The 121896-nt window shown below is 39.2% G+C and overlaps 10 protein-coding genes and 1 long non-coding RNA gene across 19 annotated transcripts in view; 5 read left to right on the forward strand and 6 right to left on the reverse strand.

The window, feature by feature from the left end:
- The window catches only part of LOC119478259 (PH and SEC7 domain-containing protein 3), a 13214-nt gene extending 2115 nt beyond the window's left edge, over positions 1–11099 (reverse strand). Inside the window, exons 1-15 of one of the 3 annotated variants that reach the window (XM_037752874.1) lie at positions 10922–11099; positions 10716–10774; positions 8200–8885; positions 7787–7868; positions 7257–7584; positions 6166–7134; positions 4634–4714; positions 4403–4515; positions 4245–4303; positions 4036–4125; positions 3907–3950; positions 3631–3803; positions 938–1008; positions 696–838; positions 455–599 (exon numbers count right to left, since the gene is read on the reverse strand). In XM_037752874.1, coding sequence (XP_037608802.1) covers positions 455–599; positions 696–838; positions 938–1008; positions 3631–3803; positions 3907–3950; positions 4036–4125; positions 4245–4303; positions 4403–4515; positions 4634–4714; positions 6166–7134; positions 7257–7584; positions 7787–7868; positions 8200–8700 — 2799 coding nt within the window. In that variant the 5' untranslated portion in view covers positions 8701–8885; positions 10716–10774; positions 10922–11099. Of the gene's footprint in view, positions 1–454; positions 600–695; positions 839–937; positions 1009–3630; positions 3804–3906; positions 3951–4035; positions 4126–4244; positions 4304–4402; positions 4516–4633; positions 4715–6165; positions 7135–7256; positions 7585–7786; positions 7869–8199; positions 8886–9293; positions 9463–10715; positions 10887–10921 lie in introns of those variants that run through there. The other 2 variants (XM_037752872.1, XM_037752873.1) reach the window with 2 other exon arrangements.
- Positions 11100–13922: 2823 nt separating this feature from the next.
- Positions 13923–19491, forward strand: LOC119478260 (endothelial zinc finger protein induced by tumor necrosis factor alpha-like). Its single transcript, XM_037752875.1, has 2 exons — positions 13923–14316; positions 16238–19491. Exons 1-2 carry the CDS (start codon positions 14118–14120, stop codon positions 17866–17868), a joined length of 1830 nt encoding a protein of 609 aa, XP_037608803.1. The 5' UTR covers positions 13923–14117; the 3' UTR covers positions 17869–19491.
- Positions 19492–20279: 788 nt separating this feature from the next.
- LOC119478261 (proteinase-activated receptor 3) lies at positions 20280–21237 on the reverse strand. The gene has a single exon (XM_037752876.1). The coding sequence runs from the start codon at positions 21227–21229 to the stop codon at positions 20351–20353; it is 879 nt and encodes a 292-aa protein (XP_037608804.1). The 5' UTR covers positions 21230–21237; the 3' UTR covers positions 20280–20350.
- A 5759-nt stretch (positions 21238–26996) lies between these two features.
- Positions 26997–40218, reverse strand: sapcd2 (suppressor APC domain containing 2). 2 transcript variants are annotated; one of them, XM_037753276.1, is made up of 6 exons: positions 39270–40218; positions 35018–35151; positions 30254–30400; positions 29132–29233; positions 28609–28716; positions 26997–28504 (listed from the first exon to the last, which is right to left on the reverse strand). In XM_037753276.1, the coding sequence occupies exons 1-6, from the start codon at positions 40036–40038 to the stop codon at positions 28376–28378; spliced, it is 1389 nt and encodes a 462-aa protein (XP_037609204.1). In that variant the 5' UTR covers positions 40039–40218; the 3' UTR covers positions 26997–28375. The 2 variants fall into 2 exon arrangements, with proteins under 2 accessions (XP_037609204.1, XP_037609203.1); XM_037753275.1 differs by having other exon boundaries at positions 28609–28719; positions 39270–40216.
- Positions 40219–46175: 5957 nt separating this feature from the next.
- Positions 46176–50084, reverse strand: tmem141 (transmembrane protein 141). The gene is made up of 5 exons (XM_037751827.1): positions 49904–50084; positions 49659–49725; positions 48143–48226; positions 47138–47251; positions 46176–46880 (listed from the first exon to the last, which is right to left on the reverse strand). Exons 1-5 carry the CDS (start codon positions 49955–49957, stop codon positions 46819–46821), a joined length of 381 nt encoding a protein of 126 aa, XP_037607755.1. The 5' UTR covers positions 49958–50084; the 3' UTR covers positions 46176–46818.
- A 4953-nt stretch (positions 50085–55037) lies between these two features.
- Positions 55038–64140, reverse strand: zmynd19 (zinc finger, MYND-type containing 19). 3 transcript variants are annotated; one of them, XM_037753160.1, is made up of 6 exons: positions 63820–64140; positions 60331–60390; positions 60131–60237; positions 58510–58650; positions 57910–58090; positions 55038–57444 (listed from the first exon to the last, which is right to left on the reverse strand). In XM_037753160.1, exons 1-6 carry the CDS (start codon positions 63868–63870, stop codon positions 57301–57303), a joined length of 684 nt encoding a protein of 227 aa, XP_037609088.1. In that variant the 5' UTR covers positions 63871–64140; the 3' UTR covers positions 55038–57300. The 3 variants fall into 3 exon arrangements, with proteins under 3 accessions (XP_037609088.1, XP_037609091.1, XP_037609090.1); XM_037753163.1 differs by lacking the exon at positions 63820–64140 and adding an exon at positions 63511–63696; XM_037753162.1 differs by lacking the exon at positions 63820–64140 and adding an exon at positions 63445–63696.
- Positions 64141–69936: 5796 nt separating this feature from the next.
- Positions 69937–80283, forward strand: bspry (B-box and SPRY domain containing). Its single transcript, XM_037751961.1, has 6 exons — positions 69937–70887; positions 72666–72764; positions 77336–77566; positions 77730–77755; positions 77856–77980; positions 79293–80283. The coding sequence occupies exons 1-6, from the start codon at positions 70510–70512 to the stop codon at positions 79826–79828; spliced, it is 1395 nt and encodes a 464-aa protein (XP_037607889.1). The 5' UTR covers positions 69937–70509; the 3' UTR covers positions 79829–80283.
- Positions 80284–81998: 1715 nt separating this feature from the next.
- LOC119477815 lies at positions 81999–86003 on the forward strand. The gene is made up of 3 exons (XM_037751955.1): positions 81999–82253; positions 84257–85668; positions 85772–86003. Exons 1-2 carry the CDS (start codon positions 82178–82180, stop codon positions 84856–84858), a joined length of 678 nt encoding a protein of 225 aa, XP_037607883.1. The 5' UTR covers positions 81999–82177; the 3' UTR covers positions 84859–85668; positions 85772–86003.
- A 94-nt stretch (positions 86004–86097) lies between these two features.
- On the forward strand, positions 86098–86805 carry LOC119477816. Its single transcript, XR_005204320.1, has 3 exons — positions 86098–86154; positions 86328–86432; positions 86533–86805. It is a non-coding gene; the product is annotated as an uncharacterized LOC119477816 (long non-coding RNA).
- Positions 86806–93812: 7007 nt separating this feature from the next.
- On the reverse strand, positions 93813–103902 carry coq4 (coenzyme Q4 homolog (S. cerevisiae)). 2 transcript variants are annotated; one of them, XM_037752265.1, is made up of 7 exons: positions 103733–103902; positions 101255–101410; positions 97485–97581; positions 97272–97374; positions 97040–97169; positions 95710–95803; positions 93813–94538 (listed from the first exon to the last, which is right to left on the reverse strand). In XM_037752265.1, the coding sequence occupies exons 1-7, from the start codon at positions 103797–103799 to the stop codon at positions 94355–94357; spliced, it is 831 nt and encodes a 276-aa protein (XP_037608193.1). In that variant the 5' UTR covers positions 103800–103902; the 3' UTR covers positions 93813–94354. The 2 variants fall into 2 exon arrangements, with proteins under 2 accessions (XP_037608193.1, XP_037608194.1); XM_037752266.1 differs by having other exon boundaries at positions 101255–101407; positions 103733–103895.
- On the forward strand, positions 94421–121450 carry traf2b (Tnf receptor-associated factor 2b). Of its 3 annotated transcripts, none has more exons than XM_037752264.1 (11): positions 94421–94548; positions 110379–110581; positions 112021–112099; positions 112318–112416; positions 114712–114873; positions 114967–115041; positions 116349–116423; positions 117661–117873; positions 117968–118271; positions 118511–118659; positions 118871–121450. In XM_037752264.1, exons 2-11 carry the CDS (start codon positions 110406–110408, stop codon positions 119087–119089), a joined length of 1551 nt encoding a protein of 516 aa, XP_037608192.1. In that variant the 5' UTR covers positions 94421–94548; positions 110379–110405; the 3' UTR covers positions 119090–121450. The 3 variants fall into 3 exon arrangements, with proteins under 3 accessions (XP_037608192.1, XP_037608190.1, XP_037608191.1); XM_037752262.1 differs by lacking the exon at positions 94421–94548 and adding an exon at positions 103907–104057; XM_037752263.1 differs by lacking the exon at positions 94421–94548 and adding an exon at positions 104335–104444.
- The last annotated feature ends 446 nt before the right edge of the window (positions 121451–121896 follow it).

The following is a 121896-nucleotide window of genomic DNA, read 5'->3' on the forward strand; positions in this document are numbered from 1 at the left end:
ATAGGACAAAAGAGATTGTTCAAAAATACATATATCTGATATTGGAGAGAAAAGGAAATGGAAACAATTGCGATTTTAGGAAATGATTGGCTGTATATGTATATTATGTAATTGCTTGTAATGTAACGTGTGAATTGAGACTTTTGGAGTTGAAGTTGGATCGTGTAACAAGTATTTTGAGAATCACTAGGGCAAAGCAGGAGCTAGATTCATAACACAAGTCATAACAGAGGTTCAGTAAGAGTTTTGTACCATGAACAACAAGCATTTTTGGAGCAGTTCATATAAAGTGGTGGCGTGGCATACATAGATAAAAGTCACAGTAGAACTGGGATTGCTAGAATCTTCTATCTAGGTGACATTTTCATCTATAATACTGAGCCAAAACATTTAAAAATACTTAAAAATATTAAAATTACTTGTAATCATAAGAAAGAGACGTATGAGTGCATACCAGAGTGTGAGCAGACTGCGAGCAGGGGAGGATCGGTCGGCAGAATCTCCTCTGAGAGCCGACGGCGGCGGGGAACGGAGGCGAGGAGTGAAGAGCCGAAACCAGGTTGATGCGGCTGATCCATGAATACATCTCCACTTTGGATCTGAGAGGAAGACAAACAGTCACACATTGACTGTTCGTCTCTTTGAAACAAACACACACACACACATACACATATAAACACAGTGCTGTGACTTACGAGGCCTGAAAGAGGAAAACCCTCCAGTCGGCCGTCTGCAAACGGAAGACGTGTGGCTTCTTGGTGTAGTCGGCCGCCTGCTCGGCCAGAGAGTGATGCACGCTCACCACGTCCTCGTCAGTCGGCTGGTCCCTCCTATCATCCTGACACACACACACACACACAAAGACACTAAATTGATTATACTGCATGGAAACATTTGAGTGCTATTGAGAATCTGATTGGATAAGTGAGTTCCTGACCTTCTGTAAGTAAAGGACCATTCCCCTCAGCACGCCGTAGAAAGTCTTCCAGCTTCTCCTCCCCCACGGAGCTGCCACACAGAAACATTCAGCAGGTGCATGAAGATTTGTAAGTATTGATATAAAAGCCCTCCATGATGAAGGCTACATGTTACAAATGAGAACTTAACATCACCTGAATGCCAAGAAAGTAATCTTTTCTAACCACCCTATACACAAACGTCGCCCATCCACTGCTTTGATGGCAAGTGGACAAGAGAGGGGAGATATGAGCAGTCTAAGATTAGGGGCCAGGGTCGAGTCAATGAAACTACCCACGGCACCTGAATCCAAAACGCAGGGAGGTTGTGTTTGTTACATCTCAACTGACAGAAAGGCGTGGTTATTGACTTGTGGGAGGGGATTATTTAGACTCGGCGGAACCTCCCCATGTTCTGACGAGTCTACTCGTCTCCCTACAACTCTCTTTTCTGCATTACTCGGCACGTACCGATACATCAGACCGGCACATATGGGTACTTTGCAAAAAGTCAAGGCCCCGCCCCCTTTTTGGGGAAAGGAAACCGAAGATCCCAGAGACTTCAATGCAGTTTGACGTGTGTTTGGGTTGTAATTTTGACAAATTCGTATGCATTCATATAAATAAGTCTGGATTCGGCTATTAGTGCATTTTACAACTAATTCACAACCTAATGATTTAAATAAGGGCTATTCAAGTGTTCATACTGGTGAGTTGATTTTCCTAAAAATAAATTATCCACTGATTTACAGGCATCTCTTTCCCCATGTAGGTCTATGGGAAAAAATCTTTTTGGGCCCGATAGCATCACGTGACAGACATGGAAGTTGTAGGTGTCAACATTTTCGGTTCATGGACTGCAATAAGGCTGTGGGGCGGAACTGGTGGTGCTTGGTGGACTATATGGTTTGGTGTTTGGAGTTAAGGGTTTCTGTCAACGGGCAAGTATTTCTCTTAACATGTTGTCATGAGAAGCCGGTTGTTCAGCGATGAGCACGGAGCATCTGCTCATGGGAGCCTAACAGGACAGTGCTAGTTGTGTGTTAAGCTCTGAAGCTTGGTGGTCGATGGTGGACAGGTCCGCTGTGTCCGACTCATTCTGTCAGGGTAACGGGGAGTGGGGCGCAATTCTGGACCAGGGGAATTTTAAAGTTAGCCCCAGAAGGGTAACCACAAAAACTGCAAGTGACTTAAGGGGAGAAGGGAAACACCAAATAAAAATGACCTACCCTTACTAAGATATTTCGATTAGTGGACTCAGATAGTAAACTAAAACACCACTGCCGAGCAGCTGACTAAAGTTGACTAAAGAAAAAAACAATAGCAGCAATGCCAGGTCAATGTGAGAAGCCAGGCCACACAGACCCGCCCCTCTCTCGCAGACTAAGCTCAAAGAGCAAACCAAAAACGGTGAGAAATTCAAGCAGATAGTTTCACATGGTAACTTCCACTTCTTCTCTACATAGCTATATCAACAGAATGACGCTCTAATGAGACAGTGAGTCAGCATCTGAACACTGAAACCAGGGGTAGATATAGGCTTCACACACCTGATCGTCATCAGGGAAAATTAGGTTCCCACAGCTGCCCCTCCTCAGAGATAATTAACAAAACCAGCCCGGTGAGTGGCAAGTGCCCTTCACATAAATGGTGATTAATAAAAAAAAAAAAAATTAAATTTAAATAAAACAAATATAAAAGCGACCAGTAAGTAAAATAATATAAAATATAAATTAAAACAAAAACAAAATGAAAAAGAAATTAAGAATTTAAATTAAAAAGGCAAAAATGTCTATGAAATATCTTTAATATATGTAATAATTTTGCCCGGTAAAGCTAGCGTTTCCCTTTAAAATGAACATTTGGGTAAAATCATGACTGTTTTTTTGGATGATACATTCTTGATGTTTTCTGTAACCAGCTGCCCTTATTTTCACGACCCAGTTGCAACACAGACACTTTATATTTCAGACACCGTAGCAAAGCCAAACATCAGAAATCCTCAGTTCACCGTAGTGTTATGTTCTTCAACACCCCACACCAACAAACCCCATCTGACATGTTAGTATTGATTTTTTTAAAGGGATAGTTTGGGTGTTTTGAAGTGGAGTTGTATGAGGTACTTACCCATTGTAGGTGTATTACATACAGTAGATGACGGTCGGCATGCCCCCCAGCTTGGAAAAACAGACAGGAGCATTGGAACAAAGCAATACAATGCTGTGGATGTGAATGGCAGAAAAAGTTATTTTAGCCACCTAAAAGAAAGGCTCATGTTTATGTTTTTGACAGTTCAGTTCCCCTTCGGAAAGGAGAAGGAAAGGGCTGTCTGATGGCAAGATAAATATAGCGTACACTTAAACGGATATTGATTTCTTTTAGGTGAGCCTTTCTTTTAGGTGGCTAAAATATGTTTTTCTGCCGTCCCCGTCCACAGCACTGTGTTGCTTTACTCCGGTGTCGGTACTCCCGTCTGTTTCTCGATGCTGGGGAGCGTGCCGATCATCTACTGTAAGTAATACACCTACTATGGATAAGTACCTCATACAACCCCACTTCAAAACACCCAAACTGTCCCTTTAATGTCAAATTAACTAAATCATGGATTGTGCCTTTAAATCCTGACAATCCTCAAAGGAAAAATAAACCAGACGGACATTTGTGTCTCACTCACTGCGTTTGCCGTCAATGTCGGCGTGCAGCTTTCTCTGGACAAATCCCTGTTTGACCACAGAGGCCGTTTTGTCATGAGGAACGTCCTGGAAGGGGTTGGCTTTTGAACGCTGCGGCGCATCTTCTGCTGCATCTTCGTCCACCAACACGGAGCTCTTCAACTCCTCATCGTCACTTTAACATGCAAAGACAGATTGTTACTGTACGTGTTAGTTTATATAGCTGAAGAACAGATGATGTTTTAAGACATATCTTTTATTTATATCAGTGCCCTTACACAGCCCACTGCAGCGGCTCACTCTTTATGGAGTTGTAAAGACTCTGCAATGTAGATGGAGAGGAAAAGGGTTAAATCCTTTTCACCAACAATGAATTGACTTTGCATTTTGAAAATAAAATCAGTTACTTTCAAGAGATCCTTGCTGAAGTTTCCTTCTTCATTCATCCCATCGAGGTTGGACACAAATTTGGACGAGGACATGGATTTTCCTACATTCTGTCAAAACACACAGTACACGTGTGATTGACTTAAATGCTTCACAGAGATCATTTAGATAACAGAGCGTCATGTCAGAACAGAACTGAAGAAGCAAACAGTGATGTAATGTTTCCTACCTGTCCGTGCAAGTCAGTGTTGAGAAGCATTAAAGCACACGTGAGAGCCAAAACAGACTCTGAGGATGAAAAAAAAAAAGAGGGAGAATGACACATTGATCTGTCACATGTGAGTTCTTGCTGCTGTATCTTTGAGCAGAAAACACCTGGAGGCTCACCTGAGGAGGTGAAGGAGTCGGGGTTGCACTCGTGGAAGCGGCAGGCGAAATGCTGCAGCACACGCTCCCTCTCCTGGGTCTCTCCTATCAGTATCACCACTTTCAGAAAAGATCTGAGAGAGAGAGAGAGAAACCGCAAGGCAATAAAAACATTTAAAAGACGTTATAGGAGCGTGTTTTGTGAGAGATGTCAGTACATGAAAATCCAAGCTCCACCTCCATAATTCTCACCTCAGGGCATGATCCAGAGTTTGTTCGGTGAAGTCAAAGTGTTTGAGGTATTCTTCCCCGACTGCACGACTGAAGTCATTACTAAACAGAGACAAAACACATTCTGTGTCAGTGTTATGACCACTTTGTTTCTTAGAAATGATATAATCCATTTTATATTAATCTGGAGACATTTTTCTGGGTCAGAATAAAAAACAACTAAAGTATCTTTAACTCATTATCTTGACAACATTTTTGGGGATGATTATTGGCGACATTTAATCTAAACTGGAAGAAGCAAAGAAGGATGATGTGGTGTGGTGAGAAAAAAAGAAAAAAAAAGATGGCTCCTTGAATATGATAGCCGATCATATAGAGGAACACAATGTTCATTTAACTCAAATCAAACTGTCAAAAAGGTCCAGAAAACGATACAAACGATTCGGCTGTTATCAGGCCATTAAATGTGTGTTATCACTAGCTATAAACATCATAGATGTGGGTCACTACGTTGTAACAGTGAATGCAAAACTTAAAAGCAACAAGTTCTAACGAGGTCTGTCAATCAATTATTATATTTAATCATGATTAATCGCATGATTGTCCATAGTTAATTGTAATTAATCACACATTTTGTATCTGATCAAAATGTACCTTAAAGGATGATTTGTCAATTATTTAATACTCTTACCAACATGGGAGTGGGCAAATATGCTGCTTTATGCAAATGTATGTATATATTTATTATTGGAAATCAATTAACACAAAACAATGACAAATATTGTCCAGAAACCTAGAAAGGTAGTATGACATGTTTGGTACCAATGGATTCCTTAGGTTTTTCTAGTTTCACCAGTATCCTCACTCTTACTTTAAAACTGAGCCAGCTACAACCTCTGCAATATCGATAGCGTTAATGCGTTAAAGAAATGAATGGCACTAAAACGAATTTGCATTAACACGTCATTATCGCCTTAACTTTGACAGACCTGGTTTAGGGAAAAGCATCGTATTTTGGCTTATAAATACCTACATTTCAAAAGTGACAGTGAAACTTAAGGCTTGCGAACACAAAGACAACTACACGTTGTTTGTTTCACACGGGATGCAAGCCCATCTCCTGGGTCAAAGCCCTGTGTTACTATGATCGCTAGAAGTCGCTGTTATCTTCTTTTAGTCCTTTCTGTAATCCACCATGTGAATTGATGATAAAACCTACTATTGGTTGTAGCATGACCCTACTGACCCACATCTATGCAGCTTATAACCACTTTAATGACCTGATAATAGTCTAATCTGTGACCTGTCACAGGACAAGACTATATTTTAGCTAAATCTCAATATTATATATAACCAGATAACATGTGCAACGAGAGACTGCTTTTCAACATTAGTGTTAAGTTACTCTTTAAAGTAAATATTCTCCCACTTTAAAAAGCTCTGCCAAAGCCACATAAGACATTACACATCTACTTTAACAGACTGAGCAGCAGAAAAGCCAGTTGTGGGTTTAGCTTCAGTTATAAAGAAAGAAAGAAACAATATGTGCTTACTCTTTGTCTAAGTGCTTCACCACGTCCACACGTTGGATCCCATCCAACTTAAACAGCCGCTCAGCGAGGCGGCGGGCCATCTCTCTGTTCACCTCGTCTCCATTCATATGAGGTACTGCTGTCTCGGGGGATTTGGGTGGCTCTCCATTTGCGACAACTGTTTGCACGGATCCGTCCCCGGCACCTCCCACTTCTTCACCCTGATGTGACGTCTCAGCCTGTTTGTCCACCTGATTGAGCTCGGCCTCTGCTGTCTGCTGTGTGACCTCGGTCTCAGGAGACAGATGCTCTGTTACTCCTGACTCATTTGTCTCAGAGAGCGTTGGCTGAGACAAGTCGGCCGTTTGCAGCGTCTGCTCATTCTGCTCCGGTGGCTCCGTCTGTTCTTGCTGCTCCGCCACTCCGGGGTCTTCAGCTTCAACACAAACTGTCCGAGTAGACTCCTCTGGCAGGTCTGCATGTTCAGGTTGGGTTGACTCTTCTGTCAGTTCCATCTCTGGTGACTGTTCCAGATGTTGTCCTAACTGGTCTTGGGATACCTCTGCTTGGATCTGCTCGGACTCCTCGGGTATCTCGAGCTGCTCGGACTCGGCGTGTTCAGGCTGCGGTGACTCTGCGTCCTGTGACGTTGTTTGGTCACAATCTCCTTGCTCTAAACAACTCGTCTCCTTCAGTTTTTGAATCAGCTCTAGTATGTCTGGTGAGTTTTCTATCCTCTCTGCATCATCTGCCGCCTGTACCGACGGTTCAACGCTGTCGTCCGCAGCCTCTGACTGTTCGGGGTCCACGATCTGATCTACGTCTTTGCACATTTCTGGCGCTGCAGTCTCACCTGTGGGATCTTCATGTAACCGTTCTAGTAACTCTGTGTCCTCTTCAGTCCCCAAAAGCTGCTGCAGATCAATTAGCTTATCTGGGTTTACGGCTGGTCCAGTGTCGTCAGCTTGTAGTGGCTCTGCAGGAAGCTCCCTACAAAGTGTGGATGAAATATGCATTGTAGTTAATGTTATAATAATACTGTGACATGATTAACATAACTATTAATACATACTTCCTGTTCCCATTTCTTAAGTTAAGTCCATGATACTCACACATCACTCGGACAACTGACAGCTTTTGCCTCTTCACTTTCTTCAGCACCGGACACGTTTATCTGCTCCTCCTCTTCTCCCTCGCCTTCCTCCTCGTTCCCAGCACCGTTCGCTGAGGTTTGCGCTTCCTCGGAGTCTTCCTGTCCAGTCAGCAGAACGCCGGGCTCCTCCTGTTCCTCTTCTAGTTTTAAATTGACAAAACTGTACGCTTCATCTCCTGAGACTTCAATCTCTTCAAAAATATTGATTAAGTCAGTTACAGTTTGACCTGTATCTGACGTTGCTGAGTGACCCTCCTCTTCTTCTGAGTCTGTACTCAGTGGGATTTCTGGAAGATCATTGAAGAAGAAAAGGGAACATCACAGTTTTGCAGTTAAACCAGAACTATTTTCTAATTAAAAATGAGCAGGCCACAAGCATTTATAATTACACAAACTCCAGAAACCACAAACTCTCAAACTGAGCAACAAATGGAAAAAACATTTGCTATTTAACAACGAATTAAAGTTGTCTCTCCGTGTGATACGTACCGTTATTACTGTCTAACAGCTCATGTGTGGGATCTTCCCTTTCCTGTGTCGGCGGCTCTTGCACATCTGCAGCATCACATGGCTGGAAATTGCAACACAGGCCATCGATCATGAGAATGAGTTGGGTGAGAAAGCGTATGATAGCCGGCAGTCTCATGAGTAAGAAGCTGCGCTCTGAGCCTCATCTGACCAACATTACGTCCACTCTATTCCTCCCACCTCTGCTCAAACTACTACAGTAACCCAAACACGTGTCTGTAATGAGATAAAGACTGAGGTGGTGAGGCCAGAGTCAAGTCAGTGCTCAGTGAAGGAAGAGTTAATGACACAGGAAATCTTAAGGTCTATATGCACACAGAAAATAGACAAAATTCGAAATAATTGTACAACATCTCCTCACATACAGTACGTACCTCTGAGCCGCTTCCTATCCATTGTAGATTTGAGTTGAGAAGCTGTGAATCAAACTCATCTTCTTCCCCTCTGCCCTCCGGTTTGAAAAGCTCTGCATTAATGTCTTGGTGAAGTGACGGGGAAGTGGTGTCTAGGCTCGTCACGCCGCCGGATTTCAGCTCATTGGCCGAGCTGATGTCAGTCATCATTGAAGGTTTCTCTGCAGAGGGGTCGGGCATGTCCCACTGCACTGTGGCGAAGGACAGCGGAGCACTGGTACATGTCATCGGCCATATTTCCTGCTCCCATGGCTCTAACTCCTCAGGAGTCTTTCGTCCTGCCTTCGGGGAGAGTTGATCCGTCCCGTGTTCGGGGTTTATCTGCACCTCTGTGTCGCCCCACACAATGGTCTCCGGCTCTCCATTGGTGTACTGGTGGTCTATAGAGGCCCATGACTCTTGTTGAGGCTGCTGAAGGACTGGAACATCTGGCAGAGAGCAGCATACGTTTTCCTCCTCCATTAGCGTGTATCTCAGTCACTTCCGTTGTTAAGGCGTTTGTGGGTTTTTGGTGAAAGATGCTGTCGCTGTAAATGTCTCGCTACAAAATGTCTTCTTCTGCCGTGTCAAGGATGATCATTTTGTTAGATCCCAAAAATGTCTAATCCTTAAGCATGTTACAACTTCCAATGGTGCCATTCACACATCTGTAACAAGAGAAAAAAAGACATTAATGTTCAAAGATATTTTATCCCCATCTGAAGCAGCATGAGAAATTCTTCCCTCGAATTTTGGGAGGCGTAATATCGTGTAACAACAAATACAAAATTGTTCTGATACACTGAAAAAAAACAACTTGTTGGGTGACCTCAAGGAGGAACATCTGATTAGCTGAGAGACAAAAAGGCCATTCATAAGACTCTACGATAGTTGGTTGTAGACAATAGTGATGATTCATGGGTTGTCGTTTGGTTCTATATTTCTTTTCCTATTAATCTGTGAGAATTAGTGCATTTAAAACTACTGAGGACTTTTTAAATTACACAACACTCTGAGCAAAAACAAAACTGAAATATTTACAGCCCTGATACCACAAACATACTCCAAACACTCACCACTTGTATGACAACATAATCCAAGCAGGAGAAGGTTTTTGTCTGGATTTTTAGCCGCTCATTTGTCACTTGTTTTTAACTTCTCGTGTGACACTGCAGGTGTGCAGTGCAATAGACTTTCAGTGAAATGTCACAAAAGCACGGTTGTACTTCCTGACCACAGACACAGAAAAATCAGCCGAGCAAGTGAGCGAGAGAGATAGAGGTGTGCATTAAGAAAGAGGCAGAGGGTGGGGTTGAGGGGCGAGCATTTTTCTGGGTGAGCAGTTTAACTGCCTGCGTCCTGTGTTTATGATTTTATCGCCACGCCGCACGGTGAGTCTGGGCAAAGGATAAAACCTTGAGATGGTCCAAATTTGGACTACGTGTTGTCAACACAAGCCAAGGCCAGCTGCAGAACATCACCAACAACACATCCTCTGTGTTTGTACTGGTGATGAACACAGTTATCTTATTCTCTTCTGCCTACTTTAATCTCTGATTCATCATCTATCTCTGCCTCTCTGTCATACATTTTAATTTCTATACTTCTCTGTCTATCTTCATTATTCTACTCACGTCATGCAACCAACATCCGGAACAGACCTTGACCACATTTCCTGTGTGGGTGCTCACTTCTCAGTTCCTGTCAGGGTGCAACAAGTGCTGCAGTATGTGTACAAGGGAGTTAACGGAGATTAACAAAGAGGATCATCTGTTAAGTAAATAAAACTGTGTTCCCAAGTGAGAATCTGACAGCAAAATAATTTGGACCATGATGATATTACACAGTACTGATTACAATTGCTTGCTGCTCCTTCATAATATTTTGTGTTTCACATGATAACACAGTTAATCCTCTGTGTGTGATGTTATCTTTGGCAGCCCTGTTGATGATAAAAACTGTTGAAGAAATGCTCCGATGACTGCGGAGATGTCTGCAGATAAACCCTTTTTCACGTTCATCAAATAGAAAACAAAAATAAATGTGGATACTTCCAGCCAATCGTTACTCAAACAAAACTGCAGTATGCCCTAAGTGGAGAATACCAGGAGAAGTTGCGTACAATGCGTGCATGGGAAGTTTATACAGCACAGCCCCCGGCTTGAGAGGATGGTTAACATGATATTAAAGGAGAAGTAAAAATATAAATAGCATTCAAGAGAGGATGAAATAATAAGAGGAACAAAGCTGCACTGGGTAAAGGGAAAGTTGTGAAATGATGTATAAATGCGTGTATCGATTAGTCAAATGTTAGTCAAATTTCTTTGGTCGAGGACAGCCCCTATGTATAATAAAATTTGTCTAAAGAGGATAAACACTTCCTGTGTCATTCATTACCATCAGTGAACATGGCACAGACATGAATTCAAACATTTTCAAACCTCGAAGAGCTAACAAACCTCATCAGTTATGATCTTTTCAAATGAAGCATGACTTACCCCCTCCAGGCTCTTTATAACAACATCATAAGATCAGCCAGCTTGTGAGGTTTTAAGTCCTGTGGGAGGGAAAGACACGCCGCTGTGTTATACTGGGTTTATGCCGCTGTCACAGTGCTGCACCTTCACTGACATATCCACTCAGCATACAAATAGACCTCAGTTGATTATGTCTGAACCTGCTGCGCACAACAAACAAGCCTCACATCCGCTCTCTTTAAGCCCGAGCAGCCTTTTAGTCTGTGGTGTCGCATAACGATGCACGCAAGTCCTAGTCTGGACCAGGTCTTCCTTCTACGTCTTCATGCTTCCTGTCCATTTTGGATAGGTCAAGATCAGACTTCTATCTCACTCTGTCTTTTTTTCCTCTCCCAGCAGGTATGGCTGTGGAAAAAAAAGGGAGAATTTGAGTGGCAACAAAGAGGAAGAGCGAAAAAAAGGCCCATTGTGATTGGCAGATGAGTAAAGAGCTCAGAGACACCTGAGAGGCCTCGGTCCACGCCCACTACCCTGAGGGCATGCAAGCACACACATACAGGCCAGGTGAGGGGTGTGGCTCAGCTTCATTCCTACAAATGACACCTAGGAATGAGGTTGTAAAACCAGAAGGTATCAAGAGGCATTTGCTATGCCTCTTAATTGATGTAATGTTACAGGCTTGGTGGCTGTGGGCAGAAAAGCCTGTTGAACACAGACATGAGTTGTTGTTTTTAGGCTTACCAATAATTACAATACTCAAATAGACTGCATATTTCTTTTTTTAGACTTTTTCTTATTATAGTTATTTTATTGCCTTTAGCTGAGTAACACATTTGCCTTTATTTAATTGATGTAACCACATGATAGTAATGAAATAATAATGTAATGCAATTTAATGTAATAATACAAATATTTTTATCATTAACTGACTGTTTGCATTAGCATTACTGAGTGTTTGCATAATTAGCTATCATTGCTCACATGATTAACGTTAGCAATTGCAAAAGCATTATAAGCTTTATTAGTAGTATCATTTATGATGAGTATCATCAGCATTCTTAGCTAACTAATTAGCATTTTCATTAAAATTATTAGAACTCTTGTTTGTTGCAGTTAAAGGTCCCATATAGTGCTCATTTTCAGGTTCATACTTGTAATTTGTGTTTCTAATAGAACATGTTTACACGCTGTAATGTTAAAAAAAAAACTTTATTTTCCTCTTACCGTCTGCCTGAATATACCTGTATTCACCCTCTGTCTGAAACGCTCCGTTTTAATGCATTTCAACGGAATTGCGTTGCTAGGCAACAGTTTGGGTCCATGTTTACTTCCTGTTAGCTGATGTCATTCACATACACTGCAACAGGAAATAAACTGGGACACATTTAGAATGTTTACGTTTAAAACCGTGTAATGGTCTAAACATTGTATATTTGTGACATCACAAATGGACAGAAATCCTAACGGCTTGTTTCAAAAGCACAATTTCTGAATACGGCCTGTGTGTATTTCTCCATATATTGAGCGTTTTGATAGTTTAACAGTTTTTATATAACACTTAAACCTGCTTTATAATATAAAAGACATGAAAATCTCACTTTTTACAATATGGGACCTTTAAGTTAGTTAGCTTTAAGCTAACGTTATAGCATACTAACGAGCACATTAGCTAAGAGAAGCCTAGTTAACCCAAGTTAGTAATATTATATTATATATAATTGACTTTACATGGTTAGCATGGTCTATCAGCTATACTCTTGATGTAGCTAACAAGCATCCTTGCAGTAGTGGTGAGTTAGCTGCTAGCTAGTGGTAGCTGATCTAGTAGTGGCACTAGTAGTATTAGTAGTAGTGATCTAGTAGTGCTGCCATAGTTTTGCAGTTCTTGTTATTTAAACACAATGTATCACCGTGGTCATTTGTGTAACACAGTATCACAGTAACGTTAGCTAGTTAGGGCCACTCCCCTCCACACCAGCAGGGGCGCTGCAGACCTGTAAGCGAAACAACAACCAGCTTCTCCTCTCAGCCTCACTTTAGTGGCTTTGTAATAAACCGGAAACTGTCAAGCATGTTCTTATAGAGTGCAACAAATATGACAAACGAAAGAAGGGAATTGCTATCAGGAGTAGATGATGGAAATATTACAATGTGGAATCTGCTAGGAAAGACATCTAAGAAAGTACACAATCTCCTAATTAAGCAGGAGGAATAATGGAGAGAATTTAAAGGGACTGCTTGTAAGAATCAGAAATGCTTGTTAACAGCGACACCTGTGGCCGTTAAGTCAACGAAAGTCAGCGTCGGGCTCGCGCTTGTGCTCGCTCTACATAGACTTGAACGAGCATCGCTCAAAACAGTGAGGCGACACACGTCAGCTAAAACCACGATATCACTCTATATTTCAGCTGCTTGGCAGTAATGTTAGCTGACCAGACGAAGGTCTCTCCATGAATCAATGTTGATCCTAGTGTTGGCTTTTCCTGCCTCAGCTTCCCAACCGCAGAGGGAATAGGGGAGACACAGGCACCCGGTCGGAGACGATAACGTTTCTCGCTGCGGAGCCCCGTCACTTCACAAGACACAGGAAACCTCTGTTGGTCTGGAGGAGCTGCAGCATTTATTTATACACAAACGTCCACTGTACATTCACTAGATATTCTCAGAGCTACGAAGTCTTCTGCAGTGTGTAGTGTGCGCGCATGCACGTGAGGTGGAGCGAGCTGAGTGCAGGCAGGCAGGCAGAGGAGCAGCGGAGCAGAGACTCCGGCCCTGGAGACCAAAGCTACGGTCTCCCCCGCGTCCTCCGACCGCGGCCAACACTGTTTTTCAAGACAGGCTTCACTAGATAGAACTTTGCGGTTTTGGTGCTTCCGTGTAGTTTGTGTTGGAGTCTGAGTCTGAACAGCATAGCCACATGCGAGTGCGCATATGCGAGCGTGCATGGGACACCGACCCGGGTGATTTATCAGTGTAAGAAGTTACAAACAGTCCCTTTAATTATTAGTATTATTATTATTGTTATTATTATTATTATTAATAATCATTTTTATTTAATTGTTTTTCCTTTTTTTATTTATTTAATTTATTTTATTTATTTTATTTATTTTATTTATTTTATTTATTTTATTTATTTTATTTATTTTATTTATTTTATTTTTTCCTGCCAATCTCCTGCTCCACACTCCAGTCCAGTAGGTTGCGGTAATGCACCTATAAGCTGGTTTGCCAATCCCCAATAAACACCAAAGAAGAAGAAAGAAGCGTCATCTTCGTGCGCCTGCCTCTGCTTTGTTTGTTCCGCACACCTCAGCAGCAGCAGAGTCGCACACACCCACTTCTTTATTCCAGATACTTCTTTAAACCGTGAACAAACCATCTGGCTGAGTTGTCCTCAGCTGCAGCCCGCTGGGTCTGTCTACCATGGCCACGTCTAGTGATCTGAAGGTCTTCCTGGAGTCCTCCCTGAACGAGATCTTTAGAGCCACAGTGAGCGACATCATCGACTCAGTGGACCGGACCCTGTCCGAGTACCAGGGCACCATACACAGGATCGAGTCCGAGAACGAGGGCCTGAAGCGGCTGCTGCTGGCTCAGAAGAGCCCCGAGGCTGCTGCACAAGGTACAGGCTGTCTACTGTTGTCTGTGTTTATCTCGACAGCAGGCAGTGTAGCTTCATGCCTTTTGTTCGAGCATCCTCTGCATTGTCAGCACATTGTACCTGTGCGTTTAACGTTACCTAGGCAACAAATTAAAGGCTGCAGTACGACAGGATGAGAGGAGACAAGCAAACAATGCAGGTGTTACACCGAAATGTGTCCGCAGAGAGCCAGCAACACATGAGGTCACCATTTCTGACGGCTGTCCTCAGAAAAATGTGACCCCCACTGTACCTATCTTTTAAGATAAGATAAGATAAAATGAACCTTAATTCAGGTGTCAAAGCAGCAACATCAGCAAACAGAGTGAAACACAGGAGAGGTAAAGGTATACAAAAATTATGAAAACAATAATAGAGATATAAAAGATACAGAGTTAATGGGTGAACATAGTGTGTGCTGTCCGCCAATAAATAAATGTAATATGTACATATGTAATATGTACCTTACTTTAAGAGTTTTGTGAATATATCTTTAAATTAAACATATTTAAATACATTTATGTTTTAAAACAATTGAGTTTTGTGTGTTTTCTGTCACATTTGCCTCTGAAGAAGAAGAAGAAGAAGAATGGTACTTTATTGATCCCCAGAGGGGAAATTACATTTTTTCACACACAGGCCTGAAATACACACATGCACAAACAGGACCTATAGACATGCATTAATGGAGAGATGTCAGAGCGAGCCCCTGACAGGCGCCCCGAGCAGTTGAAGGTTTGGTGCCTTGCTCAAGGATCACAGTGTAATAAAGTACTAAATTACACTGTAATACAATACTGTCACACTCCCTGCCCATACTAATGATGGCAGCACAACACAGGCAATTCTACAATACACAGTAAACTACTATCTGTGTACATGAAGATGTAAATAGGAATCACATTTTATTTTATTTACTGCATTATCTAGAACCGTGTGCACCAAATTGCGTTTGAACCTTAATAACTGCTACTGCAATTAATGTGTTTACCTACCCCTACCAGTGTGACTACAGTAAAAACATAAACACCACTGCCTTAGTATTATTACAACAGATATTATCTTGATAATGTTCCAGACTTTTTTTTTTACACATTGCAATAAATAATCTGTTTAGTTCAGCCTTAATAATACACATTTGTTTACAATGATAACTCAACAGGTTAAAGCAGCACTAATCTATGTCTCAATATTAAAATTGCATCAAGTGACTGTAATGTCAAAGGGGTCACTCGCTGTGACAAAGCGCTATGGAGCATTTTAGTGTCTTTCAGGTCATTGTTTTTGTTTTCTGGACGGCAACATCACTCCTTTTTTCCTGTTTTAATAGACAGTTATTTCAGCAAAAAAAAAGAAAAAATGCTCTGATAAACCCTCTGTCCAACACCAAACAACAGACAGGCAACTTTTTCATTGTTTTTTATTTTTATATATATTATTTTGTAGGGCTTTTATTGCCTTTTATTAGAGCAGCTGGAGAGTGACAGAAAAGGGGGAAGAGAGGAGGGATGATATGCAACAGGGCCACAGGTTGGAATCGAACCCCAGCCGCTGCCAAGGACTACATGGGGAGCAGAGCACACTCTATCTGTTGACCTGGAGGTCGCCCCGACAGACAGGCAAAGTTAGCAGCCAGCTTGTGAACATAGTGGAGCATTTAGCAGATAATTCTTTCAGGAGGTAGAGACAAAAACAGAGCAATTTTGTCATTTGTCATGTAATCAAAAACTCTAAAAATGAATTAATACAGCTTTAAATTATAAGTCACTTGAGGTCGTTCAGGCTGTTTTGTTGCTTCCACGGGGTCATTCAGTTCTTTCCCTAGTTTATCGTTCTACTGACAGCTAATCAAACACTTTAGCTATAATGTATGACTCTATATGACTTTTTTTTTTTTTTACAGATATTCATGAACAAGATGCCACTGAAAAGTTTTCAGAGTGGAACAATCGGCCCATTAACTCCACCCAGGGCCTGTTCACGATGTCCATACGCAGCAGTGACAAGAAGAGCTTCAGGAGGAAGCAAAAGGACAAGATGAGGGAGAGCGCATCCTCTTCCTCCTTTTTACTGCAACCTGATCACATGGTAGAAACACCATGTGTGAACACAGCAGAGGTAGGTGCGTCCACCCAAAACATGATATCTGTAAAAACAGAGCCCGGCCTGGATGAAAGTGGTGCTATTGACCTCTCCCAGCCTTCGTCCCTCCTCAATCTGACAATGAGGCCGATAAAAAATGAAAGCGCGGAAGTTAGTTTCGACGATGCATATGCCACTCTGCCGCCATCTACAGGCCTCGAACAAGACCCCAGAGGCAGCGACGGTGAAGTTAAGGTCACCATTGTTTCTGACACTTACATGCAGGATGGACAGTTCATTAAGACGGAGGAAGAGGAGCAGAATGGGGTGTTGCAGTATGACAATGACGGTTTCACTAAGCCTGAGTTGAGCTATTACCCTGAGTCAGTAATAGATCCTGAGGCGGCTGCAAGCAGACAGGTTGTGGAGCCAGAAGTAGTGGCGAATGAAGAAAACGCTGCTGTTGCCGCAGATGCGTTTGTGGAGGTTCCGAACAACTTTCTGCGCTGCCCCACCTGTCCCAAAACATTCAGTCGAGCAGCTTCGCTCAACATCCACATCAAGACGCACAGCGCCGAAAAGGCCCACAGCTGCAGCTACTGCGGCAAACGCTTCGGCCGGTCCGACCTCCTCAAGTCCCACAAGCGCACCCACACAGGAGAGAGACCCTACAGCTGCAACCTCTGCAGTAAAACGTACGCCCATCCCAGTCAGCTCCGGATACACAAACGCGTCCACACCGGAGAGAAGCCGTATTCCTGCTCGCACTGCGGGAAGCGCTTCAACGAGCACAACCAGCTCAAAGTCCACTTGCGGACTCACACCGGGGAGAGGCCTTACAGCTGCCAGGAGTGCGGCAAAACTTTCAGCAACGCGGGCAACCTGCGCATACACGAGAGGATCCACACCGGCGAGAAGCCGTACTGCTGCGCTCAGTGCGGGAAACGGTTCAACGGCTTGGGCGACCTCAAAACACACTACAGGATTCACACTGGCGAGAGGCCCTACAGCTGCGAGCTGTGTAAGAAGACCTTCAGCCAGGCGGGCCATCTCACCATACACATGCGGATGCACACGGGAGAAAGGCCGTACAGCTGCAACGAGTGCGGCAAGAAGTTCACGGTGGCCAGCAGCCTCAAACTGCACCAGAGGACTCACACCGGAGAGAAGGAGTACATCTGCTCGTTCTGCAGCAAGAGCTTCAGCAGGTCGGGTCACCTGAAGAGACACGAGCTGGTCCACACCAAAGAGAAGATCTATCTCTGCAGCCAGTGTGGGAAGACCTACACGGACCAGTCGTCCCTTAAGAAGCACCTGAAGATGCACGCGGCCAAGGAGCAGAAGGATCAGAGCGAGGGAAGGACCAGCGACGCCGAAACAAGCCGACCTTCAGCCTCGGAGACGCTTTCAGACACTGTTAAAAATCAGAACCAAATTCTTGGAGATGAGTAATGTAAAAGCTGAGAATGTGTGCTGTATGTGATTAAAATAATCTTAAATCAAGGCCAACTTACTAGCTTTTTCAGAAACGCATCTCACGGCCTACATCAGCAGAGTATTACCAGCCCGTTCTCATCCCAGGGCGTCAAATACCAACGCTTTGTCAACGGCCATCGGCGTGCGTTACCGACGCACAGGGCACCCTTTAGCGCCGGTATGAGACGTTCATCAAAGTTGTGTAATAAGTTTCACTTTCATGTTATAATCGTCTGTTCCTTCGTGTCCCATGTTCACAATGTTCCGTTTAATTTTCGCTTTACAAACGTAGTAGTTTTAAGCTCAACCATTTAGTTTTTTCCCAAACCTAACTAAGTGGTTTTCTAACGTGACGCCAAGAGGCGTGACAAAGCGGCAGCATGTGACGAGTGAGATGAGAACGTGTTGGTAATACAGCTAAAAACTGTATTTTGTCTAATAAGCGTTAAATCTGTTACTCACACTGGAATTCCTGGATCGTATTTCACCGTCTCTCTGGTACCTTAAACAACATGACCAACACAGCCCACCCTGTGCTGTGTTAGTACAGGGTTGCTGTGGTTGAAAGCTCCGGGAAAAAAAAAGCTATAAAGTGGAGTGAGTTAATATTTTTGTCTAACTGCTGTTCCCCGAGGTCAAGAACAAACTCTCACCCTCCAAACTGTATGTGATGTTTGTGGTACAGTGCAATACACTGTTGTCTAATCTTTGCTGTGATTTAGTAGATCCAAATGTTTAGCAATACCTTCTGATTATTTAATTTTGATCGATAAACTCTTAATATTCCTCTCGTAGTCTTCTCTCTCACAACATAGTGTAAAGAGACAGCTAATGGGACTCTGAAAGATCAGTTGTTCTTTGAAACATGCTGTATGTTACCAAACTGTTGGTAATTTGAAATGCTTTAAAGGAAAAGTTATTGAATGCAATGTCTTGTCAGATTGGCAGGATGGTTTCAACCACCCTGCTCCAGGGTCCAGGTTTCTGCTCTGTGGTCGTGACCTTTGACCTCCTTGAAAATATAATTTTCCCACAGGGGGTCAGTAAATAATATAACAATATGATTGTTTTAGAATATTAAGATGCTTCTACACACACGTGTACACTTTGTAGTAGCCAGAGAGTTAGAACTGCACCAGTGACTAAAGGTGAAGATCATAATATATAATAATATATTGCTGTATATAGCTTTAACTATACAGTCAGCAGTCTGATCCATTGAACTGACACGAATGTATTTGTGTAATCATGTTACTGACCATAATGTTCCTGCAAAATGTTCAGTATTGATTGACCAGCTTTCAATAGTAAATGAATAATTGTTTTGTAAGCCACGCTGACGTCAAACAGCTTCTAGAGGATTTGTTCTAGGTTGTCCACTGTTCTACCAGGAAACACGTCTCGTACCATGATTCATGTCTTACTGACACACACACGTGAGTAAAATGTCATGTTTATGATGATAGGGCTACTGTTTGTTGTGGCAACTGGTTGATATACCTGCACAGCAATGTATATTAAAGTGCTGCTAGGGCTTTATTGTGACTTACAATAATTTGTGTGATTTGTGTCTAAATTAAAGAGAAAAGTTAACCAAAAGATTTTTTGTACGTCTGATTTATACTTTATAGGTATATTTTATTTGAAATGAAACACAGTGTGCGAGAAAAAAAGCTTTATATGTTCCCTAAAGTACAAATACATTCAAATACATTCTGTGAGGTCTTTATATATTTAGTGCAACCAGAAAAGCAAATACAACATAGTATATAGATGAGTGCCCGTGCATAATGCAGTGGTTCCCAGCGTTTGTTCGTAGAAGTATTTATAGCGTGTTTAACCACCTCACACACGTGCACAAAGGTGGTTTCTTGCTACATAGGACACTTTTCGGCTGTCAATTGTTTCAGCATTATTACTGCTCGTAGATACGGTTTGTTATTTTACTAGTAAGGTAGTGGGGCTTTGACAGATGACAATGCTATATGTGATTGTTAGTTCACTCTACAGCATTCTGAAACAGATGCAAGACTAGCTGACAGAGTGTGGAGTGACGATTCAATAGACAATGGAGATGAACAGAATTTCATATATGGTGCACAAAACATTGAAAAAATAATCTTTAACAATTTCCTGGTTTAATTATCCACAGAAGACACTGTCACTTGTTTTCATGGGGGACTATTTAGGGGGATTAATTTAATGGTTGACAACTAATCAATTAATTGTTGCAGCTCTATTTTTTAGAAATCTGCAAACCTAAACAAATGCTATTTTAATTTTTCCTCAGAACAGGCAACACTTTCATCGTTGGGGCCCTCCTTGGGAACCACTACACAATACATCTTTTTAATAATTAGCATTTCCAACATCGGAACAAACAAGAACATAATATATTCTCCTATATTTCACAACAACAGAACATTCATATATTTATATAAACAACCAACATGTATCTCTATGGGGTTTGTGTTGTGCTCCTCTGGCAGCAGTTGAGCTTTTCCTTGGACAGGTAGAGCATCGGTTGAATGCTGCTGCTGAAGTCCATCAAGCCGAATGCGACGTAGTGAATGTAGCAGCGAAACACGTCCGGAGAGAAGTAGTGCTGGAAGGGGAACAGAGCGACAGGCGGGAAGTAGTTGAACACTATGATGGCAAGGATGATGAGGACCATCTTGAAGGCTCTCTTCTTCACAGGATGCATCTCGTCTCTGCCGGGCCCAGACTGCCTCAGCGCCCAGAGGATCGCGATGTTGCAGAACACCATGAAGGCGAACGCCGCGAGGATCATCGCCGTGAAGACCTTCTCGAAATTGACAATGTTGCCCACGCACTTAGCGGCGGCGTAGGCCAGGGTGATCAGCCAGACTATGATGGCCAAGACCGCCCTGTGGTGACGGTCCTTGAGCTCGGTGAAGGTGATGGGGTGGACCACGGCCATGTAGCGGTCCAGGCAGATGCAGGAGAGGAAGAGAGGCGAGGAGTCTTTGATGCCGTAGAAAAAGCGCAGCACGTACCAGGTGCTGCTGGTGGTGAGGAAGACTATGTTGGCCAGCTCAAGGGGAGGGATGAGACAGAAGATTGCGTCTAAAATGGCCAGATGAAAGATGAAGATATCTGAGGTGGAGGAGTCCCCCTTGTTCTTGCGGATGAGCCACAGCACCATGAGGTTGGCCGGAATGCCCAGGAACATGTTGATGAACTGCAAGCCCAGGTACCAAATGATAACAGCAGGCATGTCTTTGCAACGCTCGTACACCGTCCTCTCACTGTCGGTGTAGTTGAGGGGTCTGTGGGAGACGAAGAGCAGCGAGGAGTTGATGTAGAAAACCTCCATGACGGCTGGATCAGAGGACACCTGCCAGAGAAACAAAGACCTGTTAGATAAACACATGTCAGATTCAGCTGTTAGAAACAATAGACATAGTATTAAAACACTGAGTTAGCTATGAGATAAAGGTCAATAAAGATAATCCAATGGTCCATTATCAAGCATGCAAATATGGTTGTGTATGGTATCTCTACTAGGGTTGTGTATGGTATCTCTACTAGAGTTATGTATGGTATCTTTACTGGGGTTGTGTATGGGCAAGAATCTGGCGATACGGTACGTATCATGATAAATGGGTGACGATTAAATATATCGCTATATTTTGCGATACTGTAAGAAAGGCAATATATTTCAATTATTTTAATCTAATTTTAGGAAAACTGTTGCATAAATAACACACCACCATATGCATAAAATTGGAGTAATCTTTCTGTGTAAACTATTAATTAAAAATTAATATTTGTAATATTTATTTACACTTCTAATCTGTACATTACTTCAATATGTGTGATGTGTTTTTGAAATGCTCTAAAGGAAGTGACACAGTTGCTAAACTTGGCTGTTCAACCTGAGTGAAATGAATTTGATGATTTTACGCATCTCTCAATGTACTTACACAGAATAGAATTAACAGCTAGTGACAAGGACAACAAAGCTGGACAGATAATGGTGAGGAATAGGCAGGACTGTTATTTACAAAAGTTGTGAAAAAGTAGGTGTATATATAAATATTACATAAACACTAATGACTGAAAATAAAATAAGAATAAAATAATAAAATAAAATACAACATCTATATACAAGTCAAGTGATCTGATAAAATACTGTACAAAAGCACCAGTCATTTAATATTATTACATACACTGATTCACTGCAGTTATACAGTTGAAATTTGATTACCAGAGCTTAACTTCTGTGTGAACTGTGGGACTTATCAGTTTTATCAGGAATCACACTTTGTTTTTTACGAATGTACTTCCCCTAAATACCCTCTGTAAAATAAACCTCATCACTCATCGAGCAAAACATATTAATGACACTGTAGACCACAGTAAAACAATAAAAAATGAATGAAGTCTGAGGCATGCTCACTTAGAAAAAGTAATAAAGAAAAATGCATATTTTAGCAGCTAATGCACAGGGTCAAAAAGAAAAAACATATAATACTGTGGTATCAAACTATATTTCAGTCTGCATCAAAAGCTTTATTTTCCGTTGGAGCAAAAGTTGTAACATAAAGAAAAAAACAGCTTTCACTCATGTTGTACTTTTTTCCCCGTAATAATTTATTGGAAGTAACATCAGGTGTACAGAAACATACAAATAAAGCACAAATGTGAATGTGATCCCTCCATATTATGGTATTTTTCCCACCCAATCCTCACCCATTGCCGATGCAAAAACGATAAAAACAAAATTAACTTTGGAAAAAGGGGGGAAAAAAGACAAGAAAAGAAAAGAAGATAAAAATAAATAAATAAAAATAATAATAAATAAAGTACACTCAGGTAGTACTTGGACTTGAAAAAACAAACTACCACACACCAAGTGGACTCATGCAATTATAAAATTTAATTTCTTTTCTATGTAGTTTTGATTGTTAAGTGAAGCCTCTTACCTTTAGTCGTCTAATGAACTGATCTACCCTCAGCTATCTTTGTCTCTCTGTCACACTCTGACTCTACAGACTCCTCAAACCATTTCCTTTTCACACACTCGTTCACAGCCGCACAGTGACATGGCAGCATGTCGAATGTGGCTTTATGAATTGTTTGCATTTCTTCCAACATGTTTCCACCATGTCAACAGGCGGCTCATTCCATTATCTCTGTATCTAAGGGTGACATGTAAATGTGCAACCTGACTATAATGAGGGCCCTGTCTCCTGCAGAACATACTATCTAAGTATGCAAAATATTGCCACTGTAAAAGACTCAAGACGTTTATGTAAAAATGGCATTATTTGAATTTAGAGGTCAGGAGTTAAAATGACTCACCCGTTCAACAGGATACTGCAGCACCTTCCTAGAGTGACTGGTGTCCCCACTCTCCTCCACCTAATCCTTGTGTGACTCCGTCTGTCCCAGTGCCCCCACCTCAAAATGAATAACGGAAAACATCTTTTGGAAAATGACCCAACACTGCAGGGATCCAATCACAGCACTGAGACCAGGGAGTGGAAGCCGAGGACCTCCCTCTGGATACCAAAATATCTTGTTTGGCCCCCGTGTACATCCATCACACATTTAAAATTAAGAAATAAAATATAACAAGGATGAAGATGAATTACATGAAAGTGTGAAAGTGAATTTGTGGGGGAGAAAGCAGTGAAATATAAAAACAGGTTCGTGTGGAAGACGTGTTGTGGCAAGCCATCATCCATTCACTCCGATTGGCAATGATGCAACGAACCAATGGTGCCTGACGGAAAATCGGCAGTAAACAACTGATGCAACAGTCCAGAAAATCACTTCTGATTCAATTCAGTGTAACGATGTGTAATATGTTACGTGAGGCAGACATTGTTTCGAGGTGTGATGTCCGTCGGCGGGGTTGGGCTGCACCCAACCTGCAGAACAAGGACGCGTGTCTCTACTGAGAACTACAGATCACCTCACACTTCACGCTCACAGTACTGTATGTATTTAATCTGAGTCTTAGCTTGTTCAATGCATCTACAGAAAGTTCTGTTTTTGAGGTTTATTGAATGACCTCACAGGTGACCTTTGACCTTTGACTCCTATTTTATTAGACAGTAAAAAGCAGTGAAGAAGTACTCAGAACTTTTACTTAAGAGTAGCAATACCACAGTGCAGGAATACTCTGTTACACGTAAACGTCATGCATTCAACATTTTACCTAAGTAAAAAGTATTTGCATCAAAATATACTTAAGGTAACATAAGTGCAAGTACTCCTTTTACAGAATGGCCCATTTCAGAATAATGTATTGTGTTTTATTATTGGTTTATATATATATATACATAAGTACAATTTTGAGGTACTTGTACTTTACTTGAGTATTTCCATTTTCTACTACTTTATACTTCCTCTCCACTACATCTCAGAGAGAAATATTGTACTTTTTACTGCACTACATTTATCTGACAGCTTTAGTTACTTTACAGATTTACATTTTGTATTAATAACTCAATCAACGAATAAATGATGATATATTTTTTGTAGATTAAGCTGCCCGGCAGTTAAGTATTTACAATTTGCCACACCAAAACCAGCTGCAATATTAATGTGATGCATATAGTGATGCATCAGTAATTATAATCCCATAATATGATATGTATTCTGCATAATAATAAGTACTTTTACTTTTGATACTTGAAGTATATTTTGATTCTAATACTTTTGTACTTTTACTCAAGTAAGATTTGAATGCAGGACTTTTACTTGAGTATTTCTACACATTACTTAACTTAAGTAAAGGTTCTGAGTACTTCTTCCACAACTGGTAGCTTGTGAATTCCCCCCTGGGATCAATAAAGTCTTATTGATATAATAATATCATAATTTACTTGTTCATTATATTTTTCTATTGTTAATCTGAATCTGGAAAGTAACTTGCAACTAAAGTTATTATATTAATGGAGCCTAGAGGAGTAAAAAGTACAATATTTCCCTATGAACTGACTTGTAAAGTAGGAGAAAATGGCAATACTCAAGTAAAGTACCTCAAAATTGTACTTAAGTACAGTACTTCGTTAACATCACCAATCAACGTTAACATAGTCAGTATATTATACTATATAATCATGTTACAATAAAGGCCTCTTGACTACTTCTTCAGTGTACTGCAGGTTATGTTGTGTGTTGTAGTGTTACGGTGTGTTGTTCTGTGTGTGTGTTTCAGGCTGTTTGAACAGCTTGACGATCGGACTGATGAAACTGGACCCATGTCTGTTTACCTTTGAGTGTCTGTCTGTCTCTGAACTTGTTTGTACTGGTGTTAGCAGGTTCACAGGAGAAGACGTGTCTCCGTCCTTAGAGAAGATTCTCACAGGTTTGGTAAATTCTGCATCAGAGCAGAAACACACACACACACACACACACACACACACACACACACACACGGCAGCAAAAAGCTGCTTTTGTTCAAACAGGCCCGTTTCAGAGATCATTGGAGCTTCCTGAACTTGTAATTTCACATCCCAGTTGAACATATTTGCAGATTAGAGTTATGCATTTATTATTATTTTTAAATCACAAATAGTAGCACAAAGATTGTTTGCACCGTTAGCACCGTTAGCTGCCATGTTGAGAGCCGTTGCGAGGCAATAGAAATGCTCCCAATCCCGTATTTAACACCTTTAAATTGTGATGTCACACAATTATCTTGTATGTACACATCTTAAAAGTCAGATTTAATGTATATGTGTATGTATGTGTAGGCCTTATACAGTATATGTATGAGGGCTTTAAATATGTCGAACTGCAAATCACATGTTAATCGCTGTAATGAAAAAGCTGGCAACCAACATGCATGCAGTAGACTTATAATGATACAGTATATAATAGAGGTTTATTTATGAAAAATCTTTAAAGCTGTAGGATAAATGTTTATATCATTCTTGGCAGCACCCGTCTATGATTCACTGCACCAACTGTGCAGGTTTCCAGTTGAACTCCTCATTAAAACGGAGCCGAGCTAATCACATCTGAGGGCGAAGTGGAAATGTGCTGCATGAATTACATCAGATCATTCTCCCTATCTAGGGACATTTCCTTAATTCATGACAGGAACTCATAACAGAACGAAGCAGAGCAGACCATCCTGGATATTCACGAAGTCTTTATTTATGGAAAGTTAAGTTTTTTCTTTCTTTTAAAACAGCTCTTGAATTGAAATCCAAAGGGAGACACTGTATGAAATTGCAAACACTTCATGCGGCCACTCATGCACATCAAAATGTGGAAGCGGAAAAAGTGAAGTGAAACCACTGAGGGGTTAGAGCTGCTCAGTTTAGGTTTGATCTACTTTAACGTTGAGAACGGAGAGACCTTTTGATCGAAACTGATGTAAAAAAAATACAATGAATACGCTTTTCTTTTGCTCTTTTTTATAAATAAGCCTCAAGGTTAGAATAAATTGTCATATGACATCTTAAAACAATTTCTGTAACGTACATTTTGTGTTTTTTATGCATTGTTTTAGTTTAAAGTGATCCAAAATCCATCTTTTTTTTTTTTACTTTAAGGGACTGTTTGTAACTTCTTACACGTATAAATCACCCGGGTCGGTGTCCCATGCACGCTTGCATATGCGCGCTCGTGTGTGGCTACACTGTACAGACAAGACTCCAACACAAACTACACGAAAGCACCAAAACCGCAAAGTTACATCTAGTGAAGCCCGTCTTGCAAAACAGTGTTGGCCGCGGTCTCCAGGGCCCACGTGCATGCGCGCACACTCCACACTGCGGAAGACTTCGTAGCTCTGAGAATATCTAGTGAATGTACAGTTGACGTTTGTGCAGAAATAACTGCTGCAGCTCCTCCAGACCAACAGAGGTTTACCAAGCAGGTGAAATATAGAGTGATATTGTGGTTTTAGCTGACGTGTGTCGCCTCACTGTTTTGAGCGATTCTCGTTCATGTCTATTTAGAGCGAGCAAGCGCGAGCCCGACGCTGACTTTCGTTGACTTAACGGACACAGGTGTCGCTGTTAACAAGCATTTCTGATTCTTACAAACAGTCCCTTTAAATATAAGTGTGTGGCTATTGTATTGCAGCCTTGTAAAGATCACAAAAACAGTCAATAGTCAGCAATGTTTGGTCGTATTTATTATTTTACATTTTATCTGAATTTCTCAATAGAAAGCAGAAGGAAAAGAGTTTCACTCACACATAATGTAGTTTGAGCAGCAAGAAAACATACAATCAAACAAGTGGGAAACAGACATCAACAATGTGTTATGTGCAGACAATCCCAGCAGTACCGTATTATAAAACTACTATGTTTTTTATTATTCTACCGCCACCCACTAAACTAAATATTTCTCTTGTAAACTTTGTGGATGGCTGAGTGTTTTTACAGTTTTAGTCTAAAGCCTTACGAGGACAAAACAGGGTTTTTACATCTGTGCTAATCTCCAGGTTTCAAACAGAAATCTCTTCAGAAGATAAATATTTTAGAGCTGAAAAATATGACCCCATGCAAAGAATCCACTGTAAAGACTTACACTGGATGTATAGCACTAGATAGCCAAAGTGATTTTCTTTTGTTTCTGACTCCGACATCAGAAAATCTCCCAACCACATTCACCGTCTGCCATGTTTGTCCTCCTCAGCTCTCTCCCTACGTGCAAACTTCCAAACTTCTCTCGTCCGTCTCCGTCTCTACAGCTCGTCGGCTGTCCCTCTCATCTCTTTTTTTCAAAACATCTCAAAAATTCATAAAAGATCTTAACATTAAACATGCTACCATAATATAAAAAAAACTGTTCTTTTCAGTAATTCCTGTCTCTTGGTGTTTTGAAATGAAACACTCTAAAACCCAGAAAGCCAATGTCAGGTAAACATATTATTCATTTACATTAAAAAGAAAGGAAGGAAATACTGAAAAACATCTTATTATCATTTAGATAAAACTAACAAAAATGTAATTGATAGGTAACTGCAAGCAAATGCAGCTGATTTGTTTTCATATTAAACTGTAAGAATATGGCATTTTATTCCAACAGAAACCATCCCCCCCACTAAGTTAAAGTTTTTTATGTTGCCTGTCGAGCAGCAGGAGTGAAGTCTTTTGGGAGTGGGCGTGGAGATTTTGTAGATGCTGTAATCCAGCAAAAAATGGAGTGATGGGATCTCTTGAGACCCGACTGGTTTCTTGATAGTGTTCCAGTCTTTTCAGTTGAGTGTTTATGCAGGAAACGTAAAAAGTTAGCAACTCTCGGGTCAAGTCATTTTCCTCAGGGCGTTCACATCTAGGTAGTGCATGGTTTGGTTTGGGGGTGGAGTGGTCACATGCTGCACTCGAGGGTGTTTTCATGGCTACAAAGGTGCATCACTGCTACAAGTGTGGGTAAACAACAGTCAGCTTACAGTCTTTTTAAAAGTTTGCTCCAGACCAGCGTCACGATGATGACTCCCAGCTGAAGCGTGGTGCTACGGTGTTGGGTTGGAGTGTAATTGTTTTCAGATGAAGGTGGAGTCCATGGTGCTGGTGTCCTGCGCGCTGTGGGCTCGAGCCTCGAAAAGCTGTTTTATCAAGGCAGACTTCTCCTGCTCCAGCTGGGCGATCCGCTCGCTCCTCTCCGTCACCTCCTTTTAAATGAAAAGAAGGGAAATAAATGAAGTGAAAACACAACAGCACTGAGTGGTAACTATTAGTGACTTCTGTCTGTTAATGTATGTAGACTGTGTCAAACCTGTGTGAGAAGTCGGTTCTGGTCCTTCAGTCTCTGGATGGCTTGTGGAGGAGCTGGACCCGGAGGCTGGGGGTTAGCTGCTGTCTGACCAGCGCTGGAAGGAAATGACTGCTGGGAAACAAGAAGGAACCCGTGTTAAAGGGAAAGTGTCATAATTAGGGCTGTCAATCAATTAAAATATTTAATTGCGATTAATGGCAAGATTGTCCATAGTTAATCACGATTAATTGCAAATTAATCGCACATTTTGTATCTGTTCAAAATGTACCTTAAAGAGAGATTCATCAAGTATTTAATACTCTTATCAACATGGGAGTAAATATGCTTGCTTTATGCAAATGTATGTATATATTTATTATTGGAAATCAATGTATAGATACAAAATGTGTGATTAACTATGGACAATCATGCGATTAATTGCAATTAAATATTTTAATCGATTGACAGCACTAATTGCGAGATATTGAGAAATACTTGACAATCACATAAACATGCAAAAGTGAATAGGGCAGGCAACACTCACCATCCCAGAGCAGGAAATAAGGTCATTAAGGCAGCGGTTGACTTCTTGTAATTTGGGTATTAGAACATTCATGCGACTCTGGTTGGCTTCTGTGAAGAAATCCTGAGAGGAAACAACATAAAAAGACAATTAGTATGAAACTCAAGAAAGCAGTGACAGGTCTGAAAAAAGTCATGACAAGGAGGGATGATGACTTAACAAACTGAGGACAAGCTTTGGTAAAAGGAGGTTGATTTAAAATAGTAAAGAAGGAGGATACTCTGAGGAAGACCTCGGTCAATATATTCTTCTGCAACTGCCAGTTCATACTGGAAGCAAAACCATGACAGATTACTGAGGCTACTGTGGGAAGAAAAAAGTCTGCCTCTTCTTCTACCACAAGGTACTCTACCCTGTTTGACTGCTGAACACGAATTAAAAAAAAGCAGAAGAAAGAAGACCTTTATTTTTCATTCTGTAGGACAGACACTAAAATCTGATACCTTGTGTTTATGTTTATTAATCTCTTCCAACTGATTTATAGTTCATTTTTTATGTTATAAACGTTTGTTAATGTTTTATTTGGAAATATAAAAAGACCAAGTTCAAAAAATATAAATCTTTATTATATATGTGCAGGAAATATCTTCTCATGATGAGATATTTTATATTTTTGTCCATTTATCCACATCAATAAAAAAAAAAGAATAATCCCAAAACAGGTTGCATTTCCAATACATTTAAGTTAAGTTTTGGACTAAGGCAGCAACTAACGCTTACTTTCATTGTTGATTAATCTGTTGACTATTTTCTCTATTAATCGATTAGTTGTTTGGTCTATAAAATGTTATAAAATGGTGAAAAATATCAATCAATGTTTCCATAAACCCCAAGATGATGTCCTCAGATGTCATGTTTTGTCCAAACTCAAAGACTCACTGTAATAGAGGAGTAAAGTAACCAGAAAATATTCACATTTAAGAAAATGTGAAACAGAAATTTTACTTTATTTCCCCCCCAAACAACGTACTCACACCGATTAATTTGATTATTATCAAAAAGACGATTAGTTTAATAGTTGACAACTAATCAATTAATCGATTAATCACTGCAGCTCTATTTTAGACCAGTGTTTGAACTGACCGTGCAGTGGGAGTTCTGGCCGACCTGCCGCTGTCTCTCTGTGACATTGTGGATTTGGCCCTGGTACCAGTCGCGGGCCCGCTCCACCACCTCCAGGCCCGCCAGCAGGGAGTCCTTCTCCTGCTCCAGCTCTTTCATTTGCTTCAACTGTGAGAGTTGAAAGTTAAAAAAGGAGGGTGTGTTGTTGGGGAGTGAAGAGGAGGGGGGACGGCAGAGGGGTGGAAGAGAAAAATACGATTAAGAACAGACAAAAACAAACCCGCCTGAAGTCACTTTCTGTGCACATTTCACGTAGAGAAACATTTAATTTTCATATTTCCATCATTAAGAGAGCTTTCAGATCGATGCCAAAATTAAATGTAATTATTGATTTTTGGCTGCCAGCATGGTAGACAAACTCCCATCTTTTCACAAGGGGCATCTGCAGCTTTTGTGCTGGCGGAGACAATGGCACCGTACCAATTGTGCCGGACTCTCTCCCGTCCTGAACAATGTTTAGAGGAGCAATCAGCCCGGCGTCATGGCAACCGTGCAGCAACCTAAGAATGGGGTAAACAGCACTTCAACTATGGCCACCCCAGTGTGTGAAAGAGAAAGAGAGAGATGTGTGTGTGTGTGTATGTGTGTGTGTGTGTACTCCAGCAAGGCTGCATTGAGTTGTGCTGACCAGGCTGTCCATGCGGCACGCTGCCACAGTCCAGGCCTCATTGCTGGCATTCAGCCACCTGTGTGTGTCATCTTTCTATCCAGCTATCCCTCCATCCCTGCGTCCCCCTGTGTAGCTCAGTACATTCCTCTGATCATCGCTCATCAGTACTGTTTAAAACACACGGCCACGCTTGCTCGTATGCAGGGAGACACATGTTGCGAAAGTAAACTAAAACAGGACAAGGGCTTCAAGAGTCTACAATCAAATCCTGTTTAACATATTTGTGCTCTTTCCCAACAAGCCTGAAGTGAGAGTTGCACATAGAGGAAGAGAGGAGGGGGGTCGGAGGGTCCGTGTCTAGAATGAAGCATGACCCAGTGTCAGGCTGCATGAATGTGCGATAGGAAAACCCCACTGTTTAAATAAAAGAGGGAAAGAGAAAATACACACAGAGAGAGGGAGCAGAGCAGCAAAAGGCTGAAAAGGTTATGGAAAAGTCTGTGCATGTATGTTTGTGTGCCGGCTGAATGAGCAGGCATGAATACACACGGCAACGCACAATAACATGACACCCGTTGCACGAGCTGCTGAGCTAAAAATACAAAGACGGACATGACGGCCTTTCAAACTGCATCTACAAAGCAACATGAAACAGTGTGAAGCTCTAAACTACAACAGCAGATCAGAGGCTATATACAAGTCCAAAAGTCCCTGAAACAATGATGGTTTAGGGCTGAAACTAACAACCGTTTACATGCATTCATCTGTCCACTATGTTTTGATTAATTGTTAATAACAATTAATCAATTTAGCTTCATATTAAAAGAGAGAAAAGCAGCAAATCCACACATAAATCTCTTAATCAACTGATCAACTTCTTTCAGCACTATCCAAAACCTGAAGCTCTACAATACCACAACAAGACCCAACTAATGAAAGAGGAAAATATTTCATGATTGATCTGTCAGTCACTTTTTTGATTAATTAGTTAATTAATCGTTAAATTCATGAAATGTTAGAAAAACACAGAAAAATGTCCATCAAGTTCTTGCTTGTTTTGGCAAACAGTTCATAAGTCAAAGATATGTAGAGCTGCAACAATTAATCAATTAGTTGTCAACTATTAAATGAATCAACAACTATTTTGATAATTGATTAATAAGTCATTTTTTAGGAAAATAAAAGTACAAATTCTCTGATTCCAGCTTCTTAAATGTGAATATTTTCTGGTTTCTTTACTCCTCTATGACAGTAAACTGAATATCTTTGAGTTGTGGACAAAACAAGACATTTGAGGACGTCTTCTTGGGCTTTGGGAGACACTGATCAACATTTTTCACCATTTTCGGACATTTTATAGACCAAATAACTAACTGATTAATTGAGAAAATAATCAACAGATTAATCAACAATGAAAATAATCGTTAGTTACAGCCGTAAAGATATTCAACTTAAAATGATATAACAGAAAAAGTAGTAAATCCTCACATTTGAGAAACGGTAACCAGCAGATAATTGGCATTTTAGCTTCATAAACTACTTGAAACATTGTTGTTGATCAAGTTCTAGTCTGCAATCTACTAAAAAATTACTCGACTACTCCTCTCAGCACTAGTTCAAACCCTAAAGCGCGACAATACCACAGCAGGTTAGAGCCCTGAAGTCCCTAAAACTAACCAAAATAAATAGTTTATCCTGTCCAACATACACTGAATTCCCCCAATTCTATTTGTCTCAACTGTCACAATTAAATAGCAAAACAACCTGATGCACGTCTTCAAATCCTGACTCATTACATAACCATCTCCAAGACAACTTTGATTTCCTTTACAACCGTTTCTCCCTGTCCTTCTCCGTCTCACCCTCTACTCACCCAGAGGAAAAAGTGCAGGGCCTTGCTGCTGTAGAGGCTACTGCTGAGGGGGATGAAGACGGTAGTGTAGGCAGCCAGCACAGCCGTCCAGGCTGGGTCGGGCCGGCCGAGCGAGTCCTCTACTTCTACCAGGCCCCTGGGCCCGACCCGGCTCACTACCATCAGGGCAGCAGCAGGCCAAGTCGGCCTGGGTGGGAGGGCCGGAGGGAAGGGAGAGGAGGAGGAGGAGGAGGAGGAGAGGGGCAGGGAGGGAGGGAGAAGGAGGGGAGCCGGTCAGTCAGCCTCTCCAGACACAGAGGCCAAAGGGGGGAAAAGAGACGGAAGACGGCAACACAAAACAGGGAGAGAAAGAGGGAGAGGAGGCGAGCTAGAGAGAGCGAGGAATGGTGAGGCAGAGGGGGAGAGACGGAGAGTGAAGGGAGAGCTCTGACTGGAGGGTGGGAGGGGCAGAGTGAGGGAGGCAGCAGGCAGCAGGCAGCAGGCAGAGGGAGGGGAGGGGAATGTGGGGGCCAATAGAGAGTGAAATGCCTTGACTAGAAAACCTTGTCCTGGAATTTATCATGCTTCTACTGTTTACTTTTCCATGTAAATAATATATTTTCTGACAAATATGTTAAAAGCCTCAATATCTATTATATCCAATCACACTGCTGTCTCTCTTTGACTACTGATCCTCTACTTTTTTTTACCCAACTCAACACTAGAGTGATGATAGTATACCAAAGAAAAATAATTTAAAACGTGTCATGTGTCACACTTTCCACCCTGTGGGGAATGTTCAGCTGATCACTCTGAAAAATCTCCCCTGTAACATCTTCCTTTGTTACTTACTACATCTTCATTCAGTGGTTGTCACATTTTATCAGTTTTAGGAACTGGTGCAAAGTTACTGGACACATGTCTTTATTAAGGCTGCAATCGATCTGCCAGTCTAAGAAATGAGAAATCACAATTTCACAGAATCAAGGGTGACATTCAAATTGTGAGTTTTGTTCAACCAACTGTCCAATAGCCAAAGATATCCAATTTACCATTGTATAAGTCAAAGAAAAGCAGCAAATCCTCACATTTGAGAGGCTGGAAGCAGCCATTTCAACTATTAATCAATTACAATCACTCTGTTGGCAAAAAACATCAGAACAACCACCACCTCCCTCATTTGACTGAAGACTGAGTTCATTCTAATACAGTGGAAAGAAATGATGACCTATAGCATAGTAATAGAGCCCACTAATTAGGGCCGACCCAAATGCTTCGAAACTTCGACCGTTGCCACGGTGATCAACTTCCAAATCAGTGTTCGAATGCTTCGTTTTTTGTTTTATTTTTATACAAGTATGCAATAATAAAGTATAAATCCCAAAATATCTCATGAAATAAGGAATAATGAATAAAATTAAAAACTGAATGAATGAAAAAATGAACAATATTGTGGGATTATTATTATTTCATATTAATTATTATTAGTTATTCTTAGATGGATAATGTTGTTTGTTGTGTATAGAGGTGCGTTTATGAACAGTAACGGCACTGAAACGGGGGCGATGGAGACAGACAGACAGAAGAACATGTCAGCCTTCTGCAATGCGCTGCGCCGCTAACCTTCGAATACCTTCAAATATTTCTCTCCGAAGCTTCAATGGCAAAAAAAATTGTATTCGGGACAGCCCCATCGCTAATTGTTACCATACTTGAAATGTGTTTGTTCTGTAATGTAAACCAAAAGTGAAAAGACGTGTTTCCAAGCTGCAGTACAGTCTTTTGTATTAAAATCAGCCCCACATCGCTCTGAGTTTGGTTTCTTATCATAAATGTATGAGCTTCACCGGGTTTCTCCAACAGACGCATGATGTTTACATAACTAACTAGTGATGATTAGGTTTATTAAGTTTGCAGGTTTTCAAATGAAGTGATGTTTTATAAGAAGCAGGTTTGAATTAGTGGGTGCAGCAGCAGTCTAGTAACAAACATCAGGGTCCTTTGCAGGTAAATTCATAGAAACTGGGTGGATCCACAGCAGACTCATGCGTCACTAATGTCGACGCTTAACCTGGTATGCTGTTTAACCAGTTATTAATGATAAACTGTACAGTATGTATGTACAGCAATGACATTCGGAGATGATTCTAACTGAAACAGGAGGAAGACGATGAAACCAGGCAAGGCCCCTTTATAAAAAAAAAACCTTTAAGACACTTTGTAAAGACTGTTTGTGTGTGCGTAGGCTTGTGTGTGTACCAACCATTCCATAATCCACCCCGTTGGATATGGTATGCCGCCTCTGGTCTTCCCGACTCCGCCCGTGTCGCCTGGAGCCGCCAGTGAATCCTGTTGCTGATTCGCTCTGAGATCTTGGTAAACCTGATTTCACAACACCTAGACGAATGTGAAACACACAGATTTAATCAATTTCAACGCTGTAGTCGGGTGTGCACTCTGTAATTACTGCAGTTTTACTGGTTGCATGCTGAACATAACTGTAATAATACACGTTGTACAATCTTTTGTGAAAACCTTTGAAAAATGTGACTCACTCTAATCATTTAGGCAGTTAAGAATGTACAACTTTACTAGTTAAGACATGTCAAGACATTTAGTTTTAAAGACAGTTTTAAGACAGTTTAAAATCTTAAAATAAGCGTATTGTATTGGATTCTTGGTAATTTTTCAGTCATGCATTAAATTTCACATAGCAAAATACCTCAACATGTGTAGACAGACAGTAATGAAGAAGACCAAGAAAACTACAGACAAAACATTCATTTGGCCCGATAATGTATTTGAGTTGCCAGTGTACACCACAGGAGGGAGCTGCACTCTGCAAATGTGTCTTTAGACACTGAACTCAATCATGGTCCCTTGTCTGATTACTTTACTGAGGATGAGTTCAATGGAGCAGACAGAAATATGTGAAATATCTGAGCTTAAACACATCTCAACAACACAGGACATCCTCCTTGAATTAAGAAACCTAAAGCCTTTGACTATCAGTGAATAGTAAATACCACTTTCTGATTTTTTTGTCAGGGTTTCCCAAAAGGTTAGGATGTTTGCTTTGTTGTGATCAAGAGAAAGTCACAGCGTCAGACTTCTAGCAAACCCCATCTGCCAGGAAAGATCATATAAAGCTCCAAAGCAGCTACTAAATAGACCTCATGTTGAGTTTGTTTTGTCAGCTGCTGTTTCCAAGCTCAAGAACGAACTTTGAAACTCAACTCAGTTGTTCCGAAGATAACATAGAAAAAGATTTCTCTGCCCCTTCAACTCTCATTCAATCTCTGCTCCTTTGTGTGTTGAGTTTGTACATTTTTCCGTGTGTTTTTTGAGGGTTTCCTCAGATCACATCACAGCTCCGAATTGTGAGTCAACTTGGCAAAGCATCTCTGTGCTATTTTTTTCTGTGGTATTTCCCACATATCAAAGGAGGTATTATATCATCACGCTGCTTTACCAAAACCATGAGAAAGTGAAGGAGAGTGCAGGACTTTGTGGCGAAGTCCAGGGTGTTGGGGAGGATTTCACCACTGCCGTGATTCAGTGAGCCCAGGCCTGTCTGCTGTAATCTGGCCTAATCCAACAGGGTTTGGCTGCATGTGAGAGCTTACCGCACCGGGCACTGCTGGTCTGCTGGCGAACAACCGAAAGAGTCGGCGGACATAATATTACACACATATGTGATATTTGAATACACCAATATGCTACCAGTCTCCGCTCCTATAGGAAAGATTTCCACAAGATTTTAGAAACTGGCTGCAGGGATTTGCTCCCATTCAGCCACAAGAGCAACTGATGTTGGGCGATTCTTCCCAAAGGTGTTGGATGGGGGGCAGGCTCAAGTTTTACCACACCATGGATCCAGCTTTGTGCACAAGGACACGGTCATTGTATATTTTAGCATTACAAAGGAACCTATGCATGTTTTTACACGTATTAACGTTTTTTTATTTCCAATGTGTGAACAGGTTGTAACCTAACCTAAAAAATGAGACCTACCGCGACTTTCTGGGTTTCTTCTATCAGCCTGTAGCTTTTAATGTGAAGAATGCAGGACGTTTTTTTCTGGGAAAATCCAACGGATGTGACGTCATGAACGCTTGCAAGTGCCTTTACTCTCTTCAGCTCTGCTTCAGGGCTAACAGTGTGCAGCGATAGCTAACGTTTGGTTAGAAATGGAGTCTGCTAACGCCAACAAATGACCAGCCCCCACCACAGCTCAGATTCCAACACAAACTCCACGGAAGCACTAAAAAACAAAGTTATATCTAGTGAAGCCCGTCTTATAAAACAGGAATGTGACCGACGTCGGGCGAAAACTAGGATCAACATCGGCTGGTCCTTCGATACGTGGAGGGACCTTCGTTTGGTAAACTAACATTACTGCCAAGCATGTGAAACATATAGTGATATTGTGGTTTTAGCTGGCTAATGTTGCTAAACGTTAATCAACATGATGCCTGTCAATCACGTTCAGTCTCGTCCGATGCTCGCTCGGGTCTACGTAGTGCAAGCACAAGCGTAGGCAACAGGACGCTGGCTGTCTTGGACTTAACGACCACAGGTGTCACTGTTAACAAGCAATATCTGATTCTTCCATAGAGTCCCTTTAAGATAAGAAAAACAAAAGTACACAACAGTATGTGAACTTTTGGCCATATGGTGTATGTCTGTCTGTCTGTCTATCTATCTATCTATCTATCTATCTGAACAAAACCACTGTTCTAGTGTAATGCAAGTGGTGTAAGCGGTGAAAGCCCCGAGGGCTCGACAGAGAGAGTGTGCGAGAGTGTCACTCTTATAGCTCCAGACAGGCCTGGCTGTACAGAGATCAGGCAAACTCGGACAGACCCTGGTTGAGAGTGTGTGTGTGTGTGTGTGTGTGTGTGTGTGTGTGTGTGTGAAATAACTCTCGTATGATTGTGCTAGAAAGAACAAAAGTGAGTTTGTATGAGAGCGAGAGCCTGTATGTATGAACAAGATAATGAGCAGGCCAACTGGGAAGTTCTCAGCAGCAGCTCCTCCAACCTACATCCGGCTCAGCAGGGAAAAACTGAACAAATGAACATTCATACAACTGACCATCACCCGCTCCCTAATCAGAGGGGCCATGTCAGGGATGACCGTGCTCCCGCCACAAGGCAAACCCTCAAGATAGATAAATTTCTTCAGGGAATTTCTAACACGACCTTTGACCTGACCTGGGGTTAACAACGGCAATTATTCAACTAGTCACCCCTCGTTGCAGCAGAGGCCATTAAACAGGGCCTGTTTAAGCTGTGACATAATACCGATACTTGAGAAGTATGTTGTCAAAACCCAACAATAACTGTTGTTGACCCCAATGAGATTCAGGAAAGACTAACCATTTTTACCTTGGTAGGGCTCCCGCTGGATGACAAATACTGACATGCAAATTCAAACAGACATTGTGCACTTGTGTGAACCACACGGATCACTGCATCCAATTTAATTATAAAATGAGATCGAAGCCGGCAGGACTGCAGTGGACATATCAACTCCGTTACGCACGCAATCAAATGGCTTTTGCTCATGTGAATTCAGTCTCAAGTGTATTCTGTTTCTGGTGGGTATTCAGGCATGAAGTACTTCTTTCTAACTCACCCTCAGGCACATTTTTTGGTGTACAGATAAGAGTTTGTCTTTGTCTTTTATAAGTCTGCAGCAAGTTGAAACTGACTTAAAAACATGAATAGAGGTTGAATTATAAATGATTAAGGTGAAATGGGAGCGAAATGCAGAAGCAACATCTTGCATGAATCGGTTGGTAGTGCAGATGTGTTTTCTTTTTTATATCATTGTAAATTCAATATATTTGACTTTTGGACATTTGGTCAGACAAAACAAGCACTTTATACACCTCATCTTGGGCTTTTGTGATAATTTGTTTTACTATTTCCTAATATTTTACGAGCTAAACATTAATATAAAAGAATAACCAACAGATAAAAAACTATCACTGCATCCTTTAAGAGAGCAACCAAATTTAGTTTAATTCAGCGACAAACCTGTACTCATGTCTAGTTTTTACATGTAATGTTTTTAAATGTGTGCTTTATTGTATTTATTTATTTTTTCCTGTACTCATTCCTGTTTTAATCTCTTATTTTCACAAAAAGCCCTTCTAGGGACAGGTGTTGCAAATTAGCACATAAACTATAAGCACTATGATACTGGCATCAGATAGCTGTTTTTAAGTTGTCTATGTACATTGTATTGGTCCCTATTAAATAAACCATGAATGAATGAATTACAAATGGATTAAAAGGGGGTGGAAGTAGTGGGATGCAGCAACATCTTGCTTGATATGTTTATCAATTTGTATTTATGAGTGTGTGATGATGTTATCTGCACTTTGACAGACAGGGGTTTAACTTTTTATTGACATGACCCCTCTATGAACTCAGTGAACTGTCCTCAAACCCCTCACACGCGCACAGACATCATCATTATCACAGGCTTACTTTCCTGGTACTTACTTGGTCTCTGGAGCTGTGGTGACTCCAGAGCGAGCGACTCAATGGACCTGACCTGGCTCTGCTGAAGCTGTATGGGTTTGGTTGTGGCATGGCCCGGCTCGGCCCGGTAACACCCGACAGCACTCTGTTCCAAGCTCCGCCCGGACCTCTCGAAGCCCGCGCTGAACCGCACCGCTCCACACGCTGGATACCCGGGCCCCTCCTCCGGCCCTCTGACCCCCCGGCACTGCAGCGAGGACGCCCGGTTCCGGTGCGGCTGCTGCTGCTGCGTGTTGGTCCCGTTGCTCGGCCCCAGCGGACGGACTTTGTTCTCAACCCGAGTCCCGACGCTGCATGTGGACAGCGGGGCTGGTTGTGGGTGCACCGCCGCCTGCTGGGCCTTGAAGTGTGCGCTGTGCTCCGGGTTGAGCATGGAGTACCGCAGCCCCGCCACGAACCGCTCAAAGGTGAGGCAGCCATGCGGCGGAGTGACCCTCCGGAGGCAGCCCAGCACGCCGCCCGGCAGCTCCCGGGTGTCCGCCCCCTGCCAGCGGCTCTCTATCTCCGATATATGCACGTAGCCTCGTCCACCATCATCCAGGATGTCAAACAGGGTCCTCAGGCTGAGCAGGAAGGCTTTAGGCAGCCCATCTGTTGAGTACTCCGCCTCTTTTGGCTGCATTTTAACACTTTTAAAGCTCTCCGCTTTGCCCTGAAACACTTCTTTTCTTGGTCGGCCGTAAATCACCGACGTTCCGTTCAACTTGTGCTCGGTCGCTATTAAAGCCATTATTTTTAACACACCAAAACGAGTTTATAACTTTATATAAACACACAGCCGAGCATACAGAGTAATAACACGCTTACTGAGCGGCTAAGTACATATCTTAATAAAGATATTATGCTTAAATATGTCCTATATTCTCCCGTTTTGCCGGTGTACCGTCCCGTCGCCGCTCCGCCGCTGTGTGGTCCACACTTTCCCTTCCCAGCGAGGACCGCCCTTCAAACGAGCGGACCGGGTCTCAGCCATTGGCCGAGGAGTGAACGAGCTGGGCGCTGATTGGTTCAGGCTGGAGGTAGGCTCCAGTTTGAGTTGTGCTTTTGTTATTACTAATGCTGCAGAGACGTTATTCATAAAGCCTTAGCATGGATATGATCCCCCCCTCCACTCCTCCACTGCACATAATCACAAAGAGCTGGATAAGCTATCACCTTACAGCCTCACACACACACACACACACACACACAGACATAATAATGGGGAACAGAGTCCCTTTGTTTCACATAGACCTAAATAACATTCATTTCAAAATGTATTTCTTACATGTAGAATACAAAAAAATAAAAATGATTTAGCTTTTCTCTGTCCATAAAGGAACACTTAATCCTTCAGTTTATCGGGGGAAACAATCTAATTCAACATCACACTACATGGTTTTCAATTGACAGGAAGGAAAAATTGTCGTCTGAAAAGTAAATAACTGTCAGACAAATGTAGTGGAGTAGAAAGTACAATATTTGACTCTGAGATGTGGTGGAAATATAAAATAAATGGAAATACGCAAGTAAAGTACAAGTAGGCTACCTCAAATTTGTACTTAAGGTACTTAGGTTACTTGAGTAACCATCACGAATTAGGTTTTAATGTGACGTAAAGCGATGTATATCAAGGTTTTTCTCTCAATATACCTTTAGTAAATGCAAGGTTTATTGTGATGCTCATAACGTTTATGGATGTCAAGCAGCTTCCCGGCGTTGCCAAATAGATAGAGCCAGAGCAACACAACCTCCTCTCCATGCCAAATAGATAGAGCCAGAACAGCACAACCTCATCTCCACGCCAAATAGATAGAGCCAGAGCAACACAACCTCCTCTCCACGCCAAGTAGATAGAGCCAGAACAACACGACCTCCTCTCCACGCCAAGTAGATAGAGCCAGAACAACACAACCTCCTCTCCACGCCAAATAGATAGAGCCAGAGCAACATAACCTCCTCTCCACGCCAAATAGATAGAGCCAAAGCAACACAACCTCCTCTCCACGCCAAATAGATAGAGCCAGAGCAACATAACCTCCTCTCCACGCCAAATAGATAGAGGCAGAAAAACACAACCTCCTCTCCACTCCAAATAGATAGAGCCAGAGCAACACAACCTCCTCTCCACCATGGAACCTGATAATACGATACTAAAATTTAAAATAATATATATTTGCTCATACTTCCCATACATGAGTTACTTGCTTTTATGCATTTCACAGGGTTTATCTCAAAGACACAACCACTGATTTGTAAAATTAAAGCATAAAACTATTAATTGATTTGGTTTTAGCCCTAACCCCAAAATTAAGCTGTTATCAAGTGACAGCAATGACCATTTATAATCATATCTAAATAGCGTGTTAACTGTATTTCTTCCTCCCTTCAAACACCCTTTCACCACGCTGCAGTGATATGACGTAATGTGATGTATATGAAGGTTTTCTCTCAGTCAGACTGGGAAGCTGCATTCGCCCCGCTCCACATCCCTGCACAATCCAACTTCCACCGAGTCGAAACACATCACAACCATTTCTGGCACTTCAGGGACACTTCTTCTTCTTCTGTTTCTCTTTCTTCAGCGATGAGTCACACGAGAGAAACTCTGTCGCTGCACAGACCCGTGTTTATCTGCCTGACCTGCCCAGACTTGAGCTCTCATCCTGTTGTCGTCATATGTGAAACCTTCAGCAGTGATTAACGTTGAAGACTGTCACACTCTAACAAAGGACTCCCTGTAATTTACCAACTGCCTTTTCAAGTTATTTTTTCTGTCAGACCAGGTGAACCACACATTTTCCCTACTGTGTTTATCACTTTATGAGAGAAGAGGCTGAAAGAGAGGACACACAATCAATAAATCCCCTCACAACAAACACATGTGCTGCTCCCCCCTCCCTCTGACAGTCAATCACACACCAGTTGTTCTTGTTAACACATCAATTTGTGGGAATTGATCATGACTCAAGGCTAAAGAGAAGGGACACAGATCAGATTTTCAAATACCCAATATTCAGAGTATAGATTTAGATCAAGAGCTCTTTTTTCCACTGTGGCCCTTACAAAAACAAAGTAAACTTAAGTATAGTTCAAGTATAATCCCAAGTATACTTTATGTAATAAGTATACTAATATAAATGACTAGTAGTATACTTGTAAGTGTACTATTTCAATACTTCTTGGGAATAAATTGGCCCTCTTTTTAGTTTATAAAAGTATACTTTAAATGTAAGAGTAGTAAACTGAGTACACAACTAGTTTACATCCAAGTTGTATTTCGTACTGCAACTATAATATGATACAAGTGACATTATGGGTATACTGTTAGTTACATACTTGTAGCCCACTTTTTAGTTTATAAAAGTATACTTTTAAGTATACTTTAAATGTAAGAGTAGCAAACTTTGAGTACACAACTAGTTTACATCCAAGTTGTATTTTGTACTGCAACTATAATATGAACTATACTACAAGTTAACTTATAGGTATACTGTTAATTATATACTTACTGCCCACTTTTTAGTTTATGAAAGTACACTTTAAAGTATACTTTCAGTAAAAGACTAGTTTAATAGTTTTTACTGCAAGCATTGTAAGTTTTCTTCAAGTTAACTTATAGTACTTTGCCAAATATACCTTTTTGTATAGTTTTCAGTATAAGCCAGCTTGAACTGTTCTGTATACTTGCCAAGTACACTTAGTCTTTTCTGTATACTTGTCGGTAGAAGCCAAGTATACCTGGACTCTTCTGTATACTTGCCAAGTACACTTAGTCTTTTCTGTATACTTGTTGGTATAAGCCAAGTATACTTAAGTATAGTTTTGTTAAGTATATCTCTGATAAGTACATAAAAAGTAAACTGAAAGCATACTCTTTTATTTTAAGTACACTAATAGCACACTTGAATAAACTTCTTTTTTTGTAAGGGGGGGGGGGGCTGAGATAAAAATGCTGAAAATTGTGTTTTTTTGGGGGGCTTTTTTCCAGGATTGATTGTTATATAACCAAAGACTTGAAGTGAAAGAAAGAGGCGCACTAACTGTCCAGTTGCAGCTCAGCTCAGTGTGATCACTTGACTCACTGCAGGGTCAGACAACCGAGCGCTCGCTCCTGCTCTCCTCATCTCTCTTTCTCATGTTGTCACGCACATGCCCTGCTTTAAAAAGGCCAGTCCATACCATACCGCTGTTTCTTATAGTTACTAGACATGTACTCCTCCTCAGCTCCACTGGCCAGTCAGTCCTCTCATGCAACACACTTAACACACACAGTCTTTTCCCTCATCTCCTGTTTGCTCTCTGTTCCTCTAAAGTCTTTTCCTTCAGCAGTATCAGTGTGCATGTGACAAAGGATTTGAGAGCTTATTCAATTCATGAAGCTTGTTCTTTTTTTTTTTTTGGTATGGAGTGACGCAGAAAGAGAATTCAAAACCTTCAAATCTTGGAGGTGTTAAATCAGATTTGAATTACAGTGGGAGGACGAGAGCGAGATGAAGCGAGAGTGGGGGTGGATTCAGACTGCACAAAGATGGAGAAAAAAATAACATCTTATCTTCCCTTATTCAGATTGCCTTCACTACAGGAGACATTTTTCTTATACAAACACTCTAAAAATGTTCCTCGCTGTGAGCTTTGTGTTCTCAGCTCTCAGATTTAGTGAACTTCCTTTAGCTTGTTCTCAGTGAATCGCAGGCCTGGACTTTGGTCGCTTCATTCCCTTGAGGTGTTTTAAAGCTTGAAAGGCTCTATTGTTTAACTATAACACCTTATTGTACAAACTTAGTTCAGCTATGCAGATAAACTGGAGTTACAGTGTGGTATGAAAGCAGCAGAATGTAATCATAAGCACATTTTTCTTTTGTTTACTAACATAAAAAAGATACTGTGTCGACAGAGCCTAAATGTTAGTAGAGATTTTCGCACATTTATTAAATTTTTTTAAATGAAATATGTCATTTACATGCATTTAAAGCCATTTTCAGCACTTCTGAATCAGGAGTGCCACTGGCAGCAGTTGTAGATTTGAGTCTGAATAAAGAGCAGGTGTCCACAGATCTTAAGGATCTGGAGCGACTTTAAAGGAAATATCAAACCATTTAAAATCACATAGAGTTGAGAACATCTGTCTTTGTGAAGGGGATAAGGGCTGCACCTGAATAAGCTCATAATTTTGTGTTCTCTGCAGAATCTTCTATCTGATATGGGGATGGCAGGTTTAAATTCAAAATTGAATCTGGGTACGGCCGGATTAGCAGTATCCCCCTCTGAGCCACATTTAAAACTGGCTACTGTATGTGTCTATGGAACAGCATGTTCATACATTACTATGCTCACATTATCACTCATCACCGGTACAGTATATACACTTTACTAACCATGTACAGTATATGTGGGTTTCTGGGCACTATCATTATAGAAATTTAAAGTATGGGCCTAGCTTCTTAGTTTTAGCAGTTAAGATTTTAGTTATTTACGTTTTTAATCTTTATTTACCTCAGAAGGTCCTTATTCTTATGAGTGATTTGGCTTAGGAGCTATATGTTACTTTGATGAATGATTCCGAGATATAGATATTGGCAAATTTGACTTTTTTCTTTGTATATCTGTACTCTGTATTTATGATAGTTTTGAGTTAAAGGTGCCCTTCTCTTTCAGGTAACAATTCATTTTACAGTTCCGCAAATTTCATGGTAATTAGGTGATAATTAACAAGTAACCTATTTGAAATTTCTTTGGAATTACTGCCAAATTACCCCCATATTTACCTCAAAATTTATCAAAAATTACTTTATTATAAACCTTACTTAATAATTATATTCCGCTATTTCGTAATAGGTGGTAATTTATTTAATACATTTCCAGGAAAATAATACAAAGTTTATTGATATGCTTTATTTCCATGTCTGCTGATAAATAGATAAAACTGAAAAAAAGTCATTGTCAAATTTTTGAGGTAAATATTGGGGTAATTTGGCAGTAATTGCAGAGAAATTTCAAATAGGTTACTTGCTAATTATCACCTAATTACCATGAAATTTACAGACCTGTAGAATGAAGTGTTAGTCTCTTTCATTGTATATTGTCCTATTTTCACCTCACTGTCTGTTAAAAACATGAATATGTGGGTGTGTTTGTGTCTGTGGACGAGGGGAGGATGGATCAGTGTTATGTTACTGTACTGTATGTATATCTGCCTATCTTTCGACAGACACTTTTGTCTCAAACAACTTTAAGTGCATTCAAACTTGATAGGAACAAGAGCTACATGTCTAAATTTACAGTATATATACTGTGTGTGTGTGTATATATATATACATAAATATATATATAAATATAAATATATATATATATATATATATATATTATATATATATATATATAATATAATAATAATATGTCAATACATATATTTTTGTTCTTATTTTATTGTTTACTTAAAATATACAACGAAGAGTGGGTTTGCAGATGTTTCTACACCTTAATAAAGCAAACTTATCATTCAAATCATAAGAAGGCAGCAATTAGCAGGATGGACGTAGATGGAAGATTCCTCACTGAAAAATACAGTAAAAATGATTGAAACTTGTCCCATTTACTTCTCAGTAATCCTCTCCTCCTCTCAGTTCTTACATTTGCCTAAATCCAGTGACAATTTCTTCCTAAAAAAAAAACCCTGCCAATACCGAATTTGCAATGACTTCTACATTTCCCATCCCATCTTTATAACCTATTGCTCATTTTTTCATTCTATATTACCAACTAACCTCACTGAATGTATGTTTTGCACAGATGCAAATTGATATAAATCCAAATAGTCATCCTGAGATAATGCAGGGTTCATTACAGCATCACTGAACTGAAGACGGATGAATGAACATGCAGCGACTGAAAGCAACAACAGCAAATTATTTAATGTGGATTACACTGATTTTTCCATCTTTTACACTGCTAAGCACTCTGAGGAAATGGATTAAATAGCTATCTATTCAAAAGGATGAATCATTCCACAATGATTTGCTCTCTGTAGTCCAAGGCATACACGATTGAAATAATTGTATTGAGATCATACAATTGAAAACAGAAACTGGTCATTTACTGGTTTGGTCGACCCACCAGTAACTAGGATATGCAGCTCTCCATGAGATACACAGGGACAGTTAGTGGCTGGTTTTGGTAGCGCAGCATTAATTCGGTTGCATGTCAAACAAACACGTCCAAATAATAATACCGGATCACAAGCTTAACATGGGATTCCTTCTAAAAACCCAAACTAATTCCTGACCTCTGATTCGAGAAACTCATCTGTTTATCCACACAGTAATGCCGTTATGAAATTCAAAAGCTCCTCCAACTCTGAAACTGAAAGAATGACTTCATTCATGTTGCAGAAATGGAGGTGAAAAAAACACTGAACTATCTCACAACCAGCACGCTCCCTTATAGTCAATAAATGACCTGCATATCTGGTACATTTTCTGAAAAGATGTAGTTATATACAGTAAATACACACGTTTGTTTAAAACTATGTTCATTCCATCGTGTCGCCATATTTTGTCTTCCCGGTTCCTTTTGGTACTTCTGGTATAGACACTGAAAGACAGAGACAGATAAACAAACAGCATTAAAGTCTGCAAACCGTCCACATTTGGTTCGCCATGACTGAGGAACAGAGCTGATAAATCTGTTGAGAATACTGAGCCCAGGACAAAAATGTATTTGTACTTCCATAAAACACTGGTTGCTTCTCCTGTTTAAAGATGATCTAACTAACATATACACATTTCAGAACTTCCCTGGGTGAGCCATGAGGGATGGCGAGCAGGTCTGCAGCCGCACGCTGTACTCACCCTGCGGTGGTGGCGATCTGTCCGGGACTTTGCCCGTTTCCAGCAAAATCCAAAGGTCTGTGCATTTCTGCGTTTCCCAGCGAGTCACTGCGTAACTTGCCACTGAAGACGCCACTGAGAGAGAAGAGAGAGGCAAGGTTAGAGAGAGGCAAAGATAGCGGTTAGAGAGGAGAGAGGTAAGCTGGGAGGAAGTAGAGAGTCTTGTGTGTTTAAATCTATTTAATGTCACAGTGAAACGGAGGCTATACAGCGTCTTCAGCTTCTGTACTGTGACGTATTCCCCAGTAAAACAGAATATTTGAGCGGTGTACAGTTATGAGGGTGGATTTAAATCAAATCCTTTGCATTTGATTGGAACGCTTAAAAGTGGGCGGGCTAAATGTAACGTGGTACGGAGCCACGGAGGAGCCGCCACATACCTCCCTCAAAGTTTCAGATTGATTGACGGATGGATGTCACGATATTATTGGTTGAAATTGGTTGGTACTAGGGAGTTTTTTAAAGAAGTTATTTGCTAATTATTATCTATTTACCGGCAGACATGGAAATAAAGTATTAATTAACTTTGTATTCTTTTCCTGGAAATGTATTAAACAAATGACCAGCTATTTATTACTGCTTAATGGGAAATAGTGGGATATGATTATTAAATAATGTTTATAATAGATATAAAATAATAATAATAAAAGTCCAGAGTCAAGTCCCAAGTCAAGACAGCCAAATAAAGTAATTTTTGATCAATTATGAGGTAAATATTGGGGTAATTTTGCAGTAATTCCAAAGAAATTTCAAATAGGTTACTTGCTAATTATCACCTAACTACCATGAAATTTGCAGACCTGTAAAATGAAGTGTTATCAAAAAGATTACTGGATTATGATATAAATCAAGACTTTGTGTATTTTATTTTTAAATATATTGTTAAATAGGTGCACAATATGACCAGGGATGTGATCTAAAAGGGTTAAAAAGCATTTCATTTCGACTTTAAACCTCGTTTCTCACCTATTGAAATGAGAAGGTTCCACTGAAGGGGATAAGGAAGCTTCCTCTGGAGAGCCTTCTGAATGACAAATAAACCACCAGCACCTGTAAAAGTAACACAGGACACGTCTCAATGGCACATCTAGCAGCCATGATGATAGTTCAAACTTCATGTGATTCATTCAGTATCCAGAACACTCATTTTCATTTCGACAACATCACAAGTCAAGTCAGTCAAGCAAAATCTAAAAACAACCCGCGGTTGACCAAAGTGCTTTTTACAGTAAAAGGGAAAAAATAATAAATTGCAATGACATTAAAATCAAAGTAATATGGCATGATTTTTTTTTTTATTTTGTTAGCTGACGTGCGTTGTCTGACTGACTCTGAGATATGCACTATATCTGCAATAATCCAGACGAGAAGAAATAAAAGCATGGATTAATGTCTCGAAATCTCTAAAAGAGAACATGTGCTTGACCTTGCTTAAAACTCTATGAAGATGGTAAAAAGATGACTTGACAACAGCATTTATTTATTTAGCAAATTTAAAATCGGGGTCAAATAAAATGCCAAGATTCTTAGCGTAGGGTCTGACATAACCAGAGAGTGGACCTATAGGTCACCAGCTACATTTTTAGTAATATCTAGGGGTCCAGAATTAAAAATGTCCATGTTACGAGTCTTACAAGTCCTTTCTATTGTCCTCTTGCAGCTACAGGGTTTTGTTTTTTCTTGTTGTTGTTGACCTGACAAAGATCCGACTAGGATTAAGATCAAGATTGGAGTCAGTCTGCAGGCATGACTCTTTTCATCTATGCTGATTTCCAATAACCTTGCACCTGCATGTGATGTGTGTACACACTCCTTCTACGAGAAATGGGTGTAAATTTCTTTAGATCCTACAAAAGATTTCAGTAAAAATTCCTGCAGTGGAAATGAGGATTATTACGGCAATGACTGCGTCCACCAACAATAATGACTGTGGGGATGGTTAACAGCAACAGCCAACAACGACATGGAAAAAAAACATATATTTATTTTCTTCCAATGTGACTTCATTGTAATATAAGTCAAAACCAAGCTGTCATTTTCAGCTGGCACGTATTTTCATAAATGGTTAATAAATAATGCATATCAAAGCTTATATTATTCTAACAATATTGTGATTGTACACCCATCATCACTCTGTGTACTGAAAACATCCTGCTTTATTATGATACTAGAAACATTTGCAGAATATAGCTCCCTCCTGTGGTACACACTGGTCAAAATAACATAGTTAGTCAGGAGTTTCACTGGTCTTCTTACTTCCTACTTGGTGCTTATCTACAGATTTAACTTTGTAAAAAGTAATCATAGATTAGTTAGTTCAGGGACTGATTAAAGAAAGAGTGTAAACAGAAATAATCCAATATAATATATATTATTTTTTTTTTTTTAAATGTCTGATAATTCAGTGATGATGATACAATACAAAATAACAACACAGGTTATTGTGTAGTGTGGGTGAATCACACATCTGTTATTAACTTACCCAGTATAAAGGTCCCAGTCCCCTTCATGAAGGCATGAGACTGACAGGCAGCATAACTCTGCAAACCCTGAATATGACAAAACAGCTTTTACTACACGGTTTACCCTCTATAAACAGTTCTGTACATTTTTTCCCAGTTACATTACAGATGTTACAGTAATGTGCAGCAGCTGATGCATGTGACTGTCAGTGTCCTCCAGAGATCAGCAGGCTGCAGAGAGGAGAGTAAATATGAATAAACCCACCGGGTGTTTGGCTGCCAGCGCATCGTCCACTTTGGTGAGACCGATATTGACCATTTTGTTGGTTGTTGTGAAGCTGGAGGTTAAAGTTTTAGATGGAGAATACCATTAGCTGTGTTACCACTGTGTATACATAACTCTACTATTACAAAACGTCCGTGCTGCAAAGAAAGAAGAGAGAAACAGCCGTTTGTGTAAAACACTAGTGACGCCTGATGGACAGGAGGTGGTACTGCAGCTTCTTGACAATTAAAACAGTAAAATATCATATTAATGGACAAAAAGAGAGAGATTATTCTGGTGACATTAAAAAAGGATGAAGAACAAAAAAACAATTAAATAATTATGAAATACATTAGCATAACACAGACAAGAAAATATGCAAAACTAATACTATTATTAATCAATCTGACGATAACATTAACACGAGGTACATAATATAATAGTATGTGAATTGCTGCCATACAAGCAGAGAGGGGTGATAATATACAAAACTTGACTAGTTTGGCTCCTCAAATGTAGTGGTGGAAATTAACTAAGCATATTTACTCAAGTACTGAACTTAAGTACAATTTTGAGGTACTTATATTTTACTTGGGTATTTCTATTTTATGCTACTTACTACTCCACTACATCTCAGAGGGAAATATTGCAAATTTTTTCTCCACTACATTTATTTGACAACTTTAGTTGCTTTGAAGATTAATAATACAAAATATAATTAACCAATAAATTATGTTGTAATATTAGATTAAGATCAAACTTTACTGATCCCCGGGGTAAATTAACCAGCGGTAGATAAAGTAATTAAAATGAGCTCCACCTTTACCAGCTGCACCATTTATGTGTTGAACAAATAAAATATCCCCAAAACATCCCCAATATATTTTTTAAAACGCGTCAGACAAAACTTTGTAAAATATCCAAAATAATATTAGTAAACATCCCAAAAATATTAGTTAAATATTCAAAAAAAATATTAGTTATCGTAAAAAGCCCCCACCCCATCTGAAAAATAAGTTTGTGTTACAGAAATATGTTTTTCTTCTTTGTTATCCTGTAAACAATCCTTCAGTTTTATCTTGTGAATCCTTTGGGAGAGCCACTGGCATTGACTATAAAAGCTGCTGTTTGTTATCCAGATGGACAAACATTAAATCCTCTGTCTGAAACTCTTCCAACAATGACAAAAAATGTTTTGTTATAATAATTAAACGTTATATACATCAAAACTACCTTTTATCTATCATTATTGATAATTTCCCACACATTACACTTTGAATTTGGTGCTTTAATATTATATTGCTCATCCTTGGCCACTAAACAAGGATATTATTTTTTTTGTTACTATACTTGCAAATTAGAACTGTCAATCGATTAAAATATTTAATCGCGATTAATCGCATTATGGTCCATGATTATTCACACACTTTGTATCAGTTCAAAATGTACCTTAAAGGGAGATTTGTCAAGTGTTTAATACTCTAATCAACACGGGAGTGGGCAAAATATGCGGCTTTATGCAAATGCAAGTAAATATTTATTATTGGAAATCAATTAAAAACACAAAACAATGACAAATATTGTCCAGAAACCCTCACAGGTACTGCATTTAGCATAAAACATATGCTCAAATCATAACATGGCAAACTTCAGCCCAACAGGCAACAATAGCTGTCAGTGTGTCAGTGTGCTGACTTGACTATAACTTGCCCCAAACTGCATGTGATTATCATAAAGTGAGCATGTCTGTCGTTGGTACCCATAGTAACCATTTTCATTCACATATCTTGAGGTCAGAGGTCAAGGGACCCCTTTTGAAACTGGCCATGACAGTTTTTCCTCTCCAAAATATAGCGCAAGTTTGGAGCGTTATTTAACCTCCTTCACTACAAGCTATTATCACATGGTTGGTACCAATGGATTCCTTAGGTTTCCTAGTTTCATATGTATCTTTTTCTAGCTCCAACCTCCGAAAGATTGATTGTTTTAATGCGTTAAAGAAATTAGTTGCGTTAAAACAATTTCACGCTAACGCGTTATTATCATGTTAACATTGACAGCCCTATTGCAAATAAATGCAAACCATTTCCCACAGCTGCATTCAGTTTAAGGCCAGTAAACAGATTGTAAGACATGAAAGTTGGTGCTTAAATAAAGTCATCATCGTAGCCTGTCTTTATGTCTGTTACATGTCTTGCGTGACCTCAGGCCAGCCACAGCCTGCTGACCCCTGCGACCCCTCTGTTGAACTCTGACACCACAGTGACCTCAGGGGTTCTGCTGAAGGCTGGAGATGAGCGGGAAAAAGAAGAAGAGACAGATGGAGAGAGACCATCTACTGCTGAGACACAAGTAACAACACACAGGCTTAAGTTACCAGACATCTGTTACTTGTTAGCTCCAGAGATACAAGTGATAAAGCCACAGAGTTGGAGCAATGTTTTAAAAGGTATTTCAAACACAAGGTAAAAAGAACAACAAATGAACTACAGGTGGTTAGAACTGTGTGGTAAACAAGAACTCTGCACTAGCAAGGTTTCTACCAGTTAGTGAAGCCACCAGTCCACAAACTGGATGGTAAATCAGTTTTAAAGGCAGTAATATCAGCATTCATTAATGCAGGAAATTGATCTTACTGAACAGCCTGTTGTGGTTTGAGTGGGAGATGAAATATCAGGGTTCCCTATACAGCAGGTATATCATATAAAAACCCACTTCACACACAAATAGGGGGAAATAACTAGGGCTACAACTTGTGATTATTTATCTTTATCTTTTGATATTTTTTATTAATTAATTTACTTGGTAAAATGCCAGAAAACTGTGAAAAAATGTAAGGTATTTCATTTACAATTATAAACTAGAGACCATCTTGTGATGGGATCACACCAGCCGCGACATCAAATAGGACCGGGGCGATAAGTAGGGGGGCCATTCCTACCCCCCAAGGCTATTGAATGGAGGCTGGGACACAGTCTTGAGCTGTGGGGTATGACACATGCACAGTGTAATTGGAGCTGCAGCGTTGGAGGGTCACAGCAGACGGCGCTAGAAATAAAGGGATGGTGTCCGCTCAGGTGCTCTTTGGGTGCCCTCGGTCTGACTTTTTGGGTACACTCGATTGGATGGTGGCCGATATACTATAGAACGTTTTTAAATAGAAAGCACTTGTTTATGGTCTTTTATTAAAGACCTTTTCAATAATTACAGAATTGTTATTCTCACCCATAAAGTAGACTATAGACACCCCATGTTCTATGATCGTGTGCCAGCTAGTGAGCCTTTTGGTGAGTGCAGAGCAGATTTAACTGCTCATGTGTTGTACCCCAATGATATGATGCGATATGGCACCATGACATCTCCTCTTTTAACCCTCCGTGCTAGCCCCATATTTCTGCACTTGCTCAGGCCACTTCAATATTCAAACTCTACCTTTATTTTGATCTCAACTACACACTTATAAAGTTTCGTGACTGCAACCTTCCCTATCATGGTGACAAAATCTGCCCACAGACAGACGGACAGAAATAGAAACACCTGGCAAAGACCTGCTACAGTTGGTGTCTCCAGGACCCACACACAGAGAATTGAGACTCAAATTTGAGAAGCCCGACCCAGCAAATGTTTTCTTGATAACTGATTAATCTATATCAGGGTTCCTACACATTTTCCATTTCAAAATGCTTTACTTTTCAAGGCTCAAATTTCCAGACTTTTCTAGATTTTTCAGACCATATTAGACTTTGTGAATCGGAGGGCAGAGGATGCTGTGACTAGACTACAATGCTTTTGCCCTTGCATATGTTGGTCTTTTCACTTTTGGATTTTTATTTTTGAGTGTCGAACTCTCGGAAATCTTGCATTTTCCCATCGTGGCCGTTCAGTCCACAGTCTTGCGCAGAAAGTTGAACTGAGAGCCGTTTTGCAGGCTGTGACGTACAGGCATAGAGGCAGCTCTGTGTAAGACCTTCTACTTCTTGCCTTGCTTTCGACGACATCAAGCTCGCTCTGGTCCACGCTCTCTATCACAGTGGTAAACATTTTGGCTGCACTAGCTGCTCCAAATCCAATGAAAAACACTCTGATTGTATTATCTATTTATTTTTTAGAAATTCAGAATTTTATATTTTAAAAAACAGAATAGGTGCAATAGTCTGGAAACAGAAATGTTTTTCCATACTCTCTTTTTTTTTACTTTCTCTTTTTTACATACTTATCCAGACATGGAAATTACTGAAAAAAACAATAAATTTCGATACTGAATAGGAAGCCCATATAATGAAATTTTTTGTTGATTGATTCTCTATTGATCGCCAAAATTAGTTACCAATCATAGGCTCTGTGGTTGGGTGAATCTTTAAAATATTTTTTAACATACTGTATGTGAAAAGTCCTTTACACTTTACTTTAATGTCCCCCATTTAGCATTTAAAGGTTGTATGAAAACATTTATTAAGTGGTTAATAACACACTATAAGGTAGTTGTAGGCAGATATAAGTTTGTAAATGTATTTGTTAACAACTATAACTCCTCTTGTGGGCACTCACAGACTGCAGAGGTTAAAGTAAAGTGTTACCAAATAAATAAATATCGCAACAACTATAAGACAGTCTCATTTTACATTTTAGACTCTTCAGGCTACTTTAATGTATTTTCTTAAAACAGACTTTTATTATTAAGCTTCCACATGTTCTTCTATCTGTGACCAAATCGTTACCCGCAAGCCAACAATTTAACCTAAATGTATATGAATAATTAACTTCTTCTTACGCCGAATTCGCACCAGAGCAGCGGTGAAGTGTGGCCTGCGGCCACCTTCCATGTAATATCTATGAAAAGCTGCGGCAGCTGCTCCCAAGCTCAGCGAGCTGTGGTAAAGTGTGTTCAAAATAAAAGTTTAAATTTTAGTGGCAAAGTGCGGCCAGAGTACCCGCAGCCAATTAGTAAACAGATTATGAATCATGTGACATGTTGATTTGTTCAGAGAACTCCTGGCTGCAGAAAAATTTAATTATTGTGGCGAGACCCACTTCATTGCTGCCTGGTGAGAATTTGGCGTTAACCTGTGCATAAATCAACATAATTGAATACTCCCACATTGAGAGCATCACTTTAACGACTCCACAAGAGAACTCCAACAAATGAGGTTCATTTTATTTATTATCATTTTACATTGGAAAAGCAACGGTCAGTTATCCCCCCCAACTGTACTTCCATTCACATATTGTAGCTCTTTATTTCTAGGTGATTAATGTTTATATTCTTACAAAACAAAAAAGATTTCAGACACAATCTGTACACTCCAAATCCAAGTCACACCCCCTCCCTTCAACCCATCTATGACAAATAACGCTAACATGGGAGCCAAATTTTTAGTGCAGTGTTGAAAACCTGTTCGCACACATACAAAATAAACAATCAACAAGTCGCATGTACATCTGTGAATTACATGCTTACTATGTGTCTGGACTCCTCACCTAAGACACGAGAGGACACATTAAGCAGGTGTGCATTGTAGGTAATACAAGGAAGGCAGGCGATTGAGGATAAAGTCGACACAGAACAATTTCACTTGGACTGCCGTGTCTTAGAAAACAAAAGCAGGAAATGGTTCAGTTCATAAAACCGCTCTCCAAAATAAGATTTACCAAAAAGGTGTGTAAAGGGGTGGGGGGGGAATTCAAGTTTTACACTCCAAGACGTCTCTCACGTGGAAGATTTTTTTTAGTGACAATGATGGTGTGCAGTGTTTTCATGGAAAATCTGGAAGGGCAACACCGAGGAGGACTCACTCATTCATTCATTCAGGATTAAAGAAAGAAAAATCAAGTAACGGGGTTGAAATGTTCAGTCCCCCTCCCTGCCCAAAAAGACGTGACATAAAAAGGTCCCATATTGTCCACTTTTTTTTTTATAACATTTGCCTTCAAATATCACCAGGACAAAAACATGTTTCACAATCAAATGTTTTAAATAAATATAGCTCCATTGATAGAATTTCTTCAAAAAAATAACCCTTAGAGCAAACTCTCACACAAGAGCACTACCCCCCCCGCCCTCCCTCCCCGACACACGCATACCATAACCCTGCAGGTGCAAAAAATACAGTTGAAGAGACAGTTGTTTGTTATGACGGACTGGAGGGATTTTAACCAGTTGATACAGGAGTGCCGAGAAGACTTTGGTACAGATAATCATCAGGCAGATATTGAAGTGTCTTGAGAACATGAAATAATTATTTTGTGATCACAAGAAAGCAGTTTGTTTCTGTGGGATACTGACAAAGGCCTGTCAAAATACTAATAACACCCGGAACAGCTTTTTAAATAGCAACTGGAGGATTTTGAAAATGCGGATTTAAAAAAAAGAAGAAAAAAAAAGTAATAAATCCAGTTTTTTCAGGTGATTAAAAATTTGTACCTTGTCAAATTGATAGAAAAATAAAATAACTCAAACTTCTAGAAAAAAATTAAAGCCATTATTTGGCAGCTACTTTTATTATAGAACAGTGAAAATATTTTTTAACCCACCAATTTATGATTAAATATGAAATTTTAAAACTGTGGCCCTTTTACGAAGAGAAAAGACGTACATCAACCCTGCCCATAACCCATGTTGACCATTTCTATGTCCTTCAGTACATATTGGCAGCACATACACACAAACATACACACACAAGCATACGCACTCATACACACTCCCACACTCAATACTGGTAGTGTGATTCAATCAGTGAAATCTATCTGATGTGTGTCGTGGTTGGCTGCGTGGGGAGTACGACAGACAGGGAGGCGGCGGCGGCTAAGGTGTCGATGACCATGAAGACAGCAGCCGTGTGCACCAGAGAGGTCAGAGAGGGAGCAATACAGTGAAAAGGTCCATGTCCCATTGTACCAGCTGAACGACGGGTACTGCAGCCCCTGGGTCCCCCGTTTGCACAGACGTCACCACACCCAGCGGCCGGGTGGAGGAACAAAAGTGGATGACGACAACTGTCCGTGTTGTGGTCCAAAGAAGCTTGTCCAGTTCATCAACAAGACGACTTTTTTCCCCTCTCGCATACAAAACCATAGCAGCAGGTAGAGCTCGAGGGTCTCCCTCCTCGAGAAAAATAATGAAAAAACAAAAATAATACCTTTCCCCCGTCATCCAGCAAGCAAGCTATGGAGAATTACCAGTTCTGGGAAGTGGCAGATGTCTTTTTGCTTTATTCTCCTTCCCCCTCCTCCATCTTCTTACCCCCTGAATCCATCAAACAATCAAGCAACCAACATTGTCCTCTGTCGTTAGTCTCTTGTCTGCAATTTCCCCCCTTTTTTGCACTTCATCCCCCGCTCCCCTCCCACGAGTCTAACCCTATCCCTCCCTCCCCCGTTCTCCGAGGACAGAGGACCGATCATCGTTCGGGCTCCGACTCGAGGGCCAGCACCCGCTTGCGCTCGCGACACTGCTTCTTGTGGGCGGGCCAGTCCCTCTGTTGGCACTGGGAGCCACAGTAGCGCGCCACCTGGCAGCGACCGCAGATGTTGAACTCCCGGAGCTGTGGAAAGACAAGGAACAAGATCATGTTTGGCTCTTTCTATCTAATGTTGCTTAGTATTGAGATCCTAGGTAACAATTTTGCCGGAAGCATCAACTTGTGGGTGGGTTTAAGAGGGTAAAAATGTTTATAACTATAGTTTTCATCTCCCACTTATAAAATAATTAAAACAACTTAACTACACATTGAATTTAGAGCTGCAACAAGGTGTTAGTTGTCAGCTATTAAATTAATTGCAAAAAAAGGCATTTGAGAATGTCATCTTGGACTTTGGGAAACACCGATTGACATTTTTCACCATTTTCTGACATTTTATAGACCAAACAAGTAATTGATTGATCGAGAAAATACTGAGAAAAGATTTATCAACAATGAAAATAATCGTTAGATGCAGCCCTAATTGAATTGATTAAAATCCGACTATAAAATCATAAGTTCAACAGGAATGCCAGTTAGAGTACGTACCCTCCTCTCGATGAGTGAACAAGGAGGATAATGACACTCATAGTATGTGCAGGAGCACTCCTCTTCCTCCACCAGCTCCCCGTTAGCGTTGTAGTAGCGTGTGCGACTCAGCTCCAGATACTGCTCCTCCACAGGGTCAGCCGGTACCTGCTGGATGGCCAGCCAGTACAGAGACTGCTCTCTGGATGAGTAAGATAATACAGAAAGAAATATTAGGCTTGTGTTACATGCTTAACAACAAATATTGATGAATAAGCTGCAAGAAACAGGCTGCAGGAACACACACAAGAAGCCTATTACTCTCAATATTGTTAAATAAATGGTCAGCTAACCAGAATACAAAATTATATTTAAATTTAAAAAAAATAATAAAAAAAATCATGTAAATATTCATTTTTTTCTGAGCAATTGCCCATATCTGTTTTGGTTTTCATGGGAAAAAAATCGTTGTCGTCAGGCCCAGGCTAAGTTAAGGCCTCAATGAATCAGACTGGCTTTACCTACAGATAAAACATCCAGCTCGTGCAGTACTCTGCGTTCCTAGAGAGCTACAGAATCATCATAATTCAGTCTTTAGCACCAGTATAGCTGCACTCCTACCTCTGTTTGCTGGAGATCTCCTCCGGTTTGGGGCTCCAGCCCACTGGCACCAGTCGCAGGTTGTCTAGCCGGTTGTCCACCGTCACAGAGTTGATGTGGATCACTTGAAAACTGGGGGCAATGCCTCCTCTGTGCTTCTCCCTGGGTTAAGACACGTATCCAGATCATAAGTCAGCCAGTCTCTTACCAGTTATAAAATAATGACAGTTCAGTAAGAGGAGATCCACTGATGTAGATGTTGGATGTTGACCAATAGATTTTTAAAGGCTGATATAATAATAGTTTGGAGCAGGAAAAAGCCGAATAATTGTCTGATATCTTCTATCTACTTTTGCATACACCATTTTTAATAAATCTGTTTTTTGTCACTCCAAATTTAATCTTTTGTAAGAGAATATCCTGAAGTGGGATTTGGTGGATTACATCGTTGGAAAATGTTCTACTTATTTGCAATGGGCGATGCGCTGTTCTGTGGCTCACAGTATGAGTTGCCAGGATTACTTCTGTTGCACGTCTCGTACATTGTTAAATGACACTCTTGCAAACCAAATAATGTTCGTGCATATCTCTCGGGTAAGGAAGATCCTTAAGTGTGCGGTTTCATGAATGGATGATTACGTGGCTGGATTATTTGAAAGAGAGGACGCTATATTGTTACAATAAGTAAATTAAAGTAACAGTGAGTGATATCTTTTCCTCCCTGTCTGCCTGTCTTGTATCTGGGATAAAGAGCTGATAATGCGTTTTATATTCGAGAGATAACTTTTTTCTCCCCCTCTTTATTGACTTTGTGTATGGAGCCTCAATGCGTAACAGTGATGTATGTCCCAGCGTGACTGGTGGCGGCTATGCAGCCATCGGCCACTATCAGAGCGTAGTTCCGCCGGTAACGATAGTTTGAAAAACGTCCTATTGGCTAAACCGATTAATCGATCTACCTTTAGTAGATGTGCAAGCAAAACTGCTAGAACTGCATTTTGGCTACTTCCTTGTTTATTTCAATACTTTGGTCTCGTGTAAGAAGAGCATAAATTATTAAGGCCACAAGCAGAGCATTTAGACTTTCTCTATGTCAAAAACAACATTTGCAGGTCACAATTTTCACTGTGGATCATAGGACAAGGCTCAATTTATACGCTGATAAACATGAGATAACATGATACAATTATATGAAAGATCAATAACAAGCAATTGTCAACTTTAAACTTGTGAGATAAACAGTACTGGTCCACTGAACTAACAGAGTTCCTGATGATGTGAAGCTTTACTGATATCAGCAGGAACATTATTTTGGAGGACAGAGTCAGCTACGGAGAACCAGCCTGTATGTTTCTTAAGATGAAGAAGCACCGAGAGAGATGCAGCTGGTGCATCTCTAGGTTGTCTTCAGCATTCATCTTGCAATTTTAGCTATTTTTTTATCAGACTTTTCTGTTGCAACAATACTCATATCTGTATTCAGAGGTCCTATTCAGTGCGTTTAGGTTGATTATGATCAGAGGACCCTATCGAGGACACTTCCATTATAAGAAATGCTCGACTACACAGAGTGTTGAGTTCAGCTGCTCCAACAGAAAAAAAGTGTTTACTCCACACCTGACATCATGAACAAAATACTTACCAGAGCAGCTCATGCAATGGCCTTCCTGCCCAGCGGCCTTTGCCAATGTCGAAAGCGTAGGCAAAGATCTTAGCTCCATTGCCATCCGCATCTACCTCCATGCGCGCCTGGAAATGGAATAACACAATTTTTTAAACATTGGCACTATCAGAAAAGTGGAAATGGCAATATTTTCATAAACACAAGTTGCAGTCGTTTACCTCAAACGCATAGTTTTCCACAAGCGGTATGTCCTGCTCATCAATCAGTGTGTATTTTGTCTGAAATGAGAGAATATTTTCATGTTAACAACCACAACTGTTACAGGAGTAGCTGTCTTTTCATGGCCTGCTTTAGCACAACACCAACTTGTTAAAACCAACATTTTGGGAATGTTTACAAGGAACCCAAGGAGGAACAAAACAATGTGAGAGTAGGGGTGGGGAAAAAAACGGATTCACCTATGTATCACAATTTTGTTGTTGTTGCCAGAATCGATATATTTGCTTCATTTGAGTCTATGCGGAGGTAGAAGGAAGTTACCACTTGTATTGTTGTAATCAGAGTAACGTGACGTCATATCTGTTCCATATCCGTCAACCAAAACAAACAGCAGCCAGTCGCAGTGAGCCGAAACGATAGAAGTACAAAACGGCAGAGGGTGTGCATGGATGCGACCTACACTCTCACATGTTAAATCCAAATTTGTAAACACTACATATACAGTAAAGTATGGAAACACTTTGGGTTTCACACATTGCCAGGAAAAGCAGAGCTAGACATCATGGCTAAAGCTGCATGCTAACTCTGTCATGGACAGCTAACGTTCTCGTATTACGGTAACATCCGGTCAAGCCAGCCGTCACTCTCATCTCTGTGGTCAAATTGGCCGACGCTACAACTGTACAGCACCCATATACTGACATTTATGTCAAATGCACTCAAGCGGCCCCGATGGAGCTGACCATGACTGTATAAAGAGAACAGAGCTGACGGGAGAGCTAGCGACGGAATTGGCGAAGTTAGCGGAGGTATACATGTGTGACAATGTCCGGTTTTCAAAATAAGGTCTTAACAAAGGGAACTGTATATACAATATACTTATATGTAAATAAGAGAAATAAGATTGATTGGATTGTATTCACCAGAAGTATAAAACATTACATGTCCCTTATAAATTAAAAAGAAAATATCATTAAATTGTAAAGCCAATGTCTTTATTCTTTGATTTTGGGGTTGCTGGATTTTTTTAAAATTATAAATAATACCTGACAACGACTGATATATTTGACTTCAGGACATCTCTGACTACATACATGCTGAAAATCAAAAAGGTTTTACTGTATTAAGATATTTTCCTAAGTCCCTAGAAGTCTATGATTCAACTTTTTCCCCATGGTCTAATGTTAAAAAAATATCACAAAAATCACAATAAGTCATAATATCAAATCACAATACTCAAAAATCGCAATACACAAAAGACAATGTGAGAGCAGGATCCTATAAGCTCATAACTGATTACATGTATTTAAAAGTAGGCATTCCCAAAGAGCTGTTTCAGTATTTTGAAACTTTCTACTCAAATAATTAGATATTAAATACATAAAATAACGACTTCAATCAGTGATCAGTTATAAAATAATTTGATGAGCCCCCTGTGTGTCTATTGCTGAATCACCTCCTGTTATTAAGCAATGGCTCCCAAGATCTTTGAGTTTAGTTACAAAGGCATCATGGCAACTCAATTACTAACTGTGTCCAACTTTTAATCAGTTAATAATGAGGCTTAATCAGTTCCAAATGTGGCTTTTTTTGGTGTATATATATTTCAAGTGTATATTTATGCACAATTTAACTGGTTTACAAAGTCAAACAACACTACTTTGTGAAAGTGGCATGTTTGCAGAAGGCCACAAACAGTCACAAATGATAAGGTATGTCTAAACTCCTATTTAGTAATTTGCCCCACATGTGGCAGCTACAACACATACTGTACATAAACTTCGTTGCACATGTCCACGTCATCAAGAGGGAAAACAAGCTCAACAACCTGATTTGAACCAATGTTTGGCACAGCTCTTTGTTTATGTTTTCGCTATGCTTCTTCTGTATGTAAATGTTTTCAATGTTTTCTGCTGTTACTATGTATACCGTCATTTTGAGAAAAAACAACAACAAAAAAACTGATTTAAACCAACCAAACTCTCAGCTTCTTTTTTGTTTTCTTACATCAACAACATCTGGACTCATCTTTCTAAAAGGGAGCTACAGAGTCACGTGTTGACCGTTTACCTGGACTCTCTGTTAGTAGGTGGGATTACAAGTGACACGTGACAAGATACCAACACAGTAGCCTCCACGTTCCACTGAGCATGGTACAAAACAGCGCATACCTAAAGGTCCAAACGTGCAATGTGACACTTTGTCTCGCCTGCCAGACTATTGTGTGTAGATCTTTAACAGCAGTGACATCATGTAAATAAGTTGTGTGTGTCTGCTGACTGGAGCCCAGAGGAGGAGCACTGTGTGTGTGACACCCAGCAGGTGGGCAACTGATTGGTTACAGCTCAAACAAAACGCTCTGCACACTGTCTATCCTGGGTGTGTGTGTCTTGTGTCCTCTCAGGTCATCTGGATCAGGTCTGCTTAGTGTCCCCAGAGTCAGAACTAAACATGCAGAAGCAGCATTCAGTTTTTATGCACCAAATATTTGGAACAAGCTCCCAGAAACCTGCAGGACCAACTCCAACTCTGAGTTCTTTTAAATCAAAGCTTAAAACTTTCCTGTTTGCTGCTGCTGCCTTTTATCAAACCAGATAATGATCTTATACTGCACTATAACTTTTACTCTTGTGTGTTATATTCTATTTTAGCTTCTATCCTAAAGCTTTTATTTTCTAATCTGTAATGTTTTTATGACTGTTTTAATTATGTCTTAATGTTCTTTTGCACTTCTTGAATGTTTATGCAAAGCACTTTGAACTGCCCTGTTGCTGAAATGTGCTACACAAATAAAGCTGCCTTGCCTTGTTGCCTTGTGACACCAGCAGCCAGCCAGCCAGGAGAATCTCACGACCATCGTCCAGACATAGTTTAACGTCACAACACTGCTTATGTAGCCCAAAAAACGATGCAAGTGTTCGGCCACAGATGTTGAGCAGTGTGTTGTGCTGCCGGTGCTTTGTCACGTTGCACAAAAGACTGAGTAGATGGAGCATGGCGATGGCTTCCTCATTAGCAGACACTCCACCGTGTAATCCAAATATAACACAGCTAGCATGCCGCTGCTAACTCTACCATTAACCGATAAATTGATATATAAATATATCACCCACCGTCGAAAACACATCTCCATGTCTACCCGACACCAGTACCAACACAATACGACCGCCTGTGTTTACCTCTGTGGTGATTATTCCACCGTTCACCGTCAGCCAGCAGCTAACCTGCTATATGCTAGCTAGCGTTAGCTCCACACAGAGAGCCAGTCTGCCTCGGCCGGCTCCTCTAATCCGGTCAAACGCGGTTAAAATCGGTAAAGCTGTGCGCCTCCCACATCGGCAGCGGGTTGTTAAGCATGAAAGCTGTTGCCTAGCACCGACACATCACCGCGGAAACCTTATTTTCTACCGTGTTTCGGTCTCCCCGCCGGGCCCTCCCATCCCCCGGCCGGCCGCCGCACATGGCCGTCCTCCCGGGCTCCAGCTCACCTTCCCGGCCACACGGCCGAGCCGCACGATGCCCAGCTTGAAGTCCGACATCAGGAGGACGGTGCAGTGGTGGCAGACAGAGGCCGTAGAGATCCAACCTTTAGGTGAACAACTCTCCGGGGCAGCCCCTCTAGCCCCGGTGAAGTGATGCCAGTTCGGGTGTTGGGTGTTTCGGCGTGACTCCGGATCTCTCCGGCAGCAGCCCAGCCTCACTGGGTGACACACCGCTGCTGCTGCTGCTGCTGGCGCAGGAAACAGAGCGAGCTGCTGAGGGGGCGGGACGAGACGAGCCACTGATCAACCGACCAATCAGAAGCAACGCTGAGGTTATTCTATTACGAAGCGTCTGATCTGTTGGCCAATAGGAAGCGAGTATTTCTGTTTCAGTTATTACGTCATATCACTCTCGTGACCACTTCCAGACATTTTCGCGCGAAATGTTTGATGGCTGGGTGGGAGACTACATATTACTGAATATTACTGAATATGTCTCAAATGTGTAGATATCATATTTACAGAGTAAGTTATATGTATTTGCAAATCGTTCCTGTATTTTTGGGGATGAGACTTTACGCAACACAAATACAAAAATACATGTTTGTGCATAGTGACATATTTGCAGATCATGGTACACATTTGTGGAATGTCTTCTGTGGGTTACAACTAATAAAGTCCAATAAAAACTTCCATATCTCAGTGGCCTAGAAGCATCTCCCACAACACTACTATAGAAATATTATATTTGGTTGCTATGATTACAGTGACAAAGACAGTAATGCATTTTTTCTTATTAATTGAATTTTAATTCTGGCGAAGTTCCACATTCACAAGTGTAAATTTACCAAAAAAAAGCCTAATTTCTTTGTATTTATGAAAGAAATGGATCTATATTTGTCAACAATTTCTTCCTCACAAAACAAATAGCAATGAAAACAATGAATGTATGCAATATCTTTAAAGTCTTTAAAGTGAAATTATTGTCATACTCTCGCGTGGTCTTTTTTATTTATTTATTTAATTATTTTTTATTTTATGTTGGTTTTGTTTAATTTCTGCTGTCCTTTTATGTTTGGCACAGCTCTTCGTTTATGTTTTCGCTATGCTTCTTCATATGTAAATGTTTTTAATGTTTTCTGCTGTTACTATGTATACTGTAATTTTGAAATAAAAAAAAAAGAAAAAGAAAAAAAAGCATTTCCCACATAGACAGTCCACCATTATAAAAGACACATCTATGAAACTGTTGATAATCTCAAACTACAAGCTAGCTCGATTATCAGTCTTTGTATTATGAACTTTTAATCCATGATTTTATATTTGTAAAACTTTCCCAGAGCCTAGAAAGGTTATATTTATTTGTATGACGTCATTGTAATAATATAAACTCCATGGGCTGAGTTCAGTGGTGTTTAACATCACAGCGTATAATGTTTGCTATGCTATAAATTAGGCTTGATGATGCAGGACCATGGACTATTGTACATGGTGTATATCAACATGAGAATCTTGCACCTACGCTGGCAGACCCACAAGGCAAGGAATAATGATAGAAAATGATAGCCTACATCAAGAAAGGTGTATCATTATCAGATATGTGCTTAGTGGTGTACATTAAATAGTTATTGTATAACAACAACAGTTTCAAATTTAACCACAGGTAATAAGTATATTAGATATAGCCCTTTTCTGTCATTTTATACGTAATTGATGATGATACTTTTTTCTTTGTAAGTCAATGCAATTACAGTTAAAGTTCAGCATTTTTCCACATAGATGTGTAGGTCTCCGTGTTTAAAACAGTTACAGTATGTTTAAAAACAAGTAAATATTGATTTGGGTAAAATGATTAATTAATTCATTTAAATAAATTGTAAAAATGTGTAAGGGTTTAGAACATTACGATAGAAGTATATGATGGTCATTCTCATGCTCTATTATGTCTCATAAATTGTTGCAGCAATTTTTGGGGTTGATACCATTTGTTACACAGATTTGGTGCTAAATTTAACCATTTTTTACCACTCGAGAATTGATCAAAATGATCAATAATCCCTCCAAAATACCACAGTAAGACACCATGACCTTGAGGAACACCATAGAAAAAGCCATGCTGTGATTTGGTATAAAAAACTTTTTACATTTGGAGATTTCTGCAAGAATTGCATTTTTCAGAGATTAGATGGTGAGCACTTTTGTTGTAAACTGCTCAGAAACCCCCTTATTGTCTTTCTACCTAGGAAAGCCATCCATCCTCTGAATGCTCTAGGTCTCTAGTTTGTGGCTGTAAAGTTTCATGAGGCTGTGATTATCCTCACCACAGGTCATTTTATACAGTGAGGTCAAATTTTAAAAAATGGTCTCACTATATGAAATGGATACTATGGGGACTAACATCATCACACATGAATACAGTTGGGCTCATTGAATCCACAAGAGTCTCAGCTTTGCAGTGATACACATTTTATGTGATTCCAAGACTGTTTAGGGACCCCAGTATGCAGAATTATTTAGATACATCATTTTAGAATAGGCAAAAATAACATATTTATACTGCTTCCAAAAAACTGCATGTGATTATCATAAAGTGGGCATGTCTGTAAAGGGGAGACTCGTGGGTACCCATATAACTCATTTTCATTCACATATCTTGAGGTCAGAGGTCAAGGGACCACTTTGAGTTTTTCCTCGCCAGAATTTAGCCTAACATTTGGAACATTGTTTAGCCTCTTTCCCGACACGCTATCATGACATAGGTTGGTACCAATGGATTCCTTAGGTTTTTTAGTTTCTAGCTCTAAAATTGAATGTGCTGCAGCTTCTCAAAGACTGTAAAGTTGGTCGGGATCATCCGCGGGTCTCAGAGGGTTAAAGGAATGTACGACAAATGATTTCATCCACACACACTCTGATTCTCATATGGTAGCAAACTGGAGGATGTTTCAAATTGCGTTCATTACTCTAAATAATCTCCAGGGCCTGATGCAGTTTCATCACCAGCATCTTCTGTCCAAACACATCTGTCTGGTGATAAAGATGACTTTCAGTTCAGTTACTCAAGTGAGTGAGCACCCTCTGGAGATCAGGAGCAGTATTACAGAAACGTTTTTGGAAAATTGTAAATTTTGAAGAAGAGTTTGAGAATAAATAAAAAAATATTTAGAATTTTAGGGGGAAAATGTTGATTTGAGATATTTTCAATCATGCCTTTAAATTACAGGTTTTTGCAATACAGTTATAGAGCTTACATTGTGTACTTTGTTGAGTTGTTCAAGTTCCTCAGATTATGAATGCGTTGTTGCCGTCAGGTGAAATACTTCTAATCAATAGTTGGTCTTCTGACTTTTTAGAAATGCAAAGTTTTCACTCAACACAATAATATTTTATTAATTGGTGAAGTTGTGATGATAGCCAGTGTTTCCTTACAAATTGTATTCCCCTCGTATACGGCAAAGAATCAAAAAACATCCCAGCACTCATTTACTTTAGCTCATGAATTAAAGTGCATGAAACGGTAAAGCTACAAAACACAAGTGGTGAAGTAAAATAGAAGGATCACAGGAAGGCACAATAAAAGTGTGTCTTAAGAAGAGTCTTAAATGAAGTGATAGATCTCCTCTGGACAGATCATTTGCATTATTTAATATTTTTCTGTTTTGTTGTTTTCCAGTTCTTACGATATGTAAAAAGTATTCAGTTCTTTCTTCCACAACAAGCTTAGTGCACGGAAATCTTTTGTTTCTTTCATGATGTGAACACATCTTGTGTTTGCTAGTTTTCCCCACTACAAAACAGCTTTTTATGTTGTAAACAATGGCAGCACTGTGCCTCTGCTGTTCCCATTTCAAAGTGAAATGTGTGGAAACCCACCTTGTCTGAGCCAGAAGGCATGACTCTCTTCTGTCAATCACTCCTATCCAGTTACTCCTGGAGCTGGGAGGAGTGGGAGCTGTGTCGTTCCTTGGTTCCTTATGCGGGTTTGGATTTCTTGAGATTTTATCTGTTTCCTCCCAAACATATGTGTAGCTTTAACAGAAACTCTTTCATTTAAGCTCAGTTTAAAAAGTGATGGAATACAAAGAGGATACATCAGCCTTTTACTTCCTTTTGATAGAAAACTCTTGTCCTAATTTCCTCTTCAATAATTTACCAGGAAGTTAACAGGAAACTTTTGTTATTGGCATCCACTGGTGAAAACTAACACATGGGTAGAAAAGGGTACAAATAAACTACTAAAATATTTACAGTTAAAACAATATGTCACACTGGCAAATTAAATGAACTGGAAATTATTTTCCAATAACATAAATATATCAAGTCAGCACAAGAACTAAAGAACAGCATAGTAAATTCATTTCTTTTTCTAGCTTCACATTTTATATGGCATTATCACATTGTAAACAGTGCTATTAATTTACCATTATCAATAGGTTAATTTAGCATATTTCATGGTTGCACCCTGGTGTTGCTTTAGCAATGAAGACATAATTATTTTTAACTGAACCTGGACATTTGTCAGGGCAGCATCTTTCAAAAAGTATTTGAGGTTTATTCCCTCTGGATTCCAGACAGTGGGTGTTGCTCACTAAATATTGCTAAACAGGGCCGTCTCTGAGGTGTGGCTGCAACTCTAATCCCTGGGCACGCATATGATGAAAGCGTGTATCTATCACACCTATCCACCCTGGAAAATGTGATTGTACTCATACAGTTTCATCTCAATAGTATCTAGTAAACATGGGGGGAAATTCTAAATGAAAATACCTGGATATTTGTTTAATATGAGACTAATAGCAAATCAAATATCAAAAATGGTCAAAAACAAAGTCATACACAAGTAAAAAGCCAGACCTTTTTCACAGCAAAAGTCAGACTTTTTTTGACCATATAAATTACATTTGTAACTGAGTTATAGATGAAAAAAATCTGCATTTGTTCTGAATTCATTTTTTTTTTTACATGTAGGCATGTTTTATCACTTTATTTGCAAAACATCATTGATGCAAGAAAACTTACAAGAAAACAACCTATTTTTACTTGACTGTTTTCTTTTTATTCATATTTAAATGTTGGAGGGAGCCTGAGATCTAAGATTTTCATTGCCAACGACTTCTTCTCTGTAATTGTAGTGCATATGACAATAAAGAACTTGAAACAAACTTGAAACAATATCATAAAACATTATATAGCCTACTAAAATGTTGTCTTGTCCTTCAATAAAAGTTTTCTACGTCATTTACAGGAATGCAGGTTGAAATCCTGTGATTTTAATTTTCATATTGAGATGAGCTGCTCTTTAATTTAAAAGTTGAAACAAGCTTGTTTAGTAGTTTAAACTGCAGCAAATCATCCAAATGTATGTACTCATCATAATATAAAAGTGGAAACAAACTTGTTTGGTAGTTTAAACTATAGCAAATCATCCAAATGTATGTACTCATCATAATATAAAAGTTGAAACAAGCTTGTTTAGTAGTTTAAACTGTAACAAGTTATCCAAATGTATGTACTCATCATAATATAAAAGTGGAAACAAACTTGTTTAGTAGTTTAAACTGCAGCAAATCATCCAAATGTATGTACTCATCATAATATAAAAGTGGAAACAAGCTTGTTTAGTAGTTTAAACTGCAGCAAATCATCCAAATGTATGCACTCATCATAATATAAAAGTGGAAACAACCTTGTTTGGTAGTTTAAACTATAGCAAATCATCCAAATGTATGTACTCATCATAATATAAAAGTGGAAACAAGCTTGTTTAGTGGTTTAAACTGTAACAAGTTATCCAAATGTATGTACTCATCATAATATAAAAGTGGAAACAACCTTGTTTGGTAGTTTAAACTATAGCAAATCATCCAAATGTATGTACTCATCATAATATAAAAGTGGAAACAACCTTGTTTGGTAGTTTAAACTATAGCAAATCATCCAAATTTGTGTACTCATCATGTTTTCCATGCAAATCTTTACCTGCAAAGATGGGCTAATAGTAGTAGAGCAAAAGTACCTGCACTTCCCACTGAAATATAGTTGCAATACAGTTACAGAGTTTACATTGTGTACTTTTAATTGGTAAAGTTGTGATGATAGCCAGTGTTTCCAACATATATACGGCAAAGAATCAAAAACATCCCAGCACTCATTTGCTTTAGTTAATGAATTAAATGAAATGGTAAAGCTACAAAACACAAGTGGTGAAGTCAAATAGAAGGATCACAGGAAGGCACAATGAGAGTGTGTTTTAAGAAGAGTCTTAAAGGAGGTGATAGACTTAGCCATCCCACCTATGTAGTGTCAAATAGGCTACAACCTACTCAAACTAGTGAAACTACAGTGGGCTTCTTTCCCCCTGTGGTTAGGCTTCACTGTGGGTCACAGCTGGAAAGTTTGAAGTGGCCAAAAAGACTAAAGAGGGGAGAGAAACAGGAAATGAAGGCAAACTAATGATTTAAAACTCACAAGACGGTTATCAGCTCACGCCCAAATCAAACAAGTGAAACCCAGCAGAGCAGAAAGCTATTTTTTTTCCCTCTCTCTGCTATTCTGACCTCTACTGTCCGTGTTACTTCCGTGTTGTGCTCACTGCTCACCTGCTCACCTGTTCCACCTGTATTACAGTGTAGTGCTGTAGTGAACAGGTAGGTTGCGAATCCAGCTCTGCCGGTGCACCTGCTGCATTACTGTGCCATGACGGAGGAGCTCATGACGTGTGATTTAACATGCCCGTCTTCACCGGAGAAGACTTTGAATGGTTTGAAAACTAAGGAGATGGATTTTGAGCAGCCTATTTTCTCGGCGTTGAGCGGCGGTGTGAAGCAGCAGCAGCAGCAGCAGCAGCAGCAGCCGGTACCGGAGGACACCTCGACCTCACCGGCTGCTGCGACCACCACCGACTCCGAGTCCGGGATCTTCTCCGTTGAAGGTGAGCTCTGTGTGGAGCATGAAGCCGAGCTGGACTGGTTCTGTGGCACCGAGCAGAGACTCATCTGCTCTCACTGCGCCATCGTGGGCCCCTGCCACGGACACACTGTGACCCCTCTGGCCACCAGAGTAACCGCAGTCAGGGTGAGTATATAGGCTTATACTACTTTTACTATGTCCATATGCAACAGCTGTTTTATTGTATTGACTGATCTGTGGTGTAATATTGATGATATATCAGCTTTGGAAATGTAGTCAAGGTAAATATGTTTTCTTTACTGAGGGGTTAGAAATAGCACAGGAAGGTTACTTTCATTTTGTGTGAAATGCCTTTCTTTATATACTCTTTCCTTATACACTTTCAGGTTAATTTTCAGATTTTTAACTAGAACAACTTGACACACAGTGCTGAGCTGCATCTAAAATTAATCTTCAGGTTCCCAGCTTTCAGATGATGTACACCACTTCTATGTGGCATCTACTGTTGACCTGCTATCTCCCCCTAAAGACCTCCTGTACCCCCCTAAAAAGGACAATCTGATAATACTTCTGTACATTTACTTTTTGAATGCAGGGCATTTGCTTGTACTTGAGTGTTTTTATATTGTAATACTGATACTGGATATATGTCACAGAAGGACAGTTTCACTCTTCTCATTGAAACATTCGCTTATACAGTTTCTCAGCATGTTTCTGTTTGGAGCATTGCAACCTAATTAATCTTCAGGTTCCCCAGCTTTCAGATGATGTACACCACTACTGTGTGACATCTACTGTTGACCTGCTATCTCCCCCTAAAGACCCCCTGTACCCCCCTAAAAAAAGACAAAAACAGGTGTAAGTTACGGAGGCGTGGAGTGGAAAAGGTTAAATACACTGATGTAAAACTCACATTAAACTCCAGTATTAACATAAAGTAAAAAGCACAGGAAGGTTACTTTAATTTTGTGTGAATACCTTTCTTTATATACTATTTCCTTATACACTTTCACATTTATTTGAATTAGGTAATTCAGGTTAATTTCTGAGTTTTGACTAGAACAACTTGACACACAGTGTTGAGCTGCATCTCAATCATCAATTACGTATAAAATGACAGAAAAGGGCCATATCTAATATACTTATTACCTGTGGTCAAAAGTCTTTGATACCAAATCACATCATGGCTTTTTCTATGGTGTTCCTCAAGGTCTTGGTGTCTTAAAGTGGTATTTTGGAGGAAATTATGATTTTTTATCAATTCTCGAGTGGTAAAAATTGGTTAAATTTAGCACCAAATCTGTGTAACAAATGGTATCAACCCAAAAATTGCCTATGAGACATAATAGAGCATGGGAATGGCCATCATATACAGTAATTCTCGATGATGTACACCACTTCTATGTGACATCTTCTGTTGACCTGCTATCTCCCCTTAAATACCCCCTGTACCCACCTAAAATACACTAAAACAGGTCTAGGTTAAGGAGGAGTGGAGTGGAAAAGGTTAAATACACTGATGCAAAACTCACATTAAAGTCCAGTATTAACATAAAGTAAAAAGCACAGGAAGGTTACTTTCACTTTGTGCGAATGCCTTTCTTTATTTGCCCTATTCTTAACTGTTGGACATGTTTTACTCATTTTATCTCATCTATTTTTAAAGCTAGTCTCCTTCTTTAAGTTTCTTTTATGAGAGAAAATGTGTATATTTCCTATTATTTCAATCACTCACTTTGTTGAGGATTGTAGCTGTGTGAAATAATTGTGTTCACATACAGTATTTGACAATGTAATATGCATATTTCATAACTCTTTCTTGGGTGTGACACAATTTGCACGTGTGGTTTCTTGCATGATTCCTCTACATGGTATTTGAAAAGACAGGATTTTCTTGTTGTGTCTCAAGCTGATGAGTGTGTGTGTGTGTGTGTTTCCACCAGAACCAGCTGGTGGATGTGTGTGAGAAAATGCAGCTGCAGGCACTGAGGATTGAGAGGTTTATCGACCAGACGCTGACAGACAAAGAGCAAAAGCTTCAGGTGAGAAATACAACTGATCCACACCCACTCAACCACACGCTAATGATCAGTGCCAGCCTCAATACTGGCACACATTGCTCAGTGGAGCCTACACTGTTGCACAAGTACAGTGTTTTGATGTTGGTTAGGAATGCTATGAAAAATACACTACACACTACATGTGCTTTATGGACGTGTGTTGGGTTTGTGTATGTGGATACTGACCCCTATAATAAGTCTCTTTGCATTAGGGGTGCGACTAAGGATTGTCAATTAAAGGCAGGGTGGGTGACTTTGAGAAACTAACAAGAGTACACTAGATTTAAAAAAAATGATCAAACCGAAAAACCGAGCCCAGTGTTGCCAGCTGGCAGCAATAGCTCCAAAATCCCTAAATCTAGCGAGAGCGTTGCCAAGTCTACAACTCTGACAGCCCGTTCCTTAAGGCCTCCCTCCAAAGCCACTCCCCACATTATCATTACGAACATTAACACATCATAATGAATGTGAATGGCGAACATGGCTATTGTTAGTACTCACAGCTGTCATTCAGGCTGAATGAAATGATCGGACGGGTTTTTTACAGTCCTGCCACAGCCACAGATACCTTTTTCGTCAGAGCATTTGATTTATTGATTGCTGTCAGGATGTAATGAGAATTTCAACTAATATAACAAAAATGATTCTAAAATCTTTACCAACCTTACCTTTAATCTGTCAGCTATTTTCTTCAATTATCCAATTAATTGTTAAATTAGTCCATTAAATTGGACTAATTGTCTCATTACATCATTACATATGAAACTGTTGTTGTCACATCAACAAGGAGAAGAAATTGTGAATGAAATCATTAGTGATGCACCAATACCGATACCGATATCTGATATTTTGTCGATACTGACTCAAATAGCTGGATCTAGTATCGGTGGCAATGGGGCCGATCTATTCAATTCAATTCTATATATACTATATACATTATATACTTGAAATTTAATTAATTAAATAATTTTGACAAATTTGTTGCTGCATTAAAAAGGTTTACACTTGAATTGTAATTCCTGTTAATTTTGAAGATTTTTAACCAAGTTGCTGGTTTACCATTTATTATTTTAATGATAAATTACAATTCAAGAAATTTATATCTGTATTTATTTGTTACATTTTGTTTTACAAAGTTAGGAAAGCGATGTTTAAGTCAAGCCTGATGTAAAACAACATAAAATAATGATCCCAGTCACTTCCACACTGTGAGGCATACAGCAGCTTATTAATTAGACACTGGTATCGGACGATACCCAAAGCACAGGTATCGGTATCGGTATCGGGACTGAAAAAGTTGGATCGGTGCATCCCTAAAAATCATCCCTGTAGAGTAAAGGCTATTTGTTGAAAATTCACGTGATTTTACTTTCATATTAATGAAAGCATTTAGGAATACAGCATGAAACATCAGCATGTTGGGCATGCTCCTTAAATCTAAATTCTTTTGAATATCAGAAGGTTGTAATTGTGTCTTCTCACCAATTCACTTCTCCTCTAACAATTATATTGATAGTAAAGGGATTTCAGATCTTATTATTCCAAACAAGTAAAATAACAAGGTACTTTGCAGTTGTAAATGCAAGAGAAAGAGAAAGAAACACAATAAGTTCACTAGTAATGTATAACTTGCTGATTCAGTCAATTTATCACCACTGTGCAACAAAGCAAAGGTTGCCTCTGTTAGTGCACCTATAGCCTATTTATTAACCTCCCCGAACACAATGGGTGTCTAAAGTGGTCAGAGGTACGATCATGCGTTACAAGTTACCATGAGTAAATCAAACTTCAAGTAGACAACAAAGACAGGTAAGAAGAATATGTAGATAACTTATCTGAGCAAGAATCAAATCACCAAACCCATTCTTGTTTCTGTAACAACATCAAACAAACGTACTCAGCACTGTGGAAACAATGCTGGTCAGTGTATCTCTGTAGCTGTTGCTGTGTGTGTTTATGGTTAGACGTGGGAAGTCAAACGTTGTGAAATATCAATAACAACCTCCGTGCTTTTATGGGCGCCCTCCGTCAAGTGTTTGGCTGCTTATGAGCAACAGAAACTTGTGACAGTATTTGACCCACATGATGTCAATGTTTGATTTATGGGATACTTTACTCAAAATGTGAGGCTTTAGGAAATACGCCCTCCCAGCCCGTTCTCATTCCCAGGGAGCTAAATACCGACGCTTTGTCACAGTTGTTGGCGTTCAATACCGCCGCACAAGGCGACCTTGAGTGGTGGTAGGAGACGCACCGTTTTTTTTTAAAACTACAATGTAAACTCATCCGCGGCAACAGTTAACACACAGGGAAAGTGCTGTAGTGACGTAGTTTAAAGATCGAAAGACACACGCCGAGTGGGTGGGATCGGAAGTGGATGGGGCCAACAAAGACAAGGCTTTCATCCAGGAGACAGCTATTCGTGTCCCATGCATCACGTTTCACTTTAGCTTTACAATCAGCTGTTTGTTTGTGTCCCGTGTTCACAGCGTTGTGTCAAATTTGCACTTTAAAAACATAGTAGTTTTAAGCCCAACCATGTTGTTTTTTCCTAAACCTAGCTAGGAGTTTTGTTGCCAAAACCTAAGCAAGTGCTTTTGTTTAATTCACAACATTAAGCACGTGTTTACTGCGACCAAAAGGTGACACCGAGGGGTCTAACAAAGCGACAGTATGTGACGAGTTGGGATGAGAACGCGTTGGCCTTCCTGACTATAAAATGTTACTCATACCCTCAAGAACTGATTTTTTGGCCCCTTGGAGGCAGAAAGAAGTTGTGAACGCAACACTGACATAATCATCTCCTTTTAATCTGATATGGTGAACTTGTTATCAAACAGCTGCTTATTTACACATCCAGCAGTTATGAATCAAAGTTTGCATTCATTTGGAGTTATGTATCTGGCCAGTGAGAGTGAATCAAAACAGTAAAGTTGTGGACAGCTAAGCAATGAGCTGAAACTCACTATAAAGCTTTGTAAAGTAGAGGGGAGCTGCAGGTTCAGATGATAATTGTCACATTGTAATTTTATGCATTGTCAGAAAAGAAAATGTCAAATATCAGTTTCGGTGTCTCAAATATGAGGATTTCCTACTTTTTATTGTTTCTGTGTCATGCTAAAGTGAATATCCATTGGTTGTGGATTGCTGGTTGGACAAAACAAACAATGTTAAGAAGGAATAGGCAATATGGATACAATCTTTATCACAGTATGTGCAATTTTATCACAATATTGATACTGTAAATTGTGATTAAGTACATTTTCTGGAAAATCAATTGACTGTTTAAGGATAATCCAGAAAATTAAATACACTGATACACATTAAAGTTAACATTAAATAGACCTGCTCAATGATTTGCAACATTGCCCACACCCAGAGATATTAATGAGATACCAATCGCTGTATTAACGGCAGGGCGGTTCACATGTTTGTATTGTTTCATGACATTTGCATTGTCATCTAATCCTAATTTGAAGATGTCGGTTTGGGCTCTGGGAACGTGTAATGAGAATGTTTTGCAGATTTTCTGACATTTTGTAGATTAAACGGTTTGTTCGTTGAAAATAAGATTTAGTGCACGATTCAAAGTATATCTGATCATAAACTTAAAGGTTTTTATATAGTTGGAAACATTACGTAAGTGTATGGGTTTTAGAAACGTAAAAGTTACAATAAGAGGGATAGTTTGGGTGTTTAGAAGTGGGGTTGTATGAGGTACTTATTCACAGTCAGTGTATTACCTACAGTAGATGACGATCGGCTGAGTTACCGCACAGAAGCAAAGCAATGTACTGCTGTGGACGGAGCCGGCAGCAAAAGATATTTTACCCACCTAAAAGAAAGGCCCTCCTAAAAAAATCAATAATAGATATCAGTGTAAGTGTACGCTATATTTACAATATTTTCATCGCTTTACCTTGCCAGCAGCTATGTCAGCTATACAGTCTATGTTTCCGATATGCCATTTGTCGTTATCTACACTCTCGCCAAAGCAACCAGACTCCACTGAAAAAAAACAGTAATTTTACCTCGCAGAATACAGGATTTGCTGGTCTACCGCTGCCTCGATCGGTTAGTTAGTTTATGTTAATGTGTGACTTTGGTTAGTTCGGATTTACCAAAGTCACACAATAGCACAAACAAACTAACCGATCGAGGCAGCGGTAGACCAGCAACTCCCGTGTTCTGTAAGGTAAAATTACTGTTTTTTTCAATGGATTCTGGCAGATTTGGCATAGATGGATACATCAGCTTCAGTTCCTCATCGGAAAGGGCTGTCTGACAGGAAGGTAAGGCGGTGTAAATATTCTAAATATAGCGTACACTTAAACTGTTATTGAATTGAACCGTCCTCTACTGTAGGTAATACAATGACTATGGATAAGAACGTCATACAACCCCACTTCAAAACACCCAAACTATCTCTTTAACCTGTTAACTGCAGTCATATTGATAGAATATTGATTATGCAATTGGATTGAAAACCATGTAATTCCTCCTCCTGCGCCACAAGTTGTCTTAATATTCTTCTCCCCTGTCTCTCGGCGTAGGTAGCGGCGAACAGGGCGAGGGAGCAGATCCTGGCTCAGGTCAGCGCAGCGCGTGAAGCCCTGGAGGAGGAGGAGCAGCGTCTCCTGGAGGAGGTGCAGAGAGAGGAGGAGCGGGTGGAGCAGTGTCTCCTCACCCAGAGAGCTCACTGGAGCCAGGCCATGGCGAGTCTGTCGCAAACACGCTCTGGCCTGGTGCACACGCTGACGCACACTCCAGACGCACAGCTGGTGGTGAGAGACTGGGACATTTTTGTCAGGAAGTTGAGGGATTACTGGGGAAGATTGTTGAAGAATAGAGGAACTTGTGCTCAAATAACAGTAACATGATAATGGTCATAAATTACTTAACTACATGAATGTCCAGAAGAGTCATCACTTTCTTCCTGTCTTTCAGACTAGTGTCCAGGAGATAGCTGACAGGTAATCTTTTATACTTTATTACACTGCTTGTGAATATTATTTTCTTGCTCAGGATACCGGAGAGGTAACAACTCTTCTCCTCTTGCTGTTTGTGTGTTAGGGTGGAGGAGGCGGAGGGAGTCGGGGAGCCCTGTGACACAAACCAGCTCAACCTGAGCCCAGCCTGCAGTGACAGCAAGCTGCTGAGAGGTCTGTGGGCCACTGCAGTTCTGCTGGGGCCAAACGGTTAGTAGATTTGTATTCAATCTTCATGCACAATATGACAGATCCAGCAGGATCGTACGAGGTTATTACACACACCGATGGTGGTAATTAGCATACTCGCAAACCTTGAAAATCCAGAAAAGAATGGTTGCTATGCTCCAAACAGAAACACACTGAGAAACTGTATAAACAAACATTTCAATGAGAAGAATGAAACTGTCAGTCTGTGACATATATCCAGTGTTAGAATATCTTTTACTGAAGTGAAAGTATCAGTGTTACAATATAAAAACACTCAAGTACAAGCAAATGTCCTGCATTCAAAAAGTTAATGTACATAAGTATTATCAGATTGTCTTTTTTTAGGGGGTTACAGGAGGTCTTTAGGGGGAGATAGCAGGTCAACAGAAGATGTCAAATAGAAGTGGTGTACATCATCTGAAAGCTGGGAACCTGAAGGTTAATTGAGATGCAGCTCAGCACTGTGTGTCAAATTGTTCTAGTCAAAAATCAGAAATTAACCTGAATTAATTAATTAATTAAATTAAATTAAATTGTGAGAGTGTATAAGGGCTTAGAACATTATGAGAGAAGTACTGTATATGATGGCCATTCCCATGCTCTATTATGTCTCATAAGCAATTTTTGGGTTGATACCATATGTTACACAGATTTAGTGCTAAATTTAACCAATTTTTACCACTCGATAATTGATAAAGATTATGATAGATTCCTCCAAAATAACACTTTAAAACTCCAAGACCTTGAGGAACACCATAGAAAAAGCCATGCTGTGATTTGGTATCAAAACTTTTAACATTTTGAGATTTCTGAAAGAATTGCATTTTTCGGCGATTGGATGGCGAGCACTTCTGTGCTGGAAACTGCTCAGAAACCACCTTATTGTCAGTATACCTAGGACATTCATCCATCCTCTGAATGCCCTAGGTCTTTAGTTTGTGGCTGTGAAGTTTCATGAGGCTGTGATTATCCTTGAGGTCACCACAGGTCATTTTATACAGTGAGGTCATGTTTCAAAAAATGATCTCAATAAAATGAAATGGCTACTATGAGGACTAACATCATCACACATGAATACAGTTGGGCTCATTGGATCCACAAGACTCTCAGCTTTACAGCGATACCCAATTTATGTAATTCATAGACTGTTTAGGGACCCCAGTATGCAGAAATAGTGACCAGCAAGCTGTTTAGCCTGTGACATTACAGTAAACAAAGGATTTCATTAAAGTAAAAAAATCTTAACATGTCTGCTTATGGTATTTCATCAGTTTGTGAAATTCAATCCATCTTTTTCTTTCTTCCCGTGCAGCTTATGGATCATCTAATTTAAAGTTTGATGAGCGCACAGTGAGCCCTCTCCTGTCCCTGTCTGACGACTTCTACACTTTGACCTTCGTTCACAAAAAAGCTCGCTTATCCCCGCCGTACGACCCCGCACGCTTCGACTGTTGGCCCAACGCGCTGGGTTCACTCTCCATGTCCTCTGGCACCCACAGCTGGGTGGTGGATGTGGGCCAGAGTGGTGCCTTTAAGGTCGGGGTCTGCTACACCTCTCTGGAGCGCAAAGGCTCCGGAGACGAGGCCCGGCTGGGCCACAACAGTCAGTCTTGGGTGCTGTCTCACTACGACGGCGATTACTCCTTCTGCCACGCAGGGAAGAAGGAGCCCCTGCAGGTTGGGAGGAGACCCCAGAGGATCGGCCTGCTGCTGGACTGGCCGAGTCACACGCTGATGTTTTACGAGCCGGACTCCAGCGCCGTGCTGTACTCTGTCACGCATCACTTCAGTGCCCCGCTGCTGCCGGCGTTTGCCGTGACTGACCGCAGTATCACCATACTGCACTGACACACCGCACACTAAACTAAATGACCTTAAACATGTGAAGAAATGTCTGTCTCTTATGTAGATATGATCAGCAGCTAAAGATCCTACATCTGATGGTGCAGTTATTTCTATTTATTTTATTATCTATTCTTTTAGTAGCTGCTGATTCTTTTATTTTCTTTTATTACTGTTTTTAATGATTATTTTGATTAAAAGATAATCAGATAATTTTACTTTATCTGTTGATCATATTATACAGTAGTGCTGTAACTGTATTTTGTTTGACTGATGATTGTTTTTTATGTTTTGAATATGATTGTTTTCAGCATCAGTTTGATCTCTCAAGGCTCTTAATAGAAAGTATTAATTATACTGGTTGATCCAGGACTGTTTTAAATGTTGTGTGACAAGGAAACTCACTACAGAAATACTTGAGATCATTTTGATATTATATGTGCCATAAACCAATTATTACAGTTTGACTGTTATATCTTCTGACTTTGCAATAGACATTTCCATAGATACACAAGGTATGATTTCTTGATTTCTGTTGCATTAATATATTTTAAGAGCTGCAAAACCCTGAGTTTGTCCTTTTAAGTTACAGCAGGGTTTATAGATGTGTGTGTATTTGACAACGTAGTACAGTAAAGTACAGTAAGTATTACATTACAATAAACCAGTTATCCTGTAGGGACTCAGCAGGAAGATGAGATATGTCAACAGAATGAGTGTAACTCAAAAACACTAATCATTCTTGCTCAGAGTTTTGTGTCAAACTCAGTATAGTGGAGAATCTGAGAATACAGTAAATACAGTTAAAGTCCTGCATTGAAAATGTTACTTAAGTTAATGTATGTTAGTATAATCAGGAAAATGTACTTAAAGGTACCATATTAACATGCTATTTAGTACATTACTCTATCACCTCATGTTGCTCACCACAGCCTCATACCAGGCTATTATTATTAAAACTGTGGAGCTCAGAGGACATTTTGGTCAGGATGGAGGCAGGAACGGACGGTCCTGAGGGAGTTATAAGTGGAGCGAAATGCCTGTTGATGCAGAACTGTGTAGAGTAATTAATCAAAATGACACATTTGATGTGCTCATAATAAGCATGGGGAGTTCTGTGGTTCAAAACTGCACAAAATGTAATAATATAATATCATATCGTTATTTTTTTGTAATTAACTTTTTATTGTTTATCTAAAAGAAGTTACATCACACAGAACAAAGACATCAGAAACAAAAAAGAAAACAGTAATGACAATAAAACTAATAAGACCACAGGAAAAAACAAAACAATACCATAAAATAAATATGTAGATGTATATGTAGCCTGTATATATAGGCTATATACATACAAGGTAAGCATTGGTATTATAAAAATGATGGAAACAACCAGGGCAAGTATTGATAAGTATATAGCTCACATTTTTAAACGTTATGATCTAAAGGTGACAATGCAGGCGACCCTCACACCTCATGGCAATAAAATCTTACATATGACGTTATCAGCCTCTCCTTAGTTAGTCATTCAGTACTGTATTCATATAGGGGGCCCATATTTCCAAAAATATCTCCTGTCTATTTTACAATTGTAATGCGCACAAATTAATTAATGAGTGAAACATGATAAATGTCTATGTAATATAATATTATAATTTTTTTTAATTCACTTTTTATTGTTTTTTCCAAAATAAGTTACATCACACAGAACAAAGACATGAGAAACAAAACAAAAAAAACAGTAATGACAATAAAACTAATAAGACCACAGGAAAAAAACAACAACATACGTATACTGTATGTAGCCTATATACAGTATACTGTATATAGGCTACATACACACACAGGGTAAGCATTGGTATTATAAAAAATGATGGAAACAAGCAAGGCAAATATTGATAAGTATATAGCTCTTCTTAAAGTGATGACCTACAGTCGACTCACACCTCATGACAATAACATCTATGACGTCATCAGCCTCTCCTAATCATATAGAGGCCCATATTTCCATATTTCCAAAAATACCTCCTGTCTATTGTTCAATTTAAAAATTAATAGTTAAGAATTGGCTATTTTGGTCATTTAATATTGTTATTATTTTAATTGTAGTGAAAATCGGGACAATTAGTGTGTTTAACATATTACCGGGTCACCAATACAGTCGGTGGTAGTCATGGTGATTGATGAGGAGTGACGCGTTGAGCCGCACATATAAAAGCAGAGGCCACAGTTCTACTGTCTTTCTGCACCTGATCTTGTTGACCTGAGGAGCTGCTGACCTTGAACTGTGGAAACCGTCAGGAACAAGCTGTTCACCTGTTCAACTGTTCACCTGTCCTGAGATAGAGAGATAGAGAGATGGCACCTGCTGCTTTACGCAGAGAGAAACACCTGCTGAAGTTAGGCATCCTCCGTGTGCTGGATGAACGCTATGGTAAAACACAGCAGACCACATTCAAACTTTATTCCTCTTTATATTTGTAATAACTATATAATATATATATAAGATAATATTTTAGTTTCATGTTGTTTGGGTATACATATTTCCTCAGGGCATCAATCTATATTACACCTATCTTACACAGCTGTTATTTCGATGCAATTATGTAATTTAGATGTAAAATGATTACATATGATTATGTTTTATAAATGTGCAGGTGGCAGTTTATTTGTTTTGCACACTTTAAGACTATGCAACTTAACAAAAAAATAAATAAATGAATGATATACAGTGCAGGATGAGGCAAAAAAAAACACTGGGCTTATTTGAAGCCTCCACCTAGAGACAAGATTAATATAAAGAAATAATATGAATACATAATATTCATATTAGACAGGTGGTAAATGTAGCTCTAAATACTGATATAGTGATTAAGAAACATGCATGTTGAGTTTGTGTAGCAGGTCGTCGAGTTAATATTGAAAGTTTAGGACAAAGATGGAGACTGCAACTTATTTTGAAAAATGCTAAAAGTTGTGTATGTTGTGCATATTGCACGCGCCATGGAAACCACGTCAGCTATAGAAACGAGCGTTTAGGGTGACGTCAGAGTGTCAGCCGTCACTAACTGGACCGTTTAGAGACAGAAGTGATGCATCATGTGAATGCATTGACTAATAGCAATAACTGCGACCTTGTTGGTCACTAAAGCCCCTCAATAATAATGCACACAGTGCACTTTCATAGACTAAGCTACTGGAGTTACCCTGCACTATATTCAGTCTTAACAGTCTCTTCTGCACTATATTCATTTTTAACAGTCTCGTCTGCACTATACTCATTTTTAACAGTATTTTCTGCACTATATTCACTTTTTTAATAGTCCTGTATCACAGCTGTTTCCCTGCACTATATTCAGTTTTAACAGTTTTCTTCATCTTCTTGTATTTTTATTTCTGGTATATTTTTTTGTACTTTGCACTACTAACTTTTTTACTGCCTTTTTACTAACATGTTTTGCACTATGGAACTGTGATGCTGGAAACTTGAATTTCCCTCGGGATCAATAAAGTTACTATCTATCTATTATTTTCTATCTATCATATCATGCTGGGCCCATAATTCAGGGGACAATAAAATAATAGCGTCATTTGAAAACATCTATTACAATGTGACACATCCTGCAGTTACAGCCTGCTTGAAAACATGGAGCTGAGGTGTTAATGAAGTTTCAGCACAAGCTGCTTACATTTCTAATTCAAATGCAGCTCACAGCTAATTTCGGAAACCATGTGTAACATTTCGTTGTTAGAGAAGCAGACAGCCAATCTGACCCTTACGAAAAATAGTATACTTCAAGTTTATTTTATGAAGTATACTTTAGTAAAGTTCAAATATATTTCCCCGATGTATACTTGTGTATACTATGTAGTAAGAATGCTAATATCAGTGTACTAGTACTTGTAAGTGTACTAATTCAATACTTCTTGGGACTAAATTGGCCCACTTTTTAGTTTATAAAAGTATAATTTTAAGTGTAAGAACAGTAAAGTTGTATTTTGTACTGCAACTATACTATGAACTAAACTACAAGTGAAAAGGGATATACTGTTTAATTGTTATATACTGGTAGCCCACTTTTTAGTTTATGAAAGTACATTTTGTTGCCTCCATGCTAAACGGAGAATCCACAAACATAGAAAAGTCTTATTGAATTGAGGTAAATTCATATCAAAACATTTGTTTCCAAACTCTCACACACTTTAATAACTTTAAAATCTAACAGCAGAACCTGTTTAGGGTCTACAACATGATAATTAACAAACAAGCTGTTTAATGTCATGTTGTGTTTTATACGTGTGCTATTAGCACACGTCACGTTTCTTCACAATAGGTCCTGCTGTGAAGTGAACTGTTTTAAAGTCATAAAGTCACAGGCTTTAATTAGTCTGATCATGTCATGACTAATGGTTTCCTTTTTTCTTCTTTCTATTTAGTTGGTCTGCTGAAGCCAGGACGGATCCTTTCAATGACTGTGACCAATTTGAGGAACCGTCCACTGAGCAGCACCAACATCAGCTCCATGTCCCGGTCCGTCCTCAGCCTGTACCACAGCTTCGTCACAGGCTCCAAGGACTTCCCTTTGATTCCAGTCAGAGCACACTTTGACTCTCTCCGCTTGGTCACACCCTTTCCCAGGCTGACCCAGTGGGAGAACACCACACCGTCTCCTTTGACGGATGCACCAGCAGGTGTGATGGTGCCTACTGGTGGCCTTCCTCCAAAAATGCTGACTCCAGTTCTTCCAGAGAGGGCGAAGCTCGGAGCCCTGAGGGCCGACGGCAGGAACTTTGTCCGCGACATGAAATTTGATGGTGAGACTCTCACCAGAGTCATCTCCACTGTGTACCGCTCTGAGAGCACAGAGCTGACCAACAGCTGGAGGGTGACCGACTACAGTGCAGACGGACACCTTCTCATGTCGGTCCTCTGTCAGTTCACCGGAAAGTCGGCGCGGTCTGCAAAGACTCCAAGACAGGAGACAGAGGAGGAGAGCAGCAGCAGCCGGTCACCTCCAAAGAAACGCTTGAGACTGTAATGGACGTTTGCTCTGCTGCACCTTGGTCTGTCCCTTGTGGATTACAACATCTGGCAGATTAAGGAGCTGGATTATTTTGACCCCTGAGGGCTCCACTGGTAGCGTCTTGCACCGGGGCCCATGAGGACATGTCCCATATGAAGGATATGGTTGACTGAGGGGTTATTATTGTACATTTGTATATAATTTTTCTCTTTATGATTGTGGTACACACAGGTCAGTGTTTTTGGTACGTCTTGCACCTTTCTTTATTTCTTAGTGCTGGCCTGTGTGTCTGATATTGTGTTAACTACGAGGGAGCTATGAGGATCTCTTGAGATAGGAGCACTCTCCAAAGAAAACTTTTTTTCCATACAGGAGGAATTGGGAAATCTAAATTGCATGTCCACGGTTTACCCCACCAACTGCCCACTGTGTGTCGGGACAGGGATCGGTCCCCCTGCAGCCTTCAACATCAATTGCAGTTCGAATGGATTTCTTTAAATACAGTTGAATGTATTTTCTTGAGCTAGAAATACATGCAACATTATTTAATGAAGCACACTCATCACTAGCATCACAAGTACAAGACTTCAGTTTGAGCTAGGAATGAGAAGAGCTGCTGCAACAGCTGCAGGGACAGTGTCAGAGCCAACAACACTACTGATCCACCAACGACAGGCAGAGAACAGGCTGATAGAAGAAGCAGGAGAGGACAAGAAACAGGCAAGACGGAGACCATTGAAGACATCAGCTCTGGGACCCCACCTGTGCTTCTCTCCCAGCTAACCAGACCAGCCAGCTGCGGACACAGGAAGAGTTCACAAATAGGTAAGAAGTCCTTTACAGACCATTTAAAAGTGTTTATGGTGTAGTAGGCTCTTCTAAATACTACAGTACCTGTAATCAACCTTATCTGCAATTTGTCTTTCAGAGGAAGAAGGAGACAAGGAAAGGAGACAGCATTCATTGTGAACCGTCACATAAAAAACGGATGAGTATACATTTTTACACATACATTTTTTCTGTTTTTGTACAGATGGATAGTTTCTCTGGCTGTTGAAGTTGTTTGTTGCCATTTGTCTTTTAGAGAGAGGAAGGAAAACGAAAAGGACCAGACGAGACAAGAGGCGAGGAGGCAGGACAGCGTGCATTGAAAACCCTTTCCTTTAAAAAGATAAATACATTTATTTTGGCATCAGAAATTTCAAATAGAATTTTTTTTGGTTTCTGTTTATTAACTAGCGTTTCTCCTTTTCTGCCATTTGTCTTTCAGAGAGAGGAGAGGAAACGAAAAAAGACCAGACGAGATGAGAGGTGAGGAGGATATAGGACAGTGGCATCGTGTACCATGAAGAAGAAAAAAAAGGATGAGACGAGGGGCAGGGAGCGAGCACTCTCTGTGGGGGACGAGGAAGAATCAAGAAAAAGACCAGATTGGTTGCTGTCTATTAACTAGTGTTTCTCCTTTTCTGCCATTTGTCTTTTAGAGAGAGGAGAGGAAACGAGGAGTAATCAAGAAAAAGACCAGACCAGGCCAGACGAGAGGCGAGGAGGCAGGACAGCGTGTATTGTGAACCCTCTCCTTTAAAAAGGTAAATATATATATTTATTTTATTATCAGAATTTTCAAATACATTCAGTTGGTTGCTGTTTATTAACTAGTGTCTCTGTTTTCTGCCATTTGTCTTTTAGAAAGAGGAGAGGAAACAGCACGAGGAGGAGACAAGATAAAGATGAAGCTGCTGCAGCAAGACCATCAGAGATACTTTACATGTGTCCTGTTTGCTAGTTACATCGTAGCATGGAGTTCTTTAAGACCCGCTGGGTTAATTTACATTTTTTGGTAAAAAATAAGTTATTTAGTATCTGTATCGTCTGTGCAGCCACATGATGCACAAACTATATCTGACTGTGAACACAGAAAACACTTGGTTGTAATAAAGTCAGTCTCTTCAGGGATAATAAGTGTCATGTCATGTAATTACTGGTAACTACATATTAATATTATGTAATGATTATTAATGCATCCATTGAATGTCAAGATTTATCTCCAATAAACTAGTATTCAGAGGACAAGTTACAGTATGTGTTAGCACTGATGGTCAGAGATGTAATCAGGAGTAAAAAAGGTTAATGACACAACTCAGTGTAACATTTAAAGTTACATAATAGAGGTGAGGTAAAGTAGACCTTTCAAAGGGGAACTTTAGTGTGAAATGATAAATAATCTTAAATGATGGAGGATTTAGCATAATCACAAAAAGTGTTTTACTTTTACAGAATTCAGTTTTGTGTTTGGTTCCTGCGAAATGTGTCCGTTTCAAAAAGGATGCTAACTTCTCTAGACTTACTGCATTTTAAAACTTTAAGCTTTTACCTTTTCTCTTAAAAAAAGTAAAGAAAAAGCCAGAGCCCAATCTGGTAGAGTTTACAAACGACTGAGAAACATAGTCGACCACATTTAAGCATGATTCCTCTATGTAGTTAAAGCATACTAAAATAGAATCATTCATTCAAACATACATCCAAGGAGTGCTCTATATTCTGCTATAATGTAAGAGATGGCAGGCTGCAGATGGATAATATGACTGAAGTGAGGGCTCAGAGGATAAGGCCCTCATACTGTTATGCTGGGCCCTTAATTCAGAGGAAAATAAAATAATAGCATCATTTGAAAACATGTATTACAATGTGACACATCCTGCAGTTAAAGCCTGCTTGAAAACATAGTGCTGAGGTGTTAATGAAGTTAACTTGCATTTCTAATTCAAATGCAGCTAACAGATCATTTCGGAAACCATTTGTAACATTTCATTAGAGAAGCAGACAGACAATATGACCTTTACAAAAAATAGTTTATTTTATGAAGTATACTTAAGTAAAGTTCAAATATATTTCCCTGATGTATACTTTATGTAGTAAGTATGCTAATATCAATGTACTAGTACTTGTAAGTGTACTAATTCAATACTTCTTGGGACTAAATTGGCCCACTTTTTAGTTTATAAAAGTATAATTTTAAGTGTAAGTACAGTAAAGCTGTATTTTGTACTGCAACTATACTATGAACTAAACTACAAGTGCCAAAGCCAAATGCGACTAAATGGCTTCTACAAGATACATGCTACTTCATGCTACAAGTTACTACAGGCAACACCAGGCTACTGCATTACTACACAACATTACTATTACAATAGCATTGCACTGTTGGTTGAGGTGGAGCTTATTCTACTTTATATTAGGTTGTGTAGCAGCCATTGTGTTTGTTTTGTTAAAGAACTACAAGGCGTCGCCGTTTGAAATGACGCAATCACGGCGCGTCCGTAATCATTTACAAACAGACACACAGGTGAGGGAGGACAGACAGGTGAGGGCAGACCTACATCCATGGGAAAGACAGGAGGACACCGAGATTAAATGTTATTCGTAAACTATATCACAAAAGGGATTGAGTTTATTTCGCTTTAGTTTTTTGATGTTGAATTAAGGAGTAAGTGTTTCTGAATAATTTGATGCATGCATTGAACTGTTGTTTGTTTATTTATTTATTTATTATAGTCCTGCATATTCATTCAGTCATTGTCCTGCTGCAACCCAAACCCAGACCTGCAATCAACACAACTCAGCAGGTAAGTGATGCATAAATATATTGTGGATGTTATTGAAGTGCGTTGGAATCACTGTAACTAATGATGATTTCATTATGGATTCATCTCCTGATCATATTCTCAATTTTGCAATTGATTGGTTTGTAAAAATAAAATAATTGGTGAGAAATGGCAACCACTTCCGGTGGCAAATGCACAATTATGCAGACCCAAAGTGACATCTTCCCAGTGATTAATCTAATAGGCTACATGCACATGTCAGCACTATACTCTTTTTGATGCCTCTGTATGTCCTGCTTGTCTGCAATGTCGTTTTACATGTAAAATTGTGCTTTTAACAACTGTGTCCTGTTCCAACATTTAAACTGCATGTGCTGTTTTATGTTTTTGTTTTTTAATGTACTTTAGGAAGTCTTTTGTAACACCTTATCCCGGGACAACAGATGGAAAATATCCTTTTGGCTATCTCTGGCATTTTTTTTTACCATGTGTATTTAATAATTTGCACTGGCCCTTCTCAAACTAAACTAAACGGTGCTTTTTGTTCAACCAACAGTCCAAACCTCAAATCTATTAGAAAATAAAATGAAACAATTAAAAGAAAAAGCAGCAAATCTTCACATTTTGGAAAGTGGAGCCATCTTCGGCATTTTACATTAAAAGAATGTGTCAAAAATCTGTCAATCGAGTAATCGACTAATGGTTTCTGCTGTACTTGTACATTTTCACATGTTTTGTGCAGTGGTGAAATGTTACTAAGTACATTACTCAAGTACTGTACCTAAGTACAATTTTGAGTTACTTTACTTGAGTATTTTCATTTTTGCTACTTTATACTTCTACCCCACTAGAGGCAAACATTGTACTTTTTACTCCACTACATTTATTTAATAACTTTAGTTACATTGCAGATTCAGATTATAAATTCAAAAATATAATCAACAAATAAATTATAATGTATTATTATATACTGAAGTAAGACTTTATTGATCACTTTGTGAAATTCACAAGCTTCACGACAGTATATAAATAAAAAAATAAGCTCCTGCTTTACCAGATGCAATACTAAAATGATGTACATATATCAATAATTATAATCAAATAATATAATAGGCTATAATATAATATATATTATTCTGAAAAGGGCTATTCTGCATAAGGAGTACTTTTACTTTTTGTACTTTTCGTCCTGCATATTTTGATGCTAATACTTGTATTCAAATATCTTGAATGCATAACTTTTAAATGTAACAGTATTTCTACACTGTGGTATGACTACTTTTACTTAAGTAAAATACCTGAGTACTTCTTCCACCACTGGTTTTGTGTGCAAACATCTTTACTTGTAAAGTAACTAAAGCTGTAAAATAATCGTAGTGGAGTAAAAGGTACAATATTTCCCTCTGAAATGTATTGACATAGAAGTATGAAGTAACATTAAATGGACATACTCAAGTAAAGTAAAAGTACCTCAAAGTTTTCTTAAGTACAGTACTTTAGTAAATGTACTTGGTTACATTCCACCGCTGGTTAAACTCAGTAAGACAGTTGATGTTTCCTCTTTCCATTAGAAACCTCCTTGGAAAGAATAGTTTTAAACTTTTAAATTTGGCAAAGTGGCTCCGGTCAGTGATTTTGAGATCATAATATGAGAGTCGACAAAACCACTAGTTTTTGTTTTAAGTCCAAAATCTGGCAAGGAGTCAGTTTGTGAATGAAGGTCATAATATGAAGCAGAGCAGATGTGAATGCCTCTGCTACATCTCAGCACCACCAGAGGGCAGTGATGTCAAATGAAGCCTTCACAACCAACACCACAAACATGAGTCATGCAACAGTGAGCTCTGGATGATGCATTGTCAGATCAGTAAATGAAAATGTTTCTCCAGGACCTCGGACAGCTACAGGTGCTGACAAAAACTCAGAAAACTGAGCACATACAGTATATGGTACCTGTTGAATGAATGTGGATTTAAATAATGTCAAAGCGAACTGACATTTAGCTTTAACATCAGTAAGAGACAGAAGATGGATACACTGATGTTTCATTTTAGGATTATGGAACTAAAAATGAAAGCAACAAACCCGTAGTAAGACGTGTGAAATGACCTGAAGCTCTATGTGAGGAGAGGGTATTAGTCAATGAGACAAAACTGAGAGAGAAAGTAACAACTATGACTAAAGTAGTGACTTCACTGACTCATCATCAGTGATATTCTACATCCAAATAAGGTTTTGTATTTAGTATTATTACTATGTCTTAAAAAAAGGTCATGTGATTACTAAGACATAAATGATTAAATAGCTTCAGGGTGTTTAAGTTGTGGACTTCCCAGGATGGAGCAACTCTAGATATTTCTGGTGATTTTGGTACAAAGTGGTGTAACACTGTAAGTTACAGTCCATTCATTTCAACAGCGACACTGTCTGTAAAAACATCTTCCCATAAAAGACATTCAGATTTGAATCTAGTGTGTATTAGGCTTGGTTGAACATGTCCCATGCACTCTGTTATTTTTTTTTATTACACAGCTTTGTTGAATACTCAATTCTGATTGATCAATCACAGCGTTCTATGGTCTGTTATTTTTCCATAGCAGATCTTTGCTATGAGTGCAGTTCTGATGTCGCACTCTGGTGGACCGTTTTTGTGTCAAATTATTGATTTCTTAAGTAAGTAGCCATGTAATAAGCAGGATAATGTACAGCTAGCAGGTCATTGTACATAGCAATGGTCTGCTATAAAGAAATAACAGACCGTAGAACATTGTGATTGAGCAATCAGAATTGAGTATTTAACAAAGCTGGGACAGTATATAGGCTACAAGCTGGTATACAATATGACTGAAAAGGCACAGGCAGAAGCAAAATGCTTGTATATTGCTATCCTACATTGTAATCAATTTAAGCTACACTCCAGAAAATAATAATAATGAAAAATAAAAATAAAAAATAGCTTTATAAACCATTCTTTTGAAAAACCAAAAGCGAGCAACACATTCTTACATTTATGTTATATATGTTAGTAATTTTATTTTTCATTAAATCCATACTGTTGTTCACTCATTAATTAATATTTTCCAATGAAGAGATCCAACTGTTTCACAAATTATTTCTCTAATATTTTTGAAACTTGAGGAAGAAGAGATACTGGTCTATAATTGTCCATGTAATGCTCATCTCCATTTTTATATAATGGTATTACCTTTGCTGTTTTCATATTGTGAGGAAAAACACCTCCTTGAAAAGACTGATAAGATGTATAGGTCAGAGGTCCTATAATAGAATGAATGACTTTAATCATTACCACGTCAATAGAATTTATATTAGTTGATCTTTTGTTTGGAAATTTTCTTTCAATTTCAATTATATCAGTTTCATTTACATGGAATTTATATTACCAGTAATAAGATTATTGACTCTTTTAGGGCTAGCTGAATCATGGTATATGTTACTTAAAATTTGATTAGCATTTTAACTGGCTAAACTGACGATACAAATTAAATTTGAAGTTACATATATCATGATTCAGCTAGCCCTAAAAGAGTCAATAATCTTCATAGGGGTTAATACTTTACATGTAACCGTGCAATGTATGTAAAATTATGGCTTAACCTGTCAAGCAAAATGGGGAGCTATAAATTTGCACAGCGACACTAAACTAAATATAATATGTGACAGCGTTTAACGGAAAGGTTCTCTTCCTGTCTTCGGAGCTGTGAAAGTAACACTTAAGTTATACATTTAAAAATAACCTTTGGTTCTTACTAGGTAAATGCTCTTAACTAGAAAAATGAAAGGGTATTTTTGACACCGGATCCTCATACACCTGTCAAACAGTACAAACTTGGCTTCCTGTTATCGTCATTATTACTGTAAAAGGGAGAGACATTATTTATTCAGTAAGTGATGAAACGGGAGCAGCTGCACCGATGTTATTTTTTTTTTTTTAAAGCTAACATCTGCTCCTTTCCAACCAATAAAGACGCCTATGATACTAATTCTCAATAATCTGACAGCGGCTTTAACTTAGAAACACAGTCACAAAAATACCAATATTATATTATACCAATACAATATTTAACTACTGGCCAAATATTAGCATTAAACATTATATTGGACCGATATCAATATTACTTTTCAAAGCTGACACCAATATATAGGTATGTATTTAATAATACACATAATTAATTTTTTTATCCTCTGGCAACTAAAAATGTGTTTAACAAGTCCTTCATCCCAAGTGCCATCAATGTTCTTAAGTGTCTGAGTAGATCTAAGACACAGACATGGACTGTTTTAATGTGTAATATGACCTCTCTGTATTTGTTTTTACTAACTGCTTGTCTGTTTTTTAGTGCTGTCAATTGATTAAAATATTTAATTGCTAATTAATCACATGTTTTATCTGTTCAAAATGTACCTTAAAGGGAGCTGTGTCAAGTTTTTAATACTCTTATCAACATGGGAGTGGACAAATATGCTGCTTTATGCAAATGTATGTATGTATTTATTATTGGAAATCAATTACCGACACAAAACATTGACAAATATTGTCCAGAAACCCTCACAGGTACTGCATTTAGCATAAACAATATGCTCACATCGTAACATGGTAAAATCAAGCCCAACAAGCAACAACAGCTGTCAGTGTGTCAGTGTGCTGACTTGACTATGACTTGCACAAAACTGAATGTGATTATCATAAAGTGGGCATGTCTGTAAGGGGAGACTCGTGGCGTCCTATAAAACCCATTTTCATTCACATATCTGGAGGTCAGAGGTCAAGGGACCCCTTTGAAAATGGCCATACCAATGGATTTCTCAGGTTTTCTAGTTTCATATGATGCAAGTATCACTCTAGCTTTAAAACTGAGCCGCTACAACCCCAAAAATTGCAAGTTGCTTTAATGCGTTAAAGAAATTAGTGGCGTTAAAACGAATTGCATTAACTTTGACAGCTCTACTGTTTTTATGTTGTTGTTTCCTGTGTCTGGTGAGCCGGAGACAAGTTTCCACCCTGGTGGACAATAAGACAGGATTGCACAATTAATGGAAATTTGATTGAAATCGCAATATGGCCTGCTACAATTTTCAAATCGGAAGAGGCGCAATATTTGTTAAAGGTATAATACCATTTTAAATTAATTATTGTGGTGCTGCAGAGATGTCCTGGCCTACACATCATATTCGACTGGCTTAAGAAAACATCTTTGTTTGCTACAGATCCACGCAAAACAAATCACACTATAATAATTTTAAAATGTTTTTCAATGAAAATGAGAATAATGATGTAAAAATGATCATTCCCTCCAATATCTCAAATCATATTGCAATATCAGTCAAAATAATCACAACTAGATATTTTTTCAAAATTTTGCAGCCCCTAAATAAAGACTTATTGTATTTTTTTTATTTTTTATTCTTGATACAAATACACAGTTTCTCAACAACAGATAGCGACTGAACATGACCTGTTGAGCTGAGTCTAGCAGCGTCAGAAGAGCAAATTACTTCACTCAAAATGATTCACAGTTCAAAGTAACGGTTGACAAGCCTAAGTTTGGCAATCGTGAAATTTCCTCAGTAGTTAACTCCCTTCCCCACAGGAAAACACTTCAATTGTTTCTGTTATTTCCGCTATTAAAGATGGCGACTGAACATGAACTATGCGTCTAGCAGCATCAGAAGAGCATAAAAACTTAACTGTTCCAACAGCTGAAATTATTTCTCTCAAAATGATTCACAATTTAAAGTCAAACTTGACACGCCAAAGTTTGGTAATTGTGAAATTACCTCGACATCCTTCCACAAAAGGATAACACTTGAATTATTTCAGTTTTTTCCCGCTATTAAAAGTATTTTCCCCGGAGATTCCTGAATCATTCATCTTCTTTTTGTCGTTCTCAGGTGTTCTTCTTGCTGGTAGCACTGAGTATGACGGGAGGAGGGTCTATGTTGAGCTCTTGTCGGAGGTCTTTGATGCTCTGCGCCCATCGTCTCTCGTAGAAGATGCTGAGGACGCAGCGGGCCCGACTACCATTCTGCAGAGCCCAGGGGCCCAAGGATGTGAACAGCGACTGTAAGCGGCTACGAGAAGGTGATGCAAGAGAGGAAAAGTTTAGCGTGTTACAACAAGGAAGATCATTTTTTTTCCTGATAAACCAGTTTCCCAAAAGGAAGTTGTTACTGAATGAGGAAGGACTAATAATTTACAGGTAAAGAGACGGTTTACAATCATTTGTTCATTGTAATGGTAACAATGATATGGAGTAGTCGGAGTGTTTCCTCTTATCTCTCTGTGGTATGTCACACTAGAGCCAGACAAAAACTTAATTAATGTTTACAACATATTCATAATTCTGATACAAAATTTAGCAGGTCGCGTTGTCAGAGTCGGGGTTTTGCTTTTTAATGTTCAATTGTTATGTACATATTAAAGACCCCAAAGTAGAGCTGAAATGATTAGCTGACTAATTGATTAGACGATTTATTGCCAACTATTTTGGTTAGAGCTGCAACGATTAATCAATAAGTTATCTACTATTAAATTAATCGCCATATATTTTGATAAGCGAGTAATTTAAGTAAAAAGGAGTCAAAATTCTCTGATCCCAGCTTCTTAAATGTGAATATTTTCTGGTTTCTTTATTCCTCTATGACAGTAAACTGAATATCTTTGAGTTGTGGACAAAAAAAGTCATGGGAAACACTGATTTTACATTTCTCGCCATTTTCAGACATTTCAGACAACTAATCGATTAATCGAGAAAATAATCAACAGATTAATCAACAATGAAAATAATCGATAGTTGCAGTCCTAATTTTGGTAATCGATTATTTTTAAATCATTTTTTGAGCAAAAATGCAAAACCTTTCAGCTTCCAATATCATAATATTTGCTGTTTTTTGTTTTTTTATGATATTAAACTGAATATTTTTGGATTTTGGACTGTTGCTCAGACAAAACAAGACATCTGGATGTGTCAATTTGGGCTTTGGGAGATTGAGATGGTCATTCTTTACAAATTCTTATAAAACAATCGGTTATTCAAGAAAATAATAGGCAGATTAATCGCTAATGAAAATAGTCGTTAGTTGCAGCCCTACTCCAAACACTCAGCTGTTTGCTGCGAGTGTGAATACTATGTGTATCAGAAATGTTAGTGAGTGACTCAAACTGTAACGGACTACCTCGGTCTCTGTGGCCCAGTAGTACTGTGCTGTAGTTTAAACTCTGGTCAAAACACTGGTATTGTACCTTGCATTCAGCCGAAGGGGCCCCAACAAAGCTCCAAGAGCACACATGGGAAGCCCAGTCTGAGCAGCTTCGAACCATTTCACTGCCACTTCACCTGAAAGCAGCAAGAAGGGGCATAAAGAGAAAGAAATATCCAGTTAAAAAGAGTAGAGAAAAGTAGAAGGAAGTTGACGGTTAAGCGTGTCGAAACCAGATGTGAAACCCTATTACTAAGCATAAGTTTTTCCTCTTTATTCTAGCGGTTTATTGTGAAATAGAACTAATATGGCCGGCAAAACAGAAAGTTCAGATCAATAATGTAGAGAAAAGGGGTTTGAGAAGCAGGGAATGTGTAAAGGCAGCTGGAAAGGAAAACATGGAAGAGACACAATTAAGTTCTGGTGGGAATTTCATTGTTCTGCCAGCAGTCGAACGTGTGGCTCCAGAGGCCTGTACTACGAAGTGAGTTCAACATACCCGGGGTATCTTCTCGTTGTCTGGATTCACTAACCCTAACAACCGATATCCCGCTGAGTGGTCCTACCATGCTGATTATCAACTCTGTAAATCAACCCAGGGTTTCTCAATGTGGCTATGAACGCGTTCACATGAAAGGGGCGGTGTTTACAGCAAATGACCAATCACAAACATGGACAAGTCTAGTGTCAGCAGAGCGGCTTAATATTAGACAAATATGAAGAAGTTAAATACATAATCTGGACTAAAAGTAACACAGTTGAAGCTGCCAAATCCAGGAAGGACAGCTGGCAAAAGAAAAAAATGCAGATGTGTGAATACGTAAGTAAACAGACTTATAATATCACTAGAGCATGAGTAGATTTGGCTATAATTACTTTGTGTATTCCGTTAAATTAATATGATGCTTATAGAAAAGAAGAGAAGAAACTTAATTTGCCTATACCCTTTTGGGAAGCTGTGGCGTGTATGACAATTTAACCTTCTTTCAGCTGCGTCCCCAACTCCGGCGGTGTGAAACAGACTTGAGAGCAAATAAAAAAATAAATATAAAAATATACTTCAAAGCTGTAAGCAGGCTTACTTTCAGATCTTATCACCTACACCATTAAACTGTGTTGCTTTTAGACTGGATTATGTGTTTAACTTCTTCATGTTTGTGTAATATTATTTTATGATCGGCGCACCTAGCTCCGATTTGGTCAGTAGGCAATGCTTTTATAACAGTTTGTCTGTTATCTCCAACATATCCTGCTCCATTCCTAAGCTCCTATAAATGAATGGATGACAGATTTGTGCAGGATGGGGATGGTCTGGAATATAATGATCTTATCTGGGTACCATTTTCACTTTCCATTCGTGAAGCCGGACTCACCCAGCATGTTGGTGGGCATGCCCAGTAAAGTGTGGAGCAAATCATGGACCTCTCTGTATCTCTGCATGACGTAAGCCAGCTCCTCGTCATCCACAAACTTCACGTCTGCCCTTGAGTCGGGAGTCACGTCCTTAGGAGAACAGGAAAGTGAATGCGTGAGTAAAGACGAAACAGAAACTTAGAAGAATGGAATTCTGAGGAAATGTAATCAGTCTTTAACACGAACACTCACATTGTCCTCCAGGAAACGGAGGTATTCTCTCCCGAAAGAGCCGTCGGGCAGAGAGGCCATCTCTCTCAGATCAAGTGTAGACAGCCGGATCCTGGGCCTCTCTCTGTAGTAACCAGCCATTAACAAGTAGGACTAAATCAAATTTCATTCATGGCAGAGAAAATTTAAAAGTAAAAATTAAAAAAGTTACTAGATGGTGTTACAATGACTCACGTTAGGATCGTGTAGCCTTCAGGATCGTTTCTCATCTTGTTCCTGAGATTGATCAACGCCAGGTGTCCTGTCGTCTCCCCGAGGACTGCAACCATGTCTGTAGGAAGAGTTTCATGCATTTTTATTTCACAACAATAGGGCTGGGACGATACACCTATCTCCCGATTCTATACTATCACGATACTTGGGTGGTGATTCGATATTTATTGCACTAGAGTCTAGAGTCGGCTACTTACTTAAGAAATCAATAATTTGATACAAAAGTTATCCGCCAGAGTCCGACATCAGAACTGCGTCCATAGCAACGGTTTGTTATACATAGCAACGTTCTGCTATAAAGAAATAACAGACCTCAGAACGCCGTGATTGACCAATCATAATTGAGTATTCAACAAGCCGTGTAATAACCCGACGTAAAGTACATTTTCGACTTAAAGATTCTCAAATGTGTTACATTGATAATCTACAGTTTAATAATATGCAGTTTGTCTTAAATAAAGTGTGTAATATAGCTTAAATCTACCTGACTTGAGGATCAGTTTAGTCATCACAAGGAGTACTAGTCAGCGTGTGAAAACAGCTGTTCAGTGTCTTCTGTGGCTTTGATGGGGATTTTTCAGGTATGAGAAAATGTCTGGTGATGTCAATGGAGTTATCGCGGTTTGTTTTTGGAGACTACAAACATTTAACAGAGTCAGCATTACAAACTGGGGGCATGGAGTTGGAATGACCTGGCTGTTTACCAGGCAGGAAGGGGCAAATGAAGAAAAAGGCATTATAATCACAGGATACAGTATTTTGAATGTGTCTCAACCGATATTGGGGACTAAGAGTCAGGTGTAGGCGTTTAAAAACACCTGCAGGTCTCATGACACATGTCACATAACAGGTGTTAGTTCTCTCTTCCTCCCTGAAAGTTTCATGGTAAATGCACTGACATATGACCTTGCTTTGTATTTATTCTCATTTCTGTTTCCCAGACATTTAGAAGCATGTAATCGTGATCTCCAGAGAGTAAATGATCGAGAATGAGTACATGAGAAAAGAAACTCAAGGTGCAGTCCCCGTTGGTTTCATTTAAACTGAAAAATGAAATAGATGATGAAACACATGAGACATCCTAGTCTTTGTCTTGTAATCTAGTCATAATTAAACATTTTAGCATTCAGTTAGAATTTACTGAGAGATCTATTTGACAGAATTACATTATAATTATATGTTATAATTCCCAAAGCCAATCAATTTACAAACCAAATAACAGAATAACCTATCCAGGTCATAGCAGTTTTGTTGACTTGAGCTTGAAGGTTCATTCTTGACATTGAAAAAGCAGTGTGACGAGATATTCTTATCACAACGCTCACTAACTTGTTTTTTTGTTCTTGTTTTTTTTCAGAGCTTAAAGCCACATGTTGTGGCCTTCATCAGCAAACTCCATCTGCTAAGTAAACTTTATGATAAGACTTCTTAGTTTAGTTTTTTTATTTGAATAAGATATTTTAATTAGTTTTATAATTTTTGTATTAAATAGGAGCGATGGACTTCATAATTTCCACTAGGCTGCAATGTATTAAAGATTCTCCTAATTAGTCAAACAGATATGATTGATTTTTAATGACTTTCCCAGGTTAGGGACGTTAGGGGTTTTCTACTGCACCACTATCAGGAGAGGTATTTCCATATTTGAATATACCCTTGGTCATCTGTGACTGGGATGTACCGCCGTACTTCACTGTTCATGGGAAGGCTTTTGTTTTTGTTTTTTAAGATTGCCTTGATTTGATTGTAGAGATACAGGTCAAATCAGGCTGTTGCAGTTATATTTGTATGTGTCTTAATTAGGGCTGTCAAAGTTAACGCCATAATAACGCGTTAACACAAATTAGCTTTAACGCCACTGATTTCTTTAACGCATTAACGCAAGTTGCGCTTTTTAGGATGTAGTGGGCTGTCATACTAGCTTGTCACGAAGGTGGCTAAATAACGCCCCAAACTTGCGCTGAATTTTGGTGAGGAAAAACTGCCATTTTCAAATGGGTCCTTTGACCTCTGACCTCAAGATATGTGAATGAAAATGGGTTCTATGCATACCCATGAGTCTCCCCTTTACAGTATTAAATACTTAAATCCCTCTAGACTTCAGCTCTAGAATCCAGGTGGTTAAGATGAACATTGTAGCAAGGTTGCTGTATCTATTTCAGTCTTTACCAAACAACGATACCACAAAACAAATTCACCTCCTGGGATAAACAAATATCATTTCATTTGGAATGGTAACAAAACCCAGAACAAGATGTACAACACTCCAACTCCCAACAGATAAAGGAGGTTTGTCCTTACCAAACCTACAAGAATACTTCTACGTGGCACAGCTAAGGCCTCTAGGCTGTTGGTGCACCTCAGATTATGAAGCGAGATGGAAGGATATAGAGATGAAAGTTCAGGATCTACAAATTCCAGTTTTGGTAGGAAACAAAGAACGAACAGGAACTATAACACATTTAATGGATCCAATTCCAACATTTACACTAGAAATCTGGGATAAAATAATTAGAAAATATAAACTCGAATGTGAAAGAAATGTACTGAACAGGGTTGCATATGATCCGAACTTTAAACCAGGGGTATATGATCTAAGGTTCCAACAATGGACAGAAAAAGGTATCACTGCTCTATGTACCATTCTCAAAGATGGGACATGTATAAGTTCTCAAGAATTAAAAAGGTGAAATTTGGTCTGGAAAGACCAGATTTATTTAGATACCTACAAATACGGGACTATCTTATGAAAGAGGAGAAAATTGATTGATATTTTCTAAAATAGATTTGAATGGTATCATTTAAATTATTGTGGATTCACATCACCAGGGCAGATCTCATGCCATCTCAGCCTTCTACAAGGCCTTAGGGGAGAATAGAGGAAGCTCTATAAATAAAAAGCAAATGGGAATCAGAGCTAAATATAGAAATTTCAGATGAAGAATGGTATAAAATGTGTATGACACAGTGTACCACTACTAGTTCACGAGTATGGAGAGAGTTTGGATGGAAGAATCTTACTAGGTTCTTCATAACACCGCAAATCAAACAGCTAAAGACCCAGCAACCATGTTGGAGGCTCTGTGGCAATCTGGAGGCCAACCATACCCATGTTTTCTGGAGCTGCACTAAACTAAAGCCTTTCTGGAATAATGGAAATGTAACTATTAATGACATTATGGGATATGCTTTTCCAAACAATTGAGCTGTAATGTACCTAGGGAACATTGAGGAGGTTGTGCATGGAGCAGATAGATATCTGGCAACAATTATGCTTATAGCCAGCAAAAAAAAGCTATAACAAGAAACTGGTATAAAGCAGAACCTCCAGGGAAAGATCAACGGTTCGAGAAAAATGGATCATTTAAATGAAACATGATGCATGTGTTGTTGGAGAATTTATACAGTACATGTTTAACTGCTTCTGACAACTGTTTTTTTAAGTGTTGTATTTTTTTGATGATTTCTGTATGGATGCTGATGATGTTCAGCCCAGAGCTGAAAATGCAAAATAAATATCAAAGTTTAAAGAAAATATAACAAAATAAATAAATACTTAACAAATCTACCGTTAAGGTACATTTTGAACAGATAAAAAATGTTCAATTAGATTGCGATTAATCGCGATTAACTATGGACAATCGTGATTAATCGTGATTAAATATTTTAATCGATTGACAGCCCTAGTTTTAAACACTCTGCTATCAATTAAAAAAAGAAGGAAGTCTCACCATGTCTGTAGGGATTTTGTAGTGCAGCCACACCTGACCCAACAGCCAGCAGGGCTTTCTGGATGGGGGTGGTGTAGACATGTCCAGGATACAGCCCATCATAGCTTCTGTCTGTAAACGCACTGCTACTACTGCGCACCTGGTGGACACACGCTGCTGAGACAAAGGTGGAGCAGCATTAGATACATTTACACTACTGGACCAAGACATTAAGTAATAATACACTAGTTGACGTGTTTTATTGCCCTCATACAACAATAACAACACAGCTTATTGATAATGATGTATAACAAAGCAAAAACATTTGACATGGCTTGCATACTGCAAAATGCGACCGGATGTAGAAGGACATCCTGGTGTAGTAGGATGTAGTAGGACATCCTGGTGCAATAGGATGTAGTAGGACATCCTGGTATTTTTGGCAGACTGCATTTAACATACTGTGTGTTGGGACATACTAAATCCTTTTCTGGCATAATAAATAGTATGGTAGCATGGGTTTTGCTTTTTAATGTTCAATTGTTATGTACAAATTAAAGACCCCAAAATAGAGCTGAAATGATTAGCTGACAAATCGATTAGTCGACAGACAATTTATTGACAACTATTTTGGATAGAGCTGCAACGATTAATCGATTAGTTGTCAACTATTCAACAACTTTTTTGACAATCGATTAAGCGATTTGAGTAATTTAAGAAAAAGGAGTTAAAATTCTGATTCCAGCTTCTTTAATGTGAATATTTTCTGGTTACTTTACTCCTCTATGACAGTAAACTGAATATCTTTGAGTTGTGGACAAACAAGACAGTTTCATCTTGGGCTTTGGGAAACACTGATTGACATTTTTCACCAATTTCTGACATTTTATAGACCAAACAACTAATCGATTAATCGAGAAAATAATCAACAGATTAATCAAGAATGAATAGAATGTTAGTTGCAACCCTAATTTTGGTAGTCGATTATTTTTATTTAAGCAAAAATGCCAAACTTTTCAGCTTCCAAAATCATATTTGCTGTTTTTAGTTTTTTATGATATTAGACTGAATATTTTTGGACTGTTGCTTTGTCAAAACAAGATATCTGGATGTGTCAATTTGGGCTTTGGGAGGTAGAGAAGGTAATTTTTTTGAATTTTTTTTTACAAAATCTTATAAAACATATTTGTTAATCAAAAAAATGATTGTCAGATTAATTGCTAATGAAAATAGTTGTTAGTTGAAGCCCTACCCCAAAGCACTCAGCTCTGTTCTCAACAGGTAAGTGTGAATACTATGTGTATCAGAAATGTTAGTGAGTCACTCAAACTGTAACAGACTCTACCTCCATACATACTGCTACAGAGCTTAAAGGTCCCATATCATGCTTATTTTCAGGTTCATACTTGTATACTTGTGTTTTTACTAGAACATGTTTACATGCTGTAATGTTAAAAAAAAACCTTAATTTTCCTCATACTATCGGTCTGAACATGCCTGTATTTACCCTATGTCCGAAACGCTCCGTTTTAGCGCATTTCAACAGAATTGCGACAGGATTGCGTTGCTAGGCAACAGCTTGGGTCAATGTGTACTTCCTGTCAGTTGATACACTGCAACCAGGAATAAACTGGGACACATTTATAATGTTAGTTTAATACTGAGTAAAGGGTCTAAATATTGTATATTTGTGACATCACAAATTGGCAGAAATCCTGACAGCTTGTTTCAAATGCAGAGTTTCTGAATACGGGCTGTGTGTATTTCTCTGTGTATTGAGCGTTTCGATACTTTCACAGTATTTATATAGCACTTAAGCCTGCTTTATAATAAAAAAACATGAACATCTCACTTTTTTATAATATGTCCCCTTTAAATTTCTTTTTGAAACCAGCAATTTACTAATGCAAGATCTAGTATACAGCACATATCCAAGACTGGGGCAGATTGTGCTCATGTTTAAGGGAAAAGGTGTACAGTATTTGGGGAAAATCTGAGTGTGAAGGCATCATTTATGACTAAATAAGTGACTAAACTTATCCTTAATAAGCTGTCTGTTCCCTCATACAAAATAGTGTTACTCTTTTCAGTTTAGTTTATGAATATCATTCATAAATCACTGACATGTTAATGTTTAATTACTTTGGTTACCTGTTCACCCACTTATTGTGGACAAAAATCAATATTCTGATGCAACTTTTCTATTGATTGTCCAGGAAAGACAAAGAGTATCTGACTAGCTAGTGATTGTTTGAAGCTATAACATAATTAGAGACATTAATGACATTAGATCACTACATGGATGTTAGCTGAGGAGTGTGTAACCTGCTGTTTGTTGCCCTCTCTGGTAAACTATGCTGCCAACTAGACTTCGTCAATCATTGATTTGTATATTAAAACAGTTACATCTAGTTAGCTGGGCTTATATAAAAAGTATCCATAGCTTCTCGCTTCCTTTAATAACTTAGAGGACATGTATCTAGCTGTAGAAACTCATACCTTTGGAGATCAGAGCGTATAGTCGTGGACCAGAGCGGTGGAAAGGTCTAGCTATGGCTGGAAACATTGTGAACGCTACTGCGCATGCGTCATCACATGCTCATTGATAGCTTTTAACTCCGGGGCAGCCCTGGTGAAGGGGGCGGGGTTAACTCAGTCACAGAGAGAGTGACTCCGCTCTTCCCAGCTGCCGTATTTGAAAAAAGTAAGCAAACGTAGCAAATAAAAATTGTAAACACAGCTAAAGGTTGAGCTGCCCTTCTTCTACTTCTACAAAGTAGAGTAGTTTCCTGTCCGTCGGCAGAGACAAAGTGAAGACGACAAGGTTAGTTAGCTAAACTACTGTTTCTTGCTTTGCTTAGCAAGTTTGTCAACTGAGTAGATAAGTCGCCAAACCGATTAGCAGATAGGGTTAGTCACACACCGCCTGACTTAGCATGTAGCTAGCTAGCCTCCTAAAGTTGTGTAAGTGAGCTATATAAGTGTGAATGAAGTGTTTAGCTGCGTCCTTGCTTTGTTTTTAGAGAGACAAAGAAGCACAAATGATGAGTGTTGTCTGTATCCTACAAACCCTGGGTAAATACCCATGAGGTTATGAGTTCAAAGCCCTTTACAAAGAGTAGGGAGTGTCTAGTGGGTTGGGATGTAACTTGAGGGTGAGTACTAAAAGGTTGGCTGGTTTGTGATTGCGTGAACAGACTTTGCGAACTCGGTGAGTAAAATATTCAGGTTTGGTTTCTGTGCAGTTTGTCAGAGAGGTGCACAGAGAGAGAGTATAAAGACTTGGCAGTGCAGACAGTGTTATCTGGAGTTACACAGCTGCTACCAGCTTTAAAAAGCAGTCAGAGGAAGTTGTTTGTGACTAGAGTAAATGGCTGTGGAGCCTGAAGGTCTAGCTTGGGTGTACTTTACTTTTCAAGGCATTTGTTTTGTTTGAGAATGCAGCTATTGGTGTTATTTCTTTCACAAACTTTCCACAATTGTAACTTAAAGATTACTGTATGACTACTTACTTACTTTAGTCACAGCTCAGCCTTCAGTGTTTGGTAGTATCTGTGCTGCTTTCATGTTGTTTCTGATATTTTCAGCCACATTGTACAAAGATTCTGCTCTGTTTGTTAGTCTTTTCAGGATAGTTGAGTGGGTTTCTTTGCCTGATTTAATGATTGCTTTCACTGGGTTGTAATTGCTAACCTCTCAGGGTTTCTATGGACACATAAACCAAACAAGAGTTTGGGTGTATTCATGTTTAGGCTCATTCTTCACTGACCCTAACCCTAACCCTAACCCTTATGTATGGCTGCTTTCATGTTGCATAAGTTTCTGATGTTTTCAGCCACATTGTACAAAAGATTCTGCTCTGTTTCTTAGTCTTTTCAGGATGGTGGGGTGTGTTTTAATGATTGCTTTCACTGGGTTTGTAATTGCTAACCCTCTCAGGGTTTCTATGGACACATAAACTAAAGAGTTTGGGTGTATTCACGTTCAGGCTTATTCTTCACTGACAGGCTGTTTTTCCACGTCACTCAACAGTGTTTTGTGACTTACTGAATCATCTTTCTGTTTTATTTGTACATGTCTGAACACAAAGGTCTTATGAAATTAAAACAAATAGATTTACTGCTGTGTTACAAGACATATTAGTCATCATATACTGGAAGTGCTGATGTGACATGCAGTCAGAGAAAGATACCAGGGGGACATGGTGTGGCTTTCCAATGATAAGCAGTATCAGGCTTTTCTAAGAAGTGAATTGTGGAACTTCCAGCCTTAAATGGGGTGCTCCCTGAGGTTGACATGAAGTAATCTAGGGTAGAAGAAGAGAACTGAAAACTAGAAAGTTCACTGTAATATAACCAATATTTCTGTTTCATTCTTCATGTAATGGGGCCAAAGTTTAAGATTAATTTATTACAGTATTAATTTAAAATGCTGACATGTAAACTCATACAAAAATGGTGTATCAACATTATTTCATTTTGTTAGAAAGGATAACAAATGTTAAAATTCCTTGTAATGTAATCAAAAATTGGGATTTAGCCAATAACCTTATCTTAGCACAAATGTTTTAAATGTTTATTGAATGAAATAGAAAAGATGCCACAAAGTATGAATGTTTCATGAAAGATTATATTGTTTGTAGCTTGAATGTTTACTATTATAACTAATGTCTGGCTGCTAATGCATTACTGGTCATATGTTCACTTGGGAAAATGTAAGTCTCATGATAAGCATGAGATGTACTCCTGTTTTGTAGGGTTCAGTGTTAAAACTGAAATGAATTTGTAGGTCACAGTAACATTTTTAATTTGCCTAGTATAATTGATCTTATGAAGTTTTGATCCCAGAGCCACTTAATCTCACATCCCTACATTGAAGTTTATGGAGATTTCCTGTGTCTGGGAGGGCTTAAGTTCTTTAATACTAGGGTTCAGTAGGTACAGATGTTTCCTAACTTTTAAGCCACATCAGCACAGTTGAGAAATCCTCAACTGTTAACATTTGCATAGCACATAATTTCCATAAAGTTTTCCCTCTCAGGTTGTGCAAGATAAATAGTGTCTTTTGTAACCATGTGGGTTGAAGATATGACATTTACCTCCACGTAGTGTAAACAGATAGCCTTGTTACCCTTTTCCCATTTTAGGGAAATGCAGAGAAGGAACTTCTTGTTGTGTGTTTTGTTTCAAAACCTGCATTGACTTATAGGTGGAGACACCACTGCTCAAAGCTATTTACCTGTTTATGTCTACAGTTCAAACCAGCTAAACTAGTTATTATCATGCAACCTTTAGGCCATTGCAGGCAAGCAGAACGATTTCAGAGGTTATGTTTTCATGCCATGACATGCAATCTGCTCATATTCTTTTGTAGAGACAGAGACACTATACAATATGTTGACTTGCATGCACACACATTGCATACCATGTTCTGCAGCTGTGTGTTTCACTAAATCCATTAGGCGCCATCTCTGGCAAACAAACAGCTGTGTGCATATTTACTAATGGAGTATTTTATGTGGGCGTATGCGAATATGTCACTATGGTGACATCTGCTGGTTTATGGAGAAAAACACTCCCCACTCATTTTCCCACCCGTAAGGGAGTTTTCAATGATAAATCATAAAGACAGATTAATCATTCATAGAGCAGACATTTCTAAAAGATTTATAAAGGCGGGAAAGTTTGCAGATTTCTTGTGCAAAAGTAGTTCTTCCACGACCTTGTTACTGCACTTAATGCAGTAGACTTTGGGGGTGAAATTATTTCCACAATAGGCTTTTTAGTCCGTCTATGATATTAGATTTTACCGCCATCACTGCAGAAATTCCGGTTCAGTTACAGCGAAACTTCCAGCTTATCTGACGAACACCACCAGCATTGTTTATGACTAGGAAGTTGATAAGATCATATCCGTTGGTAGGGAGATAAGGTTCAAGCTGATAACGCATCACACGCACCTCTAGCCAAGCACACATTAAGCCTTGTAGCAGCTCACAGCTATAAGCTATGAGTTAGACAAAGAGCGGGAAAGTCTGGTTGATGCTGCAAAATTTGACCTAGCTGAATGTCCTACTGATTGATGTGGTCCATAGTGCAAGCTAACTATTGCACCAGTTGTGAAACTTTCACTTTCTACTTGTGAAGTTCGGTGCAACGATACTTTGGCTACGTTCCAGATTGCATATGTTTCTTTTAACTTTCAGTACATACTGCAGCTGCCCTTACAAAGTACGTACTGTTACATGCAGTATGCATACAAGTGGGACATACTACTTCGTCATGACATTGCGCCTTGAACTTTGATCCTCTGCTCATATATCCGCTGCGCAGAGGATGTGGGTCAGAATAGCCAGAAATGCATGCTGGCTTGCATACTGCAAAATGCGACCAGATGTAGTAGGACATCTTGGTATTTTTGTCAGACTGCATTTGACATACTATGTATTGAGACATACTAAATCTTTTTCTGCCATAATAATTGTATGGTAGTATGGATAGTGAAACGCACAGTTTGTTACCATAAAAGACTTGATACAACAGTTCCTCATAGCACTTAGGCAACGTATCGTTTAATTGGAAGGAAAACTTGCCTGAGACGTCATTTAATCTGCACCATATTTCACACCTGTTGACATTTAAATAACGTCTCATTCTTGGTACTTCCACCAGATGTCGCCAAAGAAAGGAATATTCAAATCATAAACATGGGGGCTTTTAATATTTGCATTTAAGATTTTTACTTCATATAAAGCACAGATACCATACAAATAAAGGTTATTATTATGAAGATTGCGACCACACCCAACTTTGATCTATTGTGCATTGTGTACTCCATATATTGTGGGCAGGCAGAGCATATAGTAACCACTACATGGCAACACAGGCTCAATTATTAGTCTTGTGTAGCAACTCTTTAATTGAGAGGCAAAGTCCCGCCCCTTCCTGTGGACCCCATGGGACCTCATTTTGGAAAAATATCTGCGGTAGTCAACGGCGAGAGACAAAACATTTTTTTGACCCAATTTGAATTATGTCATGAATCACACATATGATGTTGGTCAATTTAAAAGATAATTTTGCAAGTCAAGAAAGATGCATTTTGTCGTAGGTTTGTTGTAGCATTTAGTTTTGTGTGAAACCGCTCAGTGAGCTACATCTCTCGACTTGCACGATATAAGTTCACCAACACTAGCTAGCTAGCTAACTTAGCTATGACCACGCACAAATGTAACGTTATCTTACCTGATGTGTTTTATCCAGCGACTACTGGTCTTTTTATCAGCCGGAAAGTGAGAGAACGAGCGAGACCCGTTGCTAGTATGAGTACATCCCAGTACAAAACACACAGGCATCTTAGCGTAGGCGAGAGTGACGCACTTACGACGCTTTTGGGTGTGTAGTCTTTCTAATAACATATTTTCAAAGTCTTGTACTTCAATAGTTTTACAACAAGCTGGGACTTTCTTGACTTGCAAAGTTATGTTTTAAATTGACAGACATATGTGTGAATCATGGCGCAATTCCAAGGGGATCAAAAAAATATTTGTCTCTCATCGTTGACTATCGTTCATATTTTTTCCGAGATAAGGTCCCATGGTGGTCCACCAGAGAGGGCGGGATCTCTGTTTTGGCCAGTAACTCCTGAACTGTAACAAGGGGCAGCTATGGTGATCTGTTGGGCTTGTTATAATTTGCATAATTTTTAAATAATTTGTATCAAGAGCTGTCTGTTGTCTGTTCTGGGATTTCCATTTTCAATTCCACCAGATTTCGTTCGTATTGACGGACACAAAGATGAACTTATTTGGGAAGCGTTCATAAGTTTACAGAAAAATAATGATATGCAGTAAGAGTAAAGAAAAGCTGAAAATGTCTTCCTTTTTCTGATATTAGGAAAGCTGTTTTGGCATCAGTGTTTCGTCTTTACTAAATATCCGCTCTGACCACCATGTTGACATTCTTGAGCAACTCATCAGACAAATCTGTCACCAGTATGTCTGCTCTCCAAAAGATCTGTATCTCAACAACTCAAATGACTTCTCACGCATCACACATAGGCTTCGTAGATATAAATAGCGAGCCATTTGACCATGGTGCACAAATTAGATTCACATCAAAGACGTACTAATGGTAAATCAGCCAATAGAGATGCTATAATTACATTTTGGCCATTAACTTATAAACAAACAAAAATGTTTTCCTCACATTATGTCTCAATGAATTTTAGTTGCACACAGGTTCCATTGTAGTCTCAACGGTTTAACATCATTATGAATTGTATGTGTTATTTGCATACATGGTATTATGCAGTGGTGGAATGGAACTTAGTACATTTACTCAAGTACTGTACATAAGTACAATTATGAGGTACTTCACTTGAGTATTTACATTTTATGTTACTTTATACTTTAACGCCACTCCATTTTGAAAGGAAATATTGTAATTTTTACTCCCCTACATTTATTTGACAGCTTTAGTTACTAGTTACTTTGCCGATTCAGAATATTGATAGAAAATCCAAAAAAATAAATCAAAATAATGATGTATCATCACAGGTTAAGTTACCTAGCAGTATATAAAGTACTTAAGATGAGCTCCACCTTCACCAGCGACAACATTAAAGTGAGGTACACATGGGCCATTCTGCATAATGAGCACTTTTACCTTTGATCTTTTACTTAAAGTAAGACTTTGAATGCATGAATTTTACTTGCAACAATGTATTTTTACACTGTAGTGTTTGCTATTTTTACTTAAAGGGTCTTAATACTTCTTCCACTACTGGTACATGCCTACATCATTTGTTGGTGACCATATAAAATATGTTTTAGGCTGTTGCAACACGGTTTCACAGTGATGAATCAGCCTTATATTCTCACTGTACAAATATTTGCTTTAGGGCTTGGATGCTACTCATATGTCATATTCAGCTAATGAATTCCCCATGTGTTGACACTTCCAATAGGTGTAACTCTGACATACCCATAAGTAATGAAAGGTATGTCCCGTAAGTAATGACGGGTGACATTTCAATAATTACGGGTATGTCAGAGAAAAGATTGCACAAGTGCTGTAAAAGTTTCTGTACTTCTAAAGGTCATGCGTGGCTGTTAACCGCTGTTATGTACTGTGTTCATTGACAGGATATAGCATCAGATTGATGGAGAAGAATGGCCCGAATCTCGTTGGACTGCCCCAGCTCTTTACCAGGGATCCCCCTCAGTGTGCTTTCAGTGCCCATGGAGAATAAGTACAAATGTCAGCAGTGTCTCCAGGTCCTGAGGAAGCCTGTCCAGGCTCAGTGCGGCCACCGCTTCTGTGTACACTGCTTCAAGCAGCTCACCAGGTACACCGGAGGTCCTCGGACCACCTACAGCCGTGTGAAATGCAAACCCCCTTCACCCCCTAATGCTTACCCTCTTACCGGACACGCTTCAGCACATCCTGTGTTCTTATCTCTGCTCGCCTCTGGGGAATTTTTTTGCACCCAAGATCAATTACTTTATTCAGACTCATCCCTCACATGACTGGACTTTTTTTTTTACTGATGTCAGTGAATCACAAGGATCTGACCATGCTGACTCATTCTAAAGGTGTCCATTGTTTTCTATTTCCACTTCTTTTTCCTCTGACTCATGCTTTATCATGAAACATAAGGTGACAGTACAGGAAATTAAAGGAACAGTGTGTAATATTTCAGTGGCTCTATTAGCGGAAATGGAATATAATATTCAGAACTATGTTTTCATTAGTGTATAATCACCCCAAACTAAGAATCGTTGTGTTTTCGTTAACTTAGAATGAGCCCTTCATATCTACATAGGGAGCGGGTCCTCTTCACGGAGTAGGCCATGTTTCGACAGTAGATAGTAGAACGAACAAACCAAACACTGGCTCTAGAGAGAGCATTTCACGTTTTGATGTTACCTAAAGGCCACCGTAGTTGTCCGACATGTGAAACTGCGGCAACATGAACCACGTAGTGCCAAACTGTAGTATCGCTAGCCGCCGCCTGACTTCTGTTGTGCCAAGTGTTATTATAGTAAGGATGTCCTCTCAGCGAGGCGAACGGCGTTACCACGGTTTTGCACTCGGCGGCTCACGTTACCGCAGTCTTGGCGAGGGAGGAGTGAGCGGAGGGGCACTCAGTAGGTTGCAATCTGCAACCAGACCACTAGATGCTGCCAAATCTTACACACTGTACCTTTTAAATCATTTTAACAACTATACATAAAACCATGTATTAAACTAAACCTCTATAACATGGATGTATTGGAGTCTCATCTTGCTAATCATTCACACAACTGCAAAAAGCACTTAATTTTCACGTGCCAAATGTGAATGGTGCGAAAACCTCAAGTGCTTGTGTCATGTGTCTTTCGTTCCATGTGAAATGTTTCACATGTTCTAAACTTTAACCTTTATACAAAACCACTTGTGAAATTGAGCTGATTGCACGTGATCGAAACCACTTCTGCCTCTACATGCGAATTCATCATGTTATAATGATGATTTCACATGTACGTTTTGTTATTCATTTATTTGTCTTGCAAAAGCAAATGCATTTTTCTCGCTAATTTCCTCATCAAAGGTTGCAAATTGCAGCGTTTGTTTGGCGCTACAAGCTTCTTTCACTGCTGTTGTATTTTTTTATGAATGATTCGTGTCATTGAACTGTGGTCCATACTAGTCAGCAAGTCATTGCGGTAATGAATCAGCAGGAAATTGTTGGCGCCAACCAGCTGTCTTTTTCCTTTAAAGTCACAAACCTGTTTTGTTTGTCAGTTCTGGGCCAAAGCCTTGTGAAGCCTGCCGCCAAGAGGAGATATACGAGGAGCCTATTTCCATTCTAAATAGTAATGAGGTAAGTTAAGAAGTATGAAATGTACCAGCCAACATTGTTATTTTATGAGACATCTTGTAATCTGTATAGCATCCCTCACTCCCACTGGCAGGAAAGCCATATGACTCCAGTCTGGTGGGAGTTTCCCTCATCATACAATGCAACCTTTTATGTCTGTTTGCTATTATAATTAGAGCCTTTATGTGCTCACCTCACTCTGTTCTTTGTTCGCCCACCAGGCATTTCCAGACAATGCAGCCGGTCGAGAAATAGCAAGTCTGCCTGCCAGGTGTTTGAACCAGGGCTGTGATTGGACCGGCTCAATAAAAGAGTACGAGGTGAAGTATGAAGTTCAGCCTTTCTTTTGTCGTTGTGGGTGTGCTTTCTACTTGATTGCCTGTGGCATGTTAACCCTGTACAAATGTCACTTTACTCTACCCAAAGTATTTTAGAATATTTCGAAACCAACATCACCACACAGGGTTTACCCTGACCCCATACTCTGCATTCCCCGGGTCACGTTTTTTCCCCCTGTAGCCTTCAGCAGTCTCTATTGCTGAAACCCGTGGTTGTATTGCATGCACTGCAGCTTGCATGCACTCTGCTATAGCAGAGAAACAGGAAGTGAAACTTAACATGTGGCCTGGAAAGTCCCTACGTTACCAGCCAGATAACAACAACAGCTCAGTGGGAAAGTACCCAGAATATAAAAGGCCATTCAAACCCAAGATTAGCTGGACTGCTGATAAAGGGTTAAACTGACCATTACATGATAATGAAACTAGATTTTTGTCATTTCACTAGGGAACTTCTCAGTTTATAATTACTGTTTGATATGAAACAGGAACAGGTCCAGACAGTGAGCCACATCTTACAGAAACTGTGGTTTATATATTAACAGAAAAGCCCCCTAATCATAAAAGCTGTGTGTGTTCTTGTGTTTAGTAAATATCTACTGTTTCTACTGTAAATCTCTCTGTGTGGGGCCAGTTAGTTTGTGTAGTAAAGAGTTAACTGAGCAAAGGATGTTTGTAGAGCTTTCTGTCTGTTTGTGGTTTTGCTCAACCGTGCTGTATAACCCCATTTAAGTCAGGCTCTACACAGGAAATGTAAAGTGATGTGATGGCAGGAAATGTTTGAAATGAGAAGATTATTTGCATGATTTGCAAATGTGGTTCTCACTGGTTGGCTTGTCTATGTTATAAAGAACCTCGTGCTCGCTTTATACAAGCATGGGTGTCAAAGTCTGCTATAGTTTGATTGCAGTGCTCAAGAGATGATTACTATGCTGTGTGATACACCCACATTCGTGTGAACATTTGTGGGCTGTCGTCTTAGTCACTTGTGTGGAAAGATCCGCGCTGCCGTTAGCTAGCCATACACACCCAAAACTAGCTGGAAAAATAGACTAAACGGGGTGTGTGAGTGGCGCGGTAAGAACAGGGATTTGACTCGAAAGACGTTAAAGATGATTCATATTCAGTTTGGTTATTGGTTTCGAGTTATGCCGGTGTAGCTCGTTTGAAAAGTAAACAGTCATAGCAAAAAACTGTCTAGCCTACCTGTGGTTCGTGCTCTGCGGCGCCAGCCGCTCCAGTTGGTTGTTATTTTGAAAGAGAATGACTTCCTCGTCCATAAAGACCACCGCCCAGTTGAGCTCCGCCTTTTTCATTCCCCGGCATTTTTTAAAAAGATATTTTCGATTATCAAGCACTTTACAGCTTTAGTCCAAAAACAGCACAGTAATGTATTTTGTGATACTTCACTTTTTCATTTCTGTGCTTCTGTTTTTTTGCAGTTTTATTTCCTCATCGTGACTTCCTATATTGTGTGGAGATTCGGTTTCGTTTGTTTTAAGATCAGATGTTTGAAAAAGTTCTTCTTTATAAACTTTATATTTAACTTTATATAATGACTTAAAAAGTCTTTTATATTATTTGTTTTAACAATCATATAGTACAAATAATTAAATTGTACGTCTCAAACTATTTCTCCTAATTGGGTTACATGAAAAACATCATAATTACATCAATAACTACATAATTAGAATTACTCAGCAGACCATTGCTCTGTATAACAGACCGTTGCTACGGGCGCAGTTATGATCTCGGACTCTGGCGGACTATTTTTGTGTCATATTATTGGTTTCTTAAGTAAGTGGCCGTGTAATAAGCGGGATAGTGTACAGCTAGCGGCTCATTTTTGTGAAGTAAACCCCTTTTTATTTCACAACGATGACTGGCTCACTGGGCATTATCCCTTACTTATTATCACTTTCAAGAAGGTGCACTGTGTTGTCACCCTTCACCTGCTCTCTTATGCACTAGAGATCAACCCAGATACATGGTGTTTTGTTTTTTCAACATTTCAACCGTCAGGACATCCTGTACCACGCTTGATGCAGGTGTGTCTGACAGATTGTGCAGAGCATTAACTTTGACAATGATTGATAAGGGTGTGCCATGTTCATAATAATAACCAACTGACAAGCTTTTATGATGCTCATCTGCCAAGTATGCTGTAACAGCATTAAGCAAGACTCTTTCTTTGATGTCATTTAAAAAAAGGAATGAATACTAGACACATGCAGGCAGTATGAATGTAGTAATAATATATCTGTCCTCCATCTTTAGGCTCAGCATGAAGGTCGCTGTGACTTTGAGCGGATACAGTGCGAGGCCTGCAAAACCTCCGTCCTTCGTACGGAGAAGGACAGACATAATGAGAGGGAGTGTGAAGCGAGAACGCTCAACTGTAAATACTGCAAAATGACCTTCAACTTTAAAGACATCAAGGTGAGAGATAAAGATTGTCCAGTGAAAAGATGGTTGTTTATTTATAAATGTACACAAAATAATATTCTCATGCTCCCTCACGGTGTATTTTAGGCCCATGATGAGATCTGTCTGAAGTTTCCTTTACAATGCAAGGACTGTGGCAAGAAGAAGATCCCAAGAGAAAAGGTTAGAGCGGTTAATAACTTTCAATATTAATTCCTGTGTGGAGTGAAGTGGTTTTAAAGGCCCCATATTGTAAATAGTGAGATTTTCACATCTCTCAAGTTTAAGTGCTATATGAATACTGTGAAAGTATCGAAACGCTCAGTTCATGGAGAAATACACAGACTGTATTCAGAAAGCCTTTAAAAAAAGCCGTCAGGATTGCTGTAACTTTGTGATGTCACAAACGTGCAATATATTTAGTTTTAAACATAAACATTCTAAATGTGTCCCAGTTTATTTCCTGTTGCAGTGTAAGGTTGCGTCCGAAATTCCACACTAACATGCTATTTAGTACGCTATAACGGTATGTGAGATATTTTAGTATGTCCGAAACCTTAGTATGAAACCAATAGTATGTGAATTGCATACTATTTCTGGTGAAATATTACAGTATGCAACGCTGGACACTATGGCGGCATAAAGATCCCACAATGCAATGTGGTATGATGATATAGTTCATAACAGATGTTGACAGACAGCTCTGTAACATCAATAACTCTTCGATTTAACTGTAAGTATAAGATTTCACTTTGCTAGGCATAATATATATTTTAAATTAATTGAGACTTTGATTCTCACAAACCATCGTTCACATGAGGTTGACACGGGTTACCATGGTTACACGTCTTTATCCGGCACGGAGGCTCTCAGGAAGTGACGACGTAAATTACAGCTCAGTGCGTCCGAAAATATACATACCACTGTTTATTCACACAAAAGTATGTTGAACGATAGTACACATTGAGTATGTAAAAATACAAGTATGAACCTGAATATTAGCATAATATGGGACCTTTAAATTACTCTGCATGGTAATGCTTGACAATTTCCTCTGTGCACAAAAGCTGATAGTTGTTATACTCGTAAAATAAAACTATAAAGCAACTATCGGGTAGCTTATTTATACTGTAAGTGGCATAGAATAGACAAATGCTACAGAGAATTTATAATCAAACATGCAACACCTGTCCCCGAATGATCCGAAATGCATGCACAATGCATTATACAAAACAGAAACAATAGACAGAAAAGAGAAGTAACAATAAATGTACCATGAGACTAGAGGCATGCGAGTTCCACGTATTGATCATCTGAATAGTGAAAGTCCTCTTTCTAATGGAGGTTAAAGGAAACGTTGCCTTAGAATTCCCTTTATGACCACTTAAGTTTCATTCTGACTTCACTTTCACTTCTTTGTTTCAAGTTGATGCATGTTTAGAGTCGGTCCACTGACACGTAACCTTTTTTCTTGTCCATTCAACCTTCAGTTCAATGACCACAGCAAATCCTGTGCCAAGTCAAAGAGTGCCTGTCCATTCAGTGATGTGGGCTGTAAACATGTGGTATGTACAGTAATCTAATCAAATACAATGCCTTCATTGATATCTTCTTTATTTTTATTTTTTTTTATTGAAGCAGACCACAAATATAATGATGCAAATACTTGGAGGTAGACTTGTCTTCAAGGTATTTTAAAGCACATGTTAACATGTTAATTAGTGAGCTTTATTTGTGCGGGTAGGTTGATTTTGTTTTTTTTCTTCTTCTTTTTTTTGGAGAGAGCCAGGCTAGCTGTTTCCATCTGCCTCCAATCTTTATACCAAGCTAAATGCGCTCTGGCGTTAGCTGCATGTTTAGCTGATGAAGCAGATTAGTTGGGTTTTTATCTGTTTAACTTAATTTTTTCCTGAACTTAAATGTTTATTGTTGCTTATTTAGTCTTAAATGTTTAATGTTAATATTAATGTGAAGCTTTCAAACCAGGTTTTCAGGAGATCCTTATGAAAAAATGTTTGTTTGTTATGCATTTACATTAAAAACAATTGGTTGCTATTTCATTATTAATATTATTTTACTCTCAAATATTCATAACTCTATTGGCCCAAAAAATCATCAATGATTGCTAAATCGTTAATAATGGTCTCTATTTTAAAGTATTTTGCTTATTGAAACAGACCGACACAATTTTACTACCCTAAAAAGTAACACCATTCATGTCCTGCAGTTTTCAAGCTTTCACTTCATTTGAGACTTAAAGCTGCAGTCGGTAACTTTGAGCAAATATGATAAAAAAGTTATTACACTTTGTGTCCTCCTGTGCTCATAATGGCATTATACGGTTTCACAAACCGAAGGAAAACAACCAATCAGAGCCGAGCCGTCTCTACAGCAGCTGTCGATCACTGCTCGGTTTTGTCTCAACAACATGGCTGCTGGGTCACAAACCTTCTCATTTTACAATTAAACAGTACACTACAGAAATAGGCATTACAGTAACAGAATATTGATTCGTATTTGATAAGCGCCGCCTAGTTTGACCGTTTGATTGGAGTTCGCGAGTTGACTCAGCTCCAGCTCGGCTATGATTGGTTGGTTTCTGTTCGGGCACGGTAGAAACTTGCAAATGCCATTAGGAGCACTAAGAAGAGGCAGAGGAAAACAATTTTTTTCACACATTATCAGTCTCATGCACTACTGTCGAGATATAGTGACGAAAATAACTTTTTATCATACTTTCTCAAAGTGACCGACTGCACCTTTAATTACAGTAGTAGCTAACTAAGCTCTGTTGTTTCTTAGATAGAGAACGGGAAGCTCGGCGATCATGAGCACAGCAGCACCATGGAGCACTTGCGTCTGCTGCTGCCCATGGTGTTGTCCGTGGCTCCTGGTTCTTCTCAGGGAGAGTGGCAGGAGGACTCTGGTCTGGGCCTGTACAGGGCTCCTGAGGAGGGAGTCCCTATGGGCACTGGAGCTGCAGCCTCCATGCAGTCTGTGGACGTGGACAAAAAGGTGAGTTAATGGATTTAATGCGGTTTGTTAACCGCCAATATTTCTAGTTTTTGAATGAGGATCTGAATGTATTTGTTGCTGTTTTTTTTGACAGGTGAACGCTTTAGAAAACATTGTGTGTGTCCTGAACCGAGAGGTGGAGCGCAGTTCAGTTACGTTGGAGGCTTTCGCACATCAGCATCGTTTAGACCAGGAAAAAATCGAAAACCTCTCCAATAAAGTGCGTCAGCTGGAGCGGACGGTCAACATGAGAGACTTGCAGCTGTCTGAAACTGACCAGCTGGTGCGAGAACTCCAGTTCTGCACCTTCGACGGGATATTTGTGTGGAAAATCTCTGAATTCTCACGCCGCAGACAGGACGCTGTGGCCGGTCGAACACCTGCAATGTTCTCACCAGGTAAATTGAAAGACACAATCAATTCAAAAGGCATCCTGTCTCAGCTGAAAGGTTATTTTAGAATTTGAGTGAGCTAAGATCATGTGGCTTTGTAAGTGTTGGCGTGTAGTCGAGGGAAATTCCACTTCTCTACGCCCTTGTTGTCCTTCAGGGAGCGGACATGTGACTGATTCCTATTAACACATGACGCTGTTTTAGGCTCCGTTTACATTCTGGATTCTTCTTTTTTCTCCTCACAGCGTTTTACTCCAGCAAATACGGCTACAAAATGTGCCTGAGGCTGTATTTGAACGGCGACGGGACGGGTCGAGGAACACACCTCTCGCTGTTCTTTGTCGTCATGAGGGGAAAGTGTGACGCTCTGCTCAAATGGCCGTTCAGTCAGAAGGTAGCAAAACTTTCTATATTATCTTTCCACACATTTTACGTGGCTTGTGTGGTCACTTCATTTTATATGATTTATTTCTTATATGTTTGCATATGCCCTTTGTTAAACACTTTGTGACTCATGTCTGTGAAACGCGCTATATACATTTTACTTACTTAATCCTCAATCACCACAACGAATAGCTCAAAACAAGCTCCGTCTCTTTCCCCAGGTGACTCTAATGCTCTTGGATCAGAACAACAGGGAGCACATTATCGATGCTTTCCGCCCTGATGTCACCTCCACCTCTTTTCAGAGGCCGATCAGTGAGATGAACATCGCCAGTGGCTGCCCGCTCTTCTGTCCTCTAGCTAAACTGGCTGGCAAGAGCCCGTATCTGAGAGATGATACCATTTTCATCAAAGCCATTGTAGACCTCACAGGCTTGTAGGGTGAAGCCTGTGGAAGGTCAACCAAAGCATGTCAACAAGAACACAATTATTACTATATAATATCATATAGATATTAATGAATTATTAATATGTAAGATAATTTATTATATATGTGAATATGATATTGTATCATATCTACACTGTACATTAATGTCATCAGGTATCACATTATGACAGATGTAGAGGGGTGTGTATTAACAATCATGGTAGTGGATCTGTAATGGTTATAGAAATCCATCCAATTAAACTGATTTATAAGGGCCAACATATGGAGGCACTGCTGTATTATACCCATGCTTTATAGAAGTTAAGCTATATCTGTTATTGTATATTTAAGACTTTTGGCAGTACTTGTATCACATAAAAAGTTCGTAATTCAGTATAAAGCTGCAAGTGATGAGGTCAAGTGCTTAAAACGTTAAAGGAGCAGTGTGTAGGATCTGGCGGTATCTAGCGGTGAGGTTGCAGATTGCAACCAACTAATGCCTCTCCCCGTGTGCCAAGCGTGTAGGAGAACTACGGTGGCCAACGCAAAAACGCAAATGGCCCTATCTACAGCCAGTTATTGTAAGAGTAAAGTGCTTAAAGTGTGTGTGGGAAGTGAGTTGTGAAGCAAGAGAGAGAGAGAGAGAGAGAGAGAGGCGGCAGCTAGTAACGATATAGACTCCAGCCCAAGCAAGAAAAGTTAAGTGTGTGGTTTGTCCGTGCTGGGCTACAGTAGAAACATGGCGATGCAGTAATGGCGGACTACATGGAAACGACCTGCTCCCTATGTAGATATGAAGGGCTCATTCAAAGCTAACAAAAACACGATTCTTAGTTTCAGGTGATTTATAAACTAATGTAAACATAGTTTTGAATATTATATTCCATTTCTGCCAATAGATCCCCCGAAATGTTACACACTGTTCCTTTAAGTGCTGCTGAGTTAAATATCTCTTTCATGATAAGAGGTCTGAAATCATCTGTCATTTTAATGTGACCCTGTTGGCATTCAAATGAAAGCATAGAACTAACTAAATCTTATAACAAATATTTGTATGAAATACCTTGTTAATAGTATATACTATAATATAATAATTAGAATACTCCGCTCTGCATTATGTGGTTCTTCTCACCCAGGCTAAACACTGTCCCCGACAGAAGTTGAAGTGTCCCTTTCATAGTTTACATCAAAACTTCTACAGTTATTTTTTAAAATTCTATATAATTGGATGCATTCAAATCCCAATGAATATGACATGTCCTGTCCATAAATTAACAAAGATTATTAATAATAATAATAATAATAATAATAATAATAATAATAATCAAAAAAGTTTAAATTCCACGATTTTTCGCAAATTGCAAAAACATGCAAAAACTTGCGAGACTCACTGCCTGACGACCTATCCTAACCGTAACTATTCAAGGTCAATGCCTAACCTTAACCATCTTACGAGAGTTTCGCAGTTTGCGCGTTACCTTCTAGCCATGACCCGACGACGCCGAACACAAGTCATGTGCTCTGCTCTGATTGGCTTGCATCTGGTCGTGTCTAGAAGGTAACCCACAATTTGAGAAACTCTCGCGAGATGGTTCAGGTTAGGATAGGTTGTCGGGCAGGTTGTCGGGCACCGAGTCTCGTGAGAGGTTTTGTATGTTTTTTTCAAGTTTTTGGCGGGTTACCTTTTAGACACAACCTTTGGGGAGCTGTCATGTCGTCCATCTTTATATACAGTCAATGGGTTGAACAACAAAATGCAATTTGTAGTCCCTCTATGCTACACAAGAAAAGCTTTTTTTATGGCTGAGTACGGAGGATGAGTTGAGGTGTCTTACAGCCTGGGCAACCAATGATGTTCTGAGCGGTTTTAATATATAATTAATAGCATAGCAAGTATATATCATAAAATATACCTTCGTATTTAGCACAAATCCCTGCTAGTGCTATTAGCTACTATTAGCTACATACTGTACTATAAATTATATTCACTGTATAATCACCATAATCAGATATATTTTCTTTGAACATGTAATTAAAATTAAACCAAAATCTTTGAATGTAATCACATGTTATTTAAGTGTTACTATAGATTATATATACAGTAATTCTTCGTAGGAGAATTTTTTGTTTTTACTAAATACTGTAATTTAAGGGTGGATAAATGTAAACTTTTCTGATTATAATAAAGTACTACAGTGAATGAATTTAAGATTATTCTTTTTTGTCTAATGTTTTTTTTTATGCATTTTTAATTCAGCGTGTGATGCCATGTTCACTGCTATTTAGGAACATACCATATATCCGTTGTGAAGAAATACATACTGTATACAGAGCTGAAAAGATAAGTCAATTAAAAGAAAATTGTGATAGAAAACTTCGGGTGTCATGAGTCTTTGGAGTTTTGGAATATTTTAAGATGTAACCTTGGGCTTTTAGTTGATACAATAGTATAAAATACATAATACATCAATAATAATAACAATCAATAATGAAATATATCATTAGATGAAGCCTTACTAGAGAAAATAAATCCACTTTTGAACCATTCAACGCTTAGCTATTTGATTCATCTTGTACCCATAGCCAGCAGCATAAACTGCATTAACTCAGCTTAGATTAAGGTTATAGTACATATGAGCTTTTTGTATTATTATATAATAGATCTACACACACTGTCAGCGTCACAAATGGACTTAGGTCAAAAACATTCCGAGAAGCAGATTATTGTTTTATCTGATGACGTTCTCAAATAGTTACATATGAATGCTTTCCCCTGTGGGCCACCGAAGGCGATTTGATGTGGTTCTATGATACTTTCCG

Source organism: Sebastes umbrosus, chromosome 19 (assembly GCF_015220745.1).
Source record: "Sebastes umbrosus isolate fSebUmb1 chromosome 19, fSebUmb1.pri, whole genome shotgun sequence".
NCBI classification, from domain to species: Eukaryota; Metazoa; Chordata; class Actinopteri; order Perciformes; family Sebastidae; genus Sebastes; species Sebastes umbrosus.

Coding starts and splice junctions, on each gene's coding strand:
- LOC119478260 (XM_037752875.1), top strand. CDS start 14,118: ATGGCCACGTCTAGTGATCTGAAGGTCTTCCTGGAGTCCTCCCTGAAC. Junction 14,317..16,237: donor CCCCGAGGCTGCTGCACAAG/GTACAGGCTGTC, acceptor TTTTTTTTACAG/ATATTCATGAACAAGATGCC.
- LOC119478261 (XM_037752876.1), bottom strand. CDS start 21,229: ATGGAGGTTTTCTACATCAACTCCTCGCTGCTCTTCGTCTCCCACAGA.
- sapcd2 (XM_037753275.1), bottom strand. CDS start 40,038: ATGGCTTTAATAGCGACCGAGCACAAGTTGAACGGAACGTCGGTGATT. Junction 35,152..39,269: donor ACCACAGCTCCAGAGACCAA/GTAAGTACCAGG, acceptor ACATTCGTCTAG/GTGTTGTGAAATCAGGTTTA. Junction 28,505..28,608: donor AGAACCGACTTCTCACACAG/GTTTGACACAGT, acceptor TTCATTTAAAAG/GAGGTGACGGAGAGGAGCGA.
- tmem141 (XM_037751827.1), bottom strand. CDS start 49,957: ATGGTCAATATCGGTCTCACCAAAGTGGACGATGCGCTGGCAGCCAAA. Junction 49,726..49,903: donor CGCTGGCAGCCAAACACCCG/GTGGGTTTATTC, acceptor TGTCATATTCAG/GGTTTGCAGAGTTATGCTGC. Junction 47,252..48,142: donor GAACCTTCTCATTTCAATAG/GTGAGAAACGAG, acceptor CTTCTCTCTCAG/TGGCGTCTTCAGTGGCAAGT.
- zmynd19 (XM_037753160.1), bottom strand. CDS start 63,870: ATGTCGGACTTCAAGCTGGGCATCGTGCGGCTCGGCCGTGTGGCCGGG. Junction 60,238..60,330: donor TGGAAAACTATGCGTTTGAG/GTAAACGACTGC, acceptor TTCCATTTCCAG/GCGCGCATGGAGGTAGATGC. Junction 57,445..57,909: donor GTTCACTCATCGAGAGGAGG/GTACGTACTCTA, acceptor GTCTTTCCACAG/CTCCGGGAGTTCAACATCTG.
- bspry (XM_037751961.1), top strand. CDS start 70,510: ATGACGGAGGAGCTCATGACGTGTGATTTAACATGCCCGTCTTCACCG. Junction 70,888..72,665: donor CCAGAGTAACCGCAGTCAGG/GTGAGTATATAG, acceptor TGTTTCCACCAG/AACCAGCTGGTGGATGTGTG. Junction 77,756..77,855: donor GTCCAGGAGATAGCTGACAG/GTAATCTTTTAT, acceptor TTTGTGTGTTAG/GGTGGAGGAGGCGGAGGGAG.
- LOC119477815 (XM_037751955.1), top strand. CDS start 82,178: ATGGCACCTGCTGCTTTACGCAGAGAGAAACACCTGCTGAAGTTAGGC. Junction 82,254..84,256: donor TGTGCTGGATGAACGCTATG/GTAAAACACAGC, acceptor CTTTCTATTTAG/TTGGTCTGCTGAAGCCAGGA.
- coq4 (XM_037752265.1), bottom strand. CDS start 103,799: ATGTTTCCAGCCATAGCTAGACCTTTCCACCGCTCTGGTCCACGACTA. Junction 97,582..101,254: donor ACAAAATCCCTACAGACATG/GTGAGACTTCCT, acceptor CTCTTCCTACAG/ACATGGTTGCAGTCCTCGGG. Junction 97,170..97,271: donor TCCGTTTCCTGGAGGACAAT/GTGAGTGTTCGT, acceptor TGTTCTCCTAAG/GACGTGACTCCCGACTCAAG.
- traf2b (XM_037752264.1), top strand. CDS start 110,406: ATGGCCCGAATCTCGTTGGACTGCCCCAGCTCTTTACCAGGGATCCCC. Junction 116,424..117,660: donor ATGTGGGCTGTAAACATGTG/GTATGTACAGTA, acceptor GTTGTTTCTTAG/ATAGAGAACGGGAAGCTCGG. Junction 117,874..117,967: donor CTGTGGACGTGGACAAAAAG/GTGAGTTAATGG, acceptor TTTTTTTGACAG/GTGAACGCTTTAGAAAACAT.